The following is a 121,006-nucleotide window of genomic DNA, read 5'->3' as shown; positions in this document are numbered from 1 at the left end:
CACATTCTGCCCATCTGAAGGCCCCTGTAGTTTATGGATCAAGGGTTCTAATGTAAGAATAACTAATGAGGGGCAAGAGTGGAGCCCCTTGTCAGGCTCTGAGAGAGAACTATCCATATTAACTTGAGCAGTTGGATTAGAATATAAGATTTGAACATATTGTACACTAGGTCCTGCAAATCCAAATATATGGAGGACCAAGACACTCTGTCAAAGGTTTTCTCTGCATCCGTGCCTATAACAAAGGTTCCGGTATTCCAGTCTCAAAGGCCAGAAGTCATTTCCGCACATTAACAATGGATCTCTTATGTACAAACCTTACCTGTCCAGGAGAGATCAATAAGTGCAAGATACATCTCAGGTATTATGTTTGCAAAAAAGTTTTATATCTTGGTTCAATAGTGAAATTGGTCTACAAGAAACTAAAAGCGTCAGGTCTCTATCTGGTTTACGTAAAACAGTAATGATTTGTTTTCATCATTTTTATCTTTCTTTTTATTTCTTTTTTAATTATTTTGCATGCAAAAAACAAATCCCTATGTAATACAAATCTGAGGCATCAACATGAACATTTTCCATCACTGAAGACCTTTACAGTTTCTAGTAAGATCCAGAGAACGGGATACAGAAATCCAGAACATCTTCAAACTTACCAGATAGAGATTTTTTTTTTTTAAATAGAACCTACAATCTCTTTAGCTACTAAATGTACAAATAGTTTGAAAACTTAAGCAAGGATTTTCCTAATATATGAAACATGATCGAATAGACAAAATTATGCATTAAAATGATCTCCCAGGGACAGCATTTTAATCTGTCAGGATAAGGAGCACAAGATCACATCAATTGAATGTCAAATGACCTAGATTGACACTAAGTTAATTTTCTGATGATGGTATGAGGCTAATTGTTTCTTAATGCACACCCCCAAACAAAACAAAAAGAGTAATCTTGTCTGGCGCTCTGGTTGCATTTACCAAATTCTGAAGCTGTATATACAAAAAAGCATTTCACAGTGAGGACGCTGAATAACAACAAAATATTCAGGCGAATGTCACCTGTAAAAAAACTGAACTGATTTTATTATTTTAGTCATAATTAAATATTAAATTAAAACAGTATTCTCATATGATTATCTCATTAATCAGACAAATAGTAACCCCAATCCACTTATCATTTAGAATATATTATTGATCTATGTAACCGTATAATATTGGCACCCTATGGATAACTTAGAAACCAACCAAACCTATTTCGTGCCTATATGTAAACCGTTGTGATGGTGCACCACTGAGCGACGGTATAGAAAAGCTTTTAAATAAATAAATAAATAGGATGACTTCTTCCTGAGAGCTCATGCGGCTTTAGCGACAGCTGATATGTTGTAGTTTTGTTTGCCCACCAAAATAACTCCTGCAGCCTTTGTTAAAGCATTTATAAAAAAACCCAGTTCCTGGCACTGTGGCAGAAGTAGGAATCCAGAAAAGGAACGAGCATTCACCGTGTGCTGCCCATTAAAAGCAGGGCAGCCGTCCTTGGCTGTAGCTTTCTGCAAGAGCAGCAGGGGGACCTATCCACTCACTGCTAATATAGTCCCCAACCTCTTTCATATACCCAGTGCTACTGTACATCCAGTGAGAACTGCAATTAGATGTCATCACTTTGATCATGCATTTTATAATTTAACCTAAATGTCTGACTGCGCTTTCACTATCTTTGTAAGCTGTGGTACCTCTTAAAGCTACAAGCAAACGTAAAAAAAAAAAAAAAGGGCTCATCGACTTAGTTCAAGAAATCTTTTTTTGCAGCAAATCCATATGGGTTTGCTTCTGATTTCAGATAGATTTGCAGTAATCTGGGCAGATCTGCTATGATTTTTTTTTTAAGAATCCGCTGCCGAGTTTGGAGAACCTGCTCATATTTTTCCCCAGGTCTGCTGCGGAGAAATCATGAATGTTCCCAGCAAACGTGAGTAAAATAAAAAAAAAAAAAAATCTGTCAAACCTGAACTGGGGAGAAATTTACCTGGTTTGAGTTTGATGTTCAATTATTTTCAGATCTCCATTAAATGGGCCAAGAAAAAAAAGATGTTGAAGTGCATGAAAGTTTGAGACCATAAAGTTCCCTACTTCCAGAGATCTCCATGTACAACTCACCTTTATTTCTCAATCTTATTGAAAAGGTATCACACGCCCCTGGGGAAAGGAATCATGGTCACTGCTTTAGGAAAATACCAAGTGGCTAGATTCATGGCCCAGGATTGTAGGCAGGGCCGGTGCTTCTATCAGGTAAACTAGGCCTTGCCTAGAGTGCCAATGTTTCGGGGGTGGGAGAATCCGGCCAGCACAATGCCCAGATGCTGGTGCCACTGTCGCCAGTCAGAGGGAGCGCTGTGCTGGTTATAAGTTGGAGGAGGGGGTTGCATGAACAAAGATTTGCCTAGGGCACCAAATAATCTTACACGCGCCCTGACTGTAGGGTTCTAGGAGAGCACTGTGCAAGGTCCCTAACTCAGGTCTAGGTACGTTGGTGGGGAGGGAGGGGAGCGAGGATCTAAAATAGAGGGAAAGTCCTGGGTAGATGTGAATGAAGGCTCATGGCACCAGATCCCAGCCCCGATTCCAGCTGAGCTGGAAGAACAAGGAGGAAAATGCTGGGCCACAATTAAAACAAAAAGATTTCGCAACCTACTAAGACTGCAGTTTTCTCTAGGAACATTATGACTGTCAGAATACCACCCTATATTATGTGGAAATCTGTCCGACCTATGTCAGCTGGCCCTGGATTGCATCTGCTGTGATTTTCAAATGCTCAGGGTGTTTAGGAATGGGAAATAAATGTTTGGTGTTGCAGTCTTTGTGCTCCAATTATTAAGTCGTGCTGCGTGCCATTTTCACTTTGGTTAGCCATACAGGTGTTTCTGATGTTTGTACCACCTTTGCAAGGTCCTAGAATCTGATTGAAAAGGTTGGATTTGTTTTTGGACTTATTGTTTCAGTTGTATTTGTAACCTCCTCTTCGGGGACCTCTCGGAACGCACTCTCGTTCTCTCTCTCTCAAAATGCTGAATTTTTCCAGCTTCCTCTACTCCTAGATATTTATATTCACCTTTCCGCTCACATCCCTTTATTTTACAATAATCAGTCAGGGAGATGTTTTCAGTTTTGCTTAATTTTCCTTTAAACAAAGTTGCCTTAGCAGATTTGTCCAGGCCAAATGCCATCCTGATACCATCTGATAAAACTCTTCACCCCATCACAGAGTTGTTTTACTAAAGGACTGTAGATATCATTGGTCGCTCTAGGATTAAGACTAATTCCATAACCCAGGAGTTAATGAGAGCATTCTGCAGGTTTAATGTCGGACAAAACAAAAGTGGACAGGGAATCTCCCTGAAATATTCCTCTCTGGACCTTAATATTGGAGGTGACATATTGTCCTTAATTTAGGTGGAGTGTAGTCTGCCACATTTTCATGGTGAGAATATGATTTACTCAGTACAGGATTCACTTTGTATAATTCAAGGCAATTTATTATCAAAGAGCGTGGGACACTACTATCAAAGGCTTTCTTATAATCAATCCATGCTATACTGAGATTTCAACTATGCATACAGCTGGTCATAATGGCTTTACTCAGCCTCAGCTGTGCTTTGCTTCCATATGCTTCGCTTTTGTTACCCTTCTGTTCTATTGCCAAGATTTTATTATAATAGATGTGGTAATATATTCTATCTGTAACGATTGCAGTAAAAGGCTTATAGATTGTAGGCAAGCAGGCTATTGGTCAATAGATTTTGGGGACATTATTTATTTATTCATTCTTCTTATAGACTGCTCACGCAGAGAAACCCTGATCGGGGTGGTGTACAACATATCAAATGCCTAACAATCAAACAAATCTTAAAAAAAAACATTACATAACAATAAAACCTATTGCATTCAAATCTAAAATGGGAAAAGCCAAGATTTCACCTGGAAGAGCAGGTAATTTAACTCCATCTGCAACTCTTTTGGTGCTGAGTGCCACAGTTCTGGTCCTTATACCAAGGAAAAGCCGCTTCCTGATCACCCTGCTTGATACCTCCTTCACTGCTGGTACTCTACACAAGATCTCTGATGTGGAGCGAAGGCATCTCCTTGGCGAGTACATTTCTACCAACTGCTGGCCTTTAGACACAATGCAATTCAAGATTATGAATTTAATGTTTAATTTGCTGTACTGGAAGCCAGTGCGGTTGCCCCAATAAGGGAGCAGCGCTGACCTTTCAAGGGCATCCATAAATCAACCTTGCTGCCATATTTTGCATAACCTGCAACCTGTAAACCCTCTTCACTGATAGTCCCACCAGTAGCCCATTCCAATAATCTGAGGCAAGACAAAAGTCTGAACCACCATCCAAAAAACAGCAAAAGAAAGAAACATTCAAATCCTTTTCAATAATTTGAGCTTTAAAAATATCTGTTGGACCAGCACTGATATATGAGATTCAAATTCTTCACTTTGCAGCTAGCATTCAACTCTACCTCCTCAACCTTTAACCTCAAAGCTCTTTGCAAAACATCCTACCTTCCAATGTACATCCATTCTGTTTTCCCAATGTTAAGCACTAAGCGGATATTAAAAAACCACTTAGAAAGCAGGCCTAACTTCTCATTAATCTTCATCAAAGCCTCCTCCAGTCGAGTAAATCAACTGCAGATCATCAGCATAAAGCAAACCCTTAAACCCCCACGTCTCTAATCAATTTCCCTAGTGGCTGCATAAAAAGATTAAACAGCAAAGGGGAGAGAGGCAACCCCCCACGTTTGAAACTGTAATGCCTAGAATGGTCGCCTCGCACCTGCACCACTGCAGATCTCTCTTCCAAAAACGAATCCAACCATGTTAGAACCATTCCTCACGTCGTTCCCGTTGGCAGAAGTGCCTTTCTGTTATTACCCATTGTAGAATTAAGTCTGGCAGGCTGATCATTTGGTTTTTGCACGTAACCAGATCTTGCTGGGGAGAGGATTTGAGTCAAAAGTTGGGCACTCCATCAGAGCCAAGGCACTACCAGTTTGGGGCTGTTTTAACCTGGTTTCCAGCTCAATCGTTGTAACTTCAGGCTATTCCATGCCACAGGGAAGCAAGCTGGAGTCAGGGAGCACCCCCGCCAAGTAGTGCAGGACCACAGGCTGGACTAGGGCTGGTCTTCTGCCTCCCCCACAGGTTGAGCCCTTGGGTTACATGGGCAGAACATCATGATGCAGACATGGACTGGGAGCTTCTGTGAAGGCTGGGAGCTGGAGTAAGGCACGGGCTGGAACCAGGGACTGGCTGAGAGCTCTAAACAGATACTGAGGGCAGTCAGGGGCTGAATAAAGACAGGGCTGAACCAGGGACAAAGGCAAGGACTGGGAAACAGACAAGGAACTGGACTGGGTGGCGCAAGACAGAACAAGGACTGGGCAAAGACAGGACTGGAACAAGGACAGGACTGGACTAAACAGAACAGCAACAGTAAACAGGGAAGTCCAACTGGGCCCAAGGCTGGCTACGGGAACCTAGCAGGCCTGGAGGCCATAAGGTAAGGCAGAGAGGCCCAGGGGAGTCACAGAGCAAGGCAAGAAGGCCCAGGAGGCAACAGAGCAAAGTAAGAGGCCAAGAGAGGCCACAAGGCGAGGCAAAAAACCTGGGTAGGCCACAAGGAAAGGCAGAAGGCTTGGGTAGGCTGCAAGGTAAGACAGGATAACCAAGAAAGAGTGGCCAAGTCAGAAAGCTGAGATCACTCAATGAAGATCCACTGAAGTATTGAGCAGGTTGGGTTAAGTAGGGCTGAGGCTGAGGCATGGTGTGATCAGTGAGGAGGTATCTGGCAGCGCTGTGAGTGAGGCTTGCTGAGGACCCCTGGTGGAAGGAAAGGTTGCGCAGCAGGTGTAACCTTGGCTTGGGGAGACTGCATAGCAGGCGAAACGGTGACATTCATTACATAGTTTTGATGTTTGCCTGTTCTATATTTCTGCTTTTCTGTTATGTGCTACCAGATCTTCATACAAATTTCTCCAAAACTGTTCTGTTTCTTGTTTTGTTGGTGGTGTTTTAACTGCACTAATGTTCTTCCCCAGTTCCATATAGAACAGCTTCAGGTTTTCTCTAAATGGTTTATTTTGGTGCCTATTTCTGTTTTCTTCATATCTTTGCAGCTTCTGTGCTTCCACTATTATTTTAAATTTTATAATAAATGATATGAATTTATTGCCTTCTGTTAATGCAACATATCTTAGTTTTATGAGTTAGATTTTCCTCAATACTTGCATACATCAAAGAACTGAGGATGGGTCTACCAACAATAGCTCTGCACTATTACATTTGCTGGCTTGCGGGATGTCCCGACAGGCTGATGCACTCACCTCCGCAGAGGTGGCTGGATGTTGCTCCTCCATAGGCTTGTGTGTGCTCAACTTGGCTCTATTTAAAGGGCCCCTGGCGGGAAAAGGCCACGGCGCCCTTAGATGGCGTCACCATCCGTTGTCCTACTTAAGAGTCCCTGGGAAGCAGCTTCCTTGCCTCAGCAATGGGTCACCTGCATCCAGTGTGTAGTGTGAATTGCTGCTTCCTGTGCTCCTGCCTTGTTCTCTCCAGCCCAGCCCTTTGTCTTTATCCAGCCTTGCCTTCCTGCCTGCCCTGCTGTATCAGTCCTTCTCCTTGTCTCCTAGCTTGCCCTCAGACTGTCTTCTGGATCTGACCTTAGCCTGAATACTGACAACTCTTGCCTGTCACCTGCCACTGACCCTTGCCTGGACATTGATCTTTCTAGCTTGCTGCCCACCTCTGACCCTAACCTGGCCCTGGACCTTCGCCTACACCACTACCATACAGACTCTCGCCTAAGACCTGCCAGCCTCCGAGGGCTCAACCCAAGGGGAAAAGGATTGGTTTAGGTGATGCTCCTGACCCATCTCTTCCTTGCGTAGCTTCACCAGCTGTTAGTGAGGGCCTACAGGGCCTTCTCCATGGGCTGAGTCAACCTCACCACAGCAACAAATGTCCACGAATCTTACGTGCAAGTGATGATTTAATTTTCTCTTCTATACGTTTTTTCCAAAGGGGAATTGTCATCTTTCTCCTGTTCTTCTGGCCTTGTGGTCTTGTTCATGTCACTTATTATGCTTCTAACTTTGGGTCTTAAATTTACTTTCTCTCCCTCTTCTGTCTATCCTCCTTCATGTAGACCAGGAGTTCGATCACCAATTTTTCAGTGTTCCTTCTGGCTTGACCTGTCTCATTGACCTTCCCTCACAACCCAACCCCATCCCCCAGGGACATCCCATCCATTGCCTCCCCCACCTCCTCGGCTATTAGGGCAATCCCACTCCTGTGATCCTTCTCCTTCTCGCTCTTCTTTCTGCCTTTTTCACTGCTCTGTGGTATTTTTACTGTGGCATTCTTTATTCACCCTCTTAATCCAACCCCCTTCCCCCATGGACCCCCCAACAGTTGCCTCCCCACCCCTTCCAGCCATTCAAGCACCCCTGCTCCGAAGGTCCTTATTGTTTGGGTACCTTTGCACTCGTCTCTCGTACTTTTACTGTGGTGTTCTTTACGAGCTCTGATATTTACTTTTCTTCTTCTCTGTCAGGTCATCGCTGGTCCTCTTTAGCCGAGTGGCATCTTCTCCTGACCTCCCAAGGCAGGGATGAAAATCCTCCTTAGGCAGCACCAGGCTCCTTAAAAAAAGCAAAACTCTTAAGAGGAAAATAAACAGCTGACCCATGCTCGCCACCAGACCCCTTCCAGACCTGGGGGGGTAGTGGCCAGGATCAGGCTGGGGGGAGGGGCTGTCCAAAATGGGAAGAAATCACACAATTTCTTTTCTCAAAACTTCAAACTCAGGCCTAGATTCATAATTTTGCTATAAATATAACAAAAATAGCATCCGTGATAAAAAAAAAAAAAAAAGAGGAGTGGTTAGGGTAATTTTCCTTGGGCAGGCGTTAATTTCTGAGCGTAAAATGTGCGGATTGGCCGCACATTTTGCTTTCAGTATCCCGGCTGAATAGCTAATAGCCTCATTAACATGCATTTGCATGTGATGAGCGCTATTAGTTTCGGGGAGGTGGGGAGGGGGAGGTTGGTCGCGTGTTTGCGACACTCTAAACCCCTTACAGTATAAGGGGTAGTGGACGTGCGTCGATAATGCGCATTCAAGTGCATGTTTAAACAGTGCGCTCGGCCGAGCATACCTTACAGTATCGGCCAGCTTGATTGCAGCTAGGTAGAGAGAACCTGACCCCCTCAGAGAGCAAAACAAAGCCCAGACCAAAACCCCAGCTTCTCATGCAGAGCCGGCTTTAAAGCTGCTGGCTGAGCAAGCCAGGAGGTGCCTGCAAGGGACCGTCTGCAAAGTACTGCATCCTAGCCTAGGGCTTAAGCTAGGGACAATTTAGCTAGGGAGTCACCTAGCTGCTCCCTAATATAGAATTGATTTAGAGTTGCTATAATGCCTTTATGATTCCTCCTTTTTGGTTTATTTATTGTCTATTTATTTTCATCCTTTCTTTAATTTCTAGCACTGTGTAATTCTATTTAACCTTTGTGAAACTGTACCACTCAATTCTGAATACTTTTGACTGTGTTGGTGTATTTTATATTCATTCATGCCTCTTCTATATGAATTCTATGTATTGTGGAGGTGCTGGCTTTTCTAAATTGCTAATAAAAATAGTGAAAACGAAATTGTTGGATTTGCCTAATTGTTGAAAACAGAATAAAAATGAATAATTCAGATTCACATTTTGCCTTAGTAATTAATATAAATGTTTAATGAAGCACATAATGACTCCTGAGTGAAAAACAATCTTTAAATATGTTTTCAGGTGTTGGAAGAGAAGAGACAACAAGTCTGAAGCAGAAATGATAAAGGAGAAACGCTCCAAGGAAACCAAAGGCTCTTACGGTCCCATCACTGTATTTTTTGACATGATTTTGGATTCTTTAGCGCCTTCTTACTATTTACTTTCCGTGGTGCATTTTTAGGCTGCACATATAAAGGGAGTGAATAAACATCAGGAATGGACAAAATGACCCCAGTTTTATGAAAGCCTTGGCTGGTGGACGGAGCTTACTGGATGCCTAACTGAGGTTGCAGATGAGCAATCTGCTAGAATGAGGTGGCAGACAGCGAAGGTGCACAGTCATAAGGAAACTCTTCCTGGAGCAGCCAGAAAAGATGAGTATTCCCCCAGGTTGTTTCCTAGCAGGAGATCCTTTAATGAAGGAAGATGAGATGGAGCCTGTGCCTAGGAAAGCTCCTGACGTAGTGAATATCTTTATAAAGACTATAGGCTGAGCTCACGGGCAGTGAAACTCTTCTTAGCTGCGACCCCTGTTTTGAACAGTAATATAAATAATAAAACAACTATATAAATGATTTTCCACTGCATAACAATTTAAAAGATGGTGGAAAAAGTCCAAATTGACCCATCTAGTCTGCCCATTTGAGATTCTTCCATATAGGGTAGGGGCACATAGAATAATTCCCATATTCTATCTCCCCATAGTCTCTACCTGATCTCTCAAACTTTTCTCCACCACTGCCCAGAATTTGCCAAAGAGCTGGCCTCTACAACCCCCACTGGTAGGCCACTTCAGGCCTTCTTATCTTCCTCTGTGCTTCTTACAAGATTAACACGAAATATAACAACCCAACTCCCCTTCCATGTCTTATTACCAAGTTTTCTTAATGATCCACACAGCCACCAAATCTAGCAAAGTCATTGTCCAAAACACCTGAACTCCTCAAACCTATTGTGGTTTTAACTGTGATCGCTCCATACAGGTTACCCCGATACCTTTTTGGAAGCCCAGAGTAGCTTTAGCACTACTGTGAGTATTTCTGTTGACTTACGGTAGAGTCGTGCAACTGGCAGATCTCAGGGAGGAAAATGAATAGAGCAGTTTTGTTCGGAGGTGATTAAAGAAATAATAATCTTAGTACAAATCGAGCATGTAGTGAGGTTCAACTCTGTTTAGTTATTTTCCTTTAGGAGAGATGTTTGGCATCCAGGGTTATTGAACTCCACTCCTTCAGGCCTGCAAATCCGTCTGATTTTCAGGATATCTACAATGAATACACAAGAAATGCCTTTGCAATCAGTAGGTCTTACATATGTTCAGATCTCAGGCATATTCACTGCTGATACCCTGAAAACCAGAACTAATAAGTGAGGCTCACGATTGATAAGTGACATATCTGTGCAAATGGAAACATCATTAAACATTTTATTTCAGGACCAGGCTTGTCTTTGTTCCATAATAAAGGTGCATGTATTGTCTACAGTCTTCGTTAAAATGAAGGAGGTACAAGCTTTCATTGACCTACAATATTCAGACAAAGAGAAAAAATACAGCAAGCTGCAAATCAAGCAAAGAGCAACACTCCAAGGCAATTTTCATCTCTGTGCATCTGGCAAAATCTCTCTGTCACTCCCAGAGCGCATCAGAGGGCAAGCAATCCCCCCTTCCCCCTCCTCAACAAACCCACCTTCTCTGTTCAGTCTCTTCCCCCTCACTCCTGGACTAGGAACTTAACTGGGAATTGAATGCACAAAGCAGTCGCCTGATCTGAGCTCCCTCCAAACCAGGACGGCACGGTTCTAATAGCCATCTAGTATTTGAACACACATTTTGGTTGCTTATAGTAATTCTGCATTCATTTTTGCTTGCGTAAAGACCTACTGTAGTGTCGTCGTTGCACATCATCACCATACAGCTACCTTCCAAAATGCAAACATTCACGGCAAGTACATTTATCCTGCAGATTAACCACGTCCAGCCCTAGAAAACATCAACCTAGAAACCAACTCCTATTTATAGCTGTGAAAGTAGGCCACGACTAATATATGGGTAACTGGCTGCCACAGATTTAGGAGCAGAAAGCTTTGAAACTCCAGTGAACCGTGTTGACATAGAAACCTCAAAGACATAACTTCTGTTTCAGAATATTCATTTCAGGACTGAAAGTTTATGCGGGTAGAAATCCAATAAAAGGTCTGCTTGATGCCTATTTGCATAATTACAATTATACGTCTGAACTTTGAAACGTTTATGTGTGCCTAACTGGACGTGCAGAGATTCATGCTAGTATTTTATAATCCGTGTGGAGAGACCCGCACAGTTTGAAAAGTATTGTATATTTCTTCACTAAAAGTGTGTGTAAACTTGTAATGCAGAAACACGCATACTTTCTCTACCCATCTAATAAAAATGTATGTCTCTAATTTGTGCATGTAATAATTGTAACAGTTTGCATGTAATAACCCAGAATTAAATACCCAAGGCCGGTATTTTAGAACGTGGGTGCATGCTCCGCCTCTGAAAATACCTACTTGCGCATCTCCTTGGAATCACCCGTTCACCGAAGCCTCCACCAGTTCACTTAGACCCTCCAACAGGGCACCCTGAACCCCTACGCACCAGTTCACCCAGACCTCCCACCCAAAAACTGCAGACAATAGACCAGTCCGATTTCAATTGCAGAAGTCAATTAGCAGGCATAAAAGTTCAGGAATGGGTGCGTGTGTAATGCTTCCAAAATAGCGACTTGCACACATACTTCTGAAGCCCGCCCCGGAACCCCCTTAAACCAATACTCCCCCCCCCGGTTAATATTTATGCGAGATACTGCCAAGTATGCATGCACTCCTGAGTTATAGGTGCAAGTGCTATTTTTACATGTACAACCCTCGCCTAATTCTTTGAGAATTCCCTCCGCAGAGTTCTTCAGCTTGGAGAAGAAATGACTGAGATGCAATAAGCAGAGGTTTGCAAAATCGCGCCTGGGATGGAACAGGAAAATAAGGGATGACTATTTACGCTTTCATACAGGGCTAGGACTAGGGAGCACTCCATGAAACCAGCAGCTAACAGATTTACTTTTTCACTCGTCACTCAATCAAGCTGCGAAATTAGCTGCCAGAGGATAACTTGGGTTTTAAAGGGGGTTGGATAAGTTCCTGGAGGGAAAATGCACAAACAATTCTTAATGAGCTGGGCTCAGGTTAAACCCACCGCTTATCCCTGAGAGCAAGCAGCAGGGAATTGCATCTACCCTTTGGGATCTGCCGGCGGCTTGCTAATGACCCAGAGGCAGGATGCTGGACTCAGTGATCTGACCCAGTACGACACGTCTTCAGATTTTAATAGGGGAAGTGACGGATGGCAGATCTACTCTGGACAGGGACCAGAGTGGACATCTGCGTTAAAAGCACATAAGAACAAAATCACTGCTGTTCCCAGCCAGTCCTGGGTCAAATTCCATTGTGGTTTAGGACGATAAAAATAAACACAAAAAGATATGAAGGTGATGCCTTTTTATTGGACTGACATAACACATTTCTTGAATCGCTTTCAGGAGTCATAGTCCCTTCATCGGGTCAAGACAAAAAGCACTGTTGCCCGAACATACAAGAATCATAGATGACGTTACAATGGTGAAAGAGGAGGAGGGAGAAATGTGGGAAGCGGGGGTGGCAGAGAGGCTGTAAAGTTTTGTCTGATAGTGAGTTAGAAAATTATTATTAAATCCAGTAGAATATATTTATATTGGGCTTGGACCAGCAAGTCACATTTGAAGAAGTGACTCATGAGGTCTTGAAACCTCATAGGCGGCAGCTGTTTTTGGGCGATTACGATTGATCCAATAACAGGTCAATTAAAAAAAAAAAAAGGTATGACAGCCTACAAATCCTCAAGTGTCCCATTTCTCCCCAGGCTATTTGCTTCATCTGTCTTAATAAACCTGCTTCCCACAACATTATGGTAATAGCACATTATAGCCATTAAAAAAACATGAGCAAAATAAACTATTATTTTCATTTAGCACGATCAAGTCAATGACTAACTTCTAAAAATTCTCATGAAACCATATTCACCTCCGTCTGCTCTCCTCTTGTTACACTGTAGTACAGTACGTAGCTAAGCTAAATGACTGAAATGGAAATATCTTATTTAAGTACATTTTGGATGTGTTCACATATTTTTTTGTTCAAGATTCCGGTGTTGTGCACACTGGGAGTAGTCCACTCCCTTCCTGGCTGAGGTGCCGGCTTCTTACAGCAGTTGATTGGAGAATCTGACAATAGTTACAATTGATTCATCCCACTTCTGACTGTGCATAGTCCCTCCTTGGTTACACTACTACTTCTTAGCTAACCATTTCATCATGGATGCTACATGCTACTCTTTCAAAATGTACAAAAATTAGGGGACACACAATGAAATTACTAGGTAATACATTTAAGACAAATAGGAGAAAATATTTTTCTATTCAGAACATAATTAAGCTCTAGAATTTGTTGCCAGAGGATGTGGTGAAAGCTGTTAGTGTAGCTGGTCTGGACAAGTTCCTAGAGGAAAAATTCCATAAACCATTATTAAGGTGGACTTGGGGAAAGCCACTTCTTATCCCTGGAATAAGCATCATGGAATCTATCTACTTTTTGGGATCCTGCCAGGTACTTGTGACTTGGATTGGCCACTGCTGGAAACAGGATACTGGGCTTGGTGGACCTTTGGTCTGATCCAGTATGGGAAATCTTATGTTCTTTTGTATCATAGGCTCTCTAGGTATAGCATTTGCATGCTAAATTTCATGACTTGTCCCAGTCTCTTGGAAGTGTACAGAGGCATAAATATGCATAGCAACACAGTAGATAACAGCAGAAAAAGACCAAGTGGCCCATCTAATCTGCCCAGTCAATGTGAAAATAAATAAACATTGTAATTTGCAATAAATACTATACAACACAATATTTTTCCATTGCTTCTATCACCAACAAACAATTAGAAATACTGCCTTTTCATTTGGTGCTTTGAAATTGAGGCTCCTTTAATTAATTGGCAAGTGCAAATGGATATTAATAATCTTATTTTTAGGCCAGACATGCTCTGTATTCTGATAAGCCTGTTTTAATTAAATGCAGAATCAGCTATTGGCATTAATATAGATGAGAATATCTGGAAAATAAAAGGGATAGTGCCACAGTGACCTGATTTTATGAGCAACGGAAGATGGTTGAGATACTTAGGAGCCAGATGCAGTGGGGGCCATGGTTTGCAGCCACCTAGAATGCAAAGTCGGTGCTTTGCACGATATCAAATCTCAGTCTGCTAACAACCTAGGGTGTTAAAGAAATATTTAGAGAGGGTAATGGGCGAGGAAAAAGAAAGAGAGGACATCTGAGGAGAATCAGAATACCCAGAAAGTGCGACCCAGGCTGAGATATCACGATCTGATTTCACTGCTTCCGAGTCAGATTTCGACCCTTGGTTTTTTTCTATTCTCTAAAAACGAGTGATGGGCCAAAAGAATGGCGATCACCGAGCGTGACATGAAATCTTGCCGCTTATCTTAGGGTTTTTCCTCACAGCACCGCAATTGCTGGTGGCGAAAATCGGAACTGCTGCTATCCGGGGAGAAAACAGCGACATGCTCATTTCTAACCGGTTTGTGGGAAACCCTAGATGAGACCTGAATGGTAAGAAAGCAGGGGCCTCCGCTGGCTCAGTACATTCGGTCCTTGGCTTTGCGTATCACTTCTATCATAGACTTGACTTTGTGTATCGCTCTCGGGGTGGAAGGGGCAAACGGAGAAGGTGATGATAATATCCTAACGCAAATTATCCAACAGAAGGGAACCGTGCGGTGCTTAGAAACAGGATTGCTGCCTGGTGCTTATGGAGTCACATTGATGGGCCTGTGACACAAATATATGCTTTATAATGTAACCAGTTGGTATTATTTCTGCACTTGTCAGGCTCACATTCAATGCCATGGGCTATCTGGTATGTACTTCCCCCCCTGGGAAAAAAAAAAATAACCATGACTCAGTCCCTGTGCGTAGCTTTCAAATACCAACTCTACTGGGACTTGTTAAAATACTTCATCAATGGCCATCTTTGTCTGCTGGCTTGACCTTTAACTCATCTCTGCTGTTGCTACCTTGCTCACATAACCTCCTAAGAAAGGTTGCCATGGTGATGCTGTATTAAACCCGACTAAATCCAGCTCTGTAGCTTATTAAATGCACCTGATAAAGGAGAGAACGCCGTAGGATTCGAGGTGAGGGTCACCGACACCCACCAGCAGACAAAAAGCACTTATTTAACGCAACGGTTAAGTTAGGTTCTCTTTTCAAGGCCCTCCCATGGGACTTCCTGCACCCCCCATTTCTTTCATTGCAGGGTAAATGTTCAAATAAAAAGTCAGGAGATTGTCAATTTGGATTTTTTTTTTTTCAAAGGCATTTTTATGCAGTCTACAGAGACTCCTGCATTGCCATGTGTCACAACTGGATAAATAATGAGCATCCTTTAGAGGTCTAATTGGATAGGTATTACATTTTTTGAATTCTTGCAGCTTTGCATTCACAGCGCTTCTCATTAAGTTTTAGAGGCTAATCTTCTTATAATATGCAGGCTTAACCTTTGTCATCAGGATAGAAGCTGCTGTCGGGAATGCTCCCTGACAGGTGCTCTTAGTTCAAAATGGGATACACCATCTCTAGGGGAGGAAATGGCAGGCACTGCAACATCCTTTAGGAACTACCATTATTTGGGTTTCCTGAAAGTCCCCAGCAGCCCGTGAGTCCTTCAGGAAGCAAAATTGCAGCTCGGACAATTACTGAATCCAGTGATGCTAACCCATGACCCTTGAACGCCAAAAGGAACCTGCCAGGCATCGATAAGTCGCAAATGAAATGCTGCAGTCTCAAAAAAAACCCTGGTTAAATATCAACTGATGAGAGTTGAAAATGTTTTACTTCTTTATAAAAAAAGAAATAATGTCGCTACCTAATGACTCCACTGTTTATTGGCAGTTTTGCTTTTCTTAGCTTTTTTGATTTATGTAAGCATAGTGAAATTCTCATTACTAAAGGCAGTAAGATGCATTTGAATGTGAAAACATCTCGATCCTGTAAATGATGATTATCACACAGTCCAAGGAATGCAGGAGTATTAGGTAGCTCTAAAACCCTGGCAACGGTAAAATGCAGAAGACACAGCAAAATGAAATTGTTTCCTCTGCAACTTTTGCAAAATGTCTGCAATTATTCGCTGCCCATTGACCTCAGATCACGTAAGAGAACAGCACTTGATTAGTTGCTCTTTGGAATGGGGATTCCATCTTGATTCAGAAAATCGCATTTGGCTCCAATAACTTTTAGAACAATTCATTTCTTCCTATGCAGGGTGAATAGAGCTATGCTACATAATGATAGTGCAACAGTGCTACTGTTGATTGGCCTTGCTGGACAAGACAAGAATGAGCTCACAGAAATCATACTGGCTTCAGGAGACACACCTAAGCATTATTCCCCTAACAATAAATTGTCATACTGCTGTAGGACCATGGTAGACCTAAAGCTAGTTTAAGACAACATTTCAATACAGGCAGTCTGGAAGTCAGATATATTGAGCTGCAGTAGTTACGGAGAGGCATATAGCAGCATTGTACAGCACTCTCTTTCTTACAGGTAAGGTTATTCCCCTGGGTGTTGTGGTCTATTGCATATCAAGAGTGGCTTCTCATCTGATTCAGTTCTTTCATGCCATTGGTTTCACAAAGAATTTTTGTTTGATGGCACCCAACAAGAATAAGACACCAGCCAAAAATGTATGACCCAGAACATGTTCTGAAAATAAGAGTTATTTTACATTCAAAGGATAAGAATACTTCCAATATCATCCAGACTGAAACCCTTTATGATCTGGATATTAATATTGTCAGCTGACAGCACCATGCAACCCATGAAACTTATCTCCCTATCAAATAAGATCCTTCCTATATAGGAAAGATGGATCTTTGATTCATCTAATCTTCTATCAAAATACTTTCTGAAAAAAATGAAGCTTGACTTTCTATCGAAATGTGATATAGCTGAGTTCCTTATGGATCTCCAATGGGATTAAATTCCAAAGTTGCTGGTGCTCAGTGGGGAGAATGCACATTGTCTGGTAACTACTAGGTTTATCTCTGAAAAGGATGGTATTTCAAGTAGACCCTACTGTGAGGATCTCAATAGTCTCTTTGGCACGTAATAAGAGAGGAATTGTGAAACATATTGTGGGATTCTTCAGTGGAGATATCAGAACTCAAGTGTAGGAAACTTAAACTATCAGTACATCCTCCAGTCCACAGGAAGCCAATCTAGGCCCTGAAGAATTAGTCACATGTTCCTCCTCCCCAATAAGAAAAGTTGTAACCTTTTCAGTCTGACTACCAGTAACTTTGATAGGCTGGATTAAGACTCTCCACACACCCAAAACCTCTAGGTACAAAGATCCCTCTTACCCAAGAGTACCTCTCAAAAAATATAACTTTGTAAGCCCGTGACCCCTTGTGTTACTTAACACCATCCCCCTCTCCCCAAATTACAAAAATTAGACAGCCCCCTCCAAATTCCCTCTTCTCCCCCATTAGGATCCCATGGGTCTCAAATTGGGTAGGAGCAATTCCAAGTTGCTTCTGCCATGCCAACGCCATCATTCAAAATGGTGCCAGTTGACCCAAGCCTTCCCTTTGCCCAGTATTGAAGCTGATGGGCAAAGGGGAATCATGCAAAATCATTTTTGGGAATCATGTGAATTGTGCAACAAAATCATTTTTGGGAATTTTTATATAAATCATGCAACAAAATAATTTTCTAGAGAAGTAAAACAAATGTTTTCCTCACTCAGAGAGTACAACAAACTTGCAACACACCAACACAGAGATACAGCGCCCATACGCTCCAAATCAATTCATAAAAATATGTATCAGACAACTAAGACAAGTACTTTTAACACAGACAGCATCTAACTCCAAATGAATGCTGTTTTTAAAGGCATTCATCTTTCTAGTTTTTCACAGAACATTTGGATCATTGGGCTGGCTTTTGGATTTGGAGGAGAACCAAATGTGAACAAATCTACGTGCATTAAAACTCATCGGTGGGACCCAGTCAGACATGCCTAACAGATGGTGCCCCATATGCTTTGGCTCTTCATCCATATGGAACAGCACGGTGTCGTCCAAGACTACAGTTTCCTTCCCAGCAATCTGAAATCCTAATATTCTTTCTTTTACAGACAGTTCAGCTTGGCAGGACAATGCATAGCAAACCACGGAGGTGAATGTCCAGTGCCGGCCGCGTTTGTGATCATGCCATGGATATTTCTAGAAAGCTGTGAAAATTTTCCTCTGGCAGATGTTGTAAATATTATTGATTAGCTCTGTAATATTATTGATTTATTCTTGTTCCTCTTAAATTGAAAGCTTACATTATACGCTTAGTGCCAGTGGGAAGAGCCTTGCACACTCCCTCCCCCCAAATTACACTGACTTCACGGTTGCCATCCTGCGACCACATGGAGCTCAGAATTGGGCGGCATTATTCACACTTCCTCATAGGAGGGCAGCAGAGGAGAGGTAGGTGGCACTGTGAGACAGGACAGGCGCATGGTCTGAGTGAAGAAGTAAGGGCAAGATCAAACATCCCTAGGAACTCTCTGGGTTTCCCCCCAAAGACTCAGAAGTTTAGCATAGGTTGCAAGATCTCTCTGAAAGACCAGAAATCTCCAAGTGCTGGTGCTGGCTGAATTGGTCCATGTGGACCAGAAGAGGAAGGAGACATCAATGTTGGCTCGTGTGGGCTGGAAGAAGAAGGCAGTGTCAGTGTCAGCTTGTGTGGACCATAAGGAGGAAACAGCATCCTTAGAAGGGAGAGGGATTCAGATGGGTGAGGGCGGGGGGCTGTGGTGACAAAGGCAGGAAGGAGAGGGACCGGCTGAGTGAGGTTTAGGCTGGGAAGGGAAGGACAGGGGAGAGAGAACAGACTGGGGAAGGAGGTTGGGGAGAGAGAGCTTGGGTGGGGGGGGGGGGGGGGGGGGGGGGGGGGGGGGACTAAATTTAAAAGTAGGCTTGCACCAATGAACACTAGAAAATGAAATGAAATTCCAGGGGAGACGACTCAGAACTTACAGCAGGAAATATTTCTTCATGGAATGCCCTTCCGGAAGAGGTGGTGAAGACAAAAACAGTAAACCAAATTCAATAAGGCATGGGATAAACACTGTGGATCCCTAAAGTTTAAAGGAGGAAATGAAGAAAGAGTGCATGGGGGTAACCTGCATGGAGTGGCAGGTGCTACCCCTAACACTACTGTGTTACTATGTTATTATATGAGCATGTTATTGTGCTACTGTGTTACTATGTTATTATATGAGCATGTTATTGTGCTTCTGTGTTACTATATTATTATATGAGCGTGTTATTGTGTTACTATGTTATTACATGAGCATGTTATTGTGCTACTGTGGTACTATATTATTATATGAGCATGTTATTGTGTTACTATGTTATTATATGAGCGTGTTATTGTGTTACTATGTTATTATATGAGCATGTTATTGTGCTGTGTTACTATGTTATTATATGAGCATGTTATTGTGCTTCTGTGTTACTATGTTTTTATATGAGCATGTTATTGTGCTACTGTGGTACTATATTATTATATGAGCGTGTTATTGTGTTACTATGTTATTATATGAGCATGTTATTGTGTTACTATGTTTTTATATGAGCATGTTATTGTGCTGTGTTACTATGTTATTATATGAGCATGTTATTGTGCTACTGTGTTACTATGTTTTTATATGAGCATGTTATTGTGCTACTGTGGTACTATATTATTATATGAGCGTGTTATTGTGTTACTATGTTATTATATGAGCATGTTATTGTGCTACTGTGATACTATATTATTATATGAGCATGTTATTGTGCTACTATGTTATTATATTAGCATGTTATTGTGCTACTGTGGTACTATGTTATTATATTAGCATGTTATTGTGGTACTATATTATTATATGATCATGTTATTGTGCAACTGTGTTACTATGTTTTATATATTATGTTACAGTTTGCCCAGGCCACTTAGGCATGGCTTGGGCAAGTTATCTGCATGCAGTAAGAAAAAGAAGAAAGGGGGAGAGACAGGCCTAGCATCATAGCTGGGTATTAGAGAGCATTGCTCCCCCACCCCAATATACACACAATCTCCTTACTGAGCCCCTTCTCAGCTCCTGCAGCAGGATGAAGTTTCTTCAGGCTCGGTCCCTAAGTGGGCAGCAGAGTTGCCAAGTCCTTTCAGAGAGAGAAGCAGTCACGGGCGCGTAGCAAAGAAACACGATAAAGAGAATGAGGGCGCTCTATGAGAGTCAGCGGCAGCGAGGGCGAACTCTAGCCCTCGAACGCCAGAAACGGCTCAGATTTTCAGGATATCCACAATGAGTACACAAGAAATAGATTTGCATACAATGAAGGCAGTGCATGCAAATCTTTCTCATGCGTATTCGTTGTGGATATGTGTGACGCTCTCACTGGTCCGTACACCGTCTGCTTGCATCCGCTCCCGGGTCCAAACCTGGTCCCTTGGAAACTCAAATAGCAGTTTAAACGTATTTATCTTAAAAGTCCCCAGGTGGGGTTTGAACCCTCACCACCTGGATGGAAGGCAGATGCCTTTCCCACTGAGCCAGCAACTCACTTTCCAACCACTGGCTTCAGAAGTCCCTCTCAAAGTCCATAGTTCAAAAGTCCGGCCCACTGGGCCTAACTGCCACCTCCCTCCGTACCTCAACCCTTCCCCAGAGGTACAGCCACCCACTGGCAGTTTTCCAGGCAAAGTATCCTTGTCGTTCATCCAACAACAGATGTCCCCGCTCTCACCTTCTCTGTGATAGTTGCGGCAGTCCTTCACACGGTCAGGGAATGTCCAGCCTCGAAGTCTCCCAGAGCAGACAGGAAATACTATCCTTCCTCCTCAGTCCCCCACAGGAGACTGAGACTGCTCTACTAGGGAGTCCTTTTTATCCTGTGGAAACTCCTCCTCCTCTGCCAGCTGATTGGCTCCAGGGAAGTCCCACCCATAACCTCCCACACCTGTGGTTCTTCTGTCCTTGTAACATCCGGGGGAAGGAACCAAGGGACGTCTCTTGCCTGGTGTTGCTGTATTTTCCTTCCCCCTCTTCCCTTGAATCTTTGGTTCCTAGCTTTATTCTTCCTATCTAGTCTAGCATAGTGACCCCGTCACAATATGCTGAAAACCTGGCCTGACTGGAATTCACCATCATTGGTCTGCGGTGATAACTTTTCTACATTCTTCCGTTCCAGTGGAATTCTCTGAGCCCTGGGATCAATGCAGAACTAAACGTTAGCAGCTCAGGTTCCTGTCAGAGGTGGAGACACAAAGCGACTTGTTTATTTCAGTGGTTCCCAACCCTTTCCTGAAGGCACACTTATCCAGTCGGGTTTTCAGGACTGTCACAATGAATATGCATGAGATAGACTTGCATATCCTAGGTCTGCAATGTATAGAAATGTATCTCATGCATATTCACTGTAGACATCCTGAAAACCCGCCTGGTTAGATGTGCTTCCAGGACAGGGCTGAGAAACACTGGTTTATTTGTACACAGGCTAGAGTGATTTATTATTATTATTATTTTTGTTTGTGTGCGACTGTCAGGGCCTGACACACGTTTGGGGTTGTTGTAGGGCTGTTACAGAGGGAGGGAGAGACTGCGGGAGGAAGAGGCGGAGAGCACAGGTATCGGGACGGAGAGGGCCACAGGGGCCCCACCCGCAGAATCACAGCAGGACTTCTGCACCCCTGGACCTGACCGCTGCTGTGAACTGCAGGGCACTTTGTAGACTGGCACAGTTCTGAGCAGCAGTCAGGCCACGAGGAAGAGGAGGAGGAGGGCCTGGCCCGAGGCACCACCTCTCTCTTCCTTCTGCCCCTCGATCAGCATGGGGGAAGGGGAGATCATAGGAGGGGACAAAAGAAGGGGTGGGGCAAGAGAAGAGAGAGAGATTGTGGCAGGGGGAGAAAGAGAGGGGGCTTGGGGGAGACTGAGAGAGACCAAGGGGGGGGGGGGGGTGCAAGAGGACAGAGAGGGAGGGAATGGAGCTTGGATAGCTTTGGCCCCTCCCCAACCAAACAGGCAGTCATAAGGCTTAAGGATAATTACACGGAGCGGCAGTTGCTACCCTTGAGAGAAACATGGGGGTAACGTGCACGGAGCGGCAGTTGCTACCCTTGAGAGAAACATGGGGGTAACCTGCACGGAGCGGCAGTTGCTACCCTTGAGAGAAACATGGGGGTAACCTGCACGGAGCGGCAGTTGCTACCCTTGAGAGAAACATGGGGGTTACCTGCACGGAGCGGCAGTTGCTACCCTTGAGAGAAACATGGGGGTAACCTGCACGGAGCGGCAGTTGCTATCCTTGAGAGAAACATGGGGGTAACCTGCACGGAGCGGCAGTTGCTACCCTTGAGAGAAACATGGGGGTAACGTGCACGGAGCGGCAGTTGCTACCCTTGAGAGAAACATGGGGGTAAACCTGCACGGTGCGGCAGTTGCTACCCTTGAGAGAAACATGGGGGTTACCTGCACGGAGCGGCAGTTGCTACCCTTGAGAGAAACATGGGGGTAACCTGCACGGAGCGGCAGTTGCTACCCTTGAGAGAAACATGGGGGTAACATGCACGGAGCGGCAGTTGCTACCCTTGAGAGAAACATGGAGGTAACCTGCACGGAGCGGCAGTTGCTACCCTTGAGAGAAACATGGGGGTAACATGCACGGAGCGGCAGTTGCTACCCTTGAGAGAAACATGGGGGTAACGTGCACGGAGCGGCAGTTGCTACCCTTGAGAGAAACATGGGGGTAACCTGCGCGGAGCGGCAGTTGCTACCCTTGAGAGAAACATGGGGGTAACCTGCACGGAGCGGCAGTTGCTACCCTTGAGAGAAACATGGGGGTAACCTGCACGGAGCGGCAGTTGCTACCCTTGAGAGAAACATGGGGGTAACCTGCACGGAGCGGCAGTCTGGATGGACCATTTGGTCCTTTTCTGCCGTCATTACTGTTACTTTGTTATTCTACTGCACCTGGTGGAGAGCATAATAAGGCGAGAGAGGAGGAATGATGGAAGGAGGAGGGAGGCAAGAGGAGATACAGAGGGAAAAGAAGGAGGAATTAACTGAAGGAAAGCAAAAAAGAAGAAACAGAACTGAAATGAGAAATCAATGGGAAGGGGAAGAAAGGCGCTAGAGAAAGACTAAAAACCAGAGGCAGGGCTGGACCCCTTGGCTCAATCACAGTCAGGGCCCGGTTAGAAACTAAGGAGCCAGGCGCCTTGCAGCTCTGCCTCAATGACATTATTCAGGTTCACGAAGGGGGGGCAGGGTCCTCCGTAGTGCCGAGGCCTCAAGCGACTCCCCTGGTAGCCGCGCCCTGTCCCGAAACCGGCCCTGGCTGCGGCGCTGCGCACGGGCCACGCAGAAGCTCCCTGTGGTTTGATCCCCGAGCTGGGCCCTCTGCTTCCCGGGTCAGTTGGGGATGCTGCAGAGGCAGCACTCACGGCCTCCGGGGGGGGTGGAAAGAGTCGTGACACCGGGCTGCCGGATTCAGGGCCCGTGACTGCAGGGGTTCTGGAGGGGGCCCCCGGGCGCACGGCTCCTGGCCGAGGAACTGCCAACCGCTGGAAGGTCAAAGGGGCAGGGGGCGAAACTGCCGGGTCACGAAGAAATCGCCAACGCACAGCAACGGGCAGAGAGAAAAATGTAGGAGAAGACGAGATAAAAGAGGGAGAAGCAGGGGCAGGAATGCTAAAGACTGGGAAACCATTTTTATTTTCTGAAAGAGAACAACGACTGAGGAGGAATCTCTTATCTTTGCAAAAGCTGGGAAAAGTAAGGGGAAACTCCCCTACGCCCGGGACGGTTTTGGAGGAAATCCTGAGAAGTTCTGGAGGAGAGCGAGATGAGCAGGGATCAGTCCGGCCGGGCCAAGGATGGAGAATTTGGGATTGCGAGGGGAGGGGAGGAGCTCCCCTATAGTGTTCATGCTGAAGCCTGCCAGGAGAGAGGGGGGGGGGGGGGGAGGGCAGGGGAGAATGGTGGTGGGAGAGTGGGAACAGGGGGCTCTGATGGGATCGAGAGGGGCCTGCGCTGCATTGTAAAATATTTCTAAATAATTACTGCCCTGCTCGCTTAGTTATCTCCCCTGCATTGTTTTTTTTAGTAATTCGGTTACCTTAAACCTTCAGTCCACGGCGCGAATGCGCTTAAAAACATTTCCTGCGGAGCCTCCTCTTCACAGCTAGGTAATTAGCACCATGTACCGGATATAACAGCCACATTTCTCTTTTACTGCATCCATGCGATGCTCGAAAACCCAAGAATAAAGCCCAGCGGGAAGTTGCTTCTTTTGCATCTCCGAGCTGTGCATCTTCTTCTTCGTGGTTCTCCTTTCCGTTCCACTTTCTATTTTCTTGCTCCCCTGCCCCACCCCCCACCCCCACATAAAAAATCCTGGAGCTGGGCCCCTGCCACGTGACAAGGGGGGGGGGGGGGGGCTGTGAAAAGCCGAACTGGGCTCAGGGCGAGGCACGGAAACACTCGGGCCAGCGTCGCGCGATCACGCGCACCATCCTGGGCGTTTGCAATGTTTTTAAAACTGTTCTAATCCGCCTGCATTGTTTCACTGATGCAAGCCTCGGAAAAGAGAGAATGATTCAATCACCCATACATAACACCACTTGTTGTAAGAAGGAAGAGATGATTTTTTTTTTTTTTTTTCTCAACAAAGAAGCAGCTGCAAGCAATGGAACATTTACGTCAGAAATGTACAACGTTTGGGACGCAGCTACCTGCCTTAGCTATGGAGGGGCGATTCAGCACTCCCCTTTGCATGTTCTCTTCGTAGGGATGGCTGAAACAGCTCGAGTCAAATGCGAATTGGTTCAAAGTCCGGGGCATCCAATACAATCTGTGGCATCTGGGTGGCTTTGCCTCAGATCTCCAGGGCAAAATCCCTGGAGATCTGCCGGTGCAGGATGGATAATGGGGGGGACGGACGGACGGACAGACGGATGAACTTCCACAACCGGGCCCCGGCGCGAGTATTAGGCGGGAGGGGGCGATCGCCTAGGGGCGCCATTTTTTCAAACGCGCGCAGGAGCTGTTGCCGGCGGCGGCAGCCGCAGCGCGCCAACGGAGGTTTGGTCGAGGGGGCGAGAATGGGATTATCGTTCAGTGGGGATGGGGGATGCGCGAGCTGGCAACTCAGGGAGGGATGGAGGGGAGAGAGAGAGAGAACCAAGTGGCACGGTGATGTCCCCAGCTAGGACGGCAGCAGACCCTCACGCCGGCGCTGCCCACGCTTGCAGCCCGGGGGCTGGCGCGAGCGTATCTGTCACCTTAGGCGAAGCACGGGTCATTCAAACCCTCCCCCCTGCCTTTACTACCTAATTTGCCTAATGCGAGCACTGCAGCCTCATTTGGAGAAGGTGTTCCTGGGAGGGCGGGGGTTTTTTTTTTGGGGGGGGGGCAGGTTCAAACGAGAACGGGCTTAGGCGCCACTCTCAGAGCCACGCCTTCTTTTTCTGTAGAAAATCTACACCCCCCCCCCCCCCCAAAATGCAGAAGCAAAAGCCCCTGGGTATTTGCTACTTGCGCCCTTTATGCGGGAAAACAAACGGTAAAACATCGCCGCAGACTTTGCCCCCCCAGTTTGAGCACACGTCCGCGCAAGAAAGGAACGCGTCGGCCAGACCTGCTCTAATGCAGGCAAGAGAAGGGCAGAAGGGAGCAAAGGATCTTCCCCCGCCCTCTGCCCCGTGGCAAAATTCCAGGCTAGAAGGCCCGAGGCCCAGGGTCCTAGCGTGGGGAAACCCCTCCAGTGTTTTGGAAGGTTCCACTCGCCCCGGCTGCAGCTCCGGAAGACAATTCAACCACCTCCCTCCCCCCCCACCCCCCACTCCCTGGGTTGGTAGCTCCTGTTGCCATGGCAGCCAGGGCCTGGATTTGAATCGTGCGATGCTGCTGGGGAGAAGCAGCAGAAGGCATCAGACAGGTAACCTCTCTCCCTCCCCGCCTCACCTCCGTGCCGGAGCCAGGTCCCCCGTGTCCCCCCCCCCCCCCTTAACGGTAATCCCGCCGCTGGCTATCCGAGAGGTCCGGGCTGGCGAGGGGCACGGTGGGGGGGGGGGGGGTGAGGGAGGAAGGGCACTTCTCTCGCACGTTCTTAGCCCTGCTGCTTTTTGACGCCGGACACGGAGTTTGTCCCCACCCCGTGGCTTTGCTCAGCCCTCGGATTTCTGTGTCTTCCTTGGGCGCAGTTTTCAGTAAAACAAAGCATAAAGCTCATTTCGTGGATGTGCGGAGGCTTTTTTTTTTTTTTTTTTTTAATGCGTAGCACGATCTCACCCTGCCGTGTGTGCAGGCCCCCGGGTGTGCGCCTCACAATCACGTGAGAGCGAATTCACTCAGAATCCCTCAAAGGCCCGGGGGGGTGGGGGGGGGGGGAGACCGTCCTCTTGACGGAGGCATGGAGAATGCCTCTACGGAGGTGCGGTCTCTTGCTTTGAGACGCTGGAACTGTTTTTTTTGTAACGTTTCCTAGATGCAACAGAGACGGAGCCCGGCCTGGCTCAGCCTGTCCCCCCTGGGACCTGGAGCCACCCGGCCACCCTTATTTTAAGTTCAGGATGAGCCGGGGTAAGAGAGAGACGCCGCTTAAACACCTGCTCGGGAGAGGGCATTTGGAAAGCTGGAGGTGGCTCTCGAGGCTTTTCCGCCGCGATTAAGATGGAATCCTGTTCTCCCTTTTCAAATGTCTGCTCTGTTTAGGTAGCTGTTTGGGTGCCATTTTGGAAGAGAGAACAATGCAATCCGCTCTGAGGCGCCTGCCGGGCGGGCTGTGAATTAAATAAATAATTAACACCGTGGCTCCCACCCCAGGGGGGCCGTGGAGCCTGAGATCAGAGCAGTAAAACTAACTATGACGTCACCACTTAGGCAACAATTTCCTGCCTTGATGGGAATCTTGAGGTGTGAATGTGGTCCTAGTGCCGCTCTCAGACACATAATTTAAAGCCGTATTCAGGCCTGGATTTCTTGCTAGGTAAAGCGGGGGGTGCTGGAGTGACGGGGGTGCCTCCTCCCCCCCCCCACAAGCACTGCTGCACCCGTCGAGTCCGTAGCCTTTGAAGGCCCAGGGGCTCGTGGGCCTGCAACCCCTGGAGCGGTGTGCGACAGTACCGGGGGGGGGGGGGGGGGGGGAGGGTCAGTTGGTGGGGGGGGGGCATGCAACAGCGGAAGGGCCATCTCGGAGGGGACCGCTCATCCCTGCCCCACCCCCTTTTTGGAGGATGTAACCCTTCCCCTCCCCCACTCCCGCGACTGTGCTTAAAAGATAAAGTCGGCCCCGCACACGTTTCCTCGTTTCACCTTTCTGTATTACGCCCGACACAAGGTAAATTGTTTTTTTTTGCTGTGTTTGATGAAAGGTTTCTACTGTGCTTACCTCTGAAATTAATTCAGAGACGTCCTGTTAACAAGCCATGGAGCGGGACAGATCTGGCTCCCCCCTACACATGCGGAAACAGCAGAAGGGTCTTAGGATGGACGTTTGCTAGGATAGAGAGAGGAAGGACTTAATCCCTGCCCGAAATATATTGAGTTCATAGAGTTTGTAACAGGAGAAAAGTGGTAATAGCTTGGGCCCCTAATAAAGTGTAAGAAACTGGCAATCCTGTTCCACCCTCACACTGGGGGATAAATCTGACAGGCTACATTTAAAAGCAACGCTTTCTTGTCCGTTCGTTTCAGGATGCTGAGCTGTACATGTGCGTTACCCGAGGCCAGGGAAACAAGCACAGCCCCGCCCGAGGCAAGCCAAGACAGGCGAGACAAGCTGCAGCTGGTGAAAGATCGCAAGGTGCAGTCGGTCCGCAGCTTGCTGAAGCAGGCCTTCCCGGGGGAATTCCACTGCGTCTTCAGCGACATCCGCCTGCTGATCAACGATGACTTCCTGATGCGCCAGGAGGCCGTCCGCGCCTGCTCCGTCCACGACAAGGACAGCTTCACCCCCGTGGAGGTGGGCCAGCACGGCTGCCAAGTGCTGCTCACTCACCACAACGACCTGGGGGACCACCGGTTCTTTGACCCGCACGCCAAGCTGGCTTTCAAGTACGACCACCTGAGCAAGGAGGCCAGCGATTTCCAGCCGTACCCCCTGGAGGAGGTCAGTGACGACAGAGGCGACAAGGCGAACGGCGAAGAGGCCTGGCGGGGCGCCTTCCAGAACGCCCTGAGGGGCTACGTGAAGAGCCACTACCGGAACGGAACGTGCACGGTCTTCCGGAAAACCCTCGACGGGGCGGCCATCTTTGTGGCCTGCATCGAATGCCACCAGCACAGGCCTTCGGCTTTCTGGAACGGCATTTGGAGGTCCGAGTGGATCTTCCCCCTGACGTTTCCCGTCACGCAAGTCACGGGCAGCATCTCGGCCCAAGCGCACTACTTCGAGGATGGCAACATCCACCTAACAGCCTGCAAGACCATCGAGGAGGCCCTGCAGCTGAGTAACAGAACCGACGCCGCCAGGGACTTTGTGCAGCTGGTGCAAGACGTGGACAATCGGTTCCAGAGCGCCCTGATGGAGGAGTACGTGGCCATATCGGAAAGGGAGCTGAAGAGGATCCGGCGGCAGCTGCCCATCACGCGCAGCATCCTCGACTGGAACAAAATGCTGGCATCCAAAATCCTGGAAACCGATTTCATGCACTGAGAAACAATGTGGACGTTCTGAAGCCGAACAAATATTGGAATAAAATATCTTAGACAAGCGCAGCCTATTGTCGTCCTTGCTCTATACTCGCTCGCTCGGCTTCCTTAGGCCCAGCACTGCTGTGGGTCCCTCCTGGAGGCCACGTACATTGGTACAGCCCCTTTCTGTAAATCAATGCGGACGCACAGCCTGCTCAGAGCTCTGCTCGGGAAGGAATCGTTACTGCACCGCAGGAGTACAGTGCGATCTTCAGGTAACTTTCTCACAACCCCATTTCAAATCAGTCCCCTGATGGATGAAAAAAAAAAAAATTCATTTTGCAGTTTAAAAGCGACTTGCAAACTCATTGACTTACCGACGAGGGTTGCACTGTAGATGATCATCGCCTTGCCATGAAGACACTTTTATTTCCTTGCTGGGCAAGCAATAGACACCGGCATTGTAGAATGCTACACCCAGCATCTGCAGACTCATTTCAGTTTGTAATTGCAAAGCCGTCCTTCAGCTGTATCCTGCAATCAGTGCATGATGTGCTGGGAGAACAGCTTATCCTGGTAAGAGGGGGTCTCATTTACATGCAACAAATGCTCGGAAGGGGTACCAGTGCTATTTCTGAATAAAAGTACCACAAAATACACAGGTAGTCCTGCTGCTAATACTAACAGACAGTGCTGCTATGCAGATTGTGCAAGATTCATTCATTCTGAAGGTTTCTCAGCGGAGGTACAAATTAACCATGTCTAGCACCATTCTGAGGTACATTGGGGAATGGCTCTCTTTCCTTCATTCTGCAGCTGCTGGCACACCCACTGTGGGAGCTGCCTGAGGCAGGCGTAACTTGCGCGCGCCGACGAGCTGCCCGTGCGCCATGCCCCAGCACAGGCCGCTGTGCCGGAGCACTCGACCCTGCCCCCAGACTGCCGCCACACCCCCCAGCCACGCCCCTGGACTGCCCCTTTCTGCAAGCCCCCGGGATATACGCGCGTCCCGGGGCTTGCACGCGCTGCCGAGCCTATGCAAAATAGGCTCGGCGCGCGCAGGGGCAGATTTTCTCGGGTTACGCGCGTAGCCCATGAAAATCTGCCCCAAAGTGTATTAGGTTACTCTGCCAATATTAATTTCATTTGTCTTTTTTTAAGATACACTTGATTTTTTTTTTATAAGTAGTTTTACTGAATTCTTTTCCGGCCATGACAAAATCATTTTTTCATTACATCTCATCTTACAGCCATACGGTTACTTTTAGCTTTACAAATGCAATTTATGCTCTCAGTAGAAATACTAGAATATTCACTTGCATTTCACCACAGCAAATTGGTTATTGAAACAAACTCTCAGAGGTCATTGAGCCAGCACTAGTGCGTATCCACAAAGATATCAGCTAGACATTGTGAGCTATACGCCCAAAAGATCTATGATACAGGTGCAGAATGGGACACAGGGATCTTTGCAAAATAAGCAAGATGCATTCCTCGGCTGGTAAAAATATTTCAAGAGAACAGCAGGCCAAGCTGACACTCTCCTGAGTGATGTTACTGAGGACCCTTGCGGAGACACATCCATACATGCAGTCCTATTTGATCAGAAAAAAGCACATTTCCGTTCTATCTCCTCTGAAAGAGGAGTATTAATTAGGCATGAAGAGATTATCAATCAGAAACTTTGCGGGCTGGGCGTATTCCATGCTCTCCTGCATACTTCTAACCAGCAGTGATCTATTAAAGTCCACAGCTCCCGTACGTGTCTGCTATGGATGGAGGCCCAATTTGGGTTATCATGCTATGGTAATGGGTGAACAAAAAAAGCAGAAAAACAGGCCAGAGGTGGCAATAAACACCTTTTTCCAGTGTTTTAGATTCTTTGCCATGATATACATAAAAGCAGGGTTTCAACCTAGCTGACTAAGGGCCAGATTTAAAGATTGGGCAGAAAAAAATAATTATGAAAGCCCTGCAAAACTGTAAGTATTTTTTGCATGCAAGGATGGGCAAAAACTCCCACAATTTTCATCATGCTAAAAAAAAAAAAAAAAAAAAATCAGCAAAATTCATTTTCACACCCAGGTTTGAAATAATGCACGTTTACTCCACGGCATAAATTTGGTCTCAGCAAAACACAAACGGCATTGTAAGACTTTAGCGCAAACCTTAGATTTGGCTAAAATACATCTCCTAATTTCATCCTACAAATATATTTCATCATAACATAATGCCTTTTGCTGTTTCAGGGAGAAATTGCAGAAATGGTAACCTCATGTCTCTGGTTAGGCCACACAGATGTGAAACCTGGAGACCCAGGCCTGAATCACGTTTTCAGGACCATTTCTTCCTTTACCTCTGTTTTTTAGTTTGTGTGCTAAGAAAGCTGTTCCTTACTGGTGAGAGAAGTGAACAGATGAGCGTCATCCAATCTAAGCCACTCGTTGGAGCTGCATCTGTCAAGGAGACTCTTCTCAAAGAGCTACGTTGATAAGATTAGCATCCTTCACTATCACGATGCAAGAATTACCTCCCGTTTACTCTTTGCTGTTGGAAAAAGAGCCACATTGCAGACCCCTCCTAAGTTTAGGGTTTATTATTGTAACACTGTGGTATAGGCTCATCCCGGAACAGCTGGCGTGAATTTTATGTGCGTCATCATTGACTGTCCTTGGTTCTCAACATCCTCTGAGAGACAAATTCTCTGCTTTTTTTTTTTGTCAAGTATTATTTATAAAAGTCCATTCCGCAGACTAGGCTGGTCTCTCTGTCCTCGAAAACTGTCACATGTCCTCCTGTCCTAATTAGCCTTACTGTGCCTTAAGTCTTCCCAAACAAACCCCTTCCAAAATCCGCTCCCATAAATACACAGTGTTGATATGGCAGGGCACTGGTTGCTTTTTCACCTAATTCAGTAGATAGTTATGAACTGATATCCCACAGCTCAGTGTGATGATAATAAGCCGCCTCTCATGCAACATCCTTTACATTGCCCAGTGTTCACTGTGGGGGTGCAGTTCAGCTGAGCGCAGCCGACATGACCAGATGAATCGTCTCTGGCGATGAACCGGTAATTCTGCTGCAAAGTTTCGACACTAGCCTTTGGCCAAAGAAAAAAAAACAAAACAGATGGGTAAGCTCCGAATAAGAGAGCAGCTCAGACTCAAAACGGATGATCTATTGCAACGGGACAACACTCATTCCTGCTGGTAAGGCTTTCTCCCACGGCAAGGCTCATTTCTGCAGTGAAACGACCAGTAACATTCAGCACGGGATACTCCTTCCTGAACATCTATTACACAACTACAATACGCAATTCAGTATCATTTTTGTCATTGCATTCTGCTTTTACAGCCAAGCGGCTGAACTGGCCTTCGGTCACCCTTCTTCCTTCTGCCCTGTATCCACAGAACCCTGGCTTACAAGCAGACGTTATGTGGTGCCGTCACATGGCCCAACAGTAAGTTTCAAGGCTCCCTGCTGGTGCAGAGTCTGTAGGGCTTTAAACTCCAGTGGCATGGTGTGTGGGCCGGCCTGGGAGGTATACCCGTATTTCAGGCTGTCGTAGTAGTGGTACTTGACAGGATTTTGGTTTAAGTCCCGGGGGAAAGGCCAAAAGCCGTACAGATAAATCCTGTTGCAAAAGCGAGTAGCCAGGGTGTACATGAGCAGGCCGGTCGTTGGTCGTTTTATGTGGATTTTGTTAGTCAGCCAGTACCTGCAAGGAAAAACAGACGTATTATTCGCTCAGTGGTAACAGGCCCCAGACACACCAATTATTTTACATTCCTACATCCCAACGAAGCTGATTTAAACCAAAGCCCAGATTGTAGAGATTTTGTTTGTTTTTGTTTTTTTTTTTTGACTGGTTACCACACTGCAGAAACAGTATGGGGGCGAGCGATCTTCCTTACCCCCTGCATGTCACGGAAATCTGACTCATTGGGGTGGTAATGATATAAAATCATAGCAATGTCACGCTCCAAGCAAGCACGCATGCAGCGTGAAAAAAAAAAGTTCTCCGAGCAATTGTGTTTGATCTCAGTCATGTTTTACAGATGAACAAGCTGAAGGTGGAAATTCAGTAACTTGCCCAGCGGCAGTCACCCTGTAATCATTGCAACCTTCACTTGCCTAGGAGCTCAACGTGAACCTTTTCAGCAAGCAGGCCTTGATGTGAAGGTCATTTGCTTTAGATGGCCACAAGGATGTGTTTTTTTGCTGGGCTACAATTGGGTTCGGGAGATTCCCACTTAGAAAAACAAGGAACAGTGTGCTCTTAAAAGAAATTAGTTAGGCCATATCCTTAGGAGCGCTTAAGACCATATCAGTCCAGATGAAAGCGAGATTCTTTGCAGGGTATGAGACCTCAATATTATCCCAAAGTGTTGGAGAGCACATAGGTCCCTCCTTTTCAACGAGACACTTTACATATTTGCAAATTAATGCAATACTTTTATACTAGTTTCATTCCCAGCAATGACGATAACTGACTTGTAGGCCACATGTTAAACCACATGGACTGCAGCAAATACATTGTCTTCATGCATGCACCGAGAAATATATTATTTGTTTTCACTTTTGACTCATGCTTTTATTCAACAAGTTAAATCTGAAAGTGTACATAATTTCTTCAGTTTCTATTTTCTTTCCCCAAGTTTTTATGTCTCAGTTAAAAGTAGTTTCCAAAAAAAAAATTGAACCAAAGCATGATCACAGCTCCTAGTTTTAGGGTATGTAACACGAAGCCCAGGCAACTGGCAATGGCCAATCACGCAACTGCTTTGGCTGACACCATCCAATTGGATTTCCTGACGACTGTGTGACGCTTTAAGAAGCTGTTTCCCGGGTTGTTCCCAAAAAAAAAAGAAAAATGTGAAATTTATACATATTTTATAGGTACGTTATCTTCACCGAGGCACTTTCAATTTATATATTTTTTTCTACTAAATGCAGTGCTCGTGAATGATACCACTAAACACCGGAGTCCTCCACGCAGCCACAGAGCGTGTGCTGCTTTCCAACACTGCCCTGCCAATATTCCTAAACCCTGTTATAAAATGACCTCCTGTGGGGGGTGAGAGGGTAGTTCACTCTGTCTGTGCAAACTGTGGCCTCTTTACTGAATTACCATGGCGTTTGCCCTCAGATCATCACCCACTCAGGTCACAAAAGCCACCAGAGGCTTTGGGACAGCAATGACTGCTGACGCCAGAACCGGTGACCCTGAGGTAAAAGGCTCTGTAAACTCGTCGCACTGCCCTGGCTGAACGCTGGTCGCCTCACCCAGGTTCGGATGCACAGAATCACACTTATCCCTGCAGAACGTTACAAAATCTGCATCCATGAGATATCACTGGAAAGCCTATAATCTCTAAATTCGTTTCCTAGGTCAGAGAGCTATGCAATTGGACCTGTGATCTCAGATGGAAAGGGAACCAGTTTTCCTGACTGGGAAACGAGGCCACAATCAAACACAGATTCCTCAGCGAACTGTGTACATGCAGCTCCCTTACTTGTCTGGAGCGTGACATTTCCAAGACATCAAATCAATACCCTGCCCGGCCATGAAAGGCCAGGGGTAAAGAGCAGCCAGGCCTGGATCCATCGCTGAGAGCCATGCTCTTTCGCACAATGAGACACACTAACCTATCACAATGAGACACACTAACCTATCACAATGAGACACACTAACCTATCACAGTGAGACACACTAACCTATCACAGTGAGACACACTAACCTATCTGCAATGAGACACACTAACCTATCACAGTGAGACACACTAACCTATCTGCAATGAGACACACTAACCTATCACAGTGAGACACACTAACCTATCTGCAATGAGACACACTAACCTATCACAATGAGACACACTAACCTATCTGCAATGAGACACACTAACCTATCACAATGAGACACACTAACCTATCTGCAATGAGACACACTAACCTATCACAGTGAGACACACTAACCTATCTGCAATGAGACACACTAACCTATCACAGTGAGACACACTAACCTATCTGCAATGAGACACACTAACCTATCACAGTGAGACACACTAACCTATCTGCAATGAGACACACTAACCTATCACAGTGAGACACACTAACCTATCACAATGAGACACACTAACATATCTGCAATGAGACACACTAACCTATCTGCAATGAGACACACTAACCTATCACAATGAGACACACTAACCTATCTGCAATGAGACACACTAACCTATCACAATGAGACACACTAACCTATCACAATGAGACACACTAACCTATCTGCAATGAGACACACTAACCTATCACAGTGAGACACACTAACCTATCTGCAATGAGACACACTAACCTATCACAATGAGACACACTAACCTATCTGCAATGAGACACACTAACCTATCACAATGAGACACACTAACCTATCACAATGAGACACACTAACCTATCTGCAATGAGACACACTAACCTATCTGCAATGAGACACACTAACCTATCACAGTGAGACACACTAACCTATCTGCAATGAGACACACTAACCTATCACAATGAGACACACTAACCTATCTGCAATGAGACACACTAACCTATCACAATGAGACACACTAACCTATCACAGTGAGATACACTAACCTATCTGCAATGAGACACACTAACCTATCACAATGAGACACACTAACCTATCTGCAATGAGACACACTAACCTATCACAATGAGACACACTAACCTATCTGCAATGAGACACACTAACCTATCACAATGAGACACACTAACCTATCTGCAATGAGACACACTAACCTATCACAATGAGACACACTAACCTATCTGCAATGAGACACACTAACCTATCACAATGAGACACACTAACCTATCTGCAATGAGACACACTAACCTATCACAATGAGACACACTAACCTATCTGCAATGAGACACACTAACCTATCACAATGAGACACACTAACCTATCTGCAATGAGACACACTAACCTATCACAATGAGACACACTAACCTATCTGCAATGATGTTCCCATAAAATCTCCTCAGACCCGAGACTGTGGGCAGAGAGCGAGGGGGTGGCCAGCACGGATGGTCAGAAGGCTCAGGGAGGGCTCGTTTGTAAAGTCCATTTACAGGTGACTTCCGATTTACCTGGGTGAAAGGGTCGTCTGGACCCAGCCCCTCCCCTCCATGCAGCTAAGAGGCCCACCCGGTGGTCCGCTTCACGCCGGTTTTAGCCGCATCCCGAGGAGGCTTTCGTGGGATGGGAGGCGGGTTTAGGAAAATAAGGCTGGTGGACAGCATTTTCAATCCACGTGCGCTCTTTTCCAGCCGACAGCAGGTGCTGGGGGTACTCAATACTTAACTGGTGCAAAAACCAGGAGCAAAACGTACCCGCGGTCTCTGCGGCAATATGTACGGTGTGAAACCTGCCCTGCCCGCCCCCGAACCACAAGAAGACGCGACTCCTGCAGGAATTGATTTCAACACTTTTCTGTGACCACCACAGACTGCTTAAGTGGCCATCCAAGCACTTCTGCCAGTCCTCGAAACAGTTTTTTTCTCCCCCAACATCAAATGCTTCTTTTTCTCTTGTCTTAGTCCCGAAGAGGGGAATCCGGGCCGCGGGGGAGGGGAGGGAGGTACGACGGAGGAGAGTCACAGAGCTGAGAAGTACAAATCAGGCACGAGAAAGCAAACCTTTTTTCCCCAGAGGAAAGATAACTCTACAGACAAGGAGGGACTCGGGAACAACCTCAGATAATATTTCTTCACCCCCCCCTCCCCGTGGAGGTGACAGAGACGAAAACAGTAACAGAATTAAAAAAAAAAGCCTGGGATGAGAGCAGGGCGAATCAGTGCCGCCAGGAAGCGATGAAAGCCGGAGACGCGCCGGGCTCTCGTGGCTTCGCACCAGCAGTGTAAGTGGGCAGAGAGTACCGGGTCCTTGCGGGTCCGTCGCCGCCGCTTCCATTCTTTTGTTTCTAGGATTCTCGTTTAAGGAAGATCCGCGTCACGTAGCCAGTATCCTTCATGGCTTTGGGAGAAGAGTTGAGGTTTGAAACAAAAATTAATTAACTCTGCATATACTGCAGTGAGGCTATTAAGATGCATCCGTGCCTGCCTTTGAGATTTCGAGGGATGACTGTCTTGACCAGAAGGCAAGGTAGCCTTCAAGGCGGAGGTGATTTATTTGGGAAAGAGATACCCCAGTCATAAGTAACTGTTAAAGGAGATTTCGAAATGCTCGGGGAGGCTCCCAACCCATCCAAAAGGCAGCCAAGCTGAAATGAGAGCGTTCAGCAGGGCCACATGCCCTCGAAAGAAGAAAAGACTTTTAAATGAGAAAGTTTGTTTCTCCATAATTTGTGACACAGGTTGATTTTAAAAGCCCTGCTCGTGCAAGGATTGCCCACCTGTGCGCGGATGCGGGTTTAAAAAAAAAAAAAAAAAAAAGCCGAGAAGCACGCACGTAGATCCCGGTGTGCGCGTCAAACATCAGACGGCGGAGACATGGTGGGGGCCAGGACTTGCGCGCGTGGCTCCAAATTAAAAAAAAACAAAAACGAAAGCCGCAGTGCGCATGCGCCGGTTATCCGCGAGCGAGCCTGTGGGAGAGGGTGAGGGGGTCCCAGGTCAGCTGGGCGGCGTGCAGAATGAAGAGCCAGAGGGGTCTGAAAGGTCTCGCTGTCAACTGGACAATGGTGGACTAACTGGGAAACCGGGAATGTGCCCCGCGCGAGCGCGCTCGAAAGTTCACCGACAGTGCGCGCGTAAAAAGCCGACAAGGTCCCATGGAAGACACACGCGAGCGCGCGTGCTAGCTGTGCTCGAGTAACCTCGTAAAACCAGGAGCTTGCTTTCGCGCGGTCGGCGCCTTTTAAAACGCGCGCGCCTGATTTAAAGATTCTAGCGCGCCCTCGCTTGTGGCGCCGATACACGTGTTTTAAAATCGACCGCTTAGGACTCTGGTCCCTTCCTAGTGGAGCTCGCGTCCATTTGAGTTTATAAACCTGCAGACGTTTGGAGAAGAGCCAGACTGGTGGTATCTGCAAGAACTTTTGGAACTATGAAAAAAAACCAAAACTTTTTACTATAAAGTTATTTTCTTTTTAAGTGCCCTGGTCAAAGAGATTCTTAAAGGATTTTATCGGGGATAGAAAATCTTTTTTAAATTAAGCACCAATAAAACTTCTTAGGGACAGGGGGAAAAACCGTTTGTATATTTAATTAGTTTATTTTTAAAACGATTTTATTTTGCTACCTTTTACCCTCTCCCTCACAACGTTTTCCCCTCCCTCTCCAGCCTATGCCCCCCCGCAGTTCTTCAGTATTCCTGTAGACTCTAGGCTGCTCCCAGTCCCAGAGGCCACTGCTTCTCGCAGCCACCGTCGCTCACTTCTGGCCTCTAATCCCTGGCTCCAGCGCCCCCTGCACACAGCCACCGCTGGCCTTCCCTACCCTAGTGGCTTCAGGCAGCCGCCGCTCTTCCTGGCTCTCGGGCATCCGTGGCCTGTTTCCTTCCACGTGGTGGCAGGCAGCAGACACCAAACCGAAGGTGCCTGGGTTTTTCCAGTCCCGGTTTAGATAATATACCTTTCTGATTAGTCTGTCTCCTAAAGATGGAGGCTAAAACTTGAGAAAAACGAACAAACAAACCCCCCTCCAACATGACTGAAGATTGCATTCTTATACATTCTGAAGAGAGGAAAACGCCAGATTATAAGAGAGGTTTACAATGGTTCTCTTTCTCCCCAGTTTTAATTGTAGTATAATTAGGCACATTTAGGAACCTGGTTAGTTACAGGAGGGCAAGTGAACCAGCGGCCATGCCCACTATGGGTTTTCCAAACAAATATAAAAAGAGGAATCCTAGCAATAAACCTGGTCAGAGGTGTGTGTAAGCCAACATCCGCGCAGCCTTTGGAGGGTCTTATTGTAGAGATGAAAGACATTAACCAAAGAAATGAGAAGGAAAATGTAAAATATATAAGGGCTCAAGTCGCTCCAATTCTTTCTGGCCTCTCTGGAGGGCAAAGAGAGTAAAAAAACATTTAGCAAAGAGTTGTGTAGAGACCCTTAGGCCTCCAATAGAGGAGCCTTAAACCAGGATATAGGAGGGGTGGCCCATTCCTGGAACTCGCCTCTAGTGAGGCAGTGATTGGCTCGCTCAGCTGGCCTGTATCAAAGCAGGCAGTGATTGGCTCGCTGAGTAGGCCTGTATAAAAGCAGGCAGTGATTGGCTCATTCAGTTTGCCTGTATAAAAGCAGGCAGTGATTGGCTCGCGGAGCAGGCCTGTATAAAAGCAGGCAGTGATTGGCTCGCTCAGCTGGCCTGTATGAAAGCAGGCAGTGAGTGGAATCAGTGTGGCACCTTTTGGGTGATTCTGAAGAAGGAGGAGGAGACGTGACTTGCATTTTGACCGCACAGCCTGATATAAGAACAAGTAGGAGGCAGGTCCCTGGCGCAGTACCCGATTGGTCTGGCAGGGTTTGTCTGGGTTTGGAGAAGTCTATTTTTGTGAAGAGTTTGGTGGATTCCTCTGCCTGCCTTTGTGAGGATTTCCACCCCTCCCCACCCCCATCTGGAGGAGGGCAGGAAAAAGAGGACCTGTGCTCATCCTACAGCACAGCGCACCCTGCCATCTCGCCCGATGGCCCAACTGGAAGAGGTCCCATGGCCACTGAGGGTTCATGTCCTTCACAATGGCCCAAATGGAGGAGGCCCTGCTGCCACCGGGGTATCGCGTTCCACCTGGCAGCCTAAATGAAGGAAGACAACAGTAACCAGGGAATCCTGATCAGGCAGGACAAGACAAGGACCAGACATGGACTGGACTCCTTGATTCCTGTTTACCACTGGTAAACAGGAATCAAGGCAACAAGATACAGTACATATAAGACAGGCAACAAACAAGGAGGCCAAAACAGGCCACGAGGCAAGGCAGGGCTAGGAGGCCCAAAAGCCACAAAGTAAATCAAAACAAGGAGGCCGCAAGGCAAGAGCGCCAAGGAGGCCACAAGGCAAGGCAAGAAGGCCCCAGGGCAAGAAGATCACAAGGGCCTTGTAGAAACATGGCAGGAGGGCAAAAGCAACGAGCCCAGGTGATTCAATTATGAAGTACCGAGTTGTGAGAGATGCAAGATTAAATAGGGCTGGCCTTGCTGTGCATTGGAGCCATCGAGGAGGTAGCTAGAGCGAGAGAGAGCATGGCTCGATGAGCACCTCTGCTGATGGGGGTAGGGGGACGGCCAAGCAGCCAGGATCGCTACACATTTATACTTTATGGTCACTTTATTCTGTCTTTGGGAAAGGTCTGTCTGCTTTTTGACAGAGGTTAAATATTCTTCTAATCTATCATTTCTATGTAGGGATCTATAGCAGCTTGGCTGGTAGGGGGTGTATTGGTGTTTGAGGGCCTGCAGTGTTGCCTTTTCATAGGTAGGGTTGTTACTGATTGAGTGCTGGCAGTTAGTGCTGTTTTGGTATGGGAGGTTTCATATATTTTAATTATAATCCAGTTTACTCCTGGCTTTCTGAGGACCAAACCCACATCCAACAAGCATTACAATAGTCCTAATACCAAACAGTATATGTGTTCCAGGCGTCTTTTTGGGTTTGTTTTTTTTTGCAGGGTTTTCTGGTTGGCTCCACAGCAAGGCATGCTATTGTGATATTTTACCTCAGAAGATTGCAGAGTGTTCCTTTGTTATAAATGCATCATTTTAAATTGGTTTTGGGTAGGGCCATGGTGGGGGAAGGGCTGGGCACAAAGCCGGAAGATTCACTTAGGGAGCCTCATAGTCTTGACTGGAAAGGGAATACAAATTAAACGTAAAAAAAACAAAACAAAACCAGAATGAAGAGGAGGCAGGACGGCGATTGTTTGCACAGGACAGCAGAAGAGCTAGCATTGGCCCTGTGGGGAGGGTCAGCGGCTTCCTTGCCACCCATGAGAGAGAAGATCTTGTTCCTTATTGTTTGTTGGGAGGGATTTTTGTCACCGCTCCTGCCTGGGACGAGGAGTACAGATTTGCATTTTTTGCTGCCCGAAAGCTCCAGTAAGGTCGGAAGGAGAAGAGGAGACCCCGGAATCCCACGCTAGGAGCTCATCTCCCACCACCTGCCACCCCGAGATGAGCAGGACTGAGACTGGAAGTGCACACTTGGATTGATTTGAGGATTAATTGGAAGAGCACCAGCCGATTTGATTGAGGACTTTGGTTGCATTAAGTTATTCTTTTCAAACACCTCGCTCAAGTGTCCAGTGTGCTTTGTGGGGCTGGAGGCGGTCACTGCAGCGAGGAAACGAAACGGTGAATGCAACCATGGGCGCAAGAGAGTCATCCCAAAGAGAAAGGAACTTGATTTATCCCCCCTGCCACGCCTTGTTTCCTGGAGGTTTCTATGCCCCGGGGTAGAAAGGACTGGGCACGAGTGAACTGTGACTTAGCCCCGGGACTGTGTCCTCTGCACCCCGAATTGGGGGGGTAGGGGTGACGAGCTACAGTTGTAAAAGCAGGTACCTGGGAAATTAAGAGCTTGACCATGGCCTCGAGAATGATACCTGGAGAGTGCAGGAGGGTACGCTATAACTAATGCCCTTTCTACCCCACCCCTGAGCACTCATTGATTTAAATACATGCAGGCCTTTTATTTGCCAGAGGAAGCCCTCAGGTCAGAATGTTGTTCATAAGCGGCATGAGACCAGGCTACATTACTGCTGCACTCATGCATCTCCACTGACTTCCTACGAGAACAACTGGACACTTGGGGGGATATCCTGAAAGCCCAGGTGGTCCGGCAGGCCCTGAAGGCTAGGTTGACACCTTCCGAACTAGAAGACACCAACCCACCACTAGATGTCCTGTGGTAAACTCAAGATACGCCAACTTCTTGTGGAGTGGAAGGGCGCAACGCTGACCCTTGGCAGCCAGCTTCAAGGGTTACTACTGCGGGGTTCCCGGGGGAGGCCCCGGGGCACGGCTCCCCAGCCGGGGACTGCCGCCATGACGACAGGACTGGGTGAGTTGGGAGGGGCTTTAAGATAGGGGCAATAAAAGCCCAGGCCCTTATGAATGAAAGCTCATGGCTCCGGAACGAACCCCTTGGCCCCAAGAGAACTGGAGACGAAAAGTCATGGGAGGAAACTGCCGTGCCTGAACCCCCCCCCCCCAATAAAAGAGATATACTAATGGCTAGAATAGGCCTCCAGGAACCAAGAAATGGGAGCATGACTAAGCCTATCCAAAACGTGTTTATCCGCTGCATATGGAAACAGTACAGCTCCAACAGGTTTAAAAAGTTCACAGTATAATTGTAACCTTTTTTTTTTTGCTGTATCATTAGTTAAATTATGATGTAAAATAAGATTAGCTCCCTGTTGACAGTCGCTTGCACTAATGACTGCTTACATTCTGTTTGTGGAGTTATCTATTATTTCTTTTCAATGGAGCTGTATATTTAAGTGTTTAATTTGTAACAATAGAAACATTTGTACGTGATGTAAAATATAGTGGTAGCACCCTGCCAGCACGTCAGTGTTATGTTCAGTGTATGCAAGCAAAATATATCAAGGTTCCCAATATAAACTCCATTATAGCCTGGGCTAGTAGAACTCATGGTCCTGCCCGGGTGCTTTATCTAGGACTATTAAAAGATTTATCTTAGCTAAAATCATTTCAGCTTTCACCGAAGCATTCAGGGCAAAGAGCAAACACCCCAGATCAGTGGAAAACGTCCTTCCCGCAGGCACAGACTGCCTTGGGATGGGCAGATGATCGGCTGGAATCACAATCGGCTTCGTTTAAATGCTACAGGCGTCAGCCTTGTGCGCATCCAAAGACCAGAACGAGGAACCACAAATCTTTACGGCCTCTGGCCTATGAAATTCTGTGATGTGCAAAAAGAAAAAAAAAAAAAAATCAATCAATCCCACAGGGGAGTAAATCTCTGCTGGCTGAAACAGGCTCCAAGGCAATCTGAATGTGACAGCAAATGCATCAAGGCAGAACCGCGCCGGCCAGCAGGGTAAGGCGAGGTGGCCACTAGAAATGGCTGAGGAATTCAGTAGCATTCAAGCTATAGACGTACAGCAGGAAGCATGGCAAACTGGAAGCGGCACTGGGCAACGAGTCACTGGCCTGTGGGCAACTTCAGAAAGAATGCCTTTGGCCCGTTTTTACTCCATGAAACTAAAAGCATCCCCGAGGGACTCAAGGGAGCACGCGCTCTGTGTGCCAGTCGCGGGTCTGTCCAGGCTGGGCATGAAGGCCAGCTGTGGGTGCTGCACGCACAGAAAACACTTTTCACCCAGATGCAATTCCTACTTGGAAGATAATGGTTCATCTTCTTTCCAAAGATGGCTTATTATTAAAAAAAGCTTTGTTGCTAGGGTGCGTCCCCTTCCCTCTTCTGATTCTGGAATTTGCAATTTTCCCCCCATCCTTCTGATCTTGGCAGCCAATCTGATCCTTTTGGATTAAAACCAGGGAAGGAAACAGGCACCAGATGATAGCATAGGGGAGAGATGGGCAGTTTTGGAGCCAAGCCTCTTTACGATTTGACAGACACAGGAAGCCCGCCTCTAGGCCCAAGATGCTTGTTTTTAAATGTTTGCCTGCCTTCCAAGATAAGAAGTAGAAAGTGAAGCTTGTGGCGATTTCTGACGTCCCTGCTCCCACAGATTAAATCTGCGAGCGGTCTTAGCTGCGCATCTTGTCCGTGGCAGACATTCCCTATAAAACAGTGACAGCTGGTTTTTGTTTTCATTTTCAGGAAAAAAAAAAAAAAGAAACAAAAAAAAGCAGGAAAAGAGATATGAAGGACAGGAGAAAGCGTGTGCAGCCAACTTCCTGAATTTAGTTCTCCGGGTTTCTGCTTTTGCACTGACCTGAGCTGCCAGCGACCAACGGTCAAGTCCAGTGAAAACGCAAGGCCTAAGTTTTGTTGGCTGCCCTGTGTTTCTGTCTGCGCACCGAGCACGGATGCATTTATGCCGGCGCTAGGTATAAACACGGCCAGAAAGGCTTCTCTCATTTTCCCCTTGTAAAGGTGGAGGCAGCTCACCTGAATCTACAGGGCCATTTCCGACTTCCATCATGTCTGCCTGTCTGATCTGATGCCCCCTTAAAACCGCCTGTGGATAACTTTGCGAGGCCCCGGTGGCCCAATTGGTGGAGCAGCAGCAGACAGGACCCATTATCAGAAGAGCCAACAAACTCGCCACTGCTCGTCTTATGAAGGCTGATTCCAAGAGGGGCTTTCTGGCACATAAAACACTGCAGTCTCTGGACGGGCTGTCTGCTTGTTTAAGGGGCTTATTACAGGTGCTTAATTCTATTTTGACAGATGAAAGCAAGTCAAGGATATTTTTTTTTTGTTATACAGCTGAAAGTAAAAGCTGTTTTTGAGAGCTGAGGCTCAAGAAGTCTTAGCTGGAAGTTGCATCCATACTGTAGGGGGATCTCTGCAGGAGCGAAGACTCAGGCAGATGCATAAAGCCCCACCAGTACCTACAAGTGACGTCTGTTCACAAGCCTTCCACAAAGACACTTGTGTTCCAAAACATGGTTTGCTTCCCGCAACGTTTCTATACTGTACAGGCTCGGCAGAATACCAACCATATACGCAGATTACCATGGCAGCCCGACTCCTAGCTCCATCCAAGTCAATGGAGTGGGTGTGACATCTCACCACGGCAGCCCATAGGATATCCGAGGCCTGCCAGCAACTGACGGGTGCAATCCAGACGCTTGAATCTCAGTTTAGGAGCCCTGTTTCCAAGAGTCCTCAAACCGGCACGGAAGGGGAGAGACAGCTTTGGAAATTGGGCAATTAACCTCTTAAAGTGAGAAATGAAGACCAGAGGAGCTCTTAATCTAATGAATCCAGAATTGTGACTTGGAAAGGTTCTGAGCTACAAAAAAGAAACTATGAACACAATTTTTACTAGGTGCTAGAAACAAGGTTTCGTATTATGTAGAATTAACACTTCTGGTGGTTTAGAGGATGGTTTTTCTACGCTCTGCATTTTCTGGCACAGTCCTAGCTGAATCAGCTTTACGGCTCTGGTGCTAGATGTGGCCGTACCCACGTAGACCCTTATTCAAAGCCCTTTGCAGGGAAATAAGGGAGCCACTGGTAGGCCTGAAAAGGGAGGTAGAACTCGGTATCTTCAGGAAAAGATGATCCAGGTCTCAGGGTTTAACCCTTATTTAACAGAACACTATTCACTTCAACTGGCTACTTTGCTTACTTGGCCCTGTGACGTGGGCCAAGAAGCTCAGATGCCGAAGACCTTGCAGCCATCTTCCGTTACAACTCAATGACTACAGAATTAAACTAGAAGTGTGTGCCCCCTGCTCACAAATTCTACTATGAGACACCGATATTATTCCAGAATGCTCCTGCTAGTACCTTCCCAAAGATCCTCTCTTTCTCTCGGCTCCCCTTTTCCTAGTCTCTTCTTTGCCCCTTCCCAGCTCCTTCAGAAGGCTACGCTGTGACTAATGTGGTCTTACTGTATCCAAACATCTGTCAAATGACGGCAGAGCTCCTTCAACAGACCTTAGTCTACGGCAAAAGACAAACATGTTTGACCTTCCAGGTACACCTGGCGCTCCTAGAAAGCTAAAATGCATCTTTCTTATGTGGATGGATAATTAACATTTATTCAGTGGGTATTCTCTAAAAATTCCTTGATTCCAAATAATATAAAAATATTGCTCTGATTTTTTGGGGGCCTTTTTTACACATCACTTTAAGATTTAAAAATGTACCTTTTTTCTAAGACTGTAACCCAGTACAAAATCCGACTCCCTGCTTAAAGCACCACCTTGCCTGCCAGCCTCTCACAGAGGCATACGGTCAATAAAAACTTCATAGAATAGTCACAATGGCCTCTCAGATGCACATCTCTACACTCTACTCATAAACTGTAGGTAACAAAGCCAGAGATATAGCAAAGAGCCCAGCAGGCTCATGGTTGCTTGACTCGTTTCCCTTCATTGGCGGAACCTGAAAGGAATTCTTACCCCCGAACCGCGTGCAGCAGGCGAAGTGAAGGGTAGGCCGTGTGCACGTTGATGCGGTGCTTGAGGATGAGGTCGTTGACCCACTCCACTCGCTCTTCTCCTCCTTTGGCCATGAAGGCTGGGATCCAAAGGATACTTCCATTCAGGTTCTGAAGACGCTGCAGGAATTTCTCCTTCCAAGTCTCGTTGACCAGATCTTCAAAGGCACGCTGCACCACCGAGGGATTCATTGTCACCAGATCGGTCTTCATTCCGACATCCTGGGCATATTCTTGTACAGGGGCCAGGTTGCACCTGAAAGAATAAAATAAGAATTTGCGGTCACATTTATTTGGAATGCCCAATGATTTAATGCAATAATGTGTGACACCACATGAGTACAAGGAAAAGGGAGGTGACAGGGTTAGTGCTTGCAGCATTGGCCTGTGACTCAGGAGAAGTTGAGAACCATGAGTTCAAGGTTACATAACGCCACTGACTTTCTGTGTGACCTTGGACAAGTCACTTTACTGCCTACTGCTTCGGGGATCTAATGAAAATAAGGTACTTTCCCTGGATTTCTGCTCTAAAAGTTAAAAAATTCTAGCATTAGATATTCAGCCACTATGAATAAACATATTGGCTAACTTAGCTGGGATATTCAGCAGTGTGGCCATGCTGCTGAATTTACCCAGCTATCTACAAATTAGCTGGACACGCTTATCTGCATAACTTTAGGACTGCTCAATAGCAGGTGTAACTTATCTGGCAACTTAACCAGATAAGGCTGAATACTGGCCCTTCTCTGGCTAAGTTAATCGGAGTACTTGCCACATCCAGGAACGCCCCCCCCCCCCCCGCCTCTCCCCCCGCTATTTAACTGGATAAATAGTTATCTGGCTTAACGTGGCTAAAAATTCAAACAGCACCAGTGAGCCGGATAAGACCCAGCTTATCTGGTTAGGTGGCACTGACTATCGACCTCATAGAAATTTGAGGTGCCTTTCACTGCACAGCAAGATCTCAAAAAAATATCTTTCTGCAGCAATCCAGACAACCTCAGGCCAAAAGATGGTGTGATGAGCGGGAGACAGAACCGGGCATGGACAAACACGTCCTATTAAGTTACGGAGGTCAGTTTTGGCGATGGCTGCAAAGTATGGTTACCTTGCCAGCGCTTAGGAGAGGAGAACTTCTGGCTGGTGTGGGTGGGAGGAGGTTAAAAGGATCATGAAAGTGATAGGACGAGGGCATAGAAAGCTTGTTAATGGTGAGAGCTGACAGGAAATGCACGGGGAAGGAGAACTGATGGAGGATGAGGGGAGTTCTTTCAACAGTAGAGCTGCTCATGGACTCTTGACGTGGAAGGTTTGGATGCCACTAATCCCATGCTCTTTTCATGCCGCAGTATCTGCGATTGTTTCACGTGCAGGATGACAATGCGAGATTGTATGTGCGGGGGGGAGGGGTGCAAAGAACACCCAATGCCCTTTAACCTTCTACTTTTATCTGCAGCTGGCGACATAAAGTTAACAACTTGGACAGGACCCCTACCAGCTACTCAGCCCGGCCGGCATTCTTACCGCAAAGCTGTTATAACTGAGCAAGCAAAGCCATATTGCATTCTTTTGTTTTTGCATTTTTTTTCCCCAAACCCATTATCTCTTCTCTGAATCAAAGCCCTTTACGATTTAAAAGAATCGGGATGCTAGGAAGTGAATGTTAAGTCTCCACTCTCCAGCGGCTGAGGAGTGACCCTGAAAAAGTCCTATTCTGCCTGATAGAGGCAAGGAACTGGGAGCATTTTACAAATCTAATGTCAAAATCTCCTTCCAAGTTGCCAAGACTGACAGGCTGACAACTGTGTGGGCTTGCCTGTGCCTTCCACCCTATCTGCCTGTGCCATGTAAACAACAGGACCACCCCCCCCCCTACTTAATAACAGCAGCAGCTGGTGGAAGCTGCCAGCAACATTGAGGCGGGCCAATTCTGTATGCAGAAGCCCGCAGAGGGGTCATGGTGACGAAAGGCTTGCCTGAGCACTTCCGTGCCATTTCTCTACCCCACCCAACAAAACATAAGATGTGTTTTATCTGCTGGTGTCCACAAGTCAGACTAATAGAACTGGAAGACAAGTCCAGACGGCTCCAAAAGGTCCTGAGTTACAGCCTGCCAAGCTGTAACTCAACAATACAAAATCCTGTATCTGTACGTTCATTATTGAAGCTTGATGGCCTATAAAGGTTTTGCTTACTTTTTAAATACAATTGTTTTTGGATTCTCATTTTCTGTGCTCTACAACCCTACAAATTGGCAAGATGAAGCCATAAGCTGTAACTGAGCATTTCTGCTTTCAAGAAATGTGCCATTTGACTACATAATACTTTGGAAAAGAGTTAGTAAGCTGTCATTATAGGAATGCGCATTCATTTGAAACAAATGGGTAAAATACCATGAATGAGACCATTTTTGTTTCATTCATGGACCCCCAAAATGAATGGAGGGTGCCCACGAATTAAACACAACTTTTCGTTTCATTTGTTTATGTTTCCCATTCAAGTCTATGGCCCTTTGAAAAGTGCTGCAGTGAAACTGGTAAGTACAGCAACCAAGAAATCTCTGAGTGAGATAGTAGATATGATATAGCCGAGGCAGAAAAAGAGAGCAAGTAGACGGGATGAAGGACCAAGAAAGGTGAAGCTGCCCTGCATCTGGTGATACACCCTGGGAGTCTCGCTAGCACTCAGCCTTGCTGCCGTACTCTGGACTCTACACATTAGAGACCTTGCTGGCACTCTGCCTTGCCTCTATACCCCTTATGCTACTCCTCGAGGTCTTGTGGCCACTCCTCCATTGCTGCTTTACCCCTTATGCTACACCTTGGGAATCTTGCAACCATACTCCAGTCTCTACACCTTGGAGGTCTTCCTGCCACTCTGTCTTGCTGCCATCCATGCCCCTGATGTTACACCTTTAGAACCTTGCTGCTATATTCCTTACGCTTCACCTTGGGGATATTTCTGATACTCAGCCTTGCTGCCCTACCACAGACTCTACACCTTGGGGTGTACTTGCCGCTGCGAGTGGCTGCTTTGCATCTCTCATGATGCATTAAGTTCTTCATGCCCCTTTTGTGCTGTCTTTTGGGGTTCTGCCACTGTTATGGGTATCACTTTTGAAGCCTTAGGTTGTTCTTGACATTATTGCTGCTGCTTTGCTCCTCTGATGGTGCCTTGGAGAACTCCGGTCACTGCTGGTACTCTTTTTCCCCCTTTTGTCTTAAGCTATTTGTGCTACTTTTGGTGCCATTTTGCGACAGTCTTGGTGCCTAGGAATTCTCTCCCCCCTTCTGATGTTGTCTACCCGCAAGTTTCATCAGAATTGATTAGAATTGAAGCTCAAAGTAGACAGCATTGCTCTCCCCATTGACATTAATGGGAAACAAATAAACAAAACTTTTTTTTTTTCATTTGAAACTAATGAAACAAATGAGGCTGACCTATGAAGCAAATGAACAAACTGAAATGAAAATGTTGCATCTGCATATCATCCCGTTTGGAGCAGACTGAATGGATTTGGATTTGTAGGGTCAAATGAGATCTGACTAGGCTTAACCTTATCATAGTAACAGTACTGATGGCAGAAAAAGACCAAATGGTTCATCCAGTCTGCCCAGCAAGTTTCCTATGGTAGTAACTGCCACTTTGTGCAGCTTACCCCCCAAGTCTTATATATTGGCAAGGGAACATTTTTACTGGGTGAGGAACCTTCTTGAAAATTCAGGCAATGCTGCCTGACGAGCTCTGCTTTTGAACTTGGTCAGAGAAGCAGCCCTGTGCTTTTTCTCTTGTGTTTGCATATTAGTACCCCAGACCATGGAAGTTGGGGGCTGAGTTAGTTGTCCTTTGAATGCAATTTCCCTTTTCCTCCCGCACTGTCAGAGAGCAATGTCAAAGTGGAGAGCGGTTGCATCAAAAGCATCAAGACTTACGGGTTAAGGGTAGTAATCCCTATGCATACTGTTAAAGGTAGTAACCGCCACCGAACAAGTTATCCTCATGCAGGCTTTTCTTCATTTCCGTCTTTCAGCCTTTAGGGTTCCATGGTGTTTATCCCATGCTTCTTTGAATTCTTTGACTGTTTTTGTCTTCACCACCTCCTCTGGAAGGGCATTCCAGGCATCCACCACCCTCTCCGTGAAGAAATATTTCCTGACGTTGGTTCTAAGTCGTCCCCCTTGGAGTTTCATTTCATGACCCTTAGTTCTACTGATTTCTTTCCAATGGAAAAGGTTTGAAGTCTGTGCATCATTAAAACCTTTCAGGTATCTGAAGGTCTGTATCCTATCTCCCCTGTGTCGCCTCTCTTCCAGGGTGTCCATATGCTGATCCTTCAGCCTTTTCTTATAAGTCTTCCGATACAGACGCCACGTCATTTTAGCCGCCCTTCTCTGGACCGCCTCCATCCTGTCTCTATCCTTTTTGTGATACGGTCTCCAGAACTGAACATTACTCCAGGTGAGGCCTCGCCAAGGCCCTGTACAAGGTTATTACCACCTCCTTTTTCTTACTGGTTATTCCTCTATGCAGCCCAGCATTCTTCTGGCTTTAGCTATCGCCTTAAAGGCTAAATATTTCCCCTAGCTTGAATATGCTTGGTGTGCTTAGTTTTTGTGTAAACTGAATTGCCTTGCATTTTAGGGTGATCTAGACAACCAGGTATCTGGATGTGAGCTGCCTTATATTTGCCCCTCTCTCCAAGGGTATTATGAATGAAACATTTTTTTCATAGACACAAATAAGAGAAATCCTTTAGAACAAGCCCCCAAGAGTGTGTGTGTGTGTGTGTGGGGAGTTTAGAGAGCTGAGAAAAAATATTTTTTGGGGGGAGTTAGGGAGTCTGAGGATCTCTACCATCACCTAGCTTATAACTTTTGAAATCAATCTTACAGCAATTAGAGCTGGTATAATAGTAGCCAACTGGGCATGTCAACGCACCACCTTGAAGAAAGGAATTAGGGCCAAGTTAAGTTGACGCTACATCAACAACATGCAAGCTGTGGCTCCAAAACTTGAAAGCAAGCTAAGCCACTCGCACTCCAGTTTACATCTGAGCTGGCTTGCTCATCCTCACCAATATCTTACAGTAAAATATATACTAACTGAATATTACAAGGCAATTTTCTCTCAGCCAGGCTCAGCAGCACCAGTTTAGAGTTAAGCAGACTCCTCTTCTAAGCACTGTGATACTATTACTATCACCAGAATGTCAGGTAATGATTGCTACCTGCCTAGGACTTCAATCTTTTAAATAAATAAATAAATGTCCTGCCGCTCTGGAAAATGACTTTATACTCTCTTCAGACTTGAAACCAATTTAGTTGATGATTGTTAGAATAAAACTTGCTAAAAAAACGGTTGAAGTAATGTGTCTGGTTTACAGCCGTTCAGCTTTTATTGATCCTCTTAAGCAGGCACCAGGATCACTTGGCGTGCTCTTCCGATCCATCCTAAACATGCGAGTCTGCCCTCAAAAGTGTTGGGATGGAAAATCTATACTGCCTGTGGGAGTCGTAACCGAGGAAGATCAGTGGCGGAGGTGGCTCTTAAAGGGACGGGACCCTATTTTCTCTGCCCTGGCCAGGCTGCTGCAACAGATGGCTTGTAATAGGGAGAGGAAAGGGAAGGAAAGCCCTGCATGATAGCTTTATGCAAAGCACTTAGGATAAAGCAGAAACCAGGGAGGCCTTGGAGAGTGAGAATAAACAGAGCCGCTCCCCCCACACCTCCCCCCTGAAACTGAGAGCTTTCCAAATCATTCCTTTGTACTTCCACCACTAAAGTGCAGAAAAGAGGCCTTTTTTTTTCTTCTGTGCTTTAGTTGCCTCTAATTTCTTTCTTGTTGGGCACAATGGCCCGCATTGGTCATAATGAGAACTGGATACATCACTCAGTCAGTGCTGCTGCTGCTTTTTATTTTTTTCCCCCACCGGCTTTTTGTTGTTTAAGGCTGTGAAGCAAAACCGCTGACGTCTTGATGTTCCAATCAGACCCCCTTCCTTAAAGCATCCGCACAGCTGCTTACTTTCTTCTGCTGTCTGAGGGCAGGCTTAATCTTCCTTCCCGCGTTGGAGATGGACTGCCTCTGCAAGTCACTCGGCAGATTGGGGCTGTTTTCTTAATACGCCTTGCAAGAGAGCAAATGGTTGTGTGGACATAAATCATGCACAAGCACACCCGACACCATGGGCTACCAACCTGCCTGAACTCTATGAACCAATTTGGTTGCTGGATTCCTCAAGTCATTTAGGCACTTTGAGTGCTTTTAAGGAATGATTCATACAGCAAGGGGACCTTACGCCTGCAGGCCATTCTGACGGTTACCACTGAAAGGCCTCATTATAAAGTCTCTTTGGAGAATTTCTACTTCCTTGACTACTGCACAAGCCCTGCCAATGAGCAGGGTGTGAGTGATACTGGAGCACAAAGCTACAGGCAGCAAGATTCCATTCACGCCTCCAGATGAATGGAGCCGAGGACTCCATTTATCTAGCGGCATCAACTCCTTTTCCTCAGACCACAGCCCAAACATAATAAAGTAGGCAATCTTTTACTGTTCAGAATTAAAGCACTTCTGTACTCTTGCACCAAACCACCAAAACTGAAAATGCCAGTCACCATCCAAGAAAGAGAAAAGGATCTAGGCACCATAGTGGATAATACGTCGAAATCTTCTGCTTGGTGTGCAGCAGCAGCAGCCAAGAAAGCAAATAGAATGCCAGGGATTATTAGGAAAGGGATGGAGAATAAAACAGAGAGAATATCATAGTGCCTCTGTATCGCTCCATGGTGCGACCTCATCTTGAGTACGGTGTGCAGTTCTGGTCACCACATCTCAAGAAAGATAGAGCAGAACTAGAAAAGGAACAGAGAAGGGCGACCAAAATAGTAAAGGGGATGGAACAATTCCCCTATGAAGAAAGGCTAAAGAGGTTAGGGCTCTTCAGCTTGGAGAAGAGACGGCTGAGGGGGGATATGATAGAGGTCTATAAAAAAAACAAGTGGAGTAAGACGAGAAAACGTGAATCGGCTATTTACTCTTTCAAAAAGTACAAAGACTAGGGGACATGCAAGGAAGTTACTGGGTAATATATTTAAGACAAATAGGAGAAAATACTTTTTTACTCAATGCAAAATTGGACACTGGAATTCATTGCCAGAGGATGTGGTAAGAGCTGTTAGTGTAGCTGGGTTTACAAAAGGTTTGAACAAGTTCCTCGAAGCAAAGTCCATAAACCACTATATTAAGGTGGATGAGGAATACTCCTGGTTATCCCTGGGACAAGCTGACTGGAATCCAGATATTTTTTGTGACCTGCTTTGGCCACTGTTGGAAACGGGATCCTGGGCTTGATGGACTTTTCGTGTGACCCAATACGGCAAGTCTTATGTAAGCAGAAGGTAGGTTACAAAATCAGGTACAGTTGGCATGCATGCATATCAGCTGTATGTTCTAATATATTGAACCCCGCCTTGGGTGAATTTCTTATTTTAAAAGGCAGATAATAAACACAAATAAATACATGGAATACCCAAGGAGTTAATAGATCTCTATGACAAACTAGAAGTAGCAGTGTATATTTTCTTTAGGAGACCACCCTCAAAAACATAGAATAAAAAATAGTTTATGCTTTTGCCTGCTATTTGAACTATTGCCTTCCTATCGTTCATTTCTATTTTATGTGACCTTTCTGAAATAATCACAGATTTTAAAACTATATATAAATAGATGCATAATGATACAGTATGTGTATATGAATGTACATAATAATATAGCCCCTTCTGGGGACTGGTGGGGAGGTCTGCATACTGCGATGAACCAAATCAGATTTCCTGTGCTTCTGCACTTTTCAAATTCACTTTGGACACTCACTGTGGAGAAATCCAGTGGATTTTATCAGCGGAGCTGGAAAAAAGTCAAACCCAGCCAAAATCTGACTGCTCAATTTCAGCCTCATATTGGTTGCAGATTTTTGGTTGTCAGCAGACAAGGACCGCTGGGCCCCTTCAGCCTGCTGTACCACCCCAGTCATCTCCCAGTCTTGCTCTTCTTCTGCCTTCTGTATTTTTTCCCAAGTCTGCCTGAATTTTCACTGTTTAGCATCCCAGCGCTAAACCGATTCCTCGGGCCACTACCGTTGTTCACTCTGTCTACTCTACTCATCCTGTGCCTCAGGACATTGCTCCAGCTATACAAGGTCTTCGGCCTGGCTCCTGTATCACAAGACCTCTGCCTCCTTGGCACCTACAGTACAGTTTCCTCGGCACACCCCGCGCTGCGGGCCACTACCGGATCTGCACTCAGAGGTATTTCCATCCGCCTGCAGGAATCTCCTGGTGTACCCTGCGCTGCGGGCTACTACCGGATCTTCTCATCTGCATCATCATCCTGACTACTGTATTTGCTCTACGACTGTGTTTATTGCATTTCCCGCTCCTCGGGTTATGCACTCTCCTTTCTCCCTAATAAAGTCTCTCTCACAGCTGTGTCCTACGTCGCTGAGACCACGCCCACCGACGGTGAGGCCCACGGGGCTCCTCCCTGGGGGTGGAGACATCTCTCACCTCGGCCCGCTGTTCACAACTTCATCAAAACCATAACACTCGCAACCTCACCTCTTTCCCATAATCCATCACAGCCCTCACCCCCCTGCTTCAGAACCACTGGGGCTAATCCAAGCATTTACTGCCCTCTCAGTAAAGCAGTATTTCCTCTTATTTCCTCTGAGCCTCTTCTCCTTTCAGTTTTACATCATGTCCCCTTGTTCTTCAGCTTTTTTTTGGTATGGAAAATGCTACCTTCTTGCACTTTGGTGAAACCTGTTAGCTGCGTTAATATTTTCTCCTTTTGGGCTCCTTAAGCCTCTGTGTGTGGGGTTTTGTTGTGGTGCAGGCCCTGAATTGTTTTGGGTGGCCTCTCTCTGACCTGCTTCTGTCCTCCCCGGGTCCTGAGAAGCGTTTGGCTTCCAGCGTTGACCACTGCACCCGGGAATGTGCAAAAAGGAACGGCAGCGACAGACGATACCTGACCTGATTATAAAATCGTGCGAGTCTATCTCCCTCCCGCAGTCGCTGTTCACCAGAATCCCCGAGTTGCCCACGATGGCGCACGTCTTAAAGTGTTTGTTTTTCAGAGGCGACGTCTTTGGGAGCAGCTCGTACAAATTCTTTGATATGTTCATGGTGCTGTCGCGATCAAATACGTAATGGATGATGTCGCCAGCCTTCAGTGTCCCCTTCAGGGCCGAAATGTCCCGCTCAGCATCTAAAAAATTTAATACTTGTTTTCTGAAAAGTAAAAAAAAAAACCAAAACAAAACATTAGTTCCTCAAAACAAATAGCGAATTAAAATTCTCATACTTATGGGGGCAGTTTTCAAAACTGTGTTGTGAAGCCCACGGGTGTTTCCCCCCCCCCCCCTGCGGTCTTTGCATTGTAATATTCAAGGACAAAATACATTTGCTGTTTCCCTTCAAAACTGACCTAGGCAAAACATACCACACACGTCTGCACCTACGTTTTCTGTGCATATATTTTCCCTAAAGTATCAACAAGTGTATGGCTCCCTACACGATAAAACCTGAGTAATCTATTAAGGGGACACTCTCAGCAGTGATCCTTATTTAATTATTGAAAACTATCTATCACTACACCACAAACTGACATCAAATGATGCCACAATAGACTACTGAGTGTCCTTCAAAGTTGACTCAATGAAGAGAGAAGAGTCAAGGTGAATATTAGCACATAGCACTGCAGAGCATGCTAGCCTGAATAACTATTCATAAGCTTGTCTAACCAAAAAAAACTTCAATTTTTTCTTAAATGAGCAAAGCAAGGTTCATTTTACAGATAATCTGGGAAAGAACGCCACATCATTGGCCCAGCAACTGAGAAGATCCATTTCCCGCGTTTCATCAAGAAACATTTTTCTTGGTGAAGGGTCATCCAGTAAAATGCGGTTCAGTTATCTGAATGATCGAGGAGGATGGTAAATTTGTTACTAATAAAAACTGGAGCATCAGGACTCAATGCCTTAAAGACCATAGCAGGGCATCAGCGTGTTGCCACGCGGTTTGCAGAGCCCCTGTTGTCTCACAGGACCTGCAGGATCCAAGTGGCTCACATCGCGAGACGGCTGGAGTGACATCAAAAGGCAAACCACCGATGGGAAGATCGCAAGCTGCTGCTCAGGGCTGGTAAAACAGAAATAATTCATGTTTGCTTACAGCTGTGAGTGCATCTCATCAGAAACCGCAAGTCAATCCCCTTTGCGTTAATTTGCATATTGGTTGCTGCTGCATCAGAAAGGAAATTGGAAGTAAAAGTGGAATTGTTGTTTTTTTGCACATTGATGTATCCCCTAAGTAAGGGGCAGGTGCACCAAACTGCATGACTATTGGCCATTAATGTGTGCTAACAAGGTGTTTAACACATCTATCGGTGGATGAGGTTAATGTGATGCAAACGAGGTACGTTAATAAAGTACATGTGTTAATGAGGATGGTAAATGTGAAATTTTTACATTAAGACATCTGTTTTACACTTTGCACATTTTAGCATACATTATGTTTCATTGCGCTAATAATGAGCTATTTAGCAAATTTTTGCATCTCATTATCTCATTAGCACAGATTTCGTGTTAACATTTTATTTTTTTGTTTTTATTGTTCATTTTACTTTCTTTTTTTTTCAAAATTAAATCGAAAACAAAACAGAACATTTTGTCAACATTTCCTGTTTTGTTTCAAACAAAAGGACACCCCTAGGTTACCCACGTTGACAGTGCTGTGAACGTACATTCACTGCTTGCATTAGTGTTTAATGCCCATTAATGCTTGTGTTACTCTTAATTTTTTTGGCCACAGTACTAGAGAACACTACATATCAGATCACATCACACTTATATTCAAACAGTCGAATATACGGGGGAATAGCCGAGTGGATGGTGCTAAGACAGTGCATTAAAAAACAGCTTCAACGGACCGGTTAAGTGGATCGTGTCCATATTGTGGAAGAAATTACAGCTGAACGCACCTACAATACACTTTATCCAATATAACTGTGATTAACATTGGAGTTTAAGAATGTGAGATGCTTTAGGTTAAACCCATTGCGTGTAATAATTCACTATCTATTTGAACAATAATAACTGTATGTGCTTTAAGGATGTATAATTAATTTCCTATGTATTGCAAGTAATTATCTGTGTTGGGTAATTGGTTTGGGTCCATTGCAGTGTTATGCACTGCGTCTGGTTAGATTTTAATGAGAGTATGGTGTGGTTGTAATTGTGTGGATGGTTAGTTAGTGTTTATTTGTTTAGACAGGTGTTTATTTATTATTTATTTATTTAATAACTTTTATATACCGAAGAACGTTGGGAACATCTCGCCGGTTTACATATAACAGAACTTAGCAACAGGCTTTACAATTATTGCATAATTAAATAAGGAACATTAAGAACATACAAATAACAGATTAAATTATACAAGTAGAAATTAGCAAAGTGGGATACGAGCAAGAGGTTATCTAAAAAGGGGGGGGGGGCGGGGGAGATTCTGGTATATAGGAGGGTATCCACACTTAGAGGAGGTATATATACACATGGTTGGGAACAAATTTTTTATATACAATATATCTTTAAATAAACATCCTTGTATGTTTGTATATAAGTGTGATGTGATCGGATATGTAGTGCTCTCTAGTAGTTTGGTCAAAACAATTGAATATAGAGAACCTGTTTAACATTAGCCCTCTGTGATAGTATTACCTTTGTGTTACTCTTAAGGCAGTTTAATACATTGGCCCTTTAATTAGCAAAGAAATGTAATTAAATGTATTGTGGATTTTAAAGATTTCAAGTGACTGGATCAGTTTTGCAGGGGTTTTCTCTTTTTCACTTTTGCCTTTCTTACTGCGGCAGCAAATATATTCAAATTCATGCAACATAATTAGATCAGCCTGTTGACCTCCATTAACGTTTTAAAACAACAAATATGAGAAATATTAGCTATTTAGAGTGTGGCAGAGCAAATAGCAAAGCCTTCAATAAAGGTACTAGAAGATGCCATATTCTATGGTAGGTCAAGGGCAAAGGGTCATCACTTGAAGTGGGCATGAAGGAAGCCCAAGAGGAACATGAGAAGATGCTCAGTCACTGAGAGGGTAATGGGCCCATGAAAACGGATTTCCAAAGGAAGTTATCGGAGCCAAAACAGTGGCAAAATTCAAGCGTGCATGGGACAGACCCAAAAGGCCCTTGGTGGCATGGCAAGGATGGGTGGATGGGTGGCTGCAGATTATATCTTGGGTCTGCAGCGCAGGCAGAAATGGGTAGACTGAGTGGACCAAACAGTCTTTAGCTATCATTCATCTTTGTTTCTCAGGGCTTAAGTTACTTCAAATTTACATTGAAAGCAATATAAATAAGCAAGAAAAATAAAAACAACCAAAATAGAATTGTATTCATTTTTTGTAGTTTATAGCCCCCTGTCTCATCCAAATGGCTGCTCAGCGCGAATAACAGTGTCAAAAGTACAAATTTAACTAACATTAAATAAAAATAACATTATACAGAGAGACCTGTAGTTCTGTATTTCCTAATAAAGCAAATCTAGGTGCCTTATTCAATAAAGAGTTTCCCCTAGATACAGAATGTGAATTATGTCCTGTAATGTCCATACAATTAAGAAATGGGAGCTTAAATAAGCAAGACAGACCCCAGCCTTTCTTTGATAATTGGGACCTATCTGGTAACTTCTCTAGTCAGAGATAAAGAAAATGAGTGAATAAATATTTTACAGCATTATCTCAATCTTGGTTTTTATCGATGAAATCAGTTGCAACAACCTATTTTACTGCATGAATAGCATCCCTGGGACAGAGAAAGCTTGCAGGGCTCAGTCTATAAGGCAGAACCATGCGAATAAACACACTGGAATTATTTCATGTTTAATCAAGCGGCGTCTGCAGGGGTTGTGTCTTTTACTGTGGAAGGTAATGGACACATTATCCCAAACAACCAATTCACTAAACTAATACGATAAGAAAAATGGCTGAGTAGGCTGGGCAGGTAACAAAAGCTGGTGGCAGTTCCGCGCTCACACAAAACTCCTTTCATCTGGTAAGAACATGGCAAATAATCACTGCTCGATTCACTCTGGAACACACAACTAAAGCCAAGTCAATCCATTTTGTCAGAACAGCATAAGGTAATTTCATATAATGTCATTTTCTACCATGGGACCAGGATTTTAAAAAGAAACACTGATTCAGAGACCTGGACAGAGCCAGCTACAATAAGGAGGGTCCTCTAAAGTAGCATCACCATTACATTCATGCAATTAAAAAAAAACAAAACATACAATAAAGGGATGTGAGGCATGATAACAGAATTATTGGAACAGAGACACTGAGGGCAATATTCAGCCGCTGAGCCAGATAAACTTATTCAGCTAACTAGCAGGGTTTGAACTTATCCGGCTAACTAACAGGGTATATTCACCACTGTGGTCACACCGCTGAATATACCTGGCTAACTTTGGGCCAGGTCAGCAGCACAACCAGACTTAGCCACATAAATTAACCAGATAAAGCTGAATATCGGTTAAGTTATGCGGCTAACTCTACTCCTCCTCGAAATATCTCCTGCCCGCCCCCAGAATGTCCCAACTTATCTAGCTAAATTCTAACCATATAACTCATTATCCGGCTAGAATTTAGCCAGGTAAGTCTTTAAATATACAGGTTTATCCATTTAGATGGATAACTTTTCAGTTATCCATTTAAATGGCTTTTGAATATCAACCATGAGGGGGGATATGATAGAGGTGTTTAAAATCATGAGCAGTCTAGAACGGGTAGATGTGAATCGGTTATTTACTCTTTCGGATAATAGAAGAACTAGGGGGCACTCCATGAAGTTAGCATGTGGCACATTTAAAACTAATCAGAGAAAGTTCTTTTTCACTCAACGCACAATTAAACTCTGGAATTTGTTGCAAGAAGATGTGGTTAGTGCAGTTAGTATAGCTGTGTTTAAAAAAGGATTGGATAAGTTCTTGGAGGAGAAGTCCATTACCTGCTATTAATTAAGTTGACTTAGATAATAACCACCGCTATTACTAGCAACAGTAACATGGAATAGACTTAGTTTTTGGGTCCTTGCCAGGTTCTTATGGCCTGGATTGGCCACTGTTGGAAACAGGATGCTGGGCTTGATGGACCCTTGGTCTGACCCAGTATGGCATGTTCTTATGTTCTTATGTAACCTCCCAATGCTTAAAACCCTGGTGACAATAAACCCTGGTGCCCTGTCTGTGGATTAGTGATATAACAAGAAATAAATTACATTGATTTCAGTCAATCTATGGTACAATTTGTGGAACATTAAACCATTGCATATCTCCTATCAAGCAATTATTGACATTAAACGTCTCTAAATCAGAATTTACTATTATTCATCGCCATGTTGACAACCTTTTTTCTGCAACTAACCATCAATGGTGTCGTGTTCCCTATCCTTCCTTGAATCAAGAGTCTCAGGATCTGGATAGATTCACTTGTGACTTTTCATTTGTTTAGTGCGGTTATTAAAGAAGGATTCTACAAGCTTCACATTCTTCGTGGATTGAAACCCATACTTAAGCCTTGCAATTTCAGAACTGAGGTTCAAGCATCTATACTGCGCATTTTGGACTACTGCAATGCAATCTATGTAGGGCTCTCTAGATCTACCTTAAGGGCAATGCAGCTTCCCTAAAATTCAACCGCTTGCCTGATATTAGGAAAAAAACAGAAAGAACATATCACTCCTGTACTGGTTGAACTACACTGGTTGACTGTTCATCATCGCATAAATCACTGAGACTGACTTGGGCTCAGGGGCGGATTCCCGATGACGATCGGCCCGGGGATTCGCCGCCCAGGCCGGCCCAGGAGATACCACGTGGTCTGCCAAGTGCGGCTCTGTCACGGCCGCGCTCGGCAGACCACGTGACTAGAGCAACCGGCCCACCGGGGGAGCCCGATCCCCTGCTTGGGCTAATGCCATATTATGAGTCTACAATCCAATGCCATCTACTTAGATCCTCGTCGAGAGGCCTTCTAGACATTCCATCTGTGCGTAAGGCCCGATGGGTAGCGACTAGACAGTCTGCCTTTTCGGTGGCAGCTCTGACCATGTGGAACTCACTTCCAGAAGCACTTCGTTTGATGGACTGTTTAAAGACTTTTAAATCCATGCTAAAAACATTTTTGTTTCAACAAGCTTTTGGCTGAACAGCTAGAATGGCAATAGATACAATGAGTATGCAAGATTATTGTTTTGTTCAGTGACTGTTTTAATGTTTCATTTTGAATGTTATTTTGTATATTGCTTAGGTTTGATAAGCGATTAATAAATAAATAGAAGAGAAACACAACTTATTTTTTTTTTAAATAAAGATACAGCTGCATCGACACTTTTCTATGGAGCCAAAACATGGGTTATGGAGAGAAAAGATGTTATCAGACGTCAGGCAGCAAAAATTCGGAGTTAGGCAGTGAACCTAACAGGCTCCCTCTGTCCGTATTGTTGGCAGGTCTAAAGTTAGGGAGATATACCTATTCAGCTAACTTTTAAGACAGGCTGGCATATTCAGCAGTGTGGTAATGCCGCTGAATATCCTGATTAAGTTAGCCAGATAGGTATTTTTGGCTAACGTAACTAGCCGCTCAGTGGCTGAATATGGACCCCCCAACTTTTAAGAATGGTTAAAGGATACAGTTGACAAGATAGGATTAGGAATGAAGAGCATACAAAAAGAGCTAAATATTTATTCTGTGAAAGAGCACCTCAGTTAGCATGAAGAACGATGGAAACCATGTGTACAAAGAACCGAACATGGAAGATTCTCGGAAGAGGCTCTTCAATATCAACCTACTAGACCTATGAAATGATGGACCACCAGTGATCTACAATGAAGCCAGAATGGTAAGCTGAGAGACAGGGTGTCAATGAAAGATGCACTCAGCATGCCACACGATGGAAGCAGCAGAATAGTCACAGCACACAGCTGTAAAATCCCGTAGTCTTATTTTAAACACCCGCCCGCCGCCCCCCGATCCTTCACCGATCTTTGCTCTCTTTCTGCATTTTCCTCACTCTGGCATCACAAACATCTTCAGCCTCAAAGGCAGACCTAATCTAAGCTGGCATGCCCTCCGTGGCATCATCAGACCGAATCAAGAAAAGAGAACTCAAATAACTTGGCTGGGAAGCTTCGCACACACATTAAATTAACGATCATTAATTGGGAAAAGAAGCTCTCACTGAAATAGAAATTCGGAAATATCGTGAACATAGTAAATGTTTGCTGAGCTCTTTAACTGTTAATTTTCGTTGTTTGCAGAAATAACAGCACTCTTTTAAGTAATTGCTTGCCCAGGTCCAGTTCTGCATAATAATAATAATAATAACGATAGCATTGTGAGTTTTCCAGGAGGCAGTCAGCTTGCATGCTCCCCACATTGTGGAGCTATCTGAATTCTGGTTCTCGCTGTAGGTCACCCTGATTACCTGATCTTTAACGAGAGCGTCTCATTGTGTCTCCATTTGGATTCAGCTGGTTTAATGTTGTACTTAATGCTTTCATTACTTCTGTCAGCAACAGCTGGAGATGAAGAGTCATTTATTACCAATTCAGCTCTACATAAAAAAAAAAAAAGAAACAGACAGAAATGATCTGTTAGCATCCAAATGACATGTAATGGTTTTGTTTTGCTGAGGCTCAAATTCAAACTTCTCCAGACAAGCAAAAAAACAAACAAACCCCAAAAAAACAAAACAAACCCCAAAATTACAGCTATCACCTAAAACAGACAGAAAAAAAAGCTTATTTATTCTTTGCGGCATAACAAATCACAGTCCAGATTCTCAGGCAAGGCACAGAGAACAGACAAAGAGGAAGGCATGAGGGTGGTGAATTTAGAAGAGAGAGGGTTCCATTCCCAGCCCTGGCATCTGCTCTCCGGGTCCGCAGAGGCTGGGGATGTTGCAGAGGCTGCACTCACAGTCCCCTCGGGAGGGAGGATGGCCCCAGCCATCGCCCAGTGGTGACACCTGCTGCCCACACCTGCCAGATTTTGGATGGACCCGTGGACGATGGTTCCTGGTTTTTAAGACCATTGCCCAAAAGGATGGGCTAAGTTAGGGGCTTGGATATAAAAACGGGGGAGGGGGTGAACCCTATTAGAAATGAAAGCTTATGGTGCTGAATCTCAACGAAGGACGCTTCTAGTTAGGGATCAAGCCCCAAAAGAGCAGGAGGAAACTGCGAGGCAAAAGCTAAATGGAAGAGGCAGCGAGATGGGGGGAGAAACAAAAAGAGGAGGAGGACAGAGACGGCATCAGGGAGTGAAGGGAGGGCGAGAGGAAGCCCCGATCTACCTAGGGATCCAAGGTGCCGGAACAGCGTTGGGTCTCTACCTTTCCACCTGCACAGATTGCTAAACTCTAATTTGGGAAGCGCACCCCTCGCACCGGGGACGTTACAGAGGCATTTACTAAGTTTCACTAAAGCTGCAGGGAGAGCCCTTTCTGAGAGGGGGGTTTCGGACCTCTCTCTTTTTTCATGTACAGCACATGCTCTACACCAGCTCCAAAACAACAACAACAAAAAGATAATCATCCGTCGAGAAATATAAGGCAGAGTACAGGTCCATCAGTGACACATTAACACCGCCCAGAGAGGAGCCAGGACACCAAAAGCAGCCTAAGCTGGGCAGTAAATCCATGGGCTCCGTCTTATTTAGGCAGCCCCCATGGGATGCGGCTTTTTCGCCCGGCAGATCCACAGTGATGCAGGGTGGGGGCTCCTCAAGTCTCCGGCTGTCCTTTCAGGTAAGGGGCCGGGCGGAAAGTCAAGCTGGTGACCTGCGTGAGCATCAGAGGAGCTCGACGAATGAGATCAGGACGCCCTGCGATCCCCTCAACCTTCTACAATCAGCCAGCGTGGCCCATTGATGGGAGGAGGTGGAGGTTAGGAGAAGAGAAAAGACAAATGTTTTATACCAAATGCAAAGGGGAGGTTTCACGCCTGCAAATTATTTGTGAACAAGGTCACTTTTCATCTGATGCATTCACGCCAAAAAAAGGATGGATTTTGTGTAGGTTAAAGATTTTGGAAGACTCTGCCATCAGTACTGCATTACGTTTGGGGTAATTCGTAATTAAATCCAAATGGCAAATGTTTTCGGGACGAGCTGTGAAATCTCATAAAATTATCTGCAGAGTGAAAAAACTGGTTTTGTATTCCCCTCATATCCTTAAATGGTAATAGGAGGCTCTTGACGCCACAAGGGATGCAATGCATGCTGGGACGCTGGTGATGTCATCACAGGTGACCCCCAGCTCATATGTAAAAGGTGGGTACCGGGGGGGTTCGGAACAATAACTTTTACTGAGTACACGATCAGCAGTGGAACAAAACCCACAAATGCAGATCCAGAAACGTGTGGGAACAACCTGCAAGCAGGTGGGTGGGCAGCTTCATGGTACAGCAGCAAAAACACTTACAAAGGGACCTAGACTTGCTCACAGAGCAGGCCACCCTAAGCATCTGAACATATTGCTTTTAAAATGCACACATTACTGAATACTAAATCTTGTTTCTTCCAAAAAAACAGCGATAACCAGATGCACAGCCTGCTAGCAGTATTTTGTATGTCTAATCACAGTAAAAAAGCAAATAAAATGAGCCCTGATATGAACTTACTGGATGAATCACGCACTCCGTGCTTCTGGAAACTGGCGGATACTTTGTTTACTAACTCTTAACAATAACCTCGCACTGTGTTTCAGGAAAACCATGCTTTCAAATTGAGAAAGAGAAATAAAACCCCAAAATGATGAAGGTTACGTTGGAATCAGAGTTGCCAACTGTTAATAAATTTACTGAAGGTTAGTAAAAAAAACCCAAAATGACATGACCCTAAAAATAATTTCACATCAGTAAAAACATCATGAGCTTTGGTGCTGTGGGCTCAGGCTTGGTTAGGATGCAGTACCAGACTGTCAGGGTCTATCTCAGAGCATAAAGAAATGCAACCCAGCTGGGCTCCTGCAAAGGCAAACATTTTTGTTTTGGTTTGCTTATTTGATATTTATCTATCTATTCCGCTTTTCAGCAATTCAAAGCACATTGCATTCAGGTACTGTGGGCTCACAATCTAACAGGGTCATTCATCAAATTGGGTTAGGGCCTTGTCGCATAATAAAAGGGGTCTAACATGCGATAAATGCGCAATGTTTATGGCGTCGCATGTTTGAGTGCAAATATGATGAGTATGCAAAACCTGGAAAATTATGCAAATGAAGGACTCCTACCTTGACTCACAGAAAAATAATGAACACCAATGTGGAATTTAATGTTGGAGTTGACTATACCTTTTTTTTTTTGTGCAGTAGAGGGGAAAACTGATTATATCAAACCATAGTGGCCATTATCCAGGGTATTATTGTGAGTGATAAAACGAGGGATTTTCTGACACACACCTACACAGCCCTACTGGGCCAAAATAATCCTTTTCTTACCTGCGCTGACTTCCTAAATCTTCGAGATTAGCGGGAAGTGTACTAGTAGTGGGATACTGGCGGCCTCACTGGTCCACTTATGCGATGGAAGCGGGACCTGCACACACATGTGCACGTCAATGTCAAGTAGGGCGCATATAGACCAGGGGACATATCGGAGGAACTCCTGTGAGCTTGTTTGTGAACCAGAAGCCCAGCGGGAGGTGATGAAGGAGCCGGAGCTCCATGCAGGGAAGGGAAGTGATCGGAGGGGGAAAACGGCAGACCTAAAGCAAGGGTCGGCTGGAAACGCTGTGAAAATCCTCTTCGAAGCCAGCACACCAACTGCTGAGGACTTAGGCCGGAAAATCCAGCACGACCAGGGAGCAAAGCCTAAGGTCAGTAAAAACATAATTATCAAACCCACGATAATTACTTTGGACACTATATGGAATGTGATTGTGAAAGTGGACGTTTCTGGAACTTCATTAACAGAAGCTGTGGTGGAGACAAATAAATCTTTAAAAGATAATACTGATAAAGTGAAAGAACAAGAAAAGAAAATATTGAGTATGGATGAAAGATTGAATAAAGCTGAGAAGATACAACAGTATCAAATTCAAACAGGAGAAACACTGAAACAAATTGAAAATCTAGAGAACATAGTATTCAATTTTCCTGTGATGGATCAACTATCACCAGTGGAATTATTTAAAGAAGATATGACGCATACTCTTAAAATACCACCAACATGCCTTCCTGTTATTGTTAAGGCGTATTATCTTCGGGCAAAAGATCTTAGGGGTAAACAAGAAAAGACAGAAGAACAAAATTCCACAGACCCAGCTCCAATGAATTTCTCCGAAATATTACAAAGCTCTACGGAATTAGAAGTAAAAAAGAGAGAAACGCTCTTGACAACTTTTGCTTTTACTTCTGAAAGAGACACAGTAATGCGATTCTTTTTTCGATCGAGACTGTCTACATTCTACGGACAAAACGTATGGGTGTATCCTGACCTTGCAAGGTGTACGCAATTGCGGAGAAGGAAATTTATTGCCCTTAGGCAGGATTTGTTATCGAAGGGGGGTAGTTTTACCTTGAAATACCCATGCAGATGTATGGTAAATTATATGAATGAAAAATATGTTTTTACAGACCCGGGACAACTAAAGGGGCTTTTGGGAACAACAATACAAATCTCTGATAATTAAAATGCAGGGGGTCCAGTATTTTCTTGTTGCAATATACATTGTATTTGATTGCTCCGTTTTCTTGATGTCTCTCTCCCACGTTTCCTATAAGAATGGGGTTAGGCTAATTTCAGATTTGTAGTAAAAGTTTACTGTATGTTAAGTGTTATTTCTTTTTCTGTAACCTCATGTTTTCCAATGCAAGAAAATTCTTGTTAATTTGTTTAATATGCAATAAAAATAAAATTTAAAAAAAAGGGCACATATGTGTGCGCATACAGCCTAATGTTATACCATACGTGCATATATGCACCTGTTATAATAACCATAGGCACATGTATGCACGTACGCAAGATCCCCAAGTTGTCAAGTCTGGGTTATGGCAGCAAGACTGAATGGCAGAAAGACCCCCAAGGTGTAGGGCTGGGGTACGGCTGACAGGCTGAGTGGCAGCAGCCCCCAAGGCTCTATCAGCAAGACAGAATGGAAGAAAGACTCCCACGGTGATAAACAAGGGGCAAAATGGTAGCAAAATCCCCATGGTGTAGATTGCGGTGAATTGCAATCAGCACAAAGGCATAAAAACCTCTAAGGCTTATAGTACAGGGAATTGCAGCTGCACAAATGCATCAAAACTCCAAGGCACATATAACTCAAAGGCATGAAAACCCTCAAGGTGTAGAGGAAAGGGAATCGCAAACAGCACAAAGGCATTAAAATCCCTAAGGCATACAGTCTGGGGAATCATAAACAGCACAAAGACATTAAAATTCCCAGGGCATAGATTGTGGGCAATAACAAACAGCACAAATGCATCAAACCTCACAAGGTGTACAGTGCAGGGAATCGCATAAACAGTAGGAAGACATAAAAACCCCAAAGGTGTAGCATGCAGGTAATTGCAAAAACAGCAGAAAGGCATCAAACCCCCAAGGCATAGAGTGTGGGAAATTTCAAACAGCACAAAGGCATCATCACCTTCAATGTGTAGAGTGTGAGGAATCACAAATAACACAAAGGCATCAAAACTCCCAAGGCATAGCATCAATATAACTGCAAACAGCAGAATGGTATTAAAACCCCCAAGGCGTAGAGGATGGATAATCGTAAACAGCATAAAGGCCTAGACAGCAAGGTGGACTCCCTAAAAAGAGGTCGAGTGGAAGAAGAAACTTGCATTTCTTTTCTTTTTCCACATTTTTATTTTGGGGAAAAAACAACTCAGAATAACCAATAAAGAAGTAGGGTGGGAGTACTAGGCTAGGATCCAAACAGCAAACAACATGGAGGCACAGAACCTCCAAGGTGGAACATCACCTAGTAAATACCATAAATTCTGCAAATGCATTCTGTTAAAGTTTGGTAAATGTATTCTGTTAAATTCCTATCGCCTTTCTCTGCTCCTAGTTGTACATTTCCCTGTTTTATTGTAACTGCAATTGTTTTTCGCTTAGCACATGTTATTTGTTCTTTTTATTGTAACCTATTATTACACCCCCTTGTTTATTGTAAACCAGCATGATGTGATACTTATCACGAATGCCGGTATAGAAAAAACTCAAATAAATAAATAAATCATGGGCACAGCAGCTAGGCAGAATGTCAACAAGACCTTCAAGGTGCTTTAGGTTATCTATCCACTTGCTTAGAAATTCTGGAAAGCCCAGCAAAGTCAAACTGATTTTCAAAAAGACCAACTTTTCCATTAAAGCTGGTGCCAGTCTTGAATAATGAGGGCTCACTATGTCCCCTGTCATTGAGAAGATATGTTCAGTGGACATACTGGTGGGTGGGTAGGAAAGATAATGCTGATCCACCTTGACTAGGTCTGTTCAGACTGTGGACTTGTGTGCCCAATATGCCTGTGCATCTATGTCTATGTCATTGATGGGCTTTGTTAGTGTGTCGCATACATTTTTGCTGGGGTCTTGCTGGGGTGAAGCAAAGGTCTCTCTTGCTAGCTGCTTTAACTATGGCCTGTGCCAGGAGCGATGGTTCATGTACTGAGAAGGAGGGGGGAAAAATGGTAGCTGCCAAGGTACTGCCGAGGAAGTGGTAGCTGACAAGAGTGCTACTCATGCATTCTCTACATTCTGGGGTGATGCTACACCCCTACTGTGCCTCTGTCTCTGGTGCTCCTGTTCATGCACCCCAACTGCCAGTATCTCCTTCATATATATTAGATAGTGGGGCTGGAAGGTGAGACATACATGGCAAGCATGTATGCATTGTTTTAATGATAAGTTACAAATTTTTACTAATAGGTCTGAAATTTCATTTTTTAGTTCCTTCAGAACTCTGGTGTGTATACCATCCGGTCCAGGTGATTTACTACTCTTCCTTGACTGATGGACTAACTGTATGAATAGACAGAGCAAAAGGCAGGTCTTCTCTCATTTTAAAGTGATTCCAGACCAGGAATGTGTTCTGTGATCTCTTTTCTGCATCCTTAGGGCTTCTCCTGGCACAGGAATTGAGGTTGAGGGTGGACCATGAGGAAAAAGACCAGAATCATCACTCACGCTCTCTACCTGCTTTTCCTCCTCTTGCTGTAGGTTGCTCTCAATAGTGTCAGTATCATCTATCTCCACCATCACCTCACTGGAGGCTAAGACTCTGCTGACTAAACCTACCAAATTCTCTTCAGCTACTAGCTCCTCATTTTCTGATTCAGAAAATCCCAGAGAAGATTAATCCTCAGAATCAGTTGGTAAAAATACTACCTTCACTGCCTCAGAAGCTGTAACTATGGAGGAGTTTGCTGCTGCTGCTTTTGGATGTTGCTCTTCTGCTATCCCAGTCCTTTTAATGCCAGCTTTAGATGGCTCTCCTATTTTTTCCTTCTACTCCTGGCATTCTAAGGCTAAAAAAAGTATCTTTTAAGTTTAGCAGCAGGACTCCTTTTTTTCCTCACTGCTACTAGTACTGCTTGTATCTCTCACAGGTTGGTCTGGCTCTGTAGCAAATCCTCTGCCTTTTCTTTGCAATGGTATGATGGAATTTGAAATGCCTAATGGGGTTTTGATATTAGAAAATAATTTACTGATACTGTAACACCACTTACAGTGCTACTCTAATATGTGCAGAAATGTCTCTGTCACACATACACAGTGAATGTATGTGCACTGCTGACTGACTACTTTTGTCATACAAAAAATGCTGTTAGAAACAGAATCAAGAAGGCTGGCAAGGCTGTGCTTTTCTTCAATCTGTTTGCAGATAAGCTCACTGCACTGCTGCATTAGACAGAGAGAGAAATCAATTGCACTGCTTCAATCTCCACTCAACTTCTCCCCTGCCCCCAGTGAACACAAAAAGTAGTGCCATTACATTTCTATTTCTGTCACAGTGAAAGACCACAGACTGCAGCATAGAAGATCAGAAAAAAAACCTTCACCAGTGCCAAAGCCTACTATTTAAAGCTTTTTTAAACTCTTAGAGATCTTCTTAAAAGAGATCATTGTTTGCAAAATGCAAGAGTAAATAAATTTTTTTGTACATGCTCAGACCTTTCAATGGGAGGACATCAGTGTCACTTGATCCAGATGACAGTTACAGGCTAGTTAAAAAGATGCTTCATTGTGATTTGTCCTTCATCCAGTTTCCTTGTCAACTTGTCCCGCCTCAGCTCCCAAGTGGCTTCCATGTCACACAAGTAAGATTTGGTTCCTATAATTACCAGTTAGATCCTGCACCTGTTGTTTGTTTGCTCAGCACATCCATAGACTTGAACAGGCTATCAACTTTGAATGGGAAACAAACAAATGAGATGAAAATGTTCATTTAATTTCATGGGCACACTCCATTCATTTCACGTGTCCATGAATGAAATGAAAATGGAGTCATTTGTTGCATTTTACCTATTCATTTCAAATGAATCTACTTCCTTAATCTCAGCATAGTAAGTTCAGCTGTGCAAAAAATGGACAATACAATGCGAGTCAGTAAAAAAGTTAGGCCGCCAGTAAAATTCTGGAAGATTGTCAGTAAAAATGTTTTCAATAAGTTGGTAACCTTGGTTGGAACGATGATAAAAATAGTGCACTAGATGTAACAAGTACACCTGAAAAGATGCTTCTAGAAGGGGCCTTTAAATCCTCAAATGCTAATTTGTAATAGAATTCAGGGCAGTCGTTCTCCACCAGGTCCTTGTATGATCACCCTATCAATCCAGATATCCAAGTTTTCAAAGCCACAGGCTCCACAGTTACATTTTACAGCAAGTAACAGCACATAACAGCAACAATTAAATCTCCTTACATATGTAATTCATGCTCTGGAAATTCAATATAGTTCATCCTCATACAGGTGATCCACTATTCTGCAGATTGGGATAATAGTCGAGGCTTCCAACAACAGGATTTCCTTTTCTTTTGTGCCCATGATCTACCCAGAGGCTCTTCAGGATAGAGGCCTTTGATCTAGGAGTACAGTATTGGAATTACTCCCTCCATGAGAAAAGTTGTTTCGCCTCCTGTTGCACACAGCGTTAGTATGAACCTCTCTCCCTGCAACACTGAGAACTCATTGCATGGTCTCAACCTTTAAACCCATGATAGATCACTGATGACATCATCAATTCTGAAAGTCATAAATCCCTTACTCAACCACAATTGCTTAACAAAGTAGAGATTACTAGTCAGTTTGGGTAAGGTTTGGGACCAGGGCCATATCTGCAAATACATCTCAAGCCTATTTATTATAGATATCTTAAAGACAAGACTGGGTTAAGAACTACAGATCTAGAGAACATAGAAGAACTGTCAGTCTAGTAAGATATCCAAAGCATATTTTAAAAAATATATATAATTCTAAGAAATTCACAGCAGGTAGCAGAAATCCCTGTTCATGTTAGAACTGTATCCACGTGACTGAAAATCAAGTCAGATTTCTATAGCTCTTACGTCACCTGGCCATTGGAGTGGCTACAGAAATCCTTTACACTTTCCGATTGTTTAAAGCAGTCATTATTTACATTGCAGATTTCTAGGTATCAGGGGAGAAGTTAAACAGGAATTTAGGATATCCTAGTTACAGTACAGTTACCATAATCCAAATAATATGAATTTTGTGTTTATTTAAGAAATGATGGTCCAATTTCCAACTGAGAATTTCAGTTACATTTACCAGAAGTCATTAGATGTCCATTTCCATGAATAAAGGGAAAAATCTGTGTTCCAGTAGTATCAACAGGCAACAACAATTTTACCAATATACGTGGTGATAGATTTAGCATCTGGGTCTGTCTAATAGAAATAATTAGAAGTGCTAATAAAACAAGGGCACTACCTAACTGGGTCTTTTTGTCAGGCTACACGCTCCCTGTGTTTAATGGACTGGAGCAATGGGTTAGTGGTGGTGCATTACCATTGGGAAATGCCACAGGAACCTAGGAGGCCAGATGTTTGGATATCAGCTGCAGCCATTGGTGGCTTTTTGGATTAATATGGGACCTTGTGATTGGACATGAGATGGAGAAGGTGCAGGATGTAAACTAAAAGGGCATCCTGTATGCACAGCCAGTCAGGAGGGTGGAGCTGTTGGTGGGATGGGATCTGCCAGCAGCCTGGGCCATCTTTGCCTCTTTAGCTGCTGGTGGGTTGGGATCCGTCAGCAGCCTGGGCCTTCTTTGCCTCTTTAGCTGTTGGTGGGATGGGATCCGTCAGCAGCCTGGGCCATCTTTGCCTCTTTAGCTGTTGGTGGGATGGGATCCGTCAGCAGCCTGGGCCATCTTTGCCTCTTTAGCTGTTGGTGGGATGGGATCCATCAGCAGCTTTGGCCATCTTTGCCTCTTTAGCTGTTGGTGGGATGGGATCCGTCAGCAGCCTGGGCCATCTTTGCCTCTTTAGCTGTTGGTGGGATGGGATCCATCAGCAGCTTTGGCCATCTTTGCCTCTTTAGCTGTTGGTGGGATGGGATCCGTCAGCAGCCTGGGCCATCTTTGCCTCTTTAGCTGTTGGTGGGATGGGACTGGTTAGCAGCCTGGGCCATCGTTGCCTCTTTAGCTGTTGGTGGGATGGGATCCGTCAGCAGCCTGGGCCAGCATCTCTCTTTGACAGTTAACCATCCACCCGTGCTTGCACTGGAAAAGTGCATCGCACAAGTTCATCATTCAGGAATGGCTGGTTTGTGAGTTTTAAAAATGCTCATGGTGCTCTACCAATGACATGGAAAACAAACCAAAAATATGTTCCTTTAGCACTGCAGCCTCTCGGATAAGAAATGACACAAAACAAAATAAAAAATGATAGTTGCTGTTTTCCATATCATTTTAAATGACTGCCCATCCTTAAAATGGGGGCCTCTCATTATCTAGCATCTGCAACTACCTAATCAAAAAATCAGAAGAAGAAATTTGGTGTTTGGTAGCTTACAACAGTGGTTCTGAAACTGGTGGGGAGGCAGAGAGTGCCTGATGAACTGGGGTGGAGGCAACGGGCGCGCTAAATGATTGCTTAGGAATTATATTGTAATGCAGGTTTTTCAAAACTCTTTATTCATTTTCAAAACATAAGTCAAACTTGATTGGAAATAGTACAAAGAGATCAGAATATACAATAAAAAGAAACTAATTATTAGAGGAAATAATAGATTCCAAGCACTTTATCAGACCACAAAATTACAGAATCCAATATAAAATAAATAAGAAATAAAATCCTGAGAAATCGGACGAATGCTGAGGGAGGTTCTTCCAAATATTTCAGTGCCCTAAGCCATGGAAATCACGGACTGGCTGCTAGGGGAAGCAGTTCCTGCCTACGTCTATTACTGAGGAAAACATTCAGTTGGGAGGGATCAAAGAAGACATATTTCATTCCTTGATATTTTACAACACTCTACATAAGGGAAAAAATTGTAATGCAGTTTTAAAAAGCTAATTTTACTTTTGTTGTTTTTATTTTATTTTTTTGAGGGTAGTGGGCTAAAAGTCTTACAGAGAACAAAAAAGGGGGCATGACCTTGAAAGTTCGAGAAACACTGGCTTAAAAGATGCCAGACTTATTGAAAGGTCTCTGGAGGGAAGAGCACGATTTAATCTGTGCCGTGGCAGATATTTACATTCTGCTAGCGGTCATGATTTCACAATTTAAGCGATTTTTGAGAAAAGCTCCAGAGGCTATTGCTGGCTCTTTCTAAAAACTGCATGCACTCTCTATTTTGTTACAGCATCTCTTTTGCAATAGAAACTGACCTGGTGCACTCCATAAACTGCTGACTTTGAATTCAGTTACTTAGCAACAGAATCAGATATATTCTGAGAAAGTAGTCATGCCCAGTAAATATTGACTGATTTCTGTAGAAATCAGGCAGTAAGATCATTTTTTTATTTTTATTTTTGTCACCAACTAGGTGAAAAGGATCAATGTTTAATATACACAGCATTCAAAGAAACTTCGGCAAGGATGAGTATCCCTGGCAGCATCAAGGTTTCTGTGGCTTTTTCTCCAAATCTTATTTAAATCAGAAAGAGAATCTTGTGATAACAGAACAGAACATAAAAGCTCTCTCTCGCTCTCAGAAATGTTCCTTTAGGAATACTTTCTCCCCTCAATAGCACAAAGATTCACGCGAGACAGATGTTTATTTTTGTACTCCTTAGGATGAGAAATCAGAAATAAACTGTTGGTTCGCTGATATCTTACGAAACGAATGGTAGCCCTCCTGGAACATCTGGAGATTACGACCTCATGAAATCTCCCATCTGGCGAGGTGTAGCGGGCCTAGCATTCCTTTCTGGCTGGCCTCTTGTATGAATGGTTTGTCATGGGTAGACCGGTGTACCGGGGTGCAACATGTGTGTCTGATGAGGTAGAGGGATTTCAGTCATCTCTGAAAGCAGTGCAGAAAATCTGTGAAACGAAATAACCCTGTGCCCTCTGTTCTACAAGAAGACGAGGCTATAGTGGTATATTCTAAAGATGGTGAGGGAAAGACGCCTACGAAGGCCTTAAGACAGTATCTGGGGTTCAAAGCAAGCCCAGGATCACTGCTGGAGCATGATGAAGTTCATTTAGCTTTCTTTTATATCTTAAACATTTGGTTCATAACTCCGATAACTCAAGTACTATCATCTGTCTATATTCTGGGTGTCCTGGAAATGATCAAATACATTTTCAAAGGCCTGCGCACATAAATAGCAGCGGTTACGCATGTGGCTGGGCCCTGCACGCACCGCGTGCATTTTCTAAAGGACCCGGGGAACACACGTAACCACCAATAAGCGCACAAGTGCCGGGCCTCCCAGAAGGGGCGGGCCAGGGGTGGGGACAGCCCAGGGAAGCGCGCGCCGGAGCGCACAGATTACTTCTGCTCCAGAGGAGAAGAAAGTACAGAAATAAAACATTTGGGGTTACTTAGGTTAGGTTTAGGGGGCAGGGAGGAGAGGGGAAGAGGGAGGAAGGTTAGGTAGTGGGGGAGGGACCTGGGGGAGGCCCCGCGCATGTTATAATATCGGCGCATCCATATTCGCGCGCCGGGAACCCCGCGCACATGGATGGCTGCGCGCTGCTTTTAAAACTGACCCCTGTGTTTTTAAAAAGGCCTTTATCCCAACATTTTAATTTGAATGTGTTTAAGTCACGTTTTTATTCATGGTTTATATTTTGTTACGAATAATTTATGAATGGACGACTGTAAACCACATTGGACCATTTTTTTTTTTGGAATCAGCGGTACACAAGAAGATACAAGTAAGATGGCTGGGATTTGTGGTGCGACGTTCTATAGGAAGCCCTTGCACAATCGTATCGGCGGCATACAAGAATGTTTACATAAATAAATAAATACAATTCTTCAAAAATGCCTTCTCCTCGAAGGAAACAGCTAAGCGGCTTTAAAGAACAATGTATTGGGCCCACTGTGGACAGACAGCGCTGTTTACAGGTTTCTCACCGATTCCTGAAATTATGTCTTTTGCATAATGAGCTTCATTCCAGATCTTGTGAATTCTCCTGCTTTCATATTCAGGTTTTATGTGACATATAGGTCACACTACCTCCTACCGTTTATTGGTTGAAAAACATCAAAAGAAACCTTAGTAAAGCAGCTCAGAGGTAAATCCCATATCAGAGGCACAGCTGTAGGTGGGCCTTGGGGAGCCTGTTCCCCTGGCTTTTAGCTCAGACCCCCACCCCTAGGGGCAGGGGCCTGGCCCATCTGAGTCAGCCCCTTAAAGAGGCAGGAGTTAGATGGTCCGGAAGCTTTGGGATCACTGCCAGAGCATGATCCCCTGCACCTTTAAGGAGGTTCACCTGAGCAGGAAACACCACTGGCCTCCCGCTGGTCTCGCCAACGTTTGAGGACCTGAAAGTCTTTGTTTATTTTTGGCAGGTAATTCAAATTTCAGGAATGCCTGGGAGGGGTGGAATCCTAGTTATAACTTGTAAACAAGGGGGGGGGGGGGGAGAGTGAGAAACAGCAGAGAGAGGGCAGGAAGAGAGTGAGGAGACAGGACAGAAAGAGCGCTGCCAGAAGTGAAAACAGTTTTGTGGCCACTGCTGTGAAGATCCACATAGGATGAGGGCTTGGAAGGGGGACTGACCACAGTGCCCACCCTGTTAAGCTTCGCCCCCACAAAAAATTCACCTCTGGCTATACCTATGCCGCATACTGAAGACACAAGGAATTTCTGAGAAGTTAATAAGGACTAGGAACTGCGGTACAGTGCATTCTGCACAATGAGGAGAAGAATAATGAATGAGAACAGCCTCCTACTTTATGAGCAGGTCCCATTTAATACAGGGCAATGTAGTCCGGATGGTTTTGCAGGGACCTTGCAAGCTGTTATTTAGCTGAAAGTCGGCATCTTAATGGCAACGGTGGGCAAGGAAAACATTCCCGAGTATGTGGCGTTATCCATGAAGGTTGCAGCCAGGCAACGTGATGGCCACCAGGTGAAAATGTGATTTTACTGAGAGGACTGAGCACTTGTTCTGCAAACCCAGATCAAAGGCAAGGACTTCAGGATGGGGCTTAGGCCAGATGTGCTCGAGAAGACGCAAGATTACTTCGATTTATTTTAATGAGCATATTCAGCTAACGGGGACTCTTCTCTTGCCCTAAAGGTGCACTAATTAAAAGCCTTCTGATGTAACAGTGAACTGCAAGGTCTCCTCTCCTGGGGCTCGGGACTGTTAAAATGATTTCACGTGGGCCCTTCCTATTTCTCATCTCTCTCGTGGTTCCCGTTTCTTCCCAGCCTTCTCTCCCCATGCCCTGTTTGCCAGAAATCGGTGTCAGACCTACAGGAATGACTGGCAGCTGCAGTCTATCCAGCCAGAACCATCAAAGCTGAGCAAAGCCTGTGCCGCTGCATCATTTAATAGAGGCGCCTAAACCTCGCCGATGCAAGGGGCTGAGAGGCAGAAATGCTCCCAGAGGCTCAGCGCTCTCAAACACAGGTTTACGCTCTCTGACTGCAACGTCCGGCTCATCCCCCTCCCCCAGGGCAGCTGAAGAAGACACATGCACAGGGATGGCTGGGAGAGAGGGGGCTGGTAAGGCCAGGGATAGACGACAGAGTGAAATGAGAGAGATGCAGAGTGGTAATGAAGAGAGAGAGAGAGAGATCGTTGGAGGAGAGAATTAGAGACCCCAGAGAGGCAGGTGCAGGGAGGCATGAGGAAAGCAAGAAGAGACACAGAGAAGATGAGATCAAATGGAAAGGAGAAGCAGGAAAATAAGACTGAAGGAAAACAAAGGTCAGACCGCTGAGGTAGAAACCTCCCTCTCCCCATTTTAATTCCACTTTTAGTTACTGCAATGCAACTTCTTGAAGAACTAAATGATTGTACTTTCTATGTGCAATTTCTTTGTAATTTTTTAAGTCTTAAGAACAAATAAACGGCACAGCTGTGATGTCCTTAGCGCTATTGGGTGCACTTACTATGGCGACCTAAAGTTTGCCATACATTAAATTTGTCCTTTTTTTAAAAAACAGGGAAAAGGGAGGTGAACAGGTTCAATATTCCACACCTCGTGCACTGTTGCCAAACTTGGGCTGCCTCCAGAGGTCAACATTTCACTGGTTCTCCTAGAGTGAACATTGTGCAAATCACCTCCTCACTTCTCGCTTAAACCACCTCTGCTCTGCTGCTTACCCCGCTTCCTCTTGGAGGGGCCGTCTTCTTCTTGTTCTGCTGGTTTATTTCGTTTGGCAAGCAAGCCAGTGCTCATGCAGCCCGCCAGAGCCCCAGAGCGAGCGCTGACCCACAGACTTCCAGGTCTGCAGCTGGGGAAAACGCTAGATGTGCAGCGCCGTGGCACAGGCCACGCTGAGCCTTCTGTAGGCGTCAGATGGGATGTCTGAGCAGCAATGCCTACTGCTTTAGGATTAGCAACAGATGGATGTTTCGCCAACCGGTTCCGCTAGCCTGGCTGTACAATCTAAACTAATTTATTCTGTGTGCCCTGCACACTAATACAGGAAGCTGCCAAATAGCAAATGTGTCCACTATGCTCAAGTAAGACAATTATTACCCAGACTGCAGCTTTAAAACCCAAACTGTGACACCTACAAATATGCTTCAGCTGATACTGGCTTGGTTAGTACTGTGCACCTGTATATGGGGACTTTTGAGGTCAGGAAAGTTCATTCACTAACAATGTCTATTTTTCTTGGTCCAATAAAAGGGACTGCAGACTGCAAAGGATCCAGTTTTTCTCCAGGACCAATGCGGCTACTAGAACGCTGCACTGCCCAGCTCGGGCTGGCAATGCTGACGGAGTGATCCTTTCACTTCCTGAAGTGGGATGGGAGTGGGAGACAGAGAGGAAAAGACAAGTGCTACCTTATAACCTCATAACAAACCCCACTGACCAGAGGTCAGCGGCCAGCTCCCTCACCCAAATGCTCATGTCAACACATGGTCTGCACGCGGCAGCAGTTGAGTAATGGAGCAACTCTAGAAAACTAATATAGGTCTTGAACGAGTAGATGTGACTCGGTTATTTACACTTTCGAATAATAGAAGGACTAGGGGGCATTCCATGAAGTTAGCAAGTAGCACATTTAAGACTAATCGTAGAAAATTCTTTTTCACTCAACGCACAATAAAGCTCTGGAATTTGTTGCCAGAGGATGTGGTTAGTGCAGTTAGTGTAGCTGGGTTCAAAAAAGGTTTGGATAAGTTCTTGGAAGAGAAGTCCATTAACTGCTATTAATCAAGTTTACTTAGGGAATAGTCACTGCTATTAATTGCATCAGTAGCATGGGAACTTCTAGGTGTTTGGGTAATTGCCAGGTTCTTGTGGCCTGGTTTGGCCTCTGTTGGAAACAGGATGCTGGGCTTGATGGACCCTTGGTCTGACCCAGCATGGCAATTTCTTATGTTCTTATGTTCTTATGTTCACATGACGGCTCCCCAATAAGAGGAAGGAGAGACCTCACAAATGAGGTTTTTAAACATTTTTTGTTGTTGTTGTGCCTATATTTCATGGGCCACGAGCACTTCATAATACAAGAAATGGAACGGGTCCAATCTTCTGCGTCATGGCTTCTCTGGAATACAACTTTGCAATGCTGTATTTTTTTTTTTAAATAAAAAATTATTGCACCCTTGCAAATCCATTTTTTTTTAACCCACACCAATTTTAAAATAATCTCCTTGGCCAACATTAAAATCAGCCCAAGGTTTGAATATGCCCAGCTGAATAGTTACTCCCTACACTGACCAGGCTACAGTTAGGGTGGGAAACACATCAAAGCTGCCAAGCACGAAGGACACTTTGCTTCTTAGGATCTCCATGCTTTAAGCCTTCTCCTCATTTGCCACTTTATCCTGGATAATAAAAATGCTTAGAGAAGGGACATCAATAAAGGCGAAATCCCTCCAAACAAAGGACTGGTGCAACGTGTTCCACACGAATGACTTAGATGTATTGGGACATTGTGCCTGCCTGCCAACGGCCTCCCCTCTTGAGGTCATTTTCATGCCTTCAAAATCTATTTTTCTATTATAAAGTCAAAGGAGGTGGTTTGCTTTTGTTTTAACGATAGGAGGGTCATACCTCTGTGTGCAGGGGAACAAGCTGAATCCGTCTTGGAACTGGCCCCATTGCATGCACGGAGATGTCCTTTTATTTATTTATTTTTATTTTTAGATTTTTATATACCGGTGTTCCTGTATGAAATACAGATCACATCGGTTTACATTGAAACAGAACATAAATTTTTGCCTAGAGGCATTACATAGAACAAGGTTAAGGAACTTGGAACAGGGTAAACTAGATCAAAATTAACATTGTAATGTAAACGTATTGGCTAACAGTCTCATTTAGCAGAATAAACAAAAAGAAACATAAAAGGAAAACAGTAGATGTCACATGAGACCTGCAGCAAGAGATTGGATACAGAGTCAAGTAGAAGAGTAGATGATTTGTGATTATAGTACTCAATAGGGCATCAGAGCTGCCAAGTTGCATGCATGCAATGGGCTGAAACCAGGACTGGCTCAGCTTGTCTTACGGACCTGCAGCTATAAGGCTGGTCGCCCCCTACTGACGGAACATGCAGTACTGCATTTTATTTCCAGCCATGTGCCTTTCTGTCCATCAATCAGAAGTCTTATTGCAAATTCAAGGTTTTAAGACGGAGTATTTAATCTTTCTTTTTACCAAAAAAAAAAAATAAATAATAATAATAATAATAATTCCCATACTGGCTCACTTTAAAAATAAAATTCAAAACAGAAGCAACCACATATCTCAAATATTAAGCAAGTGGGCCTAAGGATAGTGAAAAATGTTTCTCCAAATTTTCAAAGTGACTAACACTGCTTTAAAGCATCCATGCTATTACCATTCAGTATCAAAAAACATTCTCCCTTTCATTAAGGAAACCACTGCTCCTTGCCAGCTACCTTCCCCAGTGGGCTATCACTGATGAAGTCCAGCTCTGGGTCAGTTGCACCAAGCTGCGGCAATGCATCCTTTAAGTCGACAAAGCTCTCGGTTTATAAGACTGCTGTGCTGACCACCCTTCCTTCCAGCAGTCAAGCCTGGACGCCTGCTGATGCTAACATTAAGCCCTGCAGAAGAACAGCCTGTTACTCCATTCCCACCACATGCCCCGAATGAACTGGGCTCCCCAGTCTCCTGAAGATCTACCAGGCTTGGTGGATGTGATCCTCATTTTCCAAGTGATGGCTGACAACACAAGTAATCATTTGCCCCTTCCAAAAATAATTGTTTCAAAACTTTTCATCTAAAACAGTTCAAACAAGATTTGAAGGAACTACAGAACATGCTAAAAGAGAGGGGCTCAACACGTGGTTGAGACTTTTGGGTTTGGATTAAATCTTTTTTTCTTATCACACTGCAAGACATTGTTCATGGTTGGATAGTTTCCCTTGAAGCAGAAGCAGTTAGGTTTGAAACAATGGCCGCCGTCAGGATTGAGAATTGTATGATGCTATTGTTATGCCATTACTGTATGCTATTACTGTATGCTGCTATTGTTATGCTATTACTGTATGCTGCTATTGTTATACCATTACTACATGCTATTACTGTATGCTGCTATTGTTATGCTATTACTGTATGCTGCTATTGTTATACCATATACTGCTATTGTTATGCTATTACTGTATGCTAATATGCTATTACTGAATGCTATTACTGTATGCTGCTATTGTTATGCTATTACTGTATGCTGCTATTGTTATACCATTACTGCATGCTATTACTGTATGCTGCTATTGTTATGCCATTACTGCATGCTATAATGCTATTACTGCATGCTATTACTGTATGCTGCTATTGTTATGCTATTACTGTATGCTGCTATTGTTATACCATTACTACATGCTATTACTGTATGCTGCTATTGTTATGCTATTACTGTATGCTATTATGCTATTACTGAATGCTGCTATTGTTATGCCATTACTGCATGCTATTACTGTATGCTGCTATTGTTATGCTATTACTGTATGCTATTATGCTATTACTGAATGCTATTACTGTATGCTGCTATTGTTATGCCATTACTGCATGCTATAATGCTATTACTGTATGATGCTATTGTTATGCTATTACTGTATGCTATTATACTATTACTGTATGCTGCTATTGTTATGTATTACTGTATGCTATTATGCTATTACTGTTATTGTTACACTTGTAAGCAGCTCCAGGTCTGTGTGAACATAGAGCGGGCATAAACTTAAAATAGAATAATCCCCCCTTTAGTCAGCAGACAGTTCCATGCAGTTCAACCTATTAAACAAGGGCGGTGGTCTTACTAGTGACTAAGGGAACGCTGAGAATGTTTTTTTAATACTGAGGGTTAACGTTCTGGATGTGTTAGAGCTGTGCTGGCTCACCATGAAAAATGTAGAATTGTTTTCCTTTTTTTTTTTTTTTACTATCCCTGTGTTCATTTATCACTTTAAAAAAATAAAACACACAAAGCGTGGCATTCCCATTCTTATGATAAAATCGCTGGGAAATTAAACTGACGATTAAGAAATTATTTTACAGCAGAGTAAGAAATAGACCGGCAGTCGAAAGCATGCCATTTAGAAACAGAATCCAACAGATAAAAATAACAATTTTAAGTAAAAGCAGCATCAAGTAAAGAAAAGAAATAGATTAATAGCTGCCTAAAGGCTAACAGCTAATGAACAAATAAAATCTAATTTACAAACCTATTACATTTGCTATGTAAGCTGTTCGCAGCTGATCTGATTGTGCCTCTGCCTCCAGAGTTCCTGCAAGACGAAGAAAAATGTATTATTTATAAATGTATAAAGCTTCTCTTTCCGAACATTGTTCAACAGGTGGAGAGAAATCGGGGGCCTTCGGCTCCTGATGCTAGAGCCTGGGGTGACCCTCCCCTTCCCACCCACGCCAACAACAGTCAAAGGCCTTGGTGCTTAATGATACAATTATAGCCTGCCAATCAAGACTGAAGAAGGGGCTGAGGGCTGAGTTTTCTAAGCCTAGAAAGGTGCTACTTTGCACAACGATATCTTTTAATTAATTATGCTGATGATTATATAGCCTTCGGGGTTATAACGAAAGAGGAACTGTTGAACGGTAGTAAGAGAACAGTTCTGGATATCAGGTTGCTAAAATGCAGTCTTTATAATTCAGGGGGCGCGGGAGGGTGGACAGGTTGCATGGGACATGGGTAGTGAAAAATATTTCTTCTATATATTTGGCTGCTATAACTGCAAACTTTTAGCACCTTGTTTCGATCTTCCCAGCTGTGTATCCTGATTCTGTCCTAGATAAGCATTTTCTTTTTTGCAGAGCGCTTATTAAAGGGGTAGCATACATTTCAGGCACCTATCATTTAGTGAAATCCCCGCACAATGTGCAGATCCCAGTTGGGTCCTAGAAGAACCATTCAGCCTTCATTGGCGTGGCAGAGAGAGTCGAGGATGGAAAAGATTATTGGGAGCTATGCAGTACAAATGCCCTCTCTTATCTCCTCCTATCCTGTTTAAAGAAAGCATCCACGACAGTAAATTTTAAAGAAGCCCCTAGGTGTGATATATTACCATTGACAAATTTCAGGATGCCAAACAGCTATCACTAACATACAGAGTAAAGCAACATTTCAAAGAAACATTAGGCACTTTTACGGTGCTGTGTATACACCCCATGGGCATTATTTTTTATAAATCCATTTTCAAGCGTCACAGGGCTATACGACTATTAAGGCACATCTACTAGAAGAAAGCAAGCCTCAATAGTCATGGCAATGGCTTTCATTCAAAGCCAAACAAAACCTCGCCAGGACTCCTTCGCTCTCTAGGCAGGAGTTTTCGCCTGCTACTTCCTGCTCATTCACTGCACCACCTGAGGTAATGTCAGTGGCTTATTTTAGCTCTGCTGACCAAAAGCTGGCTGCTATTGCTGTGATGGCAACTTTTCCGACTGCTTTTATAGAACTGTTGGACCCGAGTCCTATAGCAAAGGACCAGGATATAGCAATGCACTTACTACAGCTGAGAAAAGATAGCAGAGCCAATGGCAGCTTCTGAAATTTTTGTATGGAGGGACATAGGGGTAGATTTTAAAAGAAGCGCGATCAGCCTACTTTTGCTTGCGCATCAGACTCAAGCAAAAGTACGCTGGATTTTAGTAGATACGCGCGGAGCCGCGCGTATCCACTAAAATCCTGGATCGGCGCGCGCAAGGCTATCGATTTTGTATAGCCTGCGTGCGCCGAGCCGCGCTGCCTCCCCCCGTTCCCTCCGAGGCCGCTCCGAAATCGGAGCGGCCTCGGAGGGAACTTTCCTTTGCCCTCCCCTCACCTTACCCTCCCTTCCCCTACCTAACCCACCCACCCGGCCCTGTCTACACCCCCCCCTTACCTTTGTCGGGGGATTTACGCCTCCCGGAGGGAGACGTAAATCCCCGCGCGCCAGCGGGCCTGCTGCGCGCCGGGCCGCGACCTGGGGGCGGGTACGGAGGGCGCGGCCACGCCCCCGGACCGCCCCGGGCCGTAGCCACGCCCCCGTACCCGCCCCCAAAACGCTGCCGACACGCCCCCGAAACGCCGCGACGACCGGGCCCGCCCCCCGACACGCCCCCCTCCGAAAACCCCGGGACGTACGCGAGTCCCGGGGTCTGCGCGCGCCGGTAGGCCTATGTAAAATAGGCTTACCGGCGCGCAGGGCCCTGCTCGCGTAAATCCGCCCGGTTTTGGGCGGATTTACGCGAGCAGGGCTCTGAAAATCCGCCCCATAGTGAATTACAAGGTTGGCGAGTGCCTTTCTCTCCAACCAATCAAAGTGAGCCTGCCAGACTGGGGAGGAAGGGGAGGGAAAACTCCTTGTCTGGAGGAGCCCTAGCCCCCCTGCCCCCATGTCTGGAGCGACTCCTGAACTAATAAATCTTAACCAACAGGAGTGTCACCTTCATCTGCTGCCTCCAGCCCAGATGTTTCTTCACACTAGCAAATGCTAATTAAAACATGAACCAGCACAGGCCAATCAGATAGGGACCAAGCCTGAGCAAAGTCAGTAGGAGAACTCATGTTTGAGCAGAGGAGCAGGAGAGTTGAGATCTAGAGGATAGCTAGAAGGGTCAACTAGAACTGATGAGGATCAGCAAGCATCTCCAAATTCTGTATATCAGCCCAGTAATGGTAATGGGAGGTTTATTAAAACATGAACCAGCACAGGCCAATCAGATAGGGACCAAGCCTGAGCAAAGTCAGTAGGAGAACTCATGTTTGAGCAGAGGAGCAGGAGAGTTGAGATCTAGAGGATAGCTAGAAGGGTCAACTAGAACTGATGAGGATCAGCAAGCATCTCCAAATTCTGTATATCAGCCCAGTAATGGTAATGGGAGGTTTATGGCGACACTTATTCATTTAGAAAGGAATATGAGAGGCAGTGATCCCCTCTGGGATCAAAGACCACAACATTCTGTAAATCCACTGAAGGAAAGGATAGTGAACTATCTACAATCCAGTGGGTTGCAGGCAACATGGTTTGACCAGAGGAAGGATGTGTCAAATAAATCTGATTGATTGATTGATTGATTTTATTGATTGAATGACTAGAGAATTAGATCAAGGATGAGTGCTGGATGTGATTTGCCTTTGATTTCAGCAAAGCTTTTGATAGTCCCGCATAGGAGGCTCATGAACAAAATGAAAAGCCTGGGAGTGGGTCCCAAGGTTGGGGAATGGATTAGAAATTGGTTGACCGACAGATGGCAGTGGGAAGTGGAGAGAAGTGTGATACTTATTTATTTATTGTTATGCCTTGGGAGAAAGCGAGGTCGTGCATGAGAAATAAAGGAGTTTGTGGGCCCTTGGGACCAAACACCCTGCTAAGGATCACAAATGCATGAGATAGGCTGAGGCCTGTTGGTGGCTCTCGAGGGCCAGAATTGGCCACCCCTGAGACAGCAGAAATCGTAAGAGACACAAAATGGAGAGGAAAGGAAAAAAATACAGAATAAAACAGAGAAGCAGGGAATGTGGTAAGATGAGCAAAGACCCAGAGAGAGAAAACTCTTCCAAAAATGGAGATAAAACTTTCTTCTAATATATAAGAGAGAGGCAAAAAAAAAAAGAAAGGGAACAGCAGAGCTAAAAGGAAAAGGAGAGGACAAGCAGAAGGCAAATGTTTAAATACAAATACACAGAAGGGAAGGAGCTGTGCGCCGCAGGAAATAGGGATTAAAGTGCTTCCGAAATTAACCCAAATCCTTTTTTCAGAGCTGGAAGTACATAAAAGGCAGTGGGACCCGATGGGGTGCGCCCTGGAATCCTGAGAAAGCTGAAGGAAGTGCTGGACAAGTGCAAAATGATGCATATAGGGAAAAATAACCCTTGCTGTAGTTACACGATGTTAGGTTCCATATTAGGAGCTACCACCCAGGAAAAAGATCTAGGCATCATAGTGGATAATACTTTAAAATCGTCAGCTCAGTGTGCTGCAGCAGTCAAAAAAGCAAACAGAATGCTAGGAATTATTAGGAAGGGAATGGTTAATAGAACAGAAAATGTCATAATGCCTCTGTATTGCTCCATGGTGAGTCCGCACCTTGAATACTGTGTTCAATTCTGGTCACCACATCTCAAAAAAGATATAGTTGCGATGGAGAAGGTACAGTGAAGGGCAACCAAAATGATAAAGGGGATGGAACAGCTCCCCTATGAGGAAAGGCTGAAGAGGTTAGGGCTGTTCAGCTGGGAGAAGAGACGGCTGAGGGGGGATATGATAGAGGTCTTTAAGATCATGAGAGGTCATGAACAAGTAGATGTGAATTGGTTATTTACACTTTCGGATAATAGAAGGACATGGGGGCATTCCATGAAGTTAGCAAGTAGCACATTTAAGACTAATCAGAGAATATTTTTTTTCACTCAACGCACAATAAAGCTCTGGAATTTGTTGCCAAAGGATATGGTTAGTGCAGTTAGTGTAGCTGGGTTCAAAAAAGGTTTGGATAAGTTCTTGGAGGAGAAGTCCATTAACGGCTATTAATCAAGTTAACTTAGGGAATAGCCACTGCTATTAATTGCATCAGTAGCATGGGATCTTCTTGGTGTTTCGGTAATTGCCAGGTTCTTATGGCCTGGTTTGGCATCTGTTGGAAACAGGATGCTGGGCTTGATGGACCCTTGGTCTGACCCAGCATGGCAATTTCTTATGTTCATAATTTTTTTCAGATCCGGGAAGAGTCCAGAAGAAGTAGTCTGGCTCCATAAAAGCAGACTACTTCTCCTGGAGGAAACAAGGAGGAGGAAGTAAGGAGACACTTATCAGTCTAACTTTCAGGGAAATGGAGATTGTATTGGAAGCAAAGTTCTCTGCAGATAAGGACCAGCCTGCCCATCTGTCCCTGCCTGAAGGTTGCCACAAGTCTCCCTCCTGTCCTCTGTCCTTTTCTGTCTGTCCCAAGCACGCCAGAATTTGGTCATTGTTTTGGCTCCTTCCAATTCAAGGGAGGGCTAAAAGTCCCCTGTCTCTTACTATTTCCCTGGGTGTCTACACAGACCCGTCTGGCAGAGGGCAGAGAGAGAGGAAATGGGTTAATGTTGGAAGAGGTTTCTGAATCCAAGAGACTCTCTGGTCCTTCTTTTCTGGCTCTCCTCCAGAGGAGGAGGTTGAGGTTCAAGGTTAGAGCCCTCAAGACAGGGAGCAGAGTTTGGGGGTCCAGGAGGATTCTGAGTCAAAGAACCTAGAGGTGATCCTTATGAGAGGGGAGTTAGCCACAAAACGGGTTACCTGCAGTGGAGATGACCTTCTCTGTCTTAAGAGGTAGATTTACCGTCTGGAGCAAAGGATGACTGCCGGGCTTGTGAACCTGCCCCCAGAGTTTCTGTGTCAAGGAGTGGCCACAGAGGCTCACAGACAGGCTCACGCAATACTGTGCACTCAGGCTAGCGCACAGGTGGACGCGACGCGTTGAAGTTGGTGGCTTCCTGGTGTGCCCGGGGATGGCGTCCAACCGCATGAAAGGACAGCGGGGCCCTGCAGCAATGGAGGGCGGCATGGCGTGGCCGGCTCGAGACCGAAAGTGAGGGCAGTGGTTTGCGGGATTAGCCTGCGGACCCCGAATGTTACATTATGGCACTCATTATGAAGATTAATACCCATTAGAGTCAGAAGCTTACATTCAAGGAAAGACAATCCTAAATATTATTAGGTCAGAGTTCTTTGCTTCTGGGAGCACCTCAGGGTCCACATACTTTAATGAACCTACTAAAGGTGCCGTCATCACAAAGAGAAATTTGAGGATATCCCTCCTGAAGGCCCCAGATTTAGGAACTTGGTGGAAAGATTAAAACATGAAATGCCTTCTTCGAAGCTCCTAGCGAGTTATGGGCCAGTGGAAGGAAGGTGTATCTGGGGGTGGACCATGTTTTCAGCTCACTTACAGAGCCGGCATGATGTCGGCAATCCCGTGGAGGCCGTGCTGATGACGCTGCCCTAGGGCTCTTCCAGGCACAGCGGCAGAAGGCTCTCTTCAAAGGATGTGAGCTTACAATCCACTTGGGCCGAAAACTTATTGCACAGGCAATTTCCTCTTTAAGGAGAGGGCGGGAAAGCAGTACCCAAATGACTGCTATTTTATTTGCTTACTTGTTGTTGCTTCTCCTTTCTATATGTGGAAATGAAGGTCATTAAGAATAAATATAAGGAGTAACTTCATACAATTCTCAGTTGGCTTTTGAGAGCTAGTCAGGAAATGGTTTAGGTTAGTCTAATGAAATGGTAGCACCTTGTAGGTTTTGGTCTATTGACTTTTATCCCTGTCCATTCACAGAAACCTCATTATTTTTAACTTTTCTTTAGAAGCAGTATGAAAGGTTCCTTTTCTGTAAAGGGAAAAGCACAGGGTGTGTGTGTGCGTGTATGTATGTGTGTGGTGTGTGTGTGCATGTATGTGTATGGTGTGTGATGTGTACGGTGTGCGTGTATGGTGTGTATGCGTATGTTATGTATGTGTATGGTGTGCGTATGTGTGGTGTGTGTATGTGTGGTATGCGTGTATGTGTGTGTGCGTATGTATGGTGTGTGCATGTATGTGTGTGTGTATGTATGGTGTGTGTGTATGGTGTGTGTGGTGCGTATGGTATGTGTGTGTGTGCATGTATGGTGTGAATGGTGTGTGTGTGTGTGTGTGTGGGTCAGGGGGGAGGGGGGGTGTTATAGGAAAAAGCTGAAGTGCTTACTCTCCTGCACATCCTTCTGAAACCACTCCCACAGCAGGTGCCACTCTCTCCTGATTACCACAACACTGACATGAATTTTACATCCAGCATCTGTGGTACCATTGCACAATGCCCGTGTTTGGCATTATGTTCATGTTCTGGATGCTAAATAATTTCCAACAATGGTTGTCATTGAGGCCCTCCTTCAGAGAAAGGGTGATATGATTTTCTGAATAAGCCTATCAAGCTTTTTCTCTTTCATGTCACAACAATACCTATCAATTTTTTCAGGCATTCATGTAGCTTTATTTGCAAGCAGTGGCACTGGTTTCTGCATTTACTGATTTTAATATGGTTATTAATAAACAAGCAGGACTGGCTACTCTTATTTGTGATCTTTTTGGGTAAAGAAGGCTTTCTTTATCTGCTTATATATCAAAGCAACATAAATTCCTTAATGGATTTAGAAAACTTGGCTTCCCACAGAGAGAGAAACAGAAACACAGAGGGTCTTGGTAGGAAAGGGCCACCGGGTCCACCCAGGCTGCCACAAAGAAGAACATAAGAAATGCTATACTGGGTCAGACCAGCGGTCCACCAAGCTCCAACCGTGGCCAATCCAGGCTGCTTATTATTTATTTTAGCCTGCAATATCCAAACTTGTCCATCTGTGCAGCTTACATCATTAACATTCATATATTTCCACAAACATAAGAAGGAATACCCAACAGACCCTAGCAGTAAGAGGCAGTGCTCCCCAAGATCACCTGTCTTCCAGAAATGTGCCTTTTTTTTAAGCCCATCTATACTACTGGCTTTGACCACATCCTCTGGCAATAAATTCCACAGCTTAATTGTTTGTTGATTGCAAAAACACTTTCTTAAATTTGCTTTAAATCTGCTATCAGTTAGTTTCATGGGGTGTCCCTTAATCCTAGTCCTACTTAAAAGGGTAAATAACTGTTCCCCATAACTTCTATCCCATCTTAACTGCCTCAGCATCTCAAGACGACAACTTGATTTATCAAAGGTTTTTCACACACAGGTACAATGGGCTAGAAATGCTAAGCGCTTTTTTCATAGACATAAAATGGGGAACATCCTTTAGTGCAGTGGTTCTCAGCCTTTTGTCTGTCGGGACACACCTGATAGATGGTTCTCACATGGGTGACACATGGAACACATGACTGTCACAGGGCTAAATGTAAATGTACACTTTGCATCCACGGGAATCTCCTACCCCCCGATCTTATTAGTTCTTATTAATACATTCTGGGTCTACCTAACAATGAAAATAGATTCTAATCATACTAGTAATACCTTTATCTCATTCATTCTCTATTGATTGCTGGACTAGCGTTATCTTTTGTCCTGTCAGTGCAATTATCAGCATTATGGTTCTTTGCATTAAGTCGTAAGCCTTTCTAAAGAGTCATGTTGTCAGTTCACACTTGAAAATCTTTTTTTCCGTATTCTGGCGTATTGGCTCGGGAAGTGAGTTCCACAGCTTGGGGCCAGCAATTGAGATCATTCGGTCTCTTATTTGCGTTAGCTGTATGTTCCGAGTGGGGTGTATTGTTAAGAGACCTTTGTTTAGTGATCTTAGGTCTCTCTGTAGTGTATAGAGTTTAGAATCCCTCCTAATAGGTATGGATTAATATTGTTAATGATATTGAATATTACTGACAGAACGTACAAGAAGCCAGTGCAGGGCTATCAGCGAGGGGGTGATGTTTTCAAATTTCCTTGTCCCTAAAAGGAGTCTTGCTGATGCATTTTGAAGTAACTGTAGTAGTTTTAGTAGGCTTGCAGGAAGGCCTAGTAAAAGGGAGTTGCAGTATAAGTTTGAGAGTACAGGTGTTTGTAAGACAGTGCAGAAGTCTTGTATTGTTAACAGAGGTTTTAGTCGATGTAGAATTCTCAACTTGGAGTAAGTATCCTGATTTGATTAATTTGCTTATATGCTTTTTCATAGTGAGGTTCTTGTCAATTTGAATTCCAAGGCCTCGAACCTCATCTGATGCAGTAATGTTGGTAATTCCTAGATTTATGGTTGGAGGTTTAAGTATCAAGTTGTCTCTCCTTGGCCATATAATTTCTGTTTTGTTAGTGTTACGAGTTAGTTTCAGTTGGGAAAGTTTTTGTTGTATGGTCTTCATGTATGTTGACAGGGTTGCCGCAGTTTTTTCAATTGTTTTGTCAAAAGGGATGTAGAACTGTATATCATCTGCATATAGGAAGAAGTTGATTCCCAGGTTTGTTAGTAGAGCGCATATAGGCAGAAGATAGATTTTGAAAAGAGTGGGTGAAAGGGTTGACCCTTGGGGGATGCCTGTTTCAATCGGAAAGGTATCTGAGATTTGATTACCTAGTTTGACTTGTAATGTCCTATCTTTTAAGAAGGAAGAGAACCATTTCATGACATTTCCACCTATTCCAATTTCATTCAGCTGGTAGCATACTATAGCAGGGTGTGGTCAACTGTGTCGAATGCTGCTTTTAAGTCAGTTAGTACCAGGATATAAGATTTACTGTTATCAAAGGCCTGTAGCACAAGATCAGATAAAGAGATGAGTAGCAATTTTTTTCTAAATCCGAACTGGTTTGGGTATAGTATTTTGTTGTCTTCAAGGTGGTTTTCTAGTTGTGATAAAGCTGCTTTTTCTAGGACTTTCACAATGAACGGCAGGTTTGATATTGGTCGGTAATTGTCCCAGTCATCGATTCTGCCGGTTGTTTTTTAAATTGGTTTAATCACAGCATGTTTTACTTTGTTAAGGTCAAGTCCTTCTGTTAGTGAACGGTTTATTATGGTTGTGACTATTGGGGTTATTACGCTGTTTACTTTTTTCAGGGTACTTGCCAGGATAGGGTCCAGTGGGTGGGTCACGGGTTTTATTTTAGTGATTTTTTGGTTTACTTCAAGTTTTGATACTGTGTCAAATGAGTTCCATTTCACTTGTATAGGTTGTTTTTCTGGTCCTTTTGATGGTTGGTTGGGGCAGAATTATGATTTGAGTGTATTGATTTTGTTTACCAATGAATTAGCATATTCATTGCACGATGTCTTTGTGAAGTCGAAGTTGTTTGAGATGGAGGAGGAAGGATCCTTGATTAGATTTTTGACTGTTTCTTCTCGTCCCTTGTTTTTGTTGATTTTGGTGGTTTCCTCGTCCTGTGATTGTTTCAATCAGGCAAATCACCTCTATTTTGTGGTGAGTTAATTTATTACTATGAATAGAGTCTGTAGTTATATTTCCTCAGGCACTACTTCAGGTACACACGAAGGGGCGCACAAAGGGGCAATCTCCTTTGTTGCATTCCTTAGTGCACGTGCCTGTTGGCACAAGCACCTCCGGCATTGCTGCTGGCTCTTTCTGCCCTCGGTGGTAGTGGTGGGCAGGTTGAGGGGAAGGTTGTAGGGAGGAGCGGCTGGTCGGCACCGCTGTCCTCACGCTTGCACCTGCTGGGGGAGGGGGTGACCCCTCCTGCAATCACCTCCGGCTGGTCTTCCAGCCCCCATCATGGGCTCCAGTGCTGGTGAGTCTCCTTAACCACACAATTTCAGTTTTTTTGGGGTTTTGTGTTAGTTTCAGTTGAGATAGTTTTTGTTGTATTGCCTTCATGTATGTTGACAGAGTCGATACAATTTTTTCAAATGAATGGGATATAGAATTGTATGTCATTTGCATATAAGAAAAGTTGATTCCTAGTTCTGCTAGTAATGTTCATAGAGGCAGCAAATAAATGTTGAATAGTGTAGCCGAGAGCGCTGAACCTTGGGGGACACCTGTATCAATTGAGAAGGTGTTAGATATTTTTTTGTCCAGTTTGACTTGGAATGACCTATCTGCTAGGAAGGAAGAGAACCATTTGTTAACATTTCTGGCTATTCCAATTTTTCTCAACTGATGGTAAAGCAGGGTATATGGTCTATGGTGTCGAAGGCTGCTGTTAGATCAATTAGTTTCAGGATATAGGATTCATTGTTGTCAAACCCCTGTAGTACAGGGTCGGTTAAGGAAATGAGTAGGGTTTTTGTTGAGCGATATTTTCTGAATCCAAATTGGTTTTGGTATAGTATATTACTGTCTTCTAGGTGGCTCTCTAATTGTGATAACACTGCTTTTTCTAGGACTTTAGCAAAGAAAGGCAGCACCATTTTAGGAGGGGCACAAAAGTATATACATAACACCTTCTCAATTGATACAGGTGTCCCCCAAGGTTCAATCTGCTGGGCAGACTGGATGGGCCGTTTGGTCTTCTTCTGCCGTCATTTCTATGTTTCTATAACAAAAACATTAAATTCACAACACAGACAAAACACACACAAAAGCCTTTCCAGCTGCCCAGCTCTCTCTGTCACATCACATATGCCTGCCTTATTTCCATGGCCGCCTTCTTATAAAATCAGCTCCACAAAGAGTAACTGGTATATTTATCAACCCACCCTCACTAGCTAAATGAAATGCTAGAATATCACCAACTACCTCAGCCCCTTACACACAAAAACATAGGCAAAGACTGGTAGCTAATTTACTCTGAATAGCTATGAAAACAATAATTGCTTTCTGAAGTGACCACTGCAAATTTCTGGTCTTAAATCTTCAAGAAGCACATCGCAAAGTATTCAGTCTACCACAAAAGCCCTATCCTTTGTCTCAGATAAATGAAGTAGTCCAATCAATGGTACCTCTAATAGATTACTTCTATTTGATCTTAACATGAATGAACAATAATAAATCCTAAGCACTGTGCTAATGCACAAAGGGATATTGGTATTCAAGACCTTGTGAACTAGCATTAATATCTTAAATATGACATGAAAAGCTATTGGTAGCCAGTGAAGCATATTTAGTATTGGTGAAATGTGATCCTTTCATTAAGCACCAATCAAAACACGAGCTGCTATATGCTATACAACCTGCAAAGCTTTTATGGCAAGCCCATATAGATCACATTGCAATAGTCAACTCCACTATAACCAATGACTGTAAACAAAATCATCCTGCTACAAGAATGGTTTTAACTTACTCAGCAACTGCAATTTATAAAATGCACGCTCTACTATGGCCTCAATTTGGGGACGAAAAGACAGTGCGGAGGTTAAGATCACACCCAGATTTCTAACTTGAAGAGAAATTGGGATTGACCCATCACCTAAATGAAAGGCAGCAGGCAAGTTGGCTAGCACAATTCTTGAGATCCTCATCAACTCAGTTCTGCTGATTTTCAAGGCTAGTTTGTTATCGCACATTCATTATTGAATTACTAACATTAATTTTGAGACCATCAAAATCAGGATGGAAAATTGAATGCTGTCTACATAAATATGATAACCAACTCCAAGTCCAGGAAGGATTTTACAAATCGGGCAAAGACACGTTATTGGGTAGATTGTAAATAGGTCGTGCGTGTAAAATCCGGCCTTTACGCGTGTAACCGGGCCTTGCGTGCGCCGAGCCTATTTTCCAAAAGGCCCAGCCATGCGCGTAAAGGTTGGTACACACATAAGTGCTGGCCTTCCTGCCAGGAGGGCGTATTCTGGGCGGGCTGGGACAGCACCATTGATTGCTGTTCCGGCTGCCGGCACGCACAACTTACTTCAGGTCAAGCCTTGAAGTAAGCTTAAAAACAAAAAAACAAGGTTAGCTAGGTAGGGTTTAGGGGGTGGGGAGGCGAAGGGAAGGGAGGTTAGGTAGGGGGGTTGGGAAGTTCCCTCCCAGTCTGCTCCTTAATTGTATGTATATATGTGTGAGTATGTATGAGAGTGAGAGCATGTGTATATGTGTATGAGAGAGCATGTGTGTGTGTGAGAGAATGATGGAGCATGTGTGTGTGTGTGTTTGGGTGTGTAACAGCATGTGTGTTTAAGAGTGAGAGTATATATATATAAGTGAGAAGCAGCATGTGTATGTGAGCTTGTGTGTATAAAAGAGAGAGAGCATGTGTGTGTGTGAGTGAGAGTGCATGTGTATGTGAGAGTGAAAGCATGTGTGTGTGTGTGTGAAAGTAAGAAAGCATGTAAGGTTGTGAGAGAAATCATGGATGTGTAAGCATGTGTCTGTGTGTGTGTATAAGAGAGTGATATAGCGTGTTTGTGTGTAAGAGAGCATGTGTGTTGGAGTCATGAACCCTTGGGCCTAGGTGGAGTTGACGCAACCTGCAAGGAGGAGCCCTGCAGGTCCCCACTATCGAGAGGTGGAGTCGGATAAGACAGAGGCCAATTGGAGCTTCGCCTAACCAGCCCATGTTCCCCTTGGGTTGAGCCTTTGGGTGCCAGGGCCAACAGGTCTTAGGTGGGGGCCTTTGCAGATGGTCAAGCCCGTTGAGGTTACTGTGCTGGAGCAGAGAAAGTACAGGCAAATCTGGAAGTAGGCTGGGGTCAGTGGCAGGTGGCGTTCAGAACATCCAGGAGGCAAGCTGAGGTCAATACCAGGGATCCATCCAAAGGGAAAGTGGGAAGGATAGACAGAGCAGGAAGGCAAGGAGCAAGACAGGTAGGCAGACGAAGAGACAAAGAAGAACTGAAGACAATGATGCTGGAACTGAAGATGTACACAAGAACTACTGGAACTGCAGACGAGGAATACAGAGCAACTCACACTACTGATGCCGAGGCAAGGCATGACTGTAGTGTTGCCCTCTTATAGGGCCTTGAGCTGATATCATCAACAAGGATTGTGATTTTCCTGCTGTGGTCCCTTTAAATAGTGAGGAGAGGAACACATGCCTAGGAAGAGGCGCAGCGCGTGTGCTGAGGAGGTTTGTAGAGGCTTGGCTGGCCAAGCTGGCAGCACTCCCCACATTGGAGGGCATCGGTGGTGGCGGTGGCATGAGAAGACAGTGGGGGCCAGGCTGACAGGTGAGAGTAGCGGTTCGTGGGGTTAGTCCACAGACCGCTAAACAACAATGTGTGTTTGTGTGTTTGTGAGAGAGTGTATTTGTGTGTGTGAGAAAGAGAGTGCACATGTGTGTGTAACAACCTCCCTTCCGCTCTGCCTGCTAATCCATGAATCTCAAACATTCCCAGGTATGGAGAGTGGGGGATTTTTAAAATCCTTATTAGTTTTAATTGTTAGGTGTTATTTTGTCAGTTTTGAAATATTTTATTGGAAATTTTTATATGCGTTTTTAATTATTGGATGTTATTCTGTTTGTTAGTTATTTTGAATTATGTTTTTTATTGGTATAGTTTTATTAATTTTATTGTTTTTTTGAAGAATGGTAGTGATTCTGTTTATCCATTGTTGCAATGCATACAGAATTTGGCTTGTTGAAGTTTCCAGTTTAGTTTTCCGCAAATTTCTGTTTATATTTTACAATCTTTTTATTCTGTATTTGAGAGTCTATCTGCATGTGTGACTGAGGTGATGTATTCTGCTACCAAGCAGTAGTTTCTCTGCTAGGATCTATTCTGATTTAGGACCTGGTGTAATATTTACAGTGTTGCCTTTTCATGGGTAGGGTTGTTGAAGTTTGAGTGCTGGCAGGTAGTGATGTTTTGATACAGAAAATGTATTGCAATTCTATTTTCTTGTGGTTCTCTGAGGGCCAAGCCATGCCTAAGATGTATTACAGTTCCCCTAATACCATATGTGTTCCAAGCGTCTTTTGCTTTTTGGCAAGGTTTTCGGGCTAGCACTACAGCAGTGCATGTATAATATATATAGACTGTAAGTGGTATTCTTACCTCAGAAGACTGCAGTTTTAATATCCTTTTTCATGTAAAATCTGTTATTATAAATGCCTAATTTTTAATTGTGTGTGGGGAGGGCATGATGGGGGAGGTGGGGGTGGGGGGTCAGTGCAAGGCTGTAAGGTTTGTATTACAGCCTAATACCCTTGCACCAGCCTCAGGCAGTGCTGTACAAACATTTAACAGAATCTCCCAATTCGTGTTGCCTGGCCACCGCTCTGCCCCTCCCCCATACGTGGTCTTCTCCTCCCATCCCTCCCTCAGGATGTTCTCAGTTTTGCCCCAGCTGTGGCAGGAAACTTTGGGACTGCGCCTTAGACCTGTGACTCCCAGTTGTCCGCCATGAAGGGGGGGGAGACAGCACCACGAGTGCTCCTGAATCCATCCCCCGGCTCCACAGCGCTACGAAGACCTTCGTACTCCCGGTGCCCTGATCGCAGGCAGCAAGTCACACACCGTCGGCGCAACATATATTTAGAATTATCATTATTATTACCATCGCCTGATCTGTATTGAAAGGTTATCTTACTGCACACATTTTACACGCACAGAATATCAATGATGATAGCTCGTGGATTACATTAGTGGAATAAAAATTCAGACCTTTTTTTTTTAACAAAATGCTTGGTAAAGATTTTCCCCTTCAGTTTCGATCAGATATAAATTTTAGTCTGTTTATAACTTTTTATCCAAGGATAAAGCAGACACATTTCCCCCCCCCCCCCCCCCCCCCCCCATAATATTTCTCTGTTTCAAATGGCTCTTCCACAGATTTAAAAAAAAAATCACTTTTCAATTTATAGCACCTTCAGATGTGGCAGATTGTGATAAAGGAAAGGTTTGAAGACGCTCGTAAAACACAGAGATCTGTCTTCCAGTTCAGATCTGCCTAGAAACGCAACTGTCATTTTTTTTTTGTAAAACAAACTGAAACTCCCTTTTTTTTACTGGAAAACGAAATCTAACTATTTTTTAATTCACGCCGGGACGGCTCCCCATCCGTTTCTCTCTCGAGTGGCCGAAGCAGACTGGCATCTGTCCCTCCACTTCGCTCCTGCCATCTGTCCGCTCCGTGCCACTGCCTTCCCTTGGCAGTAAATTGGGAGCCGCCGGGTAAACCAGTCAGACAATAACCCACCCACAGAAAAACATATGGACTATCGTTTGAATGGGAAAATGTAAAATGGTGGCATGAGTCACACTGTTAAGTAGTGCGGTATTTACAGTAATGAGCAAGGCGTCGTGCAGTACTCCGGTGCTCCGCCACCGACAGTACACGGAGGCATCCATCACTCTGAAGTGGCTGCCACTTAGCAGGCTTGTGAGTCATAACGCACGGAGGCCCAGGATTTAATTTCCTAAATATCTGTAAGCCCTGCGCACGCGTTTGCATTCTGCTGCCCTGGACTAGGGGGGTGGCCGAACCCTGATCCCGCGGGGGCCAGGCTCTCAGGATTACCCACGAGGAACATGCACGAGACAGATCCGCATACTTTACGGAGGCGGTGCACGCGCGCCTGTCTTATGCACGTCCCGTGGCGGCCATCGCGAAAGCGAGATCTGCTTGCGGCACGCCAGGACCGGAGCTGCCTACCCCCTGCACTAACACCATCAGGGGATTTGTCTGTTTTTGGACGGCAATCCTCCTATTTCATGGGAATCATTTTTCACTGGGGCCAGCCTGGCAGCTGGGTGGCAGTGCCGCTGGGTGGAAGGCCCGGGTTAGATTCACAGGTCAGGTCTTTTTTTGGCGCCCCGGATGGACACAGCGCTCGCAGCCCCTCCGGCGGAAGGGGGTCTCGATCATCGTGCAATGGGGGGGCACTTAGGGCCCATGGATTTCGGGGTTCCAGAAGGAGGCAAGGATTGCCACGGCGATGAGTGGGCTAAGAAACTCCGGAAAGGGATATAAACTTGGGAGCAGCAGCCAAGGGAGCCTGTGGTGGCAGATCCCAGTCAGCCCTGGATTTTTTGCCCATACGCCCACATCAGGCCTGTGCCTGGGGCGGGCGGCATTCAGGGGAAGCAGGGCTGGCTGAACATTTGCTGCCTCCCAGCTCGGGTGAATCTCATTCAGCAGAAAACAGCCCTCGTTGATAATCTGAAACAGCCCCTTACAGGAGTCGAGGGGGTGAGGCAGAGTCCCAAATCCGTTGCTGATCCCAGCCCCAGAAGAAAATTTCCAGGCCTCACCCCCAAAAAAGATTACTTTTCAAGGGCCCAAATGAGAGAACCAATCTTGTATTTAAAGTAGATTTAGTGTTCTTTTACTGATCAGATGTTGTGCTACTGCCAGGCCCTTTTGCCCGTCTCCATCTCCGGCGAGTGCGCTGTGTTACCTTCCCCCACTCTCCCTTTCACGTTGCCTCCTCCCAGCTGCCTCCCCTCTCCTTCTCCACTCAGCCCCACCACAGATACAAAACACGAGATTTGCCGGTGGCGCTGCCCAGCTCCTGCTGTTTATCTCGTGACCCAGCACTGGATGGCGATGGTGTCAGATTAAGCCGATCTCTATTTAAAGGGAAAAGTGAGTGGGTCTGATATCCGCAGTGGAATGTGTTTGCCCAGGGATGGAACGGTTCCCTGATCACATTCGCCAGGCAGGCAGGAATGTGAAATATAAGCTCTCCGTGGCGGGCAACCGCCCCAGGCCACTCAAATGCAAATCTATCTTCAGCGTGCACTGGGTAACTTTAATAACCAGGCGGAATAATTGCCAGAGCGTAATGAACAGTAATGTGATCACACCTCGGAGACGGTAAACCTTTTTTCTCTGATTCTTCCCAAGCACTAGTGGCCTTACCTGTCTTGACTAGACTGTAAGCTCCACGGAGCGGGGACTTTTCTTATGTGTGCACTGAACAGTGCCGCATATCCCTTGTAGCACTATATAAACCTTTAATGGTAAAAGTAGCAGAAATGAGAATTATTTTGCTACTACTGTGTCTCAGACTTTTTGAGCGAGGACTGGGGGCTGGAAGTGTTATTCACGCCAACTTTCTAGCTTATGCTCCCTACAGTTTACACTAGTGTCAAAGCACCAAATAAAATCGCTCATAAAATGCAAAGCAGTTGCAAATCATGTCAAAAGCCAAGCAAGAACATGAAAAGTGCAGGACACTAGGTCACAAGATGTAAAAGAGAAAGCAATATGTTAAGTAGCTGAGGCCACAACAGCACTTAGAATTGCTAGAAACGTGATTTATGGTCATTAGCCATGTTTTCTGCACATAAAAAAATGGTTTGCGCACATAAATCATGTTTTTCGGTGCACGTTTTCCAGTTTGGGCACATTTTGTAGCGCCTGATGCATTTAGCATACTATTGGCTTACTGCATCGGACATTAAAAAAAAAAAAAGTAGCTTGTACGTTAAGAAACCGTGTGCTCAGTTGAAACCATCGGCCCCTGAGTTATAAACAGGAGAGTCATCAGCTATACAGGGATATTCCGTAATATAGGGACAGTGGGAGTGGCTCTAGAAGGGACCCTGATGAAAGCCTCTGCTGATACAGAGCAATCTTAAGACTGGTACAGTAAAGTTCTTGCTGAATTTGTTTTCACAGAAACATGTCCTTATACTTCTCCTGCCATGGTCCAATTGGAGCTGGCTATTTTTCATGCACCTTGCAGACCGGTGCTGGCAGGGAGGCCTAGAGCACTGAACTGTTCAGGGGCGTTATTCACAGCCATTCATTTGACCGGCTCTGTAAAAATATAAAATATACTAGCAGGAACAAGGACACTAAGTTAAAAGAAACATTCAAAGAGCCTGCTGGTTTAGTTTAGTTCAATTGATCTGGACTTCACTTAGTCCTGTCAGTTTGAAAAGTAAGACACAGATGCTGCGGAATCAACGATCAATTTCAAAATGCTCCCCAATGCTCCATGGTTAGTTAGTTAGCTTGTATATATTCCACCTCCCAAGCCCCTTAAAAGTATTTTTTTTTACCTGAGTGTCAATGAAAACATCACACAGAATAACTGAAAATACATTTACAATTACTCAAGAGAAAGGCGTATGTATGTATTATTAAATTTATATTAACCTGAACTCACAAGCAATTGAGTGAAGCTATAAGAAACTCTGTTTTGAATACATAAATAGTAATACCACCACTACTCAAACTAATGGTCTTCCTTCTTCATGCTCCACTGACTTGAATAGAGAATGGCCTCCAGCAGGTGGTCAAGCTTGTAGGGCTGACAGCTGGGAAGCACTCGCAGAGCAGTGTAAATGGAAGCAACTGGGCAGACTGGAGGGACAGCTCGTTTGCTTTAACACTGAAATTACTTTTTAACATTATGTTTATAATTAAAATATTTTTATTGTGAAAAGATAAGTGCAAGACTGGGTCTATGCCAACCAGGACTGACATTACATGCCCCTTCTGATCTCTGCTGTGGCCACTGTTGGAGCCATTTTTCCCCTCTCCATTAATTTTTATAGCTTAATTATCATCACCTTTAGCAAAACATCACTTCAGAATGTACATTTCTACTTGGCATCCTCGGATGTTAAAGAGGCTGAAGTGGAAGGCAGAGCTAGAGAGCAATTGTCTTGTTTGTCTGTTTGGAATAGCTGGTAAGCTCTAAGGAGCAGGGACTGACTTACGCGTATTTCTACAGCACTGCCTGCATCTAGCAGCACTACAGAAATGAGGGGGGGTAGTAGTAATTAGTAACTGCCATACCCCATCCATGAACAAGCTAAACCACTTAAAAGATTTTTTGTCTACTTTTGGCAAACTGAGGTGGCATTTGTCCTCACTGCAAAGCAATGACAAAAGTGAATGCATGGGGTAGGGGAGAAAGAGTGGGGGTCGGGGGAAGGAAGTGCACCCACATCTCTCTCTAATGAGCCAGATGCATCCTGGATGAGTGTCAGCAATGGATTACTAACTTTCCTACCTCTAGGAAACTCCGCCGTGACACTCCCAGAGGGCACGGGCCTTGGAGAGGCTGTGACTCGCCGAGTATCTGAGACTGAACCGAACTAGACGAACGCCGACGTGTGCCTTCACTTCCGTTCCCAAATTTCTACCCTGTGGAACATCAGTCCAGACGGGGGGCTGCATCCCTAAAACCGTGGCAGCCTATTGCCTAGGACATACACCAACAGCTACGTCTGTCCCGTCTAAGTAGGCTATGTGTAAGGTCTCGATTCTGACTCCTGTTCTAGAAGTACATAGCTGACTTGAATATCTCCGGATCAGTAGTGGTAAAAAAAAACAACCCCCGAGGTTGACACAATTTCTATTACTTCATGAATAAAGTTTTAATAGGTTTTCTCTTGATTAAAGTGGAGAAATATTTTCTAACATATAATTCACCTTGCAATTAAACAGAATTATTCAAATATTCCCTTTTTCATTCTGTTTCCTTCCTGAGGACATATTAGTGTTTTACATTTCCAACAGCATCTCTTATGAATGGAAGTAAAGACTAAAGAGGTTAGGACTTTTCAGCTTGGAGAAGAGACGGCTGAGGGGGGGATATGATAGAGGTGTTTAAAATCATGAGAGGTCTAGAACGGGTAGATGTGAATTGGTTATTTACTCTTTTGGATAGTAGAAAGACTAGGGGGCACTCCATGAAGTTAGCATGGGGCACATTTAAAACTAATCGGAGAAAGTTCTTTTTTACTCAACGCACAATTAAACTCTGGAATTTGTTGCCAGAGGATGTGGTTAGTGCAGTTACTATAGCGGTGTTTAAAAAAGGATTGGATAAGTTCTTGGAGGAGAAGTCCATTACCTGCTATTAAGTTCACTTAGAGAATAGCCACTGCCATTAGCAATGGTTACATGGAATAGACTTAGTTTTTGGGTACTTGCCAGGTTCTTATGGCCTGGATTGGCCACTGTTGGAAACAGGATGCTGGGCTTGATGGACCCTTGGTCTGACCCAGTATGGCATTTTCTTATGTTCTTATGTTCTAAATGGAAGAGTCGCTGGATGTAAAACAGGAATAGATTAAACATATATGAACAGAAGAAGATTCAGGGAAGGAGCTTTTTTTTAAAGGATGATAAGGAGAAGGTACTATATATATATATTCCAAAAGGTGTATAACTCTAGGGAACAAAATATATTAGGAGACCTAGGAATCAGACCCACAGGGGATGCAAGGGAGCAAAGAAACGAGCAAGTTGATATTGTGAGAGATCCAAGGCCCATTGTCAGTAGCTGATGTCTCAGGACTCTCATATTTGACTTTCTCCATGTATGGGAATGGGGTCAGGGTTTTCACAGCTCACTCGTTACGGGGCTTCTCCTGTCTTTGGGTCTCTAAGAAATTCTCTCTCTTCGACTCCGCAGTTTTGTAAGGTGCCCTGTCCAAGGCTCTTGCAAGCACTAACTATCAAAACAGTGAAGGATAAGAAATGGGCAGTAAATACAAGAATGGAATTTAGGCATCTGGATAGGCTAGCCTGGAAAAATGGGAGCATGGGAGTATCTTGAATCTTACGAGGTTATTTATTCCTGTGAAGGGGAGCCAGAAGGAAGAGGTACCTGAGACACTTAGTAGAAGGGATACAGGAAAGTATAGAGGGGATGGAGAGAATATGAAGCTGACTAGACCATGAATGCATTTCTAAGTGAAAACCAGAAATGTGCATAGTGCTTGGAAGCGGACAGGGAGCAAAGCCAGGAGGGACAGGAGATTACCAGATCAGTTGAGTCAGGATCCTGGTAGCAGGTTCTGGAGAGGTTGTAACAGATGACAAGGCAGCCAGGAGCAATCCAGACGTGAGAGAAAGGCAGCTTGAAGGAGAAGAAGACAAGCATGAATGGCTTTTGCGCAAGTCAAACAGTTGATAGCACAGAGAAGAAGAGAAACGTGGGCAGAAGGAAGGAGATTGAGCGTAACTCCAAGATTCCTTAGCTGAGTAAGTGAAGGCAAGAGAGATTTAGAAGAAACCCAGCTGGTGGAGGACAAGAGAAATAGAGGACTTCAATCTTAGAAGGATTCAGCATTCTCAGGAAAACGTAAACAAAGAGGCAACAGATATGAATGATTTCAAATGACACGAATCAACTGCTGTGAATAACAGTGAAAATAATGCATTTAGGTAATCTAAAAAATCAGATTGGAGAGTTAGAATGTACGGCGGCCATGAAGATCCTGCCACAGAGAGGGTCATTTTCAAACAGAGCTCTGCAGGTCAACGTGCAGAAATGGTCCTTTTGAAAATTGCCCGGTAGGTATGTGTGTAAAATTATGCACATGCGCCCTGCACGGGTAGGTCATTTTAAATTCATGGAGGAGACTGGGTGGGGCTTGGATTTATACTTGTAACAGGGCTAGCCAGCTCCAGTCCTCCAGAGCCAGATTTCTAGGGGATCTACAATGAATAACTGTGAAATAGATTTACATACAATGGAGGCAGTGAATGTATATTGATTGTGGATATCTTGAAAACCTGGCCACCCCTTAGAATTTTTCACTTTGAAAAGGATTTTCCCTGCAAACTCTCCCACACAAATTGGCGGCTGGTCACTTTGTGCAGGTACTTTTCGTGGGATTAGTTTTCAAAGCGAACTTAAACATTTAAATTTGCTTTGAAAATTGTGCAACTTCAGCACACAGCAGTTTGGAAATGAATATGGGCTGTTATAAAACTGCCTCCAATAGGCACGCTAGAGAGCTGCCGGAAAGGGGACACTCAGTGGGACCCTACAGTACCAGGATACCCAATATATTGACATGACAGAGCAGACTGAACTGGTGGCGGGGTGGCAGCTACGGGCTGAGGATGGCATAGAGTCGAGCGGAGTGGAAGATCTGCGGGAAACAGACTGTGCTCTGGACTCTCTACGGACAGAAACCGCATGCATGATGGGTAAGAGCATAGAGCAGACGGGATACAGTCTGGTGAAACTGGTGGACTGTGAAATGCTAACAGCGATCGCAGTAACAATGAGAGATTTCAATGACGCCACTATCAAATGGGTGAATGTCTCGTCAGGGAAGCAAAGTTCAAGATGCCTTAAAAGACAGCCTTTCCAACCTGTTCTAATTCTTTGAGGGAGTAACTAAAGCACGTGGATAAAGGTGAGCCAATCGATAAGAGTGTGTCTGGATTTTCAGAAGGCCTTTGATAAAGTCCCTCATGAAAGATTCCTCAGAAAACTAAAAAGCCCTGGGGTAAGAGGCGATGGCTTACTCTGGACTGGTAACTGGTGAAAAGTCATGAAGCAAAGTTCTCCCAGCGGAGGGAGGTGATTAGTGGAACGCCTTGGGGATCTGTCCTAGGACCTGTGCTATTCAACTTATTCATAAATGATCTGTAAAAGGGAGCAATGAGTGAGCAGATCTGCAGATAACATAAAAAATATTCAGAGCAGTTAAAACACAGGCATTTACCAACAAGGCTAAAAGGGCATCTTTAAAAAAAAATGAAAAGCAAGCCCAGATGAGGTAAATAAATCATATGAAAATTAGATGTAAAATTTTAATAAAGCAGGCCAAGAGAGAAGTTCAGGAAAAAAACTTGCCAAAAAGACAAAACCTAATTTTAAAAAATTCTAATACACATAAAGAAAGAAGTCTGCAAGGAAGCACAGGGTGCTCAAGGAGGATAAAGTTATAGCAGAAAAATTAATGATTTGCTTTTGTTTTCACTGTAGATGATGTTGGAGAAATAACCACACAAGAAATATTATACAGAAATGATGATTCACAATGAATCTGAAAGAGGAGCCAGAGCCTATTGAAAAACTACATAGTAATGAATCACCAGGACCTGATGGTATTCACCCTACGTTCTGAAGGAATCAAATGTGACATTTTAGACCTGCTACTAGTAATTTGTAACCTATCATTTACTATAATTCTGCCACTGTGGCTGAGGACTCAAAGGTAGCCAACATAATGCCAAATTTTAATAAGGGCTCCAGAGGTAATTCAGAAAAGTATAGCCCAGTGAGCTGGATAAAATGGTGGAAGCCATTGTTAAGAATAAAATTAATTGGCATATGGATAAACATGTCTTAATGGGAAAGAACCAGCAAGTATTTAGCAAAGGGAAGTCATACTTAACTAATCTACCGAGAGGCAGATATTCAGCACTACTTAGCCGGATAAGCAGGAACTTATCCAGTTAAGTAGCAGCAGCTGAATATCCGATCCTGTTCAGTGGCTGCCACTTAGCCGGATAATTACTTATCCAGCTAAGTAGTTAGAATATCCCCAATGAAATTGCTAGTTAGCCAGATAAGTCTTATCCAACTAAGCTTAGCAGTACCAGAGACTGTGCTTTCTCGGCTGCAGCAACCATCTTCTGGAATTCTCTTCCAGGAGTATTACGCTTGGCCTAGCGTTTGAAGACTTTCGAGACATTGCTTAAAACCTGGCTATGTAGACAAGCATATTATTAAATTTTTCCTGCTGACCTTGGACATCTTTAAGGTCTGAATAGTTTGCATGAATTGTTTCAGAGTTCATTTCTTTATGTTTTGTGAGTTACCTGCTTTTATGATTATTTGTTCATCATAAGAACACAAGATATGCCATACTGGGTCAGACCAAGGGTCCATCAAGCCCAGTATCTTGTGTCCAACCAAGTCACAAGTGCTTGGCAAGTATCCAAACATTAAATTAATAGATCCCAAGCTACTAATTCTTATTGATTAATAGCAATTTATGGACTTCTGCTCTAGCAACTTACCAAAACTCTTTTTAAACTCAGTTATACTAAATGCTGTAACCACATCCTCTGGCAATGAATTCCAGAGCTTATTTATGCATTGAGTGAAAAAGGATTTTCTATGATTTGTTTTAAATGAGCTACTTCCTAACTTCATGGAGTGCCACTTAGTCCTTGTAGTATCTTAAAGAGTAAATAACCAATTCACATTTATCCATTCAAGTCCTTTCATTATTTTGTAGATCTCTATCATATCTCCCCTCAGTTGACTCTTCTCCAAACTGAACATCCCTAACCTCTTTAGCCTTTCCTGGTAAGGGAGCCGTTCTATCCCTTTATCATTTTGGTCACCCTTCTTTGTACTTTCTCCAGTGCAATTATATCATTTTTGAGATGCTGCAACCAGAACTGTACACAGAATTCAAGGTGCAGTCTCACCGTGGTGCGATATAGAGGCATTATGACATTTACCATTTTATTCGCCATTCCCTTCCTAATAATTCCCAACATTCTGTTTGCTTTTTTGACTGCTGCAACACACTGAACCGACGATTTTAAAGTATTATCCACTATGACGCCTAGATCTTTTTCCTGGGTGGTAGCTCCTAATATGGAACCTAACATCGTGTATCTACAGCATGGGTTATTTTTCCCTATATGCAACACCTTGCACTTGTCCACATTAAATTTCATCTGCCATTTGGATGCCCAATCTTTCAGTCTTGCAAGGTCCTCCTGCAATTTATCACAATCCGCTTGTGATTTAAACTATTCTGAATAATTTTGTATCATCTGCAGATTTGATTATCTCACTGATCGTACCCCTTTCCAGATCATTTATAAATATATTGAAAAGCACCGGTCCAAGTACAGATCCCTGAGGCACTCCACTATTTACCTTTTTCCACTGTGAAAACTGTCCATTTAATCCTACTCTCTGTTTCCTGTCTTTTAACCAACTTGCAATCCACGAAAGGACATCGCCTCTGATCCCATGACTTTCTAGTTTCCTTAGAAGCCTCTCATGAGGGACTTTGTCGAACGCCTTCTCAAAATCCAAATACACCACATCTACCGGTTCACCTTTGTCCACATGTTTATTCACCCCTTCAAAGAAATGTAGGAGATTTGTGAGGCAAGACTTAGAAAAATCCACTTTGGCTGTGTCCCATCAAACCAGGTCTATCTAAATGCTCTGTGATTTTATTCTTTATAAACAGTTTCCACGACTTCAAGCTCACTGGTCTGTAGTTTCCCAGATCTCCCCTGGAGCCCTTTTTAAATATCGGAGTTGCACTGGCCACCCTCCAGTCTTCAGGTACAATGGATGATTAGAATACTTGTAGAGGCGATTCATAAATTTTTAATAAAGGTAAAGATAAGACGGATAAGTGGTGGGCGGGATACGGGCATTCCAGGATGGAGCTACTTTTCCGGCTAGCATAGAGATATTCAAACTTGCCCGGTTATGTTAGCCAGATAAGTTAGACCAGCTTAATAGCAGATCTTAAGTTAGCTGGATAAGACTTATTCAGCTAACTAGCGATTTCATCGGGGATATTCAGCGGCATTGCCGGTAAGTGGCTAACTTACTTAAATGTTTATCTTTGAATACTGAGCTGTATAATTCTTTGAAGGTGGAAATAAGCAAGTGAATAAGGGCAATCTGGCTGAAACAGTGTATCTGGATTTTTAGAAGGCATTTTTAAACGTCTCTCATGACAGACTCCTCAGGAAATTAAAAGATCATGAGATAGGAGGCAATGCCCAATTGTGGACTGATAGCTGATTAAAAGATAGGAAACAAAGACTAAATGATCCGTTTTTCCAATGGAAAGAGGCAAGGAGCAGTGACCAAAGACTCTGTGCTGTGACCAGGAAACGATAAGGTGACCACATCTGCAGATGACACAAAATCACTCACAGTAAAGTAAAGCATCAGGCAACACAGCAGAGCAGAAACGCTGTATAATGGAGAGCACTGCTCAGCTGAGGAAAGGGATTCTCAGAGGGCTTGGGATCGTTAGAACAGTTCTGTGGTTTGTGTGCTTTTATGCGATTCACCAAGAATGAGCAATCAATGCTTTTAAATATATAAATAAATAGGAACTGGGCTCCTGGGAGAAGTGTAATGTGGGCAAAGGTAAAAGGAGAAGCTTAACCGGACCTTCTTTTCCACTCCTTTTTTTTCACTTTGGGGGTGATTTTTTTTATTCGTTTTTTTCACCTTGTTTTATTGTTTATCTTCGTTTGGCTCATTTTCCAAACTGAAATAAACTTATTAAAGCCTCCAAATCAAAACAGGGGCCTGCAGGAGCCCCCCCCCCCCCACCCCCACTGCTGCTTCCTGAAACTTCTCCCTGGGTCCCTCTCACCCCTCCTCCACCGCCAAGCCCAGGCTCCGCCAAGCCCCTTTTTCTGCTCCCCCCCCCCCCCCCCGAAAATGAGCTGTGGCCTGATGCTTTACTTTACTGTGAGTGATTTTGTGCCCACTTACCCTTTCTATGGGGGGGGGGACATTCCAGCTCCGCCCCCCACCCCAGTGTCTCTTTAAAAATTGGTGCCAGCTAGCCCTGAGGCCTGGTCTGAGGGCCGTACAGGAACCCGGCACCAGCTCGTAGTGAAACCGATGCCATTTTGGGTCACATGGCGCCAGCATCAGTCCATCATTTGTAAATGGACTCCAACAGGATGGCAGCAACTGGAGACTGAGTCTTTTTCTTCCTGGAAGATCCCCCCCTTCATTTGCATGGGTGGGGGGAGGGGCACGAGAGTGTTTTGGAAGGGCCGGGGGAGGCCTCGCCTAGCCAGGAAGTAGCAGTGGAAGCCCAGGGAGGCCATTTTTTTTTGTTGTCCCATTCAGAAGGAAGTGAAAATGGCTTTTTCCAGTTCAGCCGCGCACATCTCTAATCCTAGCTACCGGTATATACTCGCGGGGCTGGTTTCCACATTTACCGGTCAGCAGTCATTACGGACAACGCATTGAAATTCTCAGCTCAGTGTGCGTCAGCAGTCGAAAAAGCAAATACAATGTTAGAAATTATTCAGAAAGCAATAGCGAATAAAACTGAAAATACCATTATGCCTCTCTGTAAACCTAAGGTGCATCCACGCCTTGAGTACTGTGTGCAGTTTTGGTGGTCACCCCATCTCAAACAGGATACAACAGAAGAAGAAAAGGTGCAGAAAAGCACAATACAAATGATAAAGGGGATGGAAGAGCTCCCTGGCTGAACAGGTTAGGACTCTTCAGCGGGAGAAGAGATCGCTGGGAGGGGATATGAGAGAAGTTATAAAATCACGAGTGGTGCAGAACAGGTTAATAGGGAACAGTTTGTTACCCTTGCAAACAGTAACAGCTACAGGGGATGCCCCATGAAATTAATGCTAAGGGTCGGAAAACAAATGTAAAAAAAAAAAAATGTTTTTTTCAGTCGGCGCTCAGTTAGGATGTGGAATTTGCTGCTGGATAATGTGGTCAAAGTTAACAGCCTGGCTGGGTTCGAAAGAGTTTTGAACACGTTTCTGGAGGGCAGGTTAATTAATTATTGGGCAGGGAGACATAAGGATCTCCACCTTTTACTTCTGGGGATGACGGGTCGGGGAGTGGCTCTCCCCACTGGGATGTGCTGGGTGCTCTCAAGTGACCCAGATTTGGCTCCTGTGAGAGACAGGGACTATGGGGCTGACTCGGTCTGGCACTTCCTATCTTCTGGAGCGTGCATCCAAGAAGAGACTGCCCACGGACATGAAGAGAGTTTGGGAGATGCAGAGGGGGAATGGTGAGAAAATGAAGGAAAAACATGTGTGAAACGGCAGTGAATGAGTGCTGAGAGTACCCAGAGGGGGAGAACAGGGAACCAAGGCCATGTAGTGGAGTGACAGAAAAGCAAACAGACTTGGAGCTCCTTCTGAGTAGGAATTGTTGGTGATGACCCTAGTTAGAAGGATAACATAGTAAATGTAGCACTCACTTTATGAAAAAAAGACCCGCTACATGTGAAGGCTTCAACCAACTAAACAGAAGCACAAAAACAAGCAAAGATTAAGATTATAGGATTACTGAAACCCACGGTCAATTCTGGGCTGGATTTTAAGTTTCAGACCCGTTTGCTTGCACAGTTTAGAATAAGATGCATGAGTCCACTTTGCTTTGGAGAAAAAAACATCAACAGATGTGATCACCTTGTTTTACCCCCAGCACCTTGTACCTTTGTAGCTGCCTTTCAAGTGTGCAAAATGCGCTAAGGTTAACGGTGCCTGAATGCATAAGATGCAGTGAGTCAGGAATCACCTACAACTTATTTCCGAATATACAGGTAAACTGTAAGCTGGATTACACCTGCAGTGTTTTGATTTCCAAAGCATCTTTTGGCCAGAGACCTAAATTGCTTTTTTTTTTTTTTTTTTGGAGGGGGGGGGGGGGGGTGGGGGGGAGGCTTTTTGACATTGCAGGAAATAAAATTCTTGGCCAAAAACTTCTCTGTCTCAGAACTGTGCAAGAAACCCGAGCTGATGCTCTGTATTTCCACTACTGTCCCGTTAGGCTTCCCTTTTAGACCATCAGAACTCTCGGACACAGCAACCAGGGAAGGATGGGAAACCAGACCCTGAATATGTCAAACTGGCCACCTGCATTCCCAGCAGCAAACTGGACTGGAAACGGTTGGGTGTGAGTCCCTTAAGCTTTTTTTTTTTTGTTTTTTTTAGGGGGGGGGGAGGATTGAAGTGAAAGTCACAGAACATTTGTGGCAGGAGCGAGCTCAACGTGGCAAAAGTTCTGAGCGCCCAACCCAATGCGCATCTACTACACATTTCATCTTCCTCGCAGGGAATCAAGGAGGGCAAAAGAAAAAACAATGGCTTTGTGATTGGCATACAAAGTTATTAAGTCGTCCCCGAAAACCCTGTTCAGCATTTAAAGGCGACCACCCCGGTCCATCTCATCTAAAATACATCCTGGGCACACAGCCCTGAAATATCCTTTTTTTTTTAAATCGTAAACTTGCTAAAAAGTTGTTAAAGGCGACAATTCAACTCTTTTTTTTTTTTTTTACATTTTCAGTGCAATTTTTAAGAAGCCGTCCCTGCCTTCCCCGGGCACCTAAGAATACCAAGGGGGAAAGCAAACAAGGCAAGGCGAGATCAGCGCACGACCCACGTCTGCCCAGGGACTTTCGCGCGAAAAAAAAAAAGAAAAGCTTTCATAAATATTGAATCCCAACTCGCACATGCGGAGGGTGAGAAAGGCAGGGCAGAGCCGTGCGAGCGAGGAGGGCAAGCAATGCAGAGGAGGGGAAGGAGAGGAGCAGAGAGCCTGCCCTGGAGGGGTCGGACAGAGAGAAAGGGAAGCAGGCGGGCAGAGGAGGGAGGGGGCGGCGCTGCCAGCCGCAATCCGGAGTGAATCCGTTTGGAGGAGCGGGAATCCGGAGCCCCGGTCACCCTCTCTCTCTCCCCCCTCTCCTCGTTTTCTCTGGCCACAAAAAAAAAAAAAGTGAATAATGAAAACTTCTCTGAAGGGGGGGGGGGGGGCAGCCTCCGGGCGATCCCGGCTCGGGGGAAGGGGATCCCAGGGCATCCCCCTCCCCTCCCCCGCCACTTTCAACAAAAGAGTGGGAAAGAGACAAAGGGAGAGGGGGAAGATGAGAGCGGAGGGGTGGCCCTGCCCAGATAGTATTTACCCGATTTCCGAAATGTCAGCGACGAGGAGGCAGAGGACGAGCAGGGTGACGACCCCCAGCATCCAGCCCCGCGTGTCCAGGGGCGGCATGGCCAGGTCTGCCGGCGAGGGGAGGGAGCGCACTCTCTCTCCCGCTCCCGATCCGGGGGGCTGTGCGCGCCTGTGTGCGGAGGGAATGCACGCGAGCCGACGGACAGCAGCAGCGACTCCTCTCCCTCCTCCCCTCTCCCCTTCCCTCCTCCCGCTCGCAAACTTTGCCTGCCTGGCACACAGACGCCGGCACCTGGGGACAGCCGCTAGCACGGGGGGGGGGGTTGCACGTATTTTCAGCCGCTGCGCGCTGACCAGGTCAGGGTGCCGGGGATACCCTGCAGTTTGGCAGGGAGAAGCTTGAGACCTCCACCCCCTCTCCTTCCCGCCACTAAGAAAGGAAATGCAAACGTTATTTAATGCCGGAGGGGGGAGGATGCAGAGAGAAGATCTCACGGGCACCCAGCCCTGGCGAGCCGAGGCTCGGGGGTGGGGGGAGGGGAAGGACCGGAGGTCAAGGGGCGCCGCCGGGGACGGGCGCCGGTGCCTGCATTGTATGTGCACAGCAGGCAGGGGAAGGCACAGCCGCGCTCCTCCACGGGCAGAGGAAAGAGCGACATTAAAACCGGGCACATGTTCTGTATCCCGACCCCGGGACAATGGCACTAAATGCCCTCCACCCCGATCCTCCCCAAAGCGGAGGGGAGGGGCGGCAGAGCGCCCCCTCCCCCACCAGCTCTGGGTTCCAGACGGAGGGGAGCTCCCCTCCCCCCCCGCCTGTCGCCCGAGGGCTGCAGGGCTGATGGGCGGTGATTGATTTCCATCTTGGGGGGGGGGGGGGATCCTGCCCAGCGATTACCCCGGGTCTTGGAGGGACTTGGCCTGCCGGGATTTCGTACGAGTTCGGATGCACTCGCTGCCAATTAAAATAACTTAAAAAGAGAGCCAGGCTGGCTGGCAAGGCAAGTGACAAGGACACTAAGGATGCAAGCGGTGCCCGTCTGCTCTCACTCAGTGACCCAGGCAGCTCCTGGGTGGTTTTTTATATGATTGAGAAAAGGATGGGGAGAGATACACTCTGTATAGAAACAGACAGGTGAAAGAGCTAATGTGTATATTATTATATGTACAGAAAGGGTCCCCCAAGCCCCTGCCGAGCAGCGAGCCTGATGGGGGCAGCGCTGGCCAAGAACAAAATCACAGATCCTATGGGCAAACAGGGTTTAATGGAGAAGAAGCAGCCTGGACTCAGCAGAGGGAGGTCATGAAGGCAGGAGGAAGCCTGTGGATAAAGGGAGCTGGCTGATTATAGTGTATTTGGATTTGCAGAAGGCACTGGATAAGCTGCTTCCAGAGAGACTTCATGGGATAGGAGGAGGTGACTTACTGTGGTTAAAAACTAGGAAGCAGGGAGTAGGACTAACTGGCCAAAGGTAAATGGCGGCATGTCTCGGGGATCTGTACTGGGAGCACTGCTCTTTAACCTGATCACTAATGATAAGGAAAAAGAGCGCAGTGATCAAATCTGCAGATGACACAAAATTATTCAAAGTGGTTAAAATAAAAGCAGACTGGGAGGAACTACAGAAAGACCTTGCCAGGTTGGAGCACCGGGCATCAAAACGAAAGATGAAAACTAACATTGGACAACTGTAAGGTGATGCACGGAGAAAAATAATCCTACTAGGAGTCCGCACTCAGGAAAAGGATCTTGGAGTCGTTGTGGACAACAGGTTGACATCCTCGGCTCTGTGCGGTGGAGGTCAAAAAAGCAAACAGAAAGTTAGGAATTATTTGGAAAGGGATGGGGAACAAAAATGAGAATATCATAATGCCTCTGATTAGATCTACGGTGCGACTGCACCTTGAGTACCTTGTGCAGTTCTGTTCATCCCATCTGAAGAAAGATAATAGTGGAATTAAAAAATGTAGAGAGAATAATAAAGAGGATAGAACAGTTTTCTGATGAAGAAAGGCTAAATAGGATATTCACCTTGGAGAAGAGACAGCTGAGAGGGGATAGGATAGACGTGGGTGGAACAGATAAATACTGAAATGGTTATTTACCAATTCCAATAGCACTTAAATACTCCTCTAAATTGGAGAAAGTGTTTTTTTACTCAGTGCAAATCAAGCTGTGGGCTTTGTTGCCGGAGGATGTGGTGAAGGCATCTAGCATAGCTGGGTCTGAAAGGGGCTTTGGGCAGGATCCTGGAGGAAAAGTAGATTTGGAAAAGCTACAGCACTGGATCTACTCTTTGGCATCTACTGGGTAACCTCTTGGGGATCTGGACAGGTCTCTGTCGGATGCTGGGCTCGATGAACCTCTTGTCTCACCCAGGACACCACATCTTGTGGATTCCACTTTTGCAGGGAAAAGTGAAAAAATGTTCACATTTTCTCTTGCAATACAAAATATTTTCAAAAGAGTGAAAAACTTCAAAGAGATGAGAAAGTAGACTGGAGAGTCAGAAATTAGATGTTTAGTGTCTAATAAAATACGAGGTAGGACAGAACAGAGAGATGCTGTAAGCCACTGATGAATATTTCTAAATGGGAATGAACTATTTAATAGCTGAAAGCAAAGTCGGAAGAACTTTTCTTGGTTAGCGAAGTAGCCATTGGCACAGGATGCAGCACTGCGGATGCTAATTAATAGCACTGGTATGAGGGAACAGGGCTGGATTTCAGGGTTATGTGGTACCCATTGGCAGAGGACTGGGGTGAGGACTTTCTCCCCTGGAAATCAGAGGGCAGCAGAGGGACTCTCAGTACTTTTGGGTTGCTGACTCCTAAATCTGGCCCTGTGAGGGAACGTATCATAACCGGTTCTTCCGTCCCTACACCGGCTTCCTATGGAATAGCAAGTTAACTATATACACGAGCTCTTGTATAACAATGCCGCTCCGCAGATCTCTGCTGTTTCACAGATTTACACACCTCTGCTGGGGCAAAAAAAGTGGAATTAGATTCTGAAGACAGCCAATGCTGGGCCCCCGACTTTTACGATCCATCCAGAGTACTGCTACGCAGACATTAGGGATAAAGCACAGGACTGCTTCTAGGGCCAAGTCCAAAAGCAAAGCACGTTCAAGCAGCATTGTCTGCATTATCAGGAAGGCTGCTCACCAGGTAAAAATTTTCGTTATGGGTTTGACAGTTGCTTGGTTTTGCACAGAGAGAGACAGTTACTATCCTTAATAGACACATGAGGGTTTTTGTTACTAACTTAACAAAAACATGGAGGTAACCTCCACGGAGTGGCAGTTACTCCCCTTAACAGAAACATGGAGGTAACCTGCACAGAGCGGCAGTTACTACCCTTAATAGAAATATGGGGGTAACCAGCATGGAGGGGCAGTTACTACCAACAGAAACATGGGGGTAACCTGCACAGAGCGGCAGTTACTAACTTAACAAAAACATGGAGGTAACCTGCACGGAGTGGCAGTTACTCCCCTTAACAGAAACATGGAGGTAACCTGCATGGAGTTGCAGTTACTACCCTTAACAGAAACATGGAGGTAACCTGCACGGAGTGGCAGTTACTACCCTTATCAGAAACATGGGGTAACCTGCACGGAGCAGCAGTTACTACCCTTAATAGAAATATGGGGGTAACCAGCATGGAGGGGCAGTTACTACCAACAGAAACATGGGGTGACCTGCATGGAGCGGCAGTTACTACCCTTAACAGAAACAAGGGGGTATCCTGCATGGAGCGGCAGTTTCTACCCTTAACAGAAACATGGAGGTAACCTGCACGGAGCAGCAGTTATTAACTTAAAAGAAACATGGAGGTAACCTGCACAGAGCAGCAGTTACTGCCCTTAACAGAAACATGGGGGTAACCTGCACAGAGCGGCAGTTACTACCCTTAACAGAAACATGGGGGTAACCTGCACAGAGCGGCAGTTACTACCCTTAACAGAAACATGGGGGTAACCTGCACGGAGAAGCAGTTACTAACTTAACAGTAACATGGGGGTAACCTGCACAGAGCAGCAGTTACTACCCTTAACAGAAACATGGGGGTAACCTGCACGGAGAAGCAGTTACTAACTTAACAGTAACATGGGGGTAACCTGCACAGAGCGGCAGTTACTACCCTTAACAGAAACATGGGGGTAACCTGCACGGAGAAGCAGTTACTAACTTAACAGTAACATGGGGGTAACCTGCACAGAGCAGCAGTTACTACCCTTAACAGAAACATGGGGGTAACCTGCACGGAGAAGCAGTTACTAACTTAACAGTAACATGCAGGTAACCTGCACAGAGCAGCAGTTACTAACTTAACAGAAACATGCAGGTAACCTGCACAGAGCAGCAGTTACTAACTTAACAGAAACATGCAGGTAACCTGCACAGAGCGGCAGTTACTAACTTAACAGAAACATGGAGGTAACCTACACGGAGCGGCAGTTACTATGATAAGAAATTTGCTGGGCAGACTGGATGGCCCATTTGATCTTTTTCTGACGACAATGCTATGTTACTATGTTATGTACATTAAGATCAGCAAACCGTAACTTACTTGAGATTCCTTCACCATGATCCACTTATTTGGTGGAGACTCATAAGAGAACTCTTTCAGTAGCTGGAACCCTCTCCCTGAAAGTCTGCGTGTTTATCTTCTGCACAAAGTAAACTTTTAAAAACAGCTGAAAGCATTTCTTTTCACACAGGTATTAGAGATTTAGGCCTAATTTAGCCTTTCCCCTCTATCTCTGGGCTATTTATTCTGGGAATATTTTCTGCAGGTTTTTATTGTTTAGTATGTTTTAGATTATGTGTTTTAAATGTGTGTGTTTTGATTGGATCTGCCTTGAGTGATGGATGAGGTTCAAAGAAATATTTTAAAATAAATGAATGAATGAATGAATGAATGAATGAATAAACAAAAATTAATGCCTGTACTATGCTCAGATTGGTCCTTGTGTCCTTTCTAGCCCATTGGGTTTTCACAATGTCCCTACTGAAGGGAGAGAATATATGCAAATATATCTCAGTTGGAGTACCACTGGTTAATGCAACAGTATAAAACCAGGACATAGAGGTGATTGGTAATCTTAATGAGCACTAATGAGGACTGGGAATGATCCTTCATGCTATTTGGATGTTCATTTTATGTAACCTTATTACATTAAAAATTGTGTTTTTAACTATTTCTAATTGATTAATTTTGTTACTATGGTTATTGCTGATCTTGATTATTTCTGTTACTGCTTTTGTGTTTTATCCTTTTATGAATTATTTGTATTATAATACAATTGATTTTCCACTTTTTGTAAAATGTGAGGTGAGAGAGGCTCTTATAGCTAAAAGAACATCTTTTAACAAATGGAAAAGTGATCCAAAGAAAGAAAACAGGAACCAGCATGAGCACTGGCAAGTTAGATGCAAAATAAAAGGAAGGCAAAGACAGAATTTGAAAAGAAGGTTGACATGGAAGCAAAAACACACAACAAAACCTTTTTCAGATACATTTGAAGCAAAAAGCCTGTTGATGGAGTCAGTTGGACTGGTAGATGATCAAGGGGTAAAAGGGAAACCTAGGGAAGCCAAGGCCACAGAGCAGAGACTAAATTCATTCTTTGCTTCGGACTTTACGGAGAAAGATGTAAGGGAGATACTCATGCCAGAAATTATATTTAAATGGGATGATTCAGAGGAAGCTAGAGGATGTATTAGGGCAAACTGACAAACTAAAGGGTAGCAGCTCACACGGACCAGATGGTTTACATCCCAGAGTGCTGAAAGAACTGAGAAATGAAATGGTAGAAATAATCTGTAAACTATCATTAAAATAGACTATGGTACCTGAAGGTTGCCAACATAATGCCAGTTTTAAAAAGAGCTCCAAGGGAGATCCAGAAAACCAGAGACCAGCGAGCCTGAAGTCAGTGCCAGGCAAAATTGTAGAATCTATCATAAAGAACAAAATTATGGAACTTATAATGGTCATAGTTTAATGGAACAAAGCCAACATGGATTAAGCCAAGCAAAGTCTTGCCTCACCAATCTGCTGCTTTTTTTTTTGAAGGCGTAAATAAATATGTGAATAAAGGTGAATCGGCTGATATAGCGTGTCTGCATTTCCAGAAAGCATTTGTCAAAGTCCCTCATGAGAGACTTCTGAGGAAATAGTCATGGGATAGGAAGCAATGTCCTAGTGTGGTTAAAAGTCATAAAAACAAAAGAGAGTAGAGCTAGATGGTCAATTTTCTCAGTGGAGAAAGGTGAATAACGGAGTGCTCCAGGGATCTTTTCTGGGACCACTGCTCTTCAACATATCCATACATGGAAATGGAAACAATGAGTGAGGTGATCAAATTTGCAGATGACACAAAAATGATTCAAAGCTGTTTAATCATAAGAGGATTGTGAGAAATTGCAAGAGGACCTTTCAAGGCTGGGCATGCAAATGGTAAATTAAATTTAATGTGGACAAGTGCAAAGTGATGACCTTAAGGAAGAACAAGCTAAATTACAGTTTCATAATGCAGGCTCCACATTAAGAGTCACCACTCAAGAAAAGGATCTAGGCGTCATCGTTGATAATGCATTGAAATCTTCTGCTCGGTGTGCAGCAGCAGCAGCCAAGAAAGCAAATAGAATGCTAGAAATTAATAGGAAAGGAATGGAGAATAAAACAGAGAATATCATATTATCATAATGCCTCTGTATCTCTCCATGGTGCAATATCATCTTGAGTATTGTGTGCAGTTCTGGTCCCCACATCTTGAAAAAGATAGAGCAGAATTAGAAAAGATACAGATACGGGCGACCAAAATGATAAAGGGGATGGAACAATCCCCCTATGAGGAAAGGCTAAAGAGGTTAGGACTTTTCATCTTGGAGAAAAGACAACATTTGGACTGACTCTAAATTATGTTTTCAGTCACATATTAATTCAGTTATTCGATATAGTTTTTATAAACTTTGTGTTCTCTGTGGTTTAAAGTAATTATTGGATGCAGCTATGTAGTTTAAGCATCTAATCTTTCTACGATTGACTTTTGCAATTCTGTTTACCTTGATTTATCAGCCTCTACCCTTGGACCTTTACAGCTGCTAATTAATGCCACTGCATGTTTGATTTCTGGGAGAAGATGAAATGAACATATTAGTCCAGTTTTGATTGACTTACTTTGCTTTCCCATCTCACAGAGTATTTTGTACAAAATTGCCACAATGATTTTTAAATGCAACAGACTGGTCTAATTCTTTGCTAGGAGTATGTCAAGCTACTCATAATCTAAGATCTGCACAGAGAGGTTTTTCAGATGTTCCCTCTGTGAAGCAGGAATGGTTAGTGTCCACTCAAGAATATGCTTTTTCAATTGCAGCTTCCTTTTGGAACTCATTACTGCAGGACTTACATTAGGAAGAATGCCTCAAAGTTTTAAAAATGGGATTAAAAACGAATTCAGACAGGCCTATTTTTTATTTAATTTTATATTGTTTTTGAGATGCTTTTTTATGTTAGCTTTTTATTGTGGTTTGTGTTTTTTATATTTTATGTATTTTTATGATGAGTTTATACTTACTTACTTACTTACTTACTTACTTACTTACTTATTTATTTATTTATTTATTTATTTATTTATTTAAGGTTTCTTTTGTATACCGACATTCATTGTTGGACATCATATTGGTTTACAGGCAACAATGAATCAGCAACAGAGCTTTACAGTGTAACCAATATATCAGCTCTTACAGAGTAACTATACTAACAGATTAACAGAAACAGCTAAGCAGGTTATATATGTTCAGTGCAGAAGTAGCAGATTTATAAAGTGACAAAATAGGGGTTGCTAAATAATACAATAATGTACATATATATCTATATTAGACTAATATAATTAATGTAATATAATTGGGTGTGTGGACTGTTTGGAGAGGAAGGTCACATATGCGGGAGGTTTAGTGCTCTCTGTGAGGTGAGCTACTATGTGGTGAGGTGTTAAGGTAAGTGAGGGGGGAGTAGGTTATTGTAAGGGCAGGGAGTCGGGGAGGTATAGGATGCAGTGTAATGTCCTTGAGATCATGAGTATGCTTGTGTGAAGATCCAAGTTTTTAGTTTTTGTCTGAATTTGTGCAGGCAGTCTTCTTGGCTTATTTATTTATTTGCTTTTATATACCGACATTCGTAGGGGTACATCACATCGGTTCACATTGTAACAGAGGAAATAGTATGACAGGTCATACTATTTTTACATTGTAACATTAATTTTTTAAAATTAAATCTTGTAACATTTATGCTTTATGCATAGAAACATTGTAACATAGATTAAATTATACATTGTAACATATACACATATATACATTCCCAAGGTAGGTGGGGGACGGAATGTTTGGCGTAGAATGAAAAGTTTTAGGATATGATATGACATAGCATATGTCAGCGGGCATAGAGTTCCAGAGTGTGGTATTGTAGTGGGTAAGTTTGGGTGTGGGGATGTTTAAGGTTGCTAGGTAGCGTGAGCGGATGGGTCTGTTTGTGTTGCGGAAGGTGAAGGAGTTATGGAGCCAGTTCATATCTGGGTTGTGTAGGGATTTGTGTATTACTGTGAGGGTTTTTTTGAAATGTATGCGATGTTGGATAAGTAGCCAATGTAGTTCTTTGAGGATTAGGGTTATGTGTTCGTTCTTGCGAGTGTTGGTGAGGATGCGTGCAACTGCGTTCTGTAGCATTTGGAGGGGGGAGATGGCATTTTTTGGAAGGCCAAGGAGTAGCGAGTTGTAGTAGTCTATTTTAGTGAATATTATAGATTGTAATATTGTCCGGAAATCGTTGAAACGTAAGAGTGGTTTAAGTTTTTTTAGGGTTTGCAGCTTGAAGTAGCATTCCTTGAGGGTATTGTTAATGAATCTTTTGTGGCTGAGTTGATCGTCTATGATGACTCCTGGATTCCTTGCATGTTGAGATGTACGAATTGAATTTAAGGGAGTGTTGTATTGATTAGGGATGATACGGTTGTGTGGAGGAGTTATTATCAAGATTTCTGTTTTTGCGGTGTTGAATGCAAGGTTGAGACTAGAGAGGAAATTGCTGATGGCAGCAAGTGAGGTTTCCCATGTTTTGATGGCTTTAGGTAGGGAGTCTGTGTTTGGGATGATGATTTGTACGTCGTCTGTGTATATGTAGTGTTTGAGGCCAAGATCTGAGAGGAGGTTGCAGAGGGGCAGAGGGTAAATGTTGAACAGGGAGGAGCCTTGGTAGAGAGGAGCCTTGGGGGACTCCTTGTAGTAGGTTGAATGCCTTGGATTCTTGGTTACCTATTCTGACTTTATATTGTCTGTTTTTTAGGTATTGTGTATGTATTTAGCTGTACATCGCTTACA

General features: G+C 44.6%; 1 protein-coding gene and 1 pseudogene across 2 annotated transcripts; one reads left to right on the top strand and one right to left on the bottom strand.

The window, feature by feature from the left end:
- Positions 1 to 27,793: 27,793 nt before the first annotated feature.
- On the top strand, positions 27,794 to 28,724 carry LOC115074750 (annotated as a pseudogene).
- A 2,569-nt stretch (positions 28,725 to 31,293) lies between these two features.
- ST8SIA2 (ST8 alpha-N-acetyl-neuraminide alpha-2,8-sialyltransferase 2) lies at positions 31,294 to 111,843 on the bottom strand. Of its 2 annotated transcripts, XM_029575501.1 has the most exons (6): positions 111,627 to 111,843; positions 82,113 to 82,175; positions 62,279 to 62,407; positions 54,747 to 55,004; positions 45,679 to 45,972; positions 31,294 to 32,362 (listed from the first exon to the last, which is right to left on the bottom strand). In XM_029575501.1, exons 1-6 carry the CDS (start codon positions 111,713 to 111,715, stop codon positions 32,077 to 32,079), a joined length of 1,119 nt encoding a protein of 372 aa, XP_029431361.1. In that variant the 5' UTR covers positions 111,716 to 111,843; the 3' UTR covers positions 31,294 to 32,076. The 2 variants fall into 2 exon arrangements, with proteins under 2 accessions (XP_029431361.1, XP_029431362.1); XM_029575502.1 differs by lacking the exon at positions 82,113 to 82,175.
- Between the last annotated feature and the right edge of the window lie 9,163 nt (positions 111,844 to 121,006).

This window comes from Rhinatrema bivittatum, chromosome 13, assembly GCF_901001135.1.
Source record: "Rhinatrema bivittatum chromosome 13, aRhiBiv1.1, whole genome shotgun sequence".
In the NCBI taxonomy this organism is placed as follows: Eukaryota; Metazoa; Chordata; class Amphibia; order Gymnophiona; family Rhinatrematidae; genus Rhinatrema; species Rhinatrema bivittatum.
Note: the sequence above shows the minus strand (reverse complement) of the source record. Positions and strands in the feature narration are given on the sequence as shown.

Coding starts and splice junctions, on each gene's coding strand:
- ST8SIA2 (XM_029575501.1), bottom strand. CDS start 111,715: ATGCCGCCCCTGGACACGCGGGGCTGGATGCTGGGGGTCGTCACCCTG. Junction 45,973..54,746: donor TCGCACGATTTTATAATCAG/GTCAGGTATCGT, acceptor TTATTCTTTCAG/GTGCAACCTGGCCCCTGTAC. Junction 32,363..45,678: donor CTGCTGCACGCGGTTCGGGG/GTAAGAATTCCT, acceptor TTTTCCTTGCAG/GTACTGGCTGACTAACAAAA.